This window comes from Cornus florida, unplaced genomic scaffold (genome assembly GCF_030987335.1).
Source record: "Cornus florida cultivar Cherokee Brave unplaced genomic scaffold, ASM3098733v1 CherokeeBrave_3.0.0_Hap2_Chr05, whole genome shotgun sequence".
Taxonomy (NCBI): domain Eukaryota; kingdom Viridiplantae; phylum Streptophyta; class Magnoliopsida; order Cornales; family Cornaceae; genus Cornus; species Cornus florida.
This window is the reverse complement of record NW_026775575.1, coordinates 103,156,795-103,300,973: the sequence shown is the minus strand read 5'-3', so window position 1 is coordinate 103,300,973 and position 144,179 is coordinate 103,156,795. Positions and strand designations below refer to the sequence as shown.

Here is a 144,179-nt window from a genome sequence, read left to right as displayed (position 1 = left end):
GATATATATATATCTATATATTATTAAAAAACAAAAAAAATTTAGGGCAAATCATTTCAGCCTCCCCAATCGTCCAGTCTCATTCTCAACTCTCTCTCTCTCTGCACCTTCAAACTACAAAATCTACAAGAATCAAAAGTTCAAAACCCATATATTTCAGATCTGTGTGCAAGAATCAAAAGTTCAAAACCCATATATTTCAGATCATTTCAGATTGTTCAAAAAATCAAAACCCATATGTTTCAGTTTCCATCGCCGGCTGTTCCAGTTCGGGTTTGCCGTTCGCAAGCTTCAGCCGCTGTCTCTCAACTCTCAAGCTTGCCCCCCCCCCTCTCTCTGCAATTGCTAACTTGTATGCATGGGTTTTGTTTTAATTTTTGGAAGTGACGGCAGCGGTGGTGGATCGGCTGAGGGACGTCGGGAGAGAGAGAGAGAAAGAGAAAGAAGAGAAAAGAGAAAAAAAAAAAAAAAAAAAGAAAAAATTCGGGCAGAGAGAGAAAGAGAAAGAGAAAGAAGAGAGAGGAGAGGGAAAAAAATTCGAGGAGGAGAGAGAAAAGAGAAAGAAGAGAGAGAGGAGAGAGAAAAGAGAAAAAAAAAAAAATTAATTTTGGGTTTTGGGTTGGGTTTGGGTTGAGCCCGAGCCCAACCTGAATTGTTTGAGTTTTGATTAAACTCAACCCGAACATAAACCCGATTTGTGAATTGTGTGTCCAAATTTCAAAATTTCTGGGTTGGGGTTGGGCTGGGCTAGGCTAGCCCGTCCAACTTGTAGCCTTAGGTAAGAAGGTTTAGGTCATCTGCATTAGTCTCTTCAAATTTTGACTCTTTAAAAATACCACTTCAGCTTTTTTAAGAGTCACATCAACAATTTCAAGAATTACGTCAGCAGCTTTCGCTTTCCAAAAACAAAAACAAAAAAATTAATTTTTTTTTGTTTTTTAAACTTTTCTTAAACGACTATATTTCTAACTGTTAAATTCCTAACGGCTATATTTTTAACAACTATATTTTTCATCTTATATAATGAATACTTATTTGCTCATATGAAAATCATCACTACATTCATTTCTCTCCATTGTAACAAAATATCATTATCTATCTTTTTCAAATTTGAAATTCCAATGGCTTCGTCATTACAAGTTTTTCCTTTGACAGACTCTAATTCTTCATCTTCTTCGTCATGCTCTTCGGAAGATGACTCTATTGCCGCATTGATTCAACAGAATCAAGACGAATTTTATGAGATTATGAATTCAGTGAGGACAGAGATAGTTGAGCAAGTATTTCAAGTCCGTAATAAGAAGCGGTACATTCATCATGACCGAGAGAGAAGCCACTATCAGTTAATGAAAGACTACTTTGACAAGAATTGCACATATCCATCAGAGTACTTTCATAGGCGATTCAGGATGCGACGAGAACTTTTTCGTCGTATCCTTAATGATATTAAAGCTTATGATGACTACTTTGTCCAAAAAAAGAATGCGACTGGTCGTCTGGGTTTATCCTCTATACAGAAGATGACAACTGTTATTCGTATACTCGCATATAGTTGTGCAATCGATCACTATGATGAGTATATTAAAATCGGCGAGAACACTGCCATTAAATGCTTGAAGGCATTTTGTAATGCTATTATTGTTGTGTATGCAGAGGAGTATATGCGCCCACCCAATGAAGCCGACATAACACGGCTGCTTGAAGAAAGGGAGCAGAAAATATTCCCGAGTATGCTTGGTTCTATCGACTGTATGCACTGGAGTGAAAGAATTGCTCAATGGAGTGGCACGTCACACATAGGGGACGCTCTAATAAGAATACTCTCATATTGGAAACAGTTGCCTCATAAGATTTGAGGATCTGGCATGCATTCTTTGGAATGCTGGGTTCACATAATGATATAAATGTGTTCGATCATTCCCCGGTATTCAACGGTATCATCAATGGCCAATTACCTCCGATTAATTATGTAGTGAATGGATATCACTATAGAATGGTGTATTACCTGTCTGATGGTATATGCCCTACGTGAGCAACTTTGATGCAGACCATCCCGCACCCAACCACTGGAAAAGAAAAATTGTTTGCTCAGAGACAAGAGGCATGTAGAAAAGATGTGAAACGGGTATTTGGAGTATTGCAAATTAAGTGGGCAATAACACAAGGATCAGTGCGTTACTGGGAGAAAGATGACTTGCACCTCATAATGAAAATGTGCATCATCCTTCACAATATGATCATTGAAGATGAGCGTCATGAATGTTGGAAGATGGACTCCGCCACCAGAGGATGCAATCCCGATTCCCACTTTAAGTCGATGCGCATCGGTTTTAGCGACACACATATTCTCTCGCCAACTTCAGTTTCGCAACAAAGAGACAAATATAAGGCTTGCTGGACTGAATTTCACTACACTAGGGAACCCCACCAAGACAAAAATACCAGCAGTCTTCAACAGCGACATGTATGGATCAAATGGGATATCGCCGGAAGCAGTGTTAATTATGAAGTCAAGAGACTTTGCCAGAGCCTGTGACAAGAAAATGGCCATCACGTTTATAATAACCCAATGATTGAGTCATCATTTTCAATTTCACTTTTGTGATGAATGCAAAATATGAACCAAAGGCAAATGGAACCCTACCGTCATCTGCTGTTCATCAGACGTGAGAACAAATTTGTCTGCTCCAAGCAGCTTGAGGGATTCCTCTTTCTTGGATATACTTGTGCTGAGAACTGTTACATTCAATCCAAAAGCCTTCCCGAACTTCACTGCCAAATGACCAAGACCACCGAGCCCAATCACCCCTAGAGACTTACCAGGTTGGTTCATGTTATGGCGCATCATGGGAGTGTAGACAGTAATTCCGGCACATAGCAAAGGTGCTGCTAAAGCGGGTGGATAATTCTCAGGTATCCTGAAGCAGTATCTGCAGATAAGAGTAATATAGAGTTACTTTACAAAGAAAAGGAAAAGGTGATTACAATTTTAAGCAATAAAAATACTCACCTTTCATGAACAACAATATAACTGGAATATCCTCCCTTAGTGATAGTACCATCCGCATCAATACCGTCAAAAGTATAGACTGCACCCTTTGAGCAATGAACTTCTAACCCATCATTACAATACTCACATTCTCTACATGAGTTAACATAAGTTCCCACGGCAACATGGTCACCAACTTTGAAGCGCTGAACATTGGAGCCAACCTCTCTAACAATTCCAGCAATCTCATGTCTGGTAAGTGAAAAAAAGAACATCATAAATACATCAGTTTAAATGAAATAAGAAAATATCCACATACCAATTATGAAAGAGAAGCCACATACCCAGGCACTAAAGGATACTTTGAGTTTCCAAGTGCATTCCTAGTCCAGCCAACATCAGCATAACAAACTCCACAATGTGTGATATTTAGCGAAATATCGTCACTTCCAACAACCCTGAATAAAATTGCTCAATGAGTTGGTGAATAATTCTAAAGAAGATTATACTTGAAATTAACATATAATCAAGTCAAAAGTTAAAACATAATGCTAAACCTAACCTAAAGTTTTTCCTAATTATAAGGAAATTAAGTTTTTAGAGACATAAAAATTCAAGAAAATTACTGATTAGTGCTACTTTTCAATTGCAAAGATCAATAAGTTCTACGTAATTTTGTTAGGACAATATAGTCCTACTTTTAATATATATTTCAAACTAAGTTCAGGACTTCATTAGCAATGAATCTTTTATCAGTATCGCCTTTCTTACTGAAATACCTTTTTTTTTAAAAAAGAATTTAATAAATATAGTCAACACTGAACATCAAGTTGAGACAATCTAGAGACTGAACATCCAAATCTTTGCGGTTCACATAAAGGAAAGATGAGGGGGAGTACCATTAAAGATATATTTATTTGATTTGAGGCCACTGATATAAAAAGCTAAACTGGTGATAGTCGCCAAATAAATTAGAGTAAATCTTCTAAGTGCGTACTTTTTGGTTGAATTTCATTGCCATTTTAACATAAGGAGTCAGTTGAATTTCCTCTTCCTTTTGGTGTTGACCAATGGGCACCGACTGAGAGCAATCACAAAAAGTAAGGGCAATTTTTTTCTCAAATATAATTCATTTACTGTCTCACACTCACAGTACACAGAAACCTGTCTTACTTTCGTACCAAAAAATAAGAAAAGGGCAATACTATATAATTTGTTACTTCATGAATATAATGTATAGGATTTTCTAAACATGTTACAACAAGTTTAACTACAAATAGTGAAATTTAAATAATTTGTTGAAATATTCTAGAATATTGCTAAGTTGGTATCAATTCTAACTACGTGCTTTGTCATTGTTACCAGTAACAAAATTAAGAGGTAAAGGATGTTAGATTTTAATAAGTAAAAGGACCTTAAAGTTATTTCAATAAGAAAGGGCAATACACTACTGCTAATGGAGTAACAAACAAAGTTGAAATTATTTATTAAAAGTTGGACTTTCTTATTTTAATAAAATTTCACCGGACTTATGGATCCTTGCATTTGAAAGTAGGACTAACCAGTAGGTTTTCCTAAAATATGGTAACACATTCAAGTAAATTCCAGCCTACAGTTTCTTCTAACAGGCTAAAAAAATATGATTTTTTTTTTTTTATTCCAAATATTGGAGAAAATGCTTCTAAATGAGTGCATCCAAAAAATAAAATTATAGCCATATTCCTTTTCAATTTCACATTTATCTTCCAGAATAGTTCTTCACCCCTTGTGCCTCTGGTATCGTTTTGATGGTGAATGAAATTAACATGATACTTTTTTGAGGTGTGAGCATATATGTAACCGAACACGTGCAGGACCGCCTTCACCCTTACAAAAGAAAATGTGTTATCCATACCTTCGGCTGAACTTATAAGGTGATAGAAATCCAGATGGATCTCTCGCGGCCCATCCCAGACAGTCCTCATTTGCACTTTTGGAACTCATCCCGTCCGTCTAGTCTGTTGACCATGAAACAATATGGCATCAATATATATATATATATATATAACAAAATGAAGCACTATTGGGATTTGCACTATTAGGCTGTTGGAGTTGAAGAGGCAAAATTTCATTCGAGCGAGTAAGGAATTGGAAGGTACAATCAACAACATTAGAGACAGGAAATGACCATCTAAAGCTCACAACATATGACAGACACTACTTCAAATACTATAGAAATTCAGCACATAACATAAAAAATACAAAAAGTGAAACGACAATATCTGTCGGAGGATTTAGAGGCTTACCCAGATCGATCAATATCAGAAAAAAGCAGAGAGAGAGCTTGAAGCTGAGTGAGGCTCCGAGAAGGCAGAAAGATACCCGTGAAGGGAAATCTTTAATGGGAAAAGGGTTATTTATAGGAATAATTCCGCCAAGCACTCCTCCCTTGGACCCAATTCATAATTATACAATCCCAAAAGTCAACCTCAAAGTACACCTATGCAGTGACGTAGAAATTCAGTGGACGGTAAAAAAAAAAAATTTAATAAACAAAATAATAATCATAAAAATTTAATATTTATTGAGAATATTTTTGTTTATTATATTTACCATTTATTGTTGTTCATGATTTAAGTAATACAATTATACAAAAACAAAACAAATTCAAATGCGTTGTACCGTATTAAGGTTCGTTTTTGTTTTTTTTAAGGAAGGGGGTATGGTTTTTTCCCCGCAAGTCTAGTGACAATGCAGTAATAAAATTCATATAGTATTTAATAATCTGAAAAACAATTGTGGTAAGAAAAATTTAAAAACATAAAATAGATATATTAAGGGTTTTTTGCAACAAATTTTATTTTGCATTTTTTATTCCACATGGAGAAGAAATGATAACTTTTTTTTGTGATTTATTTCTGAACAAAAACATGTTGTGTAACTAATTTGTTGCATTATACTCAATATATCATTAGAAATGTAAAATTATTTTAAAAAATGGTAATTATTTTGATTTTTTTAATTATAATTGTTCAACTACAATAACAAAAACAAGTGAAGAAAAAAGAAAAACATAGAATAAGAAGAAAAAAAAAAAAGAAAAAAAAAATGAGAACTTTGAAGGGAAAAAAATATGATTTTGATTGAATATAGGGAATGCAATTTTTTTTAAAAGAATAAAAAATATATTTATTGAAGAAAATGAATAATAATGAAAAGAAAGATAAATTTTTAGAAATTTTTAGAAAAAACTAATTTCAGGAGGGCACTATTTATTTTTTTCTAAATTATATATCTAACCATAATATTAAATTAGCGAGGCCAGCATTGCGCCTGTGTATCCCTCATTCCATCTTGCAAGGAATGTTATTAGCAATTTTTCCACAAGTCAAATTAGTTTTTTTTTTTTTTTTTTTTTTTTTTTCAATCACAAGAAAAATTAACTTTTTTTGTAAATTATATATCAAACTATAAAATTAAATTAGTGAGGCCAGCATTGCGCCAGTGTATCCCTCATTCCCTCTTGCAACGAATGTTATTAACAATTTTTCCACAAGTCAAATTAATTCTTTTTTTAGTTTTTTTTTTTTTTCAATCACAAGACAAATTAGTTGAACTCGCCAAATCTAAAAAGGTATCGCTTGCAATAATTAAAAATTATTAATGAATGAAACTTATTTTTACAAATCAAAACCTAATTGATAATTAAATTAAACTAAATAAATAAGAAAAATGCGATGTTTACAATATTGGTCCTTGTATTTTTATAATGGATGTACATTCATAATTTTCATATATTATAAACAATAAAAGAGAAATAAACAATTATACAACTCAAATATAGTCCCATAAGACCATCTCCAACGCAAAATGTCATTTCAAATTGCCAAATTTATATTTTGAGATGAGTTACAGTGTCAAAATGTTATATTTTAACAATTCTGCTCCAATAATACATTTCATCCAAAATATTATATTTTAACAATTCTCAGCCTCCATTGAACCAAGCCCAACCCACTCTAGCTTCCTCAATCCTACTTTAACTCTGACTCTTAAGCACCGTTGATTTCAAAATTACCTTTCCATTTTAACCATTCATTGCATTCTGTCCCACATAATATTTTTAGGGCAAATCATTTCAGCATCCCCAATCGCCTCCATCTTTATTCTCGTTCTCGACTCTGAACTTGCTCTCTCTCTCTCTGCAACTGCAAACTACAAAATTTACAAGAATGAGAAGTTCAAAACCCATATATTTCAATTTATTTATCTATTCGCAAGAATCAAAAGTTCAAAATCCATATCGGCATATCATTTCAGATTGTTCAAAAAATCAAAACCCATATCGACATATCATTTCTGATTGTTCAAAAAATCAAAACCCATATGTTTCAGTTTCAATCGCCCGCTGTTCCAGTTCTGGTTCGCCATTCGAAAGCTTCTGCCGTTGTCTCTCAACTCTCAAGCTTGCCCCCCTTTCTCTCTACAACTACTAACTTGTATGTATGGGGTTTTAAAAATAATTTTGAGGTAATCACTGTAATCTAATTTTGAAAATTGTGAATCATTAAGATACATATACATGTATTGTATATATAACAACACTTACACGACTGATTTCAAATTGAGGATTTCAAGAAATGGGAAATTGGAGGATTAAATTACAACTAGAAACAATAAGGAAAACTCAATTTATTATATCATTATTTTATGCACCAAAATAAGCTTGTAGGCTGTGATGATGGCTTTTCCCAAACTGCTTCTTCATTTCTTCATGCCACCTTTCTGACCACTTCACATATCAACCACTTCTTCACATTTTCTTCCTAACTCTATTTCAACCACTTCTTCACTTTTTCTTTTCTTCTCTTCTTTCTCTATCTCTTTTCTTCTTTCTTCACGTGCACATTATTTCTCTTGTTGCAATTGACTTTTGTTTTTTTTATTTTCTTCTTTTCTTTTATTTTCTTCTTTCTCTCTCCTCATTTCTCTTCTTCACTTATTTTTCATTTTTATTTCTTTTCTTCTCATTCATGCATTAATACCTACAAAACACAAAACAAACATATAAGAATATTTAAATAATATAAAAGTCAAATTAAAAACTTATTTTGGTGCATAAAATAATAAGTTTTGTGTACTTATCAAACTTTTAATTACTTATTAAAATACCAATTATAGGTTTTGTATACTTATCAAACTTATTTGAAAAGCCATCATCAAAGCCTACAAGTGGGTTGCTTCCTTTGCCTATAAATTTTACACTTCAGAAACAAAGTTAGATAGTGTAGAGATAGAGATAGAGATAGATAGAATGATATAATAGATTGAATTTTCCTTATTGTTTCTAGTTGTAATTTTCTTCTCAATGCATTGTTATTTTATTACTCATCAGTTTCTTGCTCTCAATTTATATACTTGAAATTTCTCATTCTAATATTGCTTTACATATTTGTTGTCTAATATTTATTTCTAGTTAGTGACAAACTCCAAAATCAACGTTTTAAAAATCTATTGTCCGAAAACAAAAACTCACTTGAATGCGTGATTCGACCCTACTTGCCATTAGACATTTTTAGTTAAATGGTTGTAAGTATTTTATGTTGATATGGAGTGTATTTGACAACGACAAGTCCATAAGCTTTTAATTAGACTTTTATATTATTTAAATATTCTTATATGTTTGTTTTGTGTTTTGTAGGTATTAATGCATGAATGAGAAGAAAAGAAATAAAAATGAAAAATAAGTGAAGAAGAGAAATGAGGAGAGAGAAAGAAGGAAAAAAAAAGAAGAAAAAAAAAAAATCCTACTACTTTATGGAAGTTAAGAGATGTCATTATTTTAGATTGAGATTGAGCTTGTTACTAAGGTGATATAATGATAAACATTGCACCATGGGAATTTAGAAGTGGAGATATTTTTGCACAAAGTCGCAGCTTGAAAGAAAGAAGTGAATAATCTCCCAAGAATCTAGAAATCTATTACTGGGGACTTAAAACCATGTGAGCTTTCGTACCTTTCATCTTTTTAAAGAGTTTTACGCTAACTCCGAGTCACAAGATGGCTCAAATTTCTTGGATAGCACGATAAAATTTTGTTGTTAGTCTCATAATTCTTCATCTTGGTAGATCATTGAAAATGAAATCACATCAAGTTAAGAGAAAATTAAGTCTTCTAACTTACTATGTACTATCATACCTTCATTACCTTTTATAATCTTGTTATTTTTCTGAGAAATGTTAGGGATGCCTGTATGTAAAAGAAAAAGGGATCAAGAAGTCATTCATATCCTCTTATAAAAATAAAAAATAAAAAAAAAATGAAGAAGAAGAAGAAAAAGAGTAAAGTATCCCTTTCAAGCATTTTGAAGACCCCTCATTCTCAGAAACATTTTTGTACAAATTGAGCCCAGTAATATTTTTAGAAAAGGTATGATAGTGCATAGTAAATAAAAAGGCGTTATGGTGGGTGACTCGACATTCTCTCAAAAGTGATCAACATTCCTGTCATGAGACTCTTCTGTTATATGTATCGGTCTTTCAAATAATTAATATGTGAGCTTGATTTTACTTTGGAAACAGAGTTTCTACTCACATACATTTGAGAGATACAGTTAGCCAAATATTTGAGAGATGTTCTTTTAGAGAGATATTTACTGTGAGATTTGAAGTCAAAACATAGTTTTCTAAAGACTTGGGAATTTCATCACTTGGATTTGAAAATGGATTTCTGCCGACTTTGCACACACACACTCTCTACTTCTAGGTTGTTTATGGGTGAACTTTCTTGAAATATTTGTTTTCATAACACCTTAATAGCTCGTTGAATATAAAGAACTTGATATTTTCATCTCTGAAACTTTTTATTTTGTAGGTATGCAGGAAAATTCTTTGGAAGTTTGTGGGTACCTTCACTGAAAACCCTCATGAGGCTATAACTCGTCCACTAGGGGTAACCTAGTGGTTTAAAGCCTTATTGTATATCGTAAATGTAATCGAAAATAGCCTGCGAAAGTGGCACATCTTTTTGTTAATAAAAGTAATATTTTTTGTGAACTTATTTATTTTTGTCTTTCTTTGCTAGAGGACTAGTAAAAGCTAGTTTGATAAGTATACAAAACCTATTATTTTATGCACCAAAATAAGTTTTTAATTAGACTTTTATATTATTTAAATATTCTTATACGTTTGTTTTGTGTTTTGTAGGTATTAATGCATGAATGAGAAGAAAAGAAATAAAAATGGAAAATAAGTAAAGAAGAAAAATGAAGAGAGAGAAAGAAGAAAATAAAAAAACAAAATTCAATTGCAATAAGAGAAATAATGTACACGTGAAGAAAGAAGAAAAGAGGAGAGAGAAAGAAGAAAAGAAGAAAGAAAAAAAAAAAAAAGGGAAGAAGTGGTTGAAATAGAGTTAGGAAGAAAATGTGAAGAAATGGTTGATATGTGAAGTGGTCAGAAAAGTGGCGTGAATAAATGAAGAAGCAGTTTGGGAAAAGCCATCATCACAACCTACAAGTGGGTTGCTTCCTTTGGCTATAAATTGTACACTTCGGAAGCAAAGTTAGATAGTGTAGAGATAGAGATAGATAGAATGATATAATAAATTGAGTTATTAGACATAAAATAATAACTCCAAAACCTACCACAGATAATGGAACGAAAGGTAGATGAGAGACGGATATTGAGGGAGATAGAGACGACAGATGAATTTTAATGACCTGGTCATTTCCTTCCTTTTCTTTTTCCTTAGAATTTTACAGATGAATTTTTTTCGTTGAAATTTCTTTTGGAGTTTAGTTTTTTATTACTCAGTGTCGTCTCGAGTGCTCGGAAATAGTTTCTAAGACTCTTTCCTTTGGATTGATAACTTCCCTTAACGACCGAGTCATTTTCACATTTTCACTTTATGGGCACTATTCATTTTTCGTCTTTTTTCCGTTTGTTACTTTATTGGCACAACCTCACTTTTCGTGTTCGGATTTGATTCCGATTTTTGCATGCATCCACGATATTTAAATTACATACTACGTGTATTTTTACTTTTTTAGAGAAGCATGCTAAGTGTTTACTTTTCTTGTAAAGGGTATGAATGCATAACTTTTTTATAATATTCTTAACTTGTGGGGTTTTAGTGTAATTACATAAAGTAATTATTTTTCGTCTAAGGGACCCTTTTGTAATTTAATTTATAAGATATTTTGGAAAAAAAACTTTTTTGTAATTTTTGAAAAGTGTGACAAGTGTCACACTCTTATGGAACCACTTGTTGACATTTTGGTGAAACCACTTGTAAGCTTAATCTCTTGACACATGGAGGGTGGAGATTCACCAATTTGTTGGCCTAGGATTGGATCACTTGTTGGCTTGGATGAGTGATAAGTGTATGCTCCAAATTAAGTCTTACAATTATTTTTGGGCCATTTTGAGATTATAGTTTTAAAGAAGGGTTTTTGTGTAATTGACCAAACTTGTGTGTGTTGACCATAGTATAAGATCACATAGTGAGTAGAGGATTTCTATTTCATCCACTCATACTTCATTTCACTGTTTCATTTTCTTTCTCACCACAAACCCTAGCCACCATTAGAGAAGCTTGATACTTAGGCTTTGACTTTGATTTTTGAGAACCTTCCATTGATTTCCAAGCTTAACCTTGGGAATACTTTTTGTTCCCCTCATCCTCCTCTATATAACCCTTAAAAGGTTTGCCATTTTGTATTGATTTGCCTTGGATTCAAGAGGAACATTCCTCTTGTGAGGTAGGGAGTGTTATAATTTATTTTCTAAGTAGTTTTAATTGCTTTTATAGTGAAATACAAGTTGTATACATGTTTTAAATAATTTATTGTAACTTGCATATAATTCACTTTAGACTTGATAGATGGCATGGCCATGACTTGATCTTTGTTGCATATTAATTTGGGATGATTTAAATGAGTTTTCAAATCTAGAGATTTAATGAATTTAAATTGATTTAAATTCTACTAAATTGTACCTTACTTGTATTCCATTTTTGACTTGATATATGATATGGCCATGACTTAGTCCTTGTTATATATTTATTTGGGATCATTTGAACAACTTTTGAAAAATTAGAGATTTAATTCATTTAAATTAATTAAAATCTACATGATGATGTCTTCTTCATTTTGCTCTTTTAATTTGATATATGTAATGAACATGTTATGTTGTTTAACATATATTAATTTGAGATTATTTGGGATTGATTTGAAATTTAGAGACTTTTCATGTTAGGTTGAAAATCCCTTGAAATGTAATGCAATTAATTACCTTGTGAGCATGTTACTAACTAGATGTAGAATTAGTATTTGTGGCCTCTTCAAATGGTAATTGGACATAACATGATATAGGATATCATTGATTTGCAAAGCTTGTTTAAATATATTTTGTGTAGGTATATAACCTGTTTAAAATATTACAACTATTTACCTTGAGAGTTTGTTACTAAATTGAAGCTTATTTAATACTTGTGGTTTATGATGGTAATGTGGCTCAATTGTTGCAAAATATTCTTATTTTGTATATAATTGCATATTGAAAACTTGACATGTCATATGCTATTTAGACTTAGATTCTAAGACATGATTTGTGTGGATTCAACCTTACTTATGCACAGAATGTGGTAACTTGCATTTGATTTTGTATAAGTTTTAAACTTATTGATTTTGAAAAGCTTTGTGAGGACATAATTTATGTGATGGTTAGGATTTGGCTCTAGTACGGAGGCAAGAGTCTTCTAAATCATAAGTGTGCACTAGGTGGTACATTGTGGGTCGTAATTACTAGAAAATACTTGCTTGGTCTAGCGACCGCATGTCCTAGTCTTTCCACTATTTGATTTCGCATTTAATTTCAAGTTATTAATCATGGATTACTTGTAGCTTGAGAATTGATGTTTACTTTGGGTATTCAAATCCTATTTAATATACTTGAACATGTATACTTGCTCCATAAGTTTAGATTGCATTTAGTATACTTGTGCCATGTATACTTGTCTTATGCGTAATCCTATTAGCTTAGCATACTTGTGTTGTGTACTTGATATACGAGATTCCATATTAAATGTATACTTTAGTAGCTATGCTTGGACGTTGCATAACTTGTTTTAATATGGTTTAGTATACTTGAAAATGTATGTTTGAATGTCGTATAACATGTTTTGGCATTGTTTAGCATACTGGAGCATGTATACTTGTATGAGGTAGTTCATTTCAATTGCATGAGTAGTTTAGGATGATCCCTGAGTCTCACTTTGACATAGACGTTAGGTGGCATGATCCTTTTGACTTGTTTCAAGTTAATGTAAAAATCTGTGAAGAAATCGAATCTATGCATGCTCATTCCCTACGACTAAACTTGTTTACTCACCCCGAAGTTACTGAAGGTTTTGTTTAGGTACGAAGACTTGGTTCATGATATTCATCATTACTTGGATAATTGTAAACTTGAAGGTTTTAATTCTTGTAAAGGTTGGCTTGAAATGCCACTTATAGCCTTATTTGTCAAAATGTGTATATTTGATTCCATTTATGTAATGTGTACATAAGTACACTCTATACAATGTATTTGACTTGTATGTAATGAGGCCAAGGGCCAAAGACACGTATGTGATATGTATGCTAAGTTAGGAGATTTCATGCATTGAAGGGTCATATTTTACATACAACATGTCATGAGGCCGTAGGCCATTGTAGTACGTTTACTTTATCATATTACGTATGCTTGCATGTTCACTTTGGCACACAATACCATTCTTGATGAAATAAAAACTCAAAGTGGCATTTTCATGAGTTTTTATCCTTTTTTGATCCAAGGGCATTTCGGGTATTTCACAATGTATTTTTTTTTGTTTTCGTCCGCACTGCCGGGTAGAAAACTCGATTTGGGGGGGGGGGGGGTTTCTTCTTTGTATTTTTCCCAAAAATGTCGTCTGGTCCCGAAAATTACGCGCCTAGTTCATTTTTCTGGTTTATGCCATTTTCTTTAAAACTTAAGATTTTAGTACTTGTTACTATTCATCAACTTTTAAAAAAAAAATGTGTCGACCAATCCGAAACTTTCGGGGTCTTGTGGGTGTATTTTAAGATTGTATTTTCAATTTAGGCAATTTAAAAACCTTCCGAAGCCCCATTTCCTTTCCTTGGGCAGCAGCTCGGAAAGATTTATACCCTCTTGACCTAATTTTCTTGGGGGCATTTTGAGTATTTTAAAATGCATTTTTTTGTTTCTATCCACGCTGCCGGGTAGAAAACTTAATTTTAGGGGGGGTTTCTTCTTTTAGTTTTTCGAAAAAAGTCCGTTTAGATGCCCGTTTTTACTCTCAGTTGCACAAGGGTTGGTCGACAGCACTGTAGCTATCATGACCCTCTTTTTGTTTTCGACCTTTCTCCCTCGTCCGAACTCCAAATCGAGTAAAAAAAATTTTGAACTTGACTAATTTTTCGTCATCTATCCAACGGTATGCTCAGTTACACCTGAATCATTCTGAATAATTACCAGTTTACCCTTTTTGCTTTGTATGTCCGTTTTTCTTTGTTTTGCCATTTTTCTTTCATCCGGATTCTGAATCATACAATTCTTGAGTCCATGTTGATTAGTTTTTCATTGTCTTTCCAGTGGTGTACTTGGTAGTATCCGAATCTATATTTTCAGAAATAACCATTTTGCCCTTGGGGCTATTTTTGTCAGGTTTTCTTGTAATTCGCTTCTGCTACTTTTTTTGAGTTCCGTGACTTCACGGGAAGTCATAGATGTGTCTCAGGAATAATATACATTCTAGGGACGTCATTTCCATGTAAAATGACTATTTTTCCCCTGGGGGCTTATTTGTCATATTTCCGATCTTTTACTTTCGTGTCAGTTCTCATTGAGTTGCACGACCTCATGGAAGGTCATCAAAGTGTCTTATAGGTGTATTGTGCCTTGGGAGACCGTTGTTTTGTTTCTTGCTTCCGCATTCTGGATTCGTTATCGGATCTATGTTCGGTTCATCACAGGACACGCTGGCCTAAAAACCAGGGCCGTCACAAGAATTAAGAGACTTGCCAAAAAAATTGGCAGGTGCTAGATTTTAGAGTGAATTTGAAAATCTCAAATTTTGAGAGCTCAAATGAGAGTCCATTGGAGAGCTCACTTTGTAGCCACCTCTCATATTTTGAATTTGAAAGCTTAATGCTATGTTTGGTTGGAGGGATGGATTGGGGAGGGATGGATGGGAGGAAGGAAGGATGAATGTTTTCATATTTGGTTGGAAGGAAGGAAAGAGAGGGATGAACCACCCAAATTTGGGGGGAATAGTAGAGAAAAAAAAGGTTAACTATCAAAATTTATTATAATTTCCATTTTTATCCTTCTTAAAAATTTGTTAAAACCTTGTAGCCTTAAACAACAATAGTGTTTATTAAATAAATTTAAATTGATTAATTGTTTGGTATGTAATAAAAAAAATAAAAAAAACATTCATTTTTAAAATAAAATAAAAAATTGTTTTGTATGTGAGTATAAAACATTCATTTTAGACAACTTATTAGTAGAGCTCAATATTATTAAATAATTTTAAACTAATTAATTTTATAACTTTATATAGTAAGGGTATATTCATAAAAAATATATAAAAACTATCATTTCCTTCCCTCCAACCAAACAAAAAAAATTAGCACTCCATCAATCCTTTCTGCCGTCCCTTCCATTCAACCAAACAAAAAATGAAGGAGACATTTTCCCTTCCTTAGGATGACTCATCCATCCCTCCCCTTCTCCCTTCCATCAATTTTTCCATCCCTCCAACCAAACAAAGCATAAATGAGAGAGCATTGGAGTTGCGAAAAATAGAGCATTAAGGTTTTTTTTGTATACACAGTAGAGAAAAGAAATGAAAGGATTATGAGAGAAAAGAAAAGAAAAAAAGGAAATGATAGTTATAATTTATATTCATGTTTAGATAGATAGGAGAGAAAAGAAAGGAATTGATAATATTATTGTTTGGATAACACAAAGGAGAGAAAAAAAAGGAAAAGGATAATAATGAAATTACCATCTTACCATTTTTGGTAGGGTTAGTAGGGCAAAATCATTTCAGCCTCCCTATTCTCGTTCACCGTTCTCTCTCTCTAGAATTACCAATCGCCTCTATCTCTCTATTCTCATTCTCACAGATCCTCTCTCTCTCTCTCTCCAACTGCAAACTACAAAATCTATAAGAATCAAAAGATCAAAACCCATATCGGCATATCATTTCAGATTGTTCCAAAAATCAAAATCAACTAATCAAGGTCTGTAATTCTTGTTTTGCAACTCTCTCTCTCTATGCAACTGCAAACTACATATATATATATATATATATATATATATATATATATATATTTCACCCTTCCCAATAGCCTCCATCTCGTTCTCAGCCTCCTCCTCTCTCTCTGTGCAACTGTGAAAATCAAAATCCATATCCACATATCATTTCAGATTGTTAAAAAAAAATCAAAACCCAAATCTATCAATTTCCATCACTTGCTATTCTAGTTCGGTCGCCGTTCGCAAAGCTTCAGCCGGCTGTCTCTCAACTCTCTTGCTCCTTCTGTAATTTGTTCCGTTTCTCTCAAAATCCCTCCAAATCCTTTCTTTTCTCTTTTATTCTTCCCATCCAAACACCCTAATCGCTATCCTTCCATTTCTTTTCTCTCCAAATCCCTCTAAATCTCTCAATCCAAACGAAGCCTAAAGATAAATATATGTAGTGTTCACAGTACTAAAGAGATTATTAAATTGGAGGGTAAAAGTTAGAAGTTGGATCAGTGTTAAAAATCAAAACCTAATTGATAATTAAATTAAACTAAATAAATAAGAAAAATGCGCAATTTATAATATTGATCCTTGCATTTTTATAATGGATGTACATTCATAATTTTCATATATTATAAACAATAAAAGAGAAGTAAACAATTATACAGCTCAAATATAGCCCATAACATAGATAAATAGAGCATTAAAGAGAAATATATGAAGTGTTCAGTATCAAAGAGATTAAATTGGAGGGTAAAAGTTAGAATTCAAAATTTTCTGTCCACAAAATGAAAATTATAACAAATTTGGGGAGTTTTTAAGTATTTTTTTTCATCGTCAGGTAAATAAAATTACAATTTTAAGCTCAGCATATACAATACATATATGCACATATAATTTGATCCCCAACGTGTACTTTACGTAGGCGGTGACTTCACTGGTTTGGCCATTTGATGACTTGGGTTTATTTTCTAATATTAGAAAATATTATTAATGGCAGTTTCTCACAGCCGCCTCCTTTTCGGACTAATACTTTTTTAAGTTTTGGGTAAAAATCATTTTCTGACTAATAATTTTTTAAGTTTTCAGGTAAAATCATATAATTTAATGAGTAAAAATCATTTTCTGACTAAAATCATATGCACTGATTATTTAATGAACGGTCGGAGTCGGAGTCGTTCTCTTGGTTTTGTTTTGTCTGTCCCTGGTCTGCTTTGCCATCAATATGAAAATGAAAAATTGCAACAACAGCAATAATAAATGTTTACATTTATTTAAAGAGCTGGTGTGAACACTGGAGTTGCTTTGACTTTGGTAATAAAAAAATAAGATAATATATAACAGTTCAGATTTTAAAAGTTCAATTAGTAAGTAATTTTTTTATTTTTTTATTTTTCTACAAACACACAAATCTGTACTACGTATCTTACAGTACTGACTGAATTGGCTGTCCTGCTCATGGTTATCCAACCCTACTTTGACAAAATTTTATTTGGGCCTCTTTTGTTCACTTTATTAATTATCCCCTGCTCTTAGTTCTCTATGTAAGCTGTAGACTATTGAGTATTAACATCTCCGAGTAAGATGGTTACTTTCCATTGAAATTTTTACGCAAATAGCATTTCACAAGCTGATTTGTTGTTGATTCCAGTGTTGGAATCAGATGCCTGGAAAAAGAACATAGAATCTAATTAAAACAAAATATATACAGAAATTCAACCCTTTTTATCAAACTGTAAATAAAATAAGATATACCTGGATTTGGAAAAACTCAACTCAAAGCCATTGTAACAAGCCATACCCTGCATTAGATATCCCTAAACACAATAACTAACACAAATGGGATATAATGCTGAATTTGTATCCACAGCAAGAAATGGAGGAAATACTTGTAAAAGAAAAGCACGATAGCACGCCTGGCATTATATCTATCAAATAATAATAAGAAGACCTTAATCAGCAATAAATTGCCCTGGTACGGAACCTAGAGAGGATCAGGATCTGATGCTTCAAATCCTGTTACCTAGTGCACAGCGTGACGACGTAGTATTAAGACACAAAAAACATTGCCAAAGTACTGAGAGTCCAGTTACAATAAAGGTGAAGATCTGATCATGTGTTCAGCCAAAGGGAGTAATCAAGCCAGTATGGATCACAATAGGCATTATTCATGTTGCCATTAACAGGCACAGTTCAAGGCCTGGTGAATACCCTCACTCCACATGCATTATTTTTTTCGTTTTTTCCTCTTCATAGAAGGTTTCTCGGTCTGTAGTTGCAGTTCCAGGGCCGCCTTTGATTGCTCAGTTTGAGGTTCTTCAGGCAGAGTACAATGCAGAAATTTCTTGGTGGAACCAACTCAGTTGCAAAACATCTTGAGCATATTCCTCCCCCTCATCCATTTCAGCATTATCTTCATCTGTGTTTTGCTGTTTAATCCATTAATAGCAGCTTCCTGCAACATTTGGGGAAAAATATAAACTATGTCTTGATAGTGCAGAAGCTGAAGTCTGATCTTTCAACTTTTGGTGTAATTACTACATCATTGCCAGTAACAGCATTACAGCCATAGCAGAAGCTGCAGCAAGCAGAATCAACAGGCAAATTAAAGGCGGTTAAAGCGAATTTGAAGAACCGTTTATTTAAAGAAAATTATCCCAACCCAGTGAGAGAATTGCCCCACCTTCGTCTCATTTAAAGCGAATTTGAAAAATCCTTTATTTAAAGAATGGGGTTGGAAAAAAAAAAACGGCAAGATTTGGGACGGGACGAGACGGGGGAGGGGTAACGCCGCCCTGCAACCGTCCCGATTACATATGGAATTATTCTTGTTAGTCCCTGTAATGTAATTGTACTTACAAATTTAACATATTATATATATATATAATATGTTAAATTTGTAAGTACAATTACATTACAGGGACTAACAAGAATAATTCCATATGTAATCGGGACGGTTGCAGGGCGGCGTTACCCCTCCCCCGTCTCGCCGCCGCCCCAAATCTATGTATACTTCTAAAAAAACTTTATTCATTCCTATCTTCTAAAGCGGGACGGAGGCGGAACAGGCGGGGATAGCGTTCAGGCGGTTATGGGGATTAGGGGTAAAAAAATAATCGGTTACGGAGCGGTTTTGGGGTGCCAAATTTAAACAGGAATGGGGATGGGGAATGAGAAACCCGTCCCATTGCCATTTCTAATTTCCCCCACAAGTAATTCATATGGTATTTAATAATATGAAAAACTATTGTTGTAAGAAAATTTTAAAAATATAAAATAGATATATTAAGGGTTTTTTTGCAACAAATTTTATTTCGCATTTTTGATCCCTTATGGAGAAGAAAAAATAACCTTTTTTTTTGTGTGATTTATTTCGAAACAAAAACATATTACGTAACTAATTTGTTGCCTCATATATCATAAAAAATGTAAAATTGTTTTTTTAAATGGTAATTATATTGATTTAAATTTTTTTTATTACTATAATTGTTCAACTACAATAACAAAAACCAGTGAAGAAAAATATATATATATATATATGAGTTTGATTGAATATAGGGAATGCAATTTTTTTTAAAAAGACTAAAAAATATATTTACTAAAGAAAATGAATAAGAATGAAAAGAAGGATAAATTTTAAGATATTTTTAGAAAAAACTAATTTCAGGAGGGCACTATTTAATTTTTTGTAAATTATATATCTAACTATAATATAAAATTAGTGAGGCCAGCATGCGCCCGTGTATCCCTCATTCCCTCTTGCAACGAATGTTATTAACAATTTTTTCACAAGTCAAATTAATTTTACTTTGTTTTGAATTTTTTTTTTTTTTTTTTCAATCACAAGTCAAATTAGTTGAACTCGCCAAAATCTAAAAAGGTATCGCTTGCAATAATTAAAAATTATTAATGAATGAAACTTATTTTTACAAATCAAAACCTAATTGATAATTAAATTAAACCAAATAAATAAATAAAAATGCATGGTTTACAATATTGGTCCTTGAATTTTTATAATGAATGTACATTCATAATTTTCATATATTATAAGCAATAAAAGAGAAGTAAACAATTATACAGCTCAAATATTGCCCCATAACATAGAAAAATAGAGCATTAAAGATAAATATATGAAGTGTTCATAGTATCAAAGAGATTAAATTGGAGGGTAAAAGTTAGATGTTGGATCAGTGTTATAATTCTAAAATTTTCTGTGCACAAAATGAAAATTATAACAAATTTGGGGAGTTTTAAGGGTTTTTTTTTTTTTTTTTTTTTTTTTTCAGGTAAATAAAATTACAATTTTAAGTTCTGATACATATAATTTGATCCCCAACGCGTACTATACGTAGGCAGTGACTTCACTGGCTTGGGTATTTGATGACTTGGGGTTTATTTTCTAATATTAGAAAATATTTATTAATGGCAGTTTCTCACCGTCGCCTCCTTTTCGGACTAATACTTAAAAAGTTTTGGGTAAAAATCATTTTCTGACTAATACTTTTTTAAGTTTTCGGGTGAAGTCATATAATTTAATGAGAAAAAATCATTTCCTGACTAAAATAATTTGCACTGATTATTTAATGAATGGTTGGAGTTGGAGTCGATCTCTTGGAGTGTAAAATAATTTGCACTGAGGTTGCTTTGATTTCATCTTTGGTAATAAAAAAAATAATATATAATAATTCAGATTTTAAAAGTTCAAATAGTAAGTAATTTTTTTTTTTTTTTTTTTTCTTTCTTATTTTTCTAGAAACATATAAATCTGTACCATATATCTTCCAGTACTGACTTAATTGGCTCTCCTGCTCATGGTTATCCAATTCTACTTTGACAAAATTTTATATGGGCCTTTTTTAACCACTTTATTAATTATCCCTGCTCTGAGTTCTCTATGAAAGCAAAGACTATTGACCTTCTGAATCAATAATTATTTAACATCTCAGAGTAAGATGGTTATTTTCCATTGAAATTTATAAGCAAATAGCATTTTACAAGCTGATTTGTTGTTGATTCCAGTGTTGGAATCAGATGCCTGGAAAAAGAACATAGAATCTAATCAAAACAAAATATATACAGAAATTCAACCCTTTTTATCAAACTGTAAATAAAATAAGATATACCTGGATTTGGAAAAACTCAATTCAAAGCCATTGTAAGAAGCCATGCCCTGCATTTGATATCCCTAAACACAATAATTAACCCGTTGGAATCTAGTGCTGAATTTGTATCCACAGCAAGAAATGGAGGAAATACTTGTAAAAGAAAAGCACAGTAGCACGCCAGGCACTACCCGTATTATAGCTATCAAATAATAATAAGAGTACCTTAATCAGCTATAAATTGCCCTAGTATGGAACCTAGAGAGGATCGGGATCTGATGCTTCAAAGCCTGTTACCTAGTGCACAGCGTGATGACAAAGTATTAAGACACAAAAAACATTGCCAAAGTACTCAAGAGTCCAGTTACAATAAAGGTGAAGATTTAATCATGTGTTCAGCCAAAAGGAGTAATCAAGCCAGTATGGATCACAATAGGCATTATTCATGTTGCCATTAACAGGCACAGTTCAAGGCCTGGTGAATACCCTCAGTGCCCATGCATTATTTTATTCGTTTTTTCCTCTTCATAGAAGGTTTCTCGGTCTGTAGTTGCAGTTCCAGGGCCGCTTTTGATTGCTCAGTTTGAGGTTCTTCAGGCAGAGTACAATGCAGAAATTTCTTGGTGGAACCAACTCGGTTGCAAAACAGCTTGAGCATATTCCTCCCCCTCATCCATTTCAGCATTATCTTCATGTGTGTTTTGCTGTTTAATCCATTAATAGAAGCTTCCTGCAACATTTGGGGAAAAATATAAAGTGTCTCTGATGAGGTTTCAAAAATAGATAAGTAGAATTTGTAATCAGTATCCTATCCTCCTCTTTTTTTTTTTGTTTTCGTTTTCGTTTTCTTCTCTTTGTCAGGAAGAACATTATATTACCAAATGAAGGAACATTACCGTAATACCACAACTTATTGATGTAATAGAAACAACACTTATGAACTGCATATTTTTAGTGCCCCTCTGTTAATATGCAAATTTAAAGCCTACAACAAAATATTTCATAAACTTACAATTAACCTGCAACCAGACTTGATGCCTCAAACATTTGCAATACTCATCATCTAAATGGCCATTGGTCAACTTAACATTGATATTGTGGAGTGGAGGCTGGATGCCTTTTAGTGAAAATACTGGTATTCACCATGTCCGCACTGATTTTCATACCAAGTAGAACTTTCAGAATGAACAGCATGTATTAATCCATGTAAAACAAGATTATTATTGAAGAACGGTTTTGCTCAATTCTAGGGATCCATGAAAGATAATTATTCAACAGTTCTTGAGATCTCCTCCAAATACAATTCCAATCAAACTTTTCAAAAACAATGTGATTAACGCGAGGGGTCCCAAACAAATTAGAGGAACAAAGTACCATGACTAGTCATCTTATCAAAGTCACCATATGTATGTATGGGTTCTTACACTCCATTCCGCAAGGACTCAAACGGATCATGGTTGGAGGAGGAGAGGAAGCAGTGGAAAGATATGGGATAGAGTGTATTCAACCCCTTCTATAGAGGCAGTGAAAAGAGAAGACCCCTTGCTTATAAGTGGAGGGACTATTTATGGACAAGGCATCGATTGCGGTCTTAGCACGTGAAGAATAACCAACGTAATGATAGCACGTGTCAAATAGACAAGCATCACGCAAATTCATTACATTTTCTCATTCATTTATCAAACACACGTATTCATGCAAATAGTGGAATATAATAAAAGATGTAATATATATATATATAGGGGAAGTGCAGAAAACACTCCTGAAGTATACTTTTTGTAACATTTTTACCCCCTAATTAAAAAAGTGTGCAATAAACACCCCTAATCTTTTGAAATTGTGCAAAATTACCCCTCTGTGCAATAAACACCCCTAAATTATTGTTGTAGTATCCATTTTGCCCTTTTAGTCTTCCCAAAATACCCCCCCTTCTCTCTCTACTCTCTACTCTCTGCCGCCAGTTCCTCCCACCACCGTCTTCTTCTGCACCCAATTTTACTTTCACTCTTCTTCTTCATCATCATCACCGAATCAAGATGATTTGGAAGGTTGGTTTGGCGCAACATTGATTCTCATTTTCTCTTTTATTAAAAGTTGTATCAATTTGTTAAAAACATTGATTCTCAATTTTTCTTTCATTAAAAGTTGTTCTTTAAATGTGTATACACAAAACTGCAGGTGATGAAACACGAAAAACATCGACCAAGGACATCAACAGGGAACTCTGCTGCTACTGCCGCGGCGGCAGCCAAAGCAAGGGTATGGCAGTCGTCATTGCATAGCATTTCTAAAGGTGCGAGCTGATTGTGTGTGCGAGAAAGAGTTGAGCTTCTTGAACCAGTGAAAATCGGTCGATACAGTAGTACATCGCGGAGGTGGGTAGTTTGCTTAGTGGTTATTAAAAATTCCTTCAAGAACATGCCCAGATGTGTAGAACTTGTATAACAAAAAGAAAGAAAAGGCACATCCAAGTGTTGTTTGTAATCAACTGCTGCTCTTTAATGGAATCAGACTTTGTTAATATTTCTGTGCTATTTCAGAAGTCACTTGCCAAGAACACATACAAAATTAAGAGGAGTAAAACAAGAAGACTATGAAACAATCATGTCATAAGAACAAAAATGCATCCTGCGCAGCGTCACAGGAGAAGAGGCGTCGAGGACGAGGTTGTAGAGGAGGGTGGAGAGAAAGCACCGCGGCGACGACGACGACGGGTATCGGAGTTCGCCTGTGGGCATCAAAGCTTCCAAAGAAATGCTCAATTGCAATCTCTGATTTTGGGTCTGCTGAGATGGGGTTTTCTTCCACTGTTTTGCCACCGTCGTCAGCGACGAAGCAATTGATGATGAGTTCTCTGCGATACGTCGATCCCATGAACTCAATTCAAACCTTATTTCATAATATCACCTTCCTAGCCGTGCACATCCATCATTGCCATCAATATTAATCATCGCTGCCATCACGCCGCGAGCTGCCGTCTTCATCACGGCTGAGTTCAGTTCAGCCGATTCCACCGCCCCTTGCTCATAACCGTCGTGAGATCTCGTTGGCCGCCCGCCCATCCCCGGATCCATAGTCGCCAGTGGGTTCTTCTCCATCCACCGAACTTCTTCTTCATGGCCAGATTCACAACGCCGGCAAAAATCACAACCTCTTCGGCAGTGACAAAAGCGGACTAGATGGCTGAAAAGGCGACTTGGGACGAAGTGCGGCAGTGAGCTTCAGATCGGTGGACCGGCGGAGTTGGACAGCAGGTGAGATGGGTTCGGTTCGGCGGAGGCTCGGCTGTGATGAAGCTCGGCTGGACTGATGGCTGTGCAACGACGGCGGAGCCCGTCTTCTCCTTGCTTGCCGGTGCCGGCTGTCGCATGAGAGGCAGGGCTGTTTATTGTCCTTTTTGGTCTTTTTACAAAATTTTGTATTTTTATATATTTTATAAAATTATTGACTAAGGGTACTTTTGTCAAATTTGATTTTAAATTTGCAAGAGGGACTTGATTGCACCAAATTAAAACTTGAGGGGTGTTTTTTACACGGGAGGGGTGTGATATGCACTATAAGCATACTTAAGGGGTGTTTTTTGCACTTCACCCTATATATATATATATATATATATATAAAAGAAGTAATATAACCTTACCTCCTAAGTTCAAAAATAATCTTAGAGGTATATTTGAACAACTTTTGCACAAATTAAGAATAGTTATGTCAAATAAAAAATTTGAACCGTCAATCACCAAATTATTCACATTTAAGCCAATTAACAATCACCCAGTTTCATGCTAAAAATAACAAATATCATTCCGTGTAAGTAAAGATGTAACTATGAAATCCAAGCATAGCCATTGAAATAATTGCATATATCACATTTAGTGTAAATGTAATGGTAGGCGTGTTTTGCAGTATATCTGAAGAAAACCCAATTGACCAACAATATAGTGAAAGTGGAAGTGAAACAATTGACCTGGAGCTCCAAGCACTAATTTGCTCGTTCTTCCTTATAATTTTTTTAGCACTTGATCATTGAATGCCCTTACAGATGTTGAGAACTTCCAGAAAACTAGTAATCTATTGTTACAATTTTTACAGGAAGAAACCTAAAGCAAAATGAAACAGGGTCCTGTGTGCTTCATTTTCTTTCCCGGGATTGTTTTAACCAGAATGGCTGAATTAGTTCGTCTATAAGGGGCCAGGATCAACTTAGATTTCAGTGACAGGTTGTACGGTTTTCAGAATAAGGAATTTATGCTACCATAAATGCAAGGCAAATATTAGTTTGGTGATTGAGTTTTAATGGAATGCCGAAGAAAATGGGAAAGGGTATGTGTTGATTTGGGCTTTGAAGGGTAGAGGTTCGTGAGTGAAATAGGGCTATTTGGGACTGTAAATGGCAAGTTCTGCTCATCAAACAGAAAGCTTTCATTGTGGGTTCTGGTTGCTAAGCTCTAATGATTTGTTGAGTAAAATATTAGGCTTATTGAAGTAGTATTTAAGGTTGAACATGATTATCATTAAGATCTGGTTACAGTTAATGAAGTGTAAAAATAAACCTAAATAAAAAGAAGAACTGCATAGGAATTTTACATTGGCTTCCTAGGTTTCATCCCCACGTTAGGTTACAGAGCGAATGAGACAAGAAATTTCTTTTTAAGTAACGAGGAAAAATAAAGCAAGAACCACAACTCAGCAACAAGCGCGAATATAGGTTTGGAAATGTTGGCCTACTTACAGCCGGCCTCTTGTCCACATGGTTCACGATCCTTCCTAGATCTTTCGCTTATCGATCTCTCTCTCTCGGGCTTTCTTTTGAGGGCACTAGTTGATAAGACAGCTGAACATGGGTCGCATAGAGAATTTGCGAGGAACTTTAGGCACACCACCCGATACCATATATATAAAGCTGTTAGTGGTGGGCTATTTCTAATCCTACCACAAGCCATATTATACACAAAGGTTCAAAACCTCTGCCAAATTCTTATATTTTATTGAATCATGAGTTCATAACTTCATATAGGCTGCTAGCATTTTCGTACTTCTACTGAGACTACAATCCCAAAAAGAAAATTTTGACCCTTAAATTACAATAAGGACCACATTTTTTACTCAAGAGATCTCTTTTAATTTAGGACTTCCAGAGTTGCAAGACATGTGACCCTGTATGAAGCTATAACGGTTGCAGTTCCTGTCAAAGAGAATCCCCCAATGTGGATGCATACAATTTACTTCCTCAAAGGCTTTTCTACTCACATCCTTCATTTCCACTTCAATCTTAAATTATATACTTAATGACCCACAAAATTAATTTGTTTAAAATACCATGGTAAAAGATTGAATTCTGTAACAACTTGGATTGTTCATTCCTCGGAGTAGATATATTTATATTATGTGTATGTATAGAGAGAGAGAGAGAGAACCTTGACTTGGTTCCAAGTGTTGGAAACAGAGAGAGGTCCATGCTGCTTGATGATGTTGTAGAGAGATTCAGCAATGGATGAAGCCTCTTGGGGCGTTACCCTAGGGTTGATTTTCCTCACATTCACCGCACGTTCCCTAGAGAAGTGCCTCACGAATGTCGTTGCAACTCCTCCGATTTCTCTTACAGCTCCACCACCAAACCACATCTCCTCCGCTCCTACCCCTCTCTCTCTATATATATCTTACACACACCGCTCAAACACTGTCTCTCTCTTGGCTAATCGCTATCGATCCTTTTGCTATTTCCCCAGCAGAAAGACTGATACGTTGTAAACCCTCGCTACCCCCTTCTCTTAATAGTAGTAGTTTATATACTTCGTACCTCATAAGGTCACCTGCTACACACGTGGAACATCTTCATTCTTTTTCAAACTAAAAATAGATCAAATCAACGAATAACAATTAGAGCTACGTCGCTGTAACGGGTGGGTCTTACCCATTTATTCAAAAGTTCAAGTTAATGAGTGATAAATGGCTCTTTGTAACATTATTTCTCATCCAAATTCGCAGTACCCTCGTTGTGATTGGGCCACACTGCCTATCCAGAATGGTTCACCCGAACGCCTTCCGAGTTGGCGTGACACCGGATCAAGGACTGAATCTGACTCTAATACCAAGTGTAACGAGTGGACACTTGCCTATTTACCCAAAATCTCAAGCTGTTGAGTAGTACTACATATCCACCAATTTATACCCAATCATTTTCTTATCCGGATCCAATTTGAGACAAATGTCCCCTAGTAACAGTAGTCCATCGAAAAATAGAATAAACCAACAAATAACAATCAGAGTTGGTTAGTCTCTCCCACATTGGATTTGGATAGGAAATGACATGAGTATAAATAGGTAGATATGCAGCACTATCTAACAATTTAAGTTTTTGGGTAAATAGGTAAACGTCCATCCATTACAGTTGGTATCAGAGTCATACCCTGTAACGACCCACCTCATCACCTGGTATGATATTGTCCGCTTTGGGCCTGAGCCCGCACGGTTTTGCTCTTGGGTTTCACCCTAAAAGGCCTCATACCAATTGGAGATGACACACTTACATATAAGCACTACACCTTTCCTCTACCCAGGCGATGTGGGACTGTGCACCCGCAGCTCACCAGTGTAGTAGCCTGTCAGTGTCTCTCGCACCCGCCCACGGCACACCCACCTACAGGGTCATCACAATCCACCCCCCTTGGAGGCCCGACGTCCCCGTCGGCACACTTCCGGCTGGGTCAGGCTCTGATACTATTTGTAACGACTCACTCCAACACATCGGTATGATATTGTCCGCTTTGGGCCTGACCCCGCACGGTTTTGCTCTTGAATTTCACCCCAAAAGGTCTCATACCAATTGGAGGTGACACACTTACATATAAGCACTTCACCTTTTCTCTACCCAGGCGATATGGGACTGTGCACTCGTAGCTCGCCAGTGTGGTAGCCTGACAGTGTCTCTCGCACCTACCCACGGCATACCCGCCCACAAGGTCATCACAATCCACCCCCCTTGGAGGCCCGACGTCCCTGTCGGCACACTCCGGCTGGGTCAGGCTCTGATACCAACTGTGATACCCCCGAATTTTCGAATGCAGGTTGGCCAGGCCCACGCCCGAATACCCGAGAATATCAAAACAAATTGATAATAAACGAACACAGAGTACAAAAGAATAAAGAAGAATAAATAAAATGCTGACAAGAAACTAAAATGATAATCTAATAATAAACCTCAGAATATATTTTCATTAATTAATAAACTCTTCTGATACAACTGATCCTCTAAAATACAACTCGGGAATCCATACTATGTGGACCCCTAGAAAATCCAAACTAAACAAATAACTGAATCATAAAGGAAATCAAGAGACTGAATCATAAAGGAACTCCTATGTAGTATCGGAAGAATGAAGTAGACTGATCCCCGCTCAGCACGAACAACCTTTACTCCTGACGAACACCTGAAAAATAATGGTGGGTCAGGCCCATAAACAAGTTCTACTCTACTACAGTCCAAGCAGAGATCCGATACACGTATACATCCTAGTCAATCCAACAGTAACTAATAGTCCGTATATATATATATATATATACACACTAAAGGAACCTCACTAGACTATAGGGTTGTCTCAACCTGAATAGTAGGCAACATGCAAAACGCACATATAGTGGGCATGAGTACCTAGACCTATCAGAGTACACAACTACACTATATCTAGCTACACATCCCTGGCGATATACGCACCCTAACCACTGATCCTGAGACTCAAGCTCATATCATGGCACCATACTTATATATATATAATCTAGTAACCATCCTATTCAGTATATATTAATCCTGCATAAGTCATCCAACTTGTTCAGCTGACCTGACTTGAATATAAGTAGGACTTAACATTTTAATTAATTCATTCCTTTATATAATAAATTAATCCTCCATAAGTCATTCAACTTATTCAGCTGACCTGACTTGAATATAAGTAGGACTTAACATTTTAGTTAATCAATTCCCTTATATAAAATAGTTAGGACTTAACTGATAAGTTAATCCGTCCCTAGAATGCCTCCGTCCCATACCGGTGCATTAAACCACACAATCCAACAATTAATGTAACGATTAAGGAAATACATTAAACAATCCAGAAATAACTATGATAATATGATATCAAATTATCACAAAATAGGAATGACTTATTATTTATTTAAGCTTCCTATATCATATATCCTACATTAACTGATTCTTATACATATGATGATATTTTATTATACCGTCAAATAAGCATTCTCCATATCCAATTCATCCTACACATTTAATCTCAATTGTTAAAACATATTAAAAGATTAAATTCATTTGTTTGTTTAAAACATTGAAATAGCAAGCATCATTATGATTGAGTCTATTTAAATTTATTTAAACCCAAACTTAATTCCTATTTAATGTTCAGGAATCCTAGGCATGTTTCTACATTCCATCATTCCACAGATATGAAAAATACATAATTTAAACATGTAAAAATTCACACCAGAAATCAAATCAAAATCATGCATTTATCAATTCATAACACAAGAACAGATTTGAACAAAATTCATAAAACCTATGTTCTAATCCAATTAAACATGCATAATTATTTAATTTTATGTGTTTAATAAATCCTGAAATTTCCTAGGCATGTACAGAAACACGAATCAAAGGGAAAGAGATAGAAGAAGAACTTGCCTTTAACTTTCGGATCGAAAGTTAAACTTCTTCTTCCTTGATCTTCTCTCTACATGATTTTTCTCCTCCTTTCTTCCTTTTCCTCCTTCCTTCTCTAACTCTCTCTCTAGAATATATCACGTGAATATTTCTAACCCCCTTTTACAACCTATAACTATATATATATAGGCTAAATAAAATAACCCTAACCCTTTTCCCAATCCACGTCAACTTAAAAAAAATAAATATTAAAAAGGTAAGTAAAATATGTTATGTATATAATTTATATATATCTTTATTAAATAAATAAATTATACACATTCCATTATTTATTAATGGATTATCCAATAATACTGAAGTTATCATAATATTATAAAGTAACTAAAAACATAATACGTATCAAATCTATGTATATTTTTATTAGTTAAATATAAAACATATACATCAGATAAAATATTACTACCCAGGTTACCATAAAAGTAATTAATCAATTAATTTCATTTTTATATATATTAAAAAGGTAAGTAAAATATATTACGTATATAATTTATGTATATCTTTATTAAATAAATAAATTATATACATTCCATTATTTATTAATGGATTATCCAATAATACTTAAGTTACCATAATATTATAAAGTAACTTAAAATATAAAACGTATCAAATCTATGTATATTTTTATTATTTAAATATAAAACATATATATCAGATTAAATATTACTACCCAAGTTACCATAAAAGTAATTAATAAATTACTTTCCTTTTTATATATGTATATAATATATATCTATATATATACATACACAACTATTCATGGGTAATAATCCATACACATCCAACCTCCTATCCAAGTAGTCCATGGGACCCAATTGTGTCTCGGTATTTATTTATTTGTGTTAATTATATTGTTAATTATTTAATTGATTATTTGACTAATTACTTATGTGTTTAATTGAATTAGGTATTTCTTGATTATTTGATTATGTGTCTATATATTATTTGTATTTATCTATGTGTTAATTGTTTAATTAGATTATGTGCTTAAATGGTGTTTTGATTAATTGTAAATTAAATGATTTCTTTTCTTTTATTATTTTATTTTATTTTTCTTTTGTGGTTATGGTTAATAGTAATGGGCCAACCAATTGGATCCCATGAACTACTTGGATAGGAGGTTGGATGTGTATGGATTATTACCCATGAATAATTGTGTAAGTATATATATAGATATATATTATATACATATATAAAAAGGAAAGTAATTTATTAATTACTTTTATGGTAACTAGGGTAGTAATATTTAATCTGATGTATATGTTTTATATTTAAATAATAAAAATATACATAGATTTGATACGTTTTATGTTTTAAGTTACTTTATAATATTATGGTAACTTAAGTATTATTGGATAATCCATTAATAAATAATGGAATATGTATAATTTATTTATTTAATAAAGATATGCATAAATTATATACGTAACATATTTTACTTACCTTTTTAATATATAAAAATAAAATTAATTGATTAATTACTTTTATGGTAATCTGGGTAGTAATATTTTATCTGATGTATATGTTTTATATTTAACTAATAAAAATATACATAGATTTGATACGTATTATGTTTTAAGTTACTTTATAATATTATGGTAACTTCAGTATTATTGGATAATCCATTAATAAATAATGGAATGTGTATAATTTATTTATTTAATAAAGATATACATGAATTATATACGTAACATATTTTACTTACCTTTTTAATATTTTAATATTTATTTTTTTTAAGTTGACGTGGATTGGGAAAAGGGTTAGGGTTATTTTATTTATCCTATAAATATATAGTTATAGGTTGTAAAAAGGGATTAGAAATATTCACGTGATATATTCTAGAGAGAGAGAGTTAGAGAAGGAAGGAATGAGGAGAAAAACCCTGTAAAGAGAAGATTAAGGAAGAAGAAGTTTAACTTTCGATCCGAAAGTTTAAGGCAAGTTCTTCTTCTATCTCTTTCCCTTTGATTCATGTTTTTGTACATGCCTAGGAAATTCCAGGATTTATTAAACACATAAAATTAAATAATTATGCATGTTTAATTGGATTAGAACATAGGTTTTATGAATTTTGTTCAAATCTGTTCTTGTGTTATGAATTAATAAATGCATGATTTTGATTTGATTTCCGGTGTGAATTTTTACATGTTTAAATTATGTATTTTTCATATCTGTGGAATGATGGAACGTAGAAACATGCCTAGGATTCCTGAACATTAAATAGGAACTAAGTTTGGGTTTAAATAAATTTAAATAGACTCAATCATAATGATGCTTGTTATTTGAATGTTTTAAACAAACAAATGAATTTAATCTTTTAATATGTTTTAGCAATTGAGATTAAATGTGTAGGATGAATTGGATATGGAGAATACTTATTTGACGGTATAATAAAATATCATCATATGTATAAAAATCAGTTAATGTAGGATATATGATATAGGATGCTTAAATAAATAATAAGTCATTCCTATTTTGTGATAACTTGATATCATATTATCATAGTTATTTCTGGATTGTTTAATGTATTTCCTTAATCGTTACATTAATTGTTGGATTGTGTGGTTTAATGCACCGGTATGGGACGGAGGCATTCTAGGGACGGATTAACTTATCAGTTAAGTCCTACCTATTTTATATAAGGGAATGGATTAACTAAAATATTAAGTCCTACTTATATTCAAGTCAGATCAGCTGAACAAGTTGAATGACTTATGCAGGATTAATTTATACTGAATAGGATGGTTACTAGATTTTATATATATAAGTATGGTGCCATGATATGAGCTTGAGTCTCAGGATCAGTGGTTAGGGTGCGTATATCGCCAGGGATGTGTAGCTAGATATAGTGTAGTTGTGTACCCTGGTAGGGCTAGGTACTCATTCCCACTATATGTGCGTTTTGCATGTTGCTTACTATTCAGGTTGAGACAACCCTATAGTCTAGTGAGGTTCCTTTAGTGTGTATATATATATATACGGACTACTAGTTACTGTTGGATTGACTAGGATGTATACGTGTATCGGATCTCTGCTTGGACTGTAGTAGAGTAGAACTTGTTTGTGGGCCTGACCCACCATTATTTTTTAGGTGTTCGTCAGGAGTAAAGGTTGTTCGTGCTGAGCGGGGATCAGTCTACTTCATTCTTCCGATGCTACATAGGAGTTCCTTTATGATTCAGTCTCCTGATTTCCTTTATGATTCAGTTATTTGTTTAGTTTGGATTTTCTAGGGGTCCACACAGTTTGGATTCCCGAGTTGTATTTTAGAGGATCAGTTGTATCAGAAGAGTTTATTAATTAATGAAAATATATTCTGAGGTTTATTATTAGATTATCATTTTAGTTTCTTGTCAGTATTTTATTTATTTTTCTTTATTCTTTTGTACTCTGTGTTCGTTTATTACCAATTTGTTTTGATATTCTCGGGTATTCGGGTGTGGGCCTGGCCAACCTGTATTCAGGAATTCGGGGGTATCACATACCCTACTCCTTGATTCGGCGTCCAGGTATGCTTCTCGAGTAGGTAGGGTAGCCCGACCATTACGAGAGCATTGTGAGTTCGGATGGGAGAGAAATGTTACAAGGAGAGACTTATGTTTTTTAATTAAAAAAAACAAAAACAAAACAAAACTAAACTGACTCAAATCTAACTTTTGACGAATTGCACAAGCCCGAGAGGTTGAGCAACTCCTTACATAAAATTATGTTTAGTATATTTCTTATGCTATTTCCCTAGTCGATCAAATAATGCATTGCATTCTACAAACCCTCATCACGACACATCCTGTAGTTTATATATTCGGGTCACGTGCTCCACACATAACAACATGAGGAAGTAAACTATTCAAATCGGGATGAGCTACGTAGCTTGATTCGTAGAGACACTCACCCATCCTTCCTCCTCGTTGACATGTAATAATAATAATAATAATAATAACAATAATAAGCGACTCGAATCCTGCCCTTGACGAATAGCACGAGCCCAAGAGATTGAGCAACTGCGTGTATAAAAACATGTTTACTATATTTCTTATGCTATTTCCCGAATTGATCGAGTGATGCATTATATTCTATGGACCCTAGTTATGCCTTATAGGAGTATTTTATATACCCTCATGGGGTTGTGTTCCATGCGCGGAACAACTTTTTATTATTATTATTATTATTTTTCATGCTGAACATCTCATTCTTTCTCAAACTAAAAATAGAAGAAATCAACAAATAACAATTTGATAAAGTAAACTACTCAAATTTGGATGAGCTGGGTAGTCTAATTGGTAGAAGCTCTCACCCATCCTCCCCCCTCCTTCCTGGTATTTAAAAATAAAAAAAAAATAAAAAAAGGGCTCAAATCCTACCCTAGACAAATAACACGAGCCCGAGAGATTGAGCAATTCTGTGTATAAAAACATATTTAATATTTTTCTTATGATTTTGAAAGTTCCACACCTATTGTTATTGACATGCAAAAAGAAAATACTATAGAAATCAAATTAAAAACATACTTAGAAAAAAAAAGAAAAAAAAAAAAATTATTATTATTAACTTTAAATGAGCCAAAACCAAGTTTGACATGGGCTAAATTTTTTTTTTTTTTTTTGATAAGTAAGATTTTATTAAAAACGCTCAGAAAGGGGAGCGAAACCGAAAGAAACAAAAAGAACACAAGGGTCAAAGGGCGCCTTAAACCTTCAGAGAGGTCAAAAAAACAATAATTTCCTCCATAGATCATAATCTCTCCCTGAAACCCAACAAAAAAGAGTAGAAATAACAGAGAACTTAAACATAGAAACATGCTTCTTTTTTCCGTCAAAATATCTCCTATTTCTCTCAAGCCAAATACACCACCAGATACAAAGCGGCGTAGCCCTCCAAGCATCCCTAATGCCAGCCCCAACAGAGACGCCTCTCCAAGCCTCAATTAACCCTCTAAAGGAAAAATGCATGGCCCAATGAACCCCAAATAAACGAAGCATCAAATCCCAACAATCTCTGGCCATGCTGCAATGTAAAAGGAGGTGATCAACAGATTCCTCATTACACAGACACATGTAACAGTGATTAACCACCACCTGATTCCTCCTCCTCAGATTATCCTAGGTTAAAATCTTACCCAGAACAGAGGTCCAAGCAAAAAAGGCGACCTTGCGGGGAGCCTTTAACCGCCAAATAGACTTCCAAGGGAAGGGATCTCCATGACCAACCGAAAGGCATCTGAAAAAGGACCTAACCTCAAAAAGGCCATGCGAGGTAGGAATCCAGAACCACCAATCCGATCCCCCAAAAGAAATCACCTGGCTATACAACAGCTCCAGAAAACAAGAAACATCCTCGATCTCCCAATCCTGAAAATGCCTCCTGAAACGAACATTCCAAAACAGTCTCCCGTTATCAAGATGATAACAGTCAACAACCATGGCCTGTCAATGGAAGCAATCCTATAGAGCTGTGAGAACGCGAGAACATGAAGGAGATCCCCATACCAGAGATCCATCAAAAAACTGATCCTCCTTCCATCTTTAATAGGAAATCAAACATGCTTGCAGAAATCATCCCAACCCCTCCGAATGAAATGCCAAACTCTCACCCCCCTTGGACCACGCATCTCCAGGGAGCACCACCCACCACGACTTTCCCCAAATTTGCTAGCAATAACTTTCCTCCATAACCAATGCCTCTCGATCCCGATCCCGATCCCAAACCTCCAGAGCCATTTACCAAGAAGAGTCTTATTAAAAGGTAACAACCTCCGAAACCCTAAGCCTCCAAATCGAATTAGACGGCACACTTGTTCACATCGAACCAAGTGAAATTTGAACACTTCACCTCCCCCCCCCCCCCCCCCAAAGGAAGTTGCACTGCAATCTTTCAATTCTCTCAGCCACTGAAGAAGAAATCTGAAACAGAGACAAGAAGTATGTAGGAAGGCTAGAAATGGTGCTTTTAATCAGGGTAACCCGACCCCCCTTGGACAGGTACTGCTTTTTCCAACCCGCCAACCTCCTCTCGACTATGTCCACAACCGGATCCCAGCTCCCCACACATCTCGAAGGGGCACCCAAAGGCAATCCTAAATAAGAAATAGGAAAAGAGCCAGTGCAACATCCAAGGATGTGAACAAACAACTCAATCTCCGGAACATCCCCAACAGGCACAAGAATACTCTTTCCAACATTAACCTTAAGGCTAGAAACAACTTGAAACCAAATAAGAACACATCTCAAATACCTCAGCTGGGACGCATCCGTATCACAAAACACAATAGCGTCATCTGTAAACATCAAATGAGAAACCTCCAGTTAACTAGCAACATCCCTGCTGTAATACCCCTAATTTTGTAAAGGATATAATTGGAATTTACATTTTTATTTTTGTGCATTTTAGTTACTTACGTGACTATATGTGTTATGTGGTTTCTGTTTTGTGTTTAATTGGTTAATTGTTTTCTTTACTTGGATTGGTTGTGTAATTGATTATTTTGTTTTTGTCTAATTATTTGCATTAATTGGTTAATTGTTTTTATTTATTTAATTAAATTAGTTGTAAATTTTTTAATGTCTTGTTAGGTTAAATTATTAATGTATTTCATTTTAATGTAAATTAGGGTTTTAGTTTGATGGACCACGTTATTGGGTTGATTAGGGTTTAGTTGGGTGTCCATCCTTAATGTAAATAGACGTAGGGTATATATGCCTATATATACTGTTATAAATCTGCTTAGGGTTAAAAGCACCAACCCTATTCACGAACAGTGAGCATATAGAGGGACGTGAAAACAGAGAGAGAAAACTGTAAGGAAAACAGAGGGATTTGTTGTTAGGGTTTCTACTGCGGATTAAAGGACGGGCCTAGGAGGAGGGAAGGTTGCACAATAGGAGATTGACAATGAATTGGATGTCGTCGGAAAACCTTAGAAGACGGCGACAAGGTTTTTATTCAAAGACCACAGAGGCAAGTTCTATTCTGTCTCTCTCCCTTTGCCCTGTGTTCTGTGCACCTAGATAATCTCTAGGGTTTAATTAATCAGGAACTGGAATTTACATGGTTAATATATGCTATATTGATGGCTGTTCGTTGTTGAAATTAAATCTGTTACAATTCGTGCAAGTCTGTTTAGTTTGTTTTCTTAAAGCATGTAAATTCTATTGGAATTTTAGTTACTGTATTTTCTTTCAACAACTGTAAAAGAATGATTGGGATGCTACTGGGATTAGTTAAGACTCCTAAGTTCAGTAGTGAAGAGGAACAGAGGGGATTGGAATGGAATTGATATTGCAAAATAGTTTCAGTTTTATTCCGAAAGCATGTTTCGTTTCGATAACAGATTTAGTTTTATTTTGATTTCAACTTCTGTAAACGAATCATGGGAGTGTTACTAGGGTGCTATAAGACTCTTAAGATGAGTTTTAGAAATCAACAGAGTGGTAGGAATGGTCCAGAGACAGAGCAAACAGACTGAAACGAAGCACCGGGGACTGAAGGCTCTCAAAGGAGGTGAGAGCCGGCTCCGTAGAAGTGGGAGCCGGCTCCCACAACAAGTAGAGCCGGCTCTAAGGAGTCCTAGAGCCGGCTCTAGGCTGAAAAAGAGCCTGCTCCAAAATTTGGAGCAGGCTCCCTTTTTATTTTACGATTTGTTTTAATTTTTTTTTTAATTTTCTACGTACTGTGCTTACTATTGGGCATGGGTTTTAAATCTGTTGGGTCTGGGGTTCCACAGAAAGCTTAGAAGGCTGAATTTGGGTGTTATTAGGACCTTAAATTGATTAGGGTTTAATTCTAAATTGTCGGGGCAAACAGTGTAAAAAATTAAGACACTCCCTATGTTGTTAACAAATGGAAGATAAATGAATTGTTGAATTAAATTTCAGCAATTTGATGGAATATAATGTGTTTATAAAACTTGTTTTAGAATGCATTCAAGTGCATGATAAGGTCATTTAATTATTAATTTTGATGGAGCAGGCTCCCTTTTTATTTTACGATTTGTTTTAATTTTTTTTTAAATTTTCTACGTACTGTGCTTACTATTGGGCATGGGTTTTAAATCTGTTGGGTCTGGGGTTCCACAGAAAGCTTAGAAGGCTGAATTTGGGTGTTATTAGGACCTTAAATTGATTAGGGTTTAATTCTAAATTGTCGGGGCAAACAGTGTAAAAAATTAAGACACTCCCTATATTGTTAACAAATGGAAGATAAATGAATTGTTGAATTAAATTTCAGCAATTTGATGGAATATAATGTGTTTATAAAACTTGTTTTAGAATGCATTCAAGTGCATGATAAGGTCATTTAATTATTAATTTTGATCTATGCATGCTTAGGAGGCTAGTTGCTGAATTATTAAATCGTTTCCTACAACTATATGGTTAATGCTTGGATTTAAATTACGGAAATATTAAACAATCTTCTAAAATTGTTTTAGCAATTTATTGGATAATAATAGGATTATTTAACCTATTCACATGCATGATGGAGTCCCTGACATATTAAATTTGGTCTATACATGCTCTGGATGTTAGTTGTTGATTTATTAAATCGTCTCCTGCAACTATATGGTTAAATGCTTGGATTTAAGTTGCTGAAGCTTTAAATATTTTTCTGCAATTACTTGGATGGTGGTTTATGGGTCTGTAAATTATTGAACTGTTATATATGTTGTAATTTACATGGATATGGAGGATTGTATGTACCGGTATGGGACGGTGACATACTAGGGACGGTTTAGCTCAAAACGCATAAACCTAACCTAATGGATTAATGGAATGGATTGAAAGATATCGAATCCTAATTGTGACTAAGTCAGATCAGCTGTAACCAAGTTGGATGACTTCCTGGATTAACGGATGGTAGTTAAGTCATATCCATTAAATAAGTTGAGTGACTAACTAGTTGGTTTATTGTATGTCAGTTTAGTAAATATTTGAACTGCATACCCTGGATTTGGACGGACTTTATATATATGTTTATGGTACCACGAGTTGAGCTTGAGTCTCAGACTCGTTGGTTAGGGTGCATATATGCAGTGGATGCGTAGCTGGCTATAATAGGTTGAGGTGTACCCTGTTAGGTCTAGGTACTCATGCCCACCTTTGGGTGCGTTTTTGCATGTTGCCTTCTATTCAGGTTGAAACCCCCTACATAGTCCAGTGAATGTCCCTTAGTGTGGATATTTATATATGTATGGACTAGATAGCTATTGCTGAGATATCTAGGGTGTATCTGCGTATCGGGTCACCGTCTGGATTGCAGTTAGGATAGAACTTGCATGTGGGCCTGACCCACTCTTATTTTTACAGTTGTTCGTCAGTTCCAGGCTAAGAGCTTGATCGTGCTGAGCAGATACAGTTATTCACTCCACCGACGACGTAGGAGTATTTTCTTCTTATTATGATCGTTGGTTGTCTTTGCAGTTGTTCATGTTCAGTATTGGAATATTTTTAGTAGGGGTCCACGAGATGGATTCCCGAGTTGTATTAGAAGTAAAGGAGAAGTTGGTGTATACAAACTAGTTCTTGCATATGAAGTTTATTCGGAGGTTTTTCCATTAAAGGATTTTCATTTTAGTTCTTTTCAGCAAAATTTTATTTATTCCTGTTTCCTATATTGTATTCTGTGTTCGTTAAATTGCTAATTAATTTGATATCCTTGGGTTATCGGGCGTGGGCCTGGCCAACCCGCATCCGAAAATCTGGGGGTATCACACCTGCCCACCCGAAAGCCTCTCAAAAAACCCAGCTCCATAGCCCTCTTTAGCAATCTGCTAAGAGCCTCCATCACAAAAAGGAACAAGAAAGGGGAAAGCGGGTCCCCTTGTCTCAAACCCCTCGAGCTAGAGAAGAAACCCGTCAGCGCTCCATTCACAAGGACAGAGAAACAAGCGCTAGAGGAGCAAAAAAGAATCCATCTCCTCCACCGCCCACCGAATCCCATCCTCTCTAACAAGTAGAGAAGGAAACTCCAGCTCACATGATCGTATGCCTTTTCAATATCTAGCTTACAAAGAACACCCGGAACACCGCTGCTCAAACGGGAATCAACACATTCGCTAGCAATAAGAACAGAATCCAAGATCTGCCGACCTCCCACAAAAGCATTCTAAGACTCATAAATGACACCATCCATCACCTTTTTCAACCTAGAAGTTAAGACTTTTGCAATCAACTTGTAAAACATCCCACCAAACTAACAGGGCGGAAGTCTCTAACATCCATTGCCTCTCCCTTCTTCGGAATAAAAACAATAAAAGTTGCATTCAAACTTTTCTCAAAAGAGCCCTGCGCACGGAAGGCATGAAAAGAGCCCGTCACCTTTTCACGAACCACCTTCCAACATTGCAAAAGGAACCTCATAGTAAAACCATCCAGTCCAAGAGCTTTATCCCCATTACAGCTCTTCAGAGCAGAGAAAACTTCCTCTTCTGAAAAAGGCTCTTCCAAAACAGAGCCCCCCTCTCCTGAAATAGAATCGCAATGAAGCCCATCAAGCAAAGGACGCTAATCGGCTGACTCAGTGAACAAAGTCGAAAAGTACTCAGAAAAGCTCTTACTAATCTCCTCCTCTTTATTAATCAACACCCGATCCACCCTAATCCTCCTAATGTGGTTGCCCCTTCTGTGAGCATTGGCAAGTCTATGAAAGAATTTAATGTTATTGTCACCTTCTTTAAGCCACAAAGCTCTAAATTTCTATCTCCATGAAATCTCCTCCATAACAGCAATCTCAGCAAACTCTGCTTGACACTCCACCCTCCTAAGTTTCAAAGGACCCGTCAAAAGACCCTGATTATCCATCTTATCAATGTCAGCTATCTCAGAGAGAACCCGATTCTTTCTCCAGACTAAGTTACCAAACACCTCTTTATTCCAGACTTTGAGATCATTCTTCAAACAACGCAACTTGCCTGCCAAAAAATGACTCAGAGTGCCAACCACTCCATACCCCCCCCACCAGGATCGAACTCGCTCCAAGAAACCTTCAGCCTGGAGCCACATATTCTCAAATCGAAATGGGGATCTTCTGCTATGCAGCCCGCCACAGTCCAACAGCAACGGAACATGATCAGATAAAGGACGAGCCAAGATGGTCTGAACAACATCAGAAAACTTCTCCTCCCAATCACTCGACACCAAGAATCTATAAAGACGAGAAAGAGAAGGAGGAGATCGACCACTGGACCAAGTGAAAGACCTACCCACCAAAGGCAAATCAAACAAACAGTAAGCATCAATAAACTCTGAAAAAGCCATCATATCAGTTGTCCATCTGCCCCCCCGATACACCAAGGCAACGACCATCGCCTACGAATCTTCCCCAGCTCCTCCAAAAACAAATGGCACTCATAATCCTCCGTAGGCCCATAGACTCCAGAAAAAACCCACCGAAAGCCATCCTCCACCATGGATAGAAAACAGGAAACCAAGAAACACCCAACCTGAGAATCCAACAAAGAGATCCAACGGACATCCCACATAATCAGGATACCACTCGATGAGCCAATCGCATCCAAGACACACCACTGCACGAATCTCCCACCCCACAAACTTCGAACAATCATATCCGTCATAGAAGCAATCTTTGTTTCTTGAAGACATACAAGATGACCACCCGCTTTCCGAATCAACGATTTCACCTCTTTCCTTCTAGCCTGATCGTTAAGACCCCGGACATTCCATGAGAGAATTTGAAGCTTCATAAAATAGAATTGACCGTCTCACCCCTCCTCCCACTGGCCCTCTCTCTAGCCCCCCTCCTCCTCCTTTCATAAGTAACAACAGTCGAGGGACTTGGATCCCCTCTCTCCTCTCTCACCACTGGAGCACTCCCCCTACAATCTATTCTATCAGCAAACTGAGCATTAAGAACATCTAGGAATAGATTAGTCGCCTCCTCCATCTGACCCTCAAATGACACACCCAAAAGAGAACCTATCTCGACACCATTTTCTTTCATCCAATCATTCTCCAAATCAGCCAACCCTGCATCAAATCCCCTTCCTTCCGCATAATTCTCTTCTTGTCTAACAACTGCCAAAGGAGTAAGCAAATCAACATCAGACTCACATCCGTTCCACAAAACCATGCCCGCATCCCCATGATCAGAGGAACACGACCCATCCTCCCTATACTCAACAGATGATAAAGATGGAGAGCAACAAGAAAAAGGGGTTCCAAACACCTCATCGGCCAAATGATCATTCCGTTCAGTAACAGATCCCTTCGACACAAGATGAGCTCTCAACTCGTTCAAGAGCACAGCAGCTGAAACATCATCAATCCTTATCTTCACATCCCGACCCACACACACAGTAAATCCGTCACTGTTAACATCACACAACCGAGTAGAACCCATCTCAAAATCACCATCGTCACCAGGTCTTTTCTCAAGACCAAGCACCGGCTCCCTTTCAAAAACCGGAGACAAGCATTTTGACACAGAAGACACAACTCTCTTTTTCAGCACCAAGCTCTTTCGAGGATGAAAAGTAGAAGAAGAAGGGAGAGACGGAGAGTGATTAGGCGAATCAAAAGACATACCCGATCCAGATGTGAACTGCGAAACCGGAATCCACTTCTGCTTTTCCTTTCGAGACCATTTTTTGCGCACAGGGGGAAATATCACTTTCTTCTTCATGCGGTGTCCCTGCACCTGTCCCTTAGCACGTCGACTTCTTCTAGAGCCTTCAAGAAGATCTTTGTTCGGCTGAACGTCGATGTTATCAACACCATCACATAAAGGCCCAAACCTGTTGCCCAACACTGGCCCAGAAGAAACATTAATAGAACCTGATCCTTTCTTCAATTCACAACCCACAACAATGGGTCCTTGTCCACAACATACAACATCCAATGATTGGGCCGCACCACCTCCATCTGGCCCAGCAGATGACAAATTTTCTTCATAAATCAGGCCAGGCTTGCCAACCACAGGCCCACAGGAGGGAGAAAATGAGTTGGATCCAGAAGCCTTAACCCTCAGCCCATTATTAGACCCAACTACCGACTTAACCCCAAAATCGGCCTTGCTTTTATTCGGAGCCCAAGAATTTGAAATAAAAGTGGATGCAGCTGTCATCCACTTTGAACGGCCCAATCTTCTACGCCAACCACGTGTAAGGCCTTCAAAACCTCTCCCTCCCACGCGCTTAATTGAAAGGACTCTTAAAAGTCTTGAACGTGGCATGACTCAATTTATTTGCATCCCCATTTATTAAATATTTAAACATATTCATTAAGAGTTAAAGGTAATAATAATTCATATATTCAATCACTTCATTTAGCCGGTTCAAAGTAGTTGAAAAATAGATTCTCTCTTCTTGTTGGACAAACGATGTATTTCTTTAAAATTAGAAATAAATCGTCCAATATTCTATCAATATCTCTTCCAATTTAAAGTAACTGATATCCTCAATTCTTCGAAGTGTCCCCTTCCAATTATGAGAGTTGACGACAATGTTCAAACTTCTTTAAAAAAAAATGTTGGAATTCAATCCTAATAATATCCCAACCATGCCTCGTTGAGTCAAAGTTCCTGACATCCTCAATCTCTTCAAAATGTTGGCTCATTGCAAAAAATTGTGAACATCAGTAGTGGCACTTTTTAAACACTCTAATGTGGAACAAACAATCATGTAATATATATTCCACTGATAACTTGGAGTTCCAAAGTGTCGCGGTGGTTAGTACACTTTGTTTTCCTTTTTGAACTACTATATTACAGAGAAGATAACATAAATTCAAAGCAAGCTCTCACAGCCTTCTACATATATTTCATTGCCTATGAAGCCAATTACTCACTACAAATGTACGTCTCCTATTCAAGTGGAAGTTTCCTCGGAGGACAGCTGCAATTCGAAGAATAGATTGCAAGAAGTAGCCCAAAGTTCCTTTGAAAGTTTGGTGTCGTAAGAAAGTGCAGAAGATTTGATAGTCCTACCATTTCCGCCAAAAAAGTAGACTCCCGATGTTCCCTGAAATCAACAGACAACTAATGGGCTCAAAAACAACAGATCAACTCATACTATCCAGGAAGCGTTTTACCACAATAATAGTTGAACATGGAGCAAAAGCTCAGGTCCTTGTTTGGTGAGTAAATCGCCTCAAGAAATCACAGAGAATCACGGAACCCACTATCCTATGGTACATTTTATCCAACAGCCACCTATCTTTGCCTCAAAAGTCAAAATCTTCTTTCATTTCATTAAGATGTCTCATTTCCACAGTTTTTCTCTTCTTTTTTATTTATTTTTATTTATAGAATGCCCCAAGTTAGACAAGGAAAAATAAACTTAAGCAATTATATTTGTTTCTCCATGTAATTTCAATATCAAAAAAATCTTGACTACTTATTGCCTCACCATCCAGATGAGTAGAGGCTTCTATCCATCATAAACATGGTGAATTTTGTTACTTTCTGTAACTTCATTTAAAAAAGAAAATTAACAGAACTCCACTTTGTCCAGGGACAAAGAAGTAAATCCTGCTCCACAAAATTTGAAGATTATATTGGAAATTAATTGACTCAGGGTGTTGACTGCTGATTTATTTAACATTATTTAATACTAACAGGTCACACACAGTGATGTTGGTTACTGCATTGAGCAGCAACTTTGTTTGCTTTATGAAGAACAACACATATTTATGTTGGACAAAGCATGAGGTTGATCAGTAACTCAGAAAATCACGGGCTGATGTAGGAAGTCCAAGAAAACATGTAAATATTAAACTGAAAAAATAACATGAAAAAACATAATAATAAATAGATGAAATTCCCATGAAGCAACTGCCAATAATTACAGTTAGGAAGAACTTACTGCAGGAGCAAGAGCTGCATCAAGAATAGAATGGACCCCATTCTCAGGGGATTGCAGAAGGCCTAGAAGTTTTAACACCAAAAAAGCCACCTGTGAGAGACAAGAAGGAATCTCTCGCATGATGTTTGTCTTCACTATTCCAGGATCAGCAGCACTTCATCATTGGAAAGACACAAAAATTAAGCAATTGGACGAAATGAAAGCAAGGTAAAAAATATTGCCCTTTCGAGAAGAAACATAACAATGTTATTATACAACTAGAAGACAACATAAAAAATGTACATGGATCAAAACTACCTAAAAACAAAATCATGTTGTCTGAAGCATGACACTAATAGATGACAAGGGCTACACATAAATAATTAGGATACCACATAATGCATAAAGATAAGTATTTTAATGGGATAAATTCCGAAAAATGCTTGATGTATTGTTTCAGAAATTTCATAACTTTCTAAAGAAATCAGCAATTTTAATTAAATGATTTTAAGAAATTTCAATTTTTATAATTTTCTCAAGAAATCATGAATCCCTCTGCCTTTTTCTCCTCTCAACCACACCCCTGGTCTCATCTATTTTCCCACCAAACAGACCAACTAGGATGAAACAGGAACTCCTTTGACATAAATGCACAACAATTTTACACGGTTGAGACAATTAGGTAGAACAAACCAACATTTGTTTCTGAAACACGTCAAAGCAATTTTGCATTTCTTTTAAATATTTCCAGCCACACAATAAATAACTAAATAAGCAAAAAATAAAATCTATTACCATACAAGTAAATCCCTATTCATAAATTTACTTTATTTTTAATATTTTTTTAAAAAAGTACTAGCTAAGTAGAAAACAAAGAATATAAAACACATACCTAACGGAAACTTGATGAGATTTTCCCACCAGGACAAATTGACGATGAAGCTCATATGAAAACAGAAGTAGGCATGCTATCAACAGAAGCTTGGCATTTGTTAGTTAGAAACGATTTAATGAAATATCAAGAAAACATTATATGTGACGCATGCAGCTTACCTTTCGAATACTCATAAATATGAGCATAAGGATAACATTCTAGTTTTGAGAAAAGCTTCCCAGAAACAGTTGCCTTGTCAACCTGTATGTCAAATACTGACAGAAAAAAAAAAAAAAAATCAATTTTCATTTTATTAGAGTATGGCCTGTAAGAGTTAATCACCATGTAAATAGGATGCAACAAGAGGAACTATTTTATCATATTTTGTCTGTTGGAGACACCAACACGTATGTCAGACAACTTTTTAGGCACTGACATCCGTACCACAGTTTATTTTCTCCAAGGCACACCATGTAACACGCTTTATGTATCAGAAGCTAACAGTAACATCCATACAGGGTCCTAGATACAAGTGTAAAGGAATAAAAGCAATGATCAACAAGAGTGAAGAAGAAAGGCCTAAACTGAGCTGACAAATGTCAGAATACAAGGTTATCTCGTCTCAGTGAGGTTCATATGCAAGTTATCGTCAAAAACCAAAACAACTGACTATTTAATGAAATTTTCTTCAACATATCATAAAATCTCACCATTCCGATGTGTAAAGGAAGTGACGTTAACAATCCGGGAAGGAGCAGGGCTGTTTTCCAGAAGCGGTAGTAGAACTTTGGTGAGACAAAATGCAGCAATATAATTGGTTCCCATCATCCTGAAAAAGATAGGAATGACTATTAGCATGCAATACAGAGTTCTTCAGGAACATAAGAACCTCTGATGCAGAACAAAACAGCACAGAGAATAAGATGCTTTATTTACTTTAATTGGCATGCCACAGTCCAAAGTCACTTTTTACATGTAAAAAAACCAATGCCAACATTTTAGTGCATGGTAAAAAGATGAACACAATCCAATTAGGGGTTAAAGCTTTTAAGGATTAAGTTGAAAGAGCAAGATCCGGCTACATTTAGTTCTAAAAGCACCAACTTTACCGATAACTCTGCTTAGTTCTACGCAACACTATACAAATCAAAAACGTAACAGAAAGAACTTGGTGTCACGTGGTCTTCATGTCTGGTCAAGATGGAACTACACATGGTAAAGTTGTACTTTTCGTTCATGCGTGTCTGTGTTGCAAGTAAAAACTTCTAATGTTAATTGAGCAGCACAGTGAAGCCAACAAATTTTGAAAAAGGCAGATAAATATATGGAAATAATTACATATCATTGCCCTCAGCGGTGGATCTGCCTGATGCTGCCAGTATCCCAGCATTATTTATCAGAAGTTGAATTGAAGAATGCATATCTGAATCCAAAAGCCACTGCTGAAGGGAGTCTTTAAAGTTCAGGATGGACTGAAAGGATGATAAATCAACTTCAAAAGCTTTGAGATCAGCACCTCTGTTTCGTTTTCTGATATTAGATATAGCCTGCAACAACCAGGAAAGATGATCAAGAAAAGAAGAAAGTGGAAAGACATACAGATAGCAGTAACCTAAGTACACGCACTACACCTTAGACAAGAGATGAGATGATCTTCCTGCTGCAGGCATCAAACGAATTCCAGTTACACATCTGATATTTTGCCAAAATAAGAAGAGTTTGTAGAGATGGAAGAGCAAATGGTTCTTCAGTGATCTAAATAGCAAGGAAACAACCACAATGTAGACATCTATTAATTCTGTCAGATCAACAAATGAAAAGCAGTTGTGCTTTATAGAAGATGACTTCTTCTTCTTTATTTTTATAACTTCATTAAAAAAATAAAAATAAAAAGCATTGCCTAAGCATCCAGAACAACAACAATATTTTAGGTGCTGTTTAATAAAAATGAAAATTTCAAGTACTAAATTTTAAGCACTGAAATTTCAAGTGCTGAATATATTAATTTGAAAACCTGTTTGATAATGTTTTAATTTTAAGCACTAAATTCATTAAGATTGTTTGTTATATACAAAAGCTGAAGTCTAAAAGTTGTACAAATTACATTTTTGCCCTCAATATCAGGTACTTATAACAATTTTATATTTATAATATAAAAATATTAATAAAACAACCACATTCACTCAATGAAATATATCAATTTAACAATGAATATTAATGTCAAATCTAATCATAAAAAAGTATAATTCTTATCTAAAAATAGAATTATATTATATAAATAAATTGATGAAAATTTAAAATATATGGGTTTTGGATTACATAACATTTATGTAGGATATCGAAAAGGGTGTTACAAAGATTAAAGAAAGTAAAATTTAAAATATATGCGTTTTGGATTACATAGTATTTATGTAGGGTATTGAAAAGGGTGTTACAAAGAAAGTGCGTGAAAAAGAATTTTTATCTAGGAATAGAATTCTATTATATAAATAAGTGATGAAAATTTAAAATATATGGGTTTTGGATTACATAATATTTATGTATGGTATTGAAAAGGGTGGTAAAAATATTAAAGAAAGTAGGTGAAAAATATTTCTTATCTAGGAATAAATTCCATTATATAAATAATTGCGTTCTATAGTGAATCAATCTAGTTATGCCAAATGTAACGAACATAAGATAAAATCAAGAATCACGGCAGAAAAGTAAACACATCACACAAAAAACACAAAGATTTATACGTGATTTGGCAACAACCTACATTCACGGTTGAGCTCCGACAAAAGTTTTCACTATGTGTAAAATCGGAGATTACAAGTTTTCAGCCCCTCACTCTATTTCTGTACGAATTTCAGAGTCTCTCTCTTCCACCACTCCAAACCCTAAGCACCCTTATATATCGTGCTACAAGAGACTAATTAGGGTCCACGACTCATGAGTAAAAAGGGTTCAAAAATTTATCGTCGGGTACCAAATTCGGGTCACAACATCACAAATCTGAATAGGTAACCTAAAGAGCCCGTGTTTAAAAGATAATAAGTAGAATTATTATTTTATTTTATTTGGGAATTTGGTAAATTTTTTCTTTCTTTTTTTTTAAAGATTTTGTTCTATTATGTAAAAGTAAAAAAAAATAATAATAACAACCAACCAAATATATATAAAAGAGTTTTTCAACGAGAGAACTCACTTTGTTTCCAGACGCAGAGAGAAATCGCAGAGAGAAGCCTTACAGAAATTGCAGAGAGAAGCCTTACAGAAATCACAGAGAGAAGCCTAGAAGAGAGAATGTGATTATTTGGGGGTAGAGTAGTCATTCAAAAATTAGTTTTAAAACCTAAACACTTATCGTCTTCTGCGATAAGCGATAACTAACCTTTTTATTGCTTAAAAAATTGGCCTCTTTTAAGTGGTACTTACCATGTCAAGTGATATCCTAAAATTTTATCAAAAGCAATTATTCTTAAAATTCACTTACCGTCTTCTGCATTCAGAGTTGAATTAGGAAATCAAACAGGCCCTTATGCTAGTTAGATTGAATGGAAGCACCACCAAGGACCACCACTAAGGCCTTGGGTAATGCAAATCATTTCAAACCCAGCAAGGAGATGCCACTACAATGTGTGGTAAAAAAAGAGCAGATCTTGGGAGGAGATACCAAAGCAGGTTGCATTTCATGAAAATGTGTATAGCATCAGGAAGGATATAATGTTGGAATTTTTTGATGGCAAAAATTGAGGCAAGACAGTGCCTCTACATAAGAGAATAGCAAGTTTCTGCAACACGAACAATGCTCATTGTGTAATGAACAGGCCTTTCTTGTCCATCTATTTCTTAGCCAGCAGAGTTCTAATAGATCTTGGGGTCGAGTAAGAACAGTGGCTACCTATAAGGTTCTACAGCGGCTGCTGGATAATAAAGGGCCCTTTAAACTCCATTAAAAGTCCGTTGGTTACCCTGATCCAATAGCAGGGGGACATAGCCCTTACAAGAGTACCAGTGATGGCAGGTATGAAATGCCAAAGAAAGGAAACTTTTTTTTCTAAAAATTTCTTCAATTGCTTATGCGAGGTCTGAGATCGTTCCAAGTATTGATATGCCTAGAGAGTTATACTCCTTCAAATATGAAGGAGTGTAATTCTCTAGGTTAGGCATGCTTGTGCAGAGGTTAGAGAGCTGCAGCAAACTAGAGAAGAGCCTTGGCCTTGCAAGTGTTGATATGCCTCAAAGAATATTTACTAAGCGGGTGCAATTGTAAAAATAGTGAAATTAGCAACTCATGTAATCATAGTGGGAGATTGATTGATGATGGTGCAAGTGAGGCGGTTATAGGAGTCGGCTCAACTGGTGTGGTGCCAATGACGATGACAGAGAATGTAGCATCCATCTCAAACCAACTGGTCTGGTGCCAATGATGATGACAGAGAATGTAGCATCCATCGCAGACCAACCGCTAGAATATCCACATCTAGCACCCCAAAAGCCCGCTAGAATATCCACATCTAGCACCCCAAAAGCATCGTTTTATGATCTCTCCTAAAATCAGGAGCACATAACCCAATAGATCACCATTATTCATTGCCCTAAATAATTGTTGATTTACCACACTTTTTCAGGGGCAGAACATAGGTTGCGATGGCAGGATAATAATAGACTCATAAGAGGCAAATATAATAGTCAATCAAGTCATTAAGCTGGCCCTGGTTTGCCGACTAGCAATTGCCTGACAGGTCCACCATGAAAGTTGTTTTTCGCAAAATATGAAGGTATTACATGTAACACACAAAATTGAACTAACTAAAATACCACAAACATCTGTATGAAAATATAAAATTGAGGAGGAAGACAAGAAGAGTACCAAGAACAACGAAGAAGCCTTCCCTTGAAAGAGCATCTGCTGCAGCGGCACCCAAACCAGACGTCGCCTGCAATCAGTAACCCCACCAAACAAACAAATATAAGAATTCCAAATTTAGTGAAATCGTCGCCTGGAAATTAGTCGTAAAGAGAAAGGAAGGAGATAGTTGATTTACGCCGGTGATGACGCATACGGGTCTTCCGTGAGCAGGGGCGGCGGAGGAGGAAGTTCCCGGTGGTGGCACCGGACGCGGAGAACAACGAGGGTATGACCCGGAATTTGGGGAGAGAAACGTTTGAGCGAACAAATGTAAATAGGAGAGGATGATAGAGAGAGTCCATAAAACCGCCATCCTCCAGAATTCGACTGTGCAAGCGAAATGCAGAGCCTCCCGCAACTCCTTCATCGCCATCTCGTTGGGTCTGTGGAGAACGCTGTGCTCGTCTCCCTCTACTTGGAAATACACTGAAAACTGTGCGCTAGTGAGAGACAATTGGGCCGGGCTCAAGGCTGTGCATTCCACCAGGCTATTTAAGTGATGCGCTATAGCGCTCCACATGGTCATAACGCCTCCCGGCCCTTCCAACATTGTGTTGATACGGTTAGGCCCATTACCTGTTGGTTAAGCTATACAATTTATACTCCTATGTAAAAAAGAAACTATTTTTTTTTTTTTTTAAATTATTGAAATGTAATTTTAATTTATTGAAAAGACTATCTATTATTGAATTGTAATTTATTGAGGTCTCTATTTATTGTTTTTCTTTCAAAGCTAATAATAAGAGATATCATTAAAAAAAAAAAAAAAAAAAATTGCAAAGTTAGTTTGTGATTGTCTTGTTGAATAATTTTATTTATTTTTTATTAAAATAATAGTTAATATATACAAATTGGTCCGATTGTGACAAATTCGAATTTTAAAAGAAGTAAGTGGAATTAAAGGAAAGAAGTGTAAAAATTAAAAGTGCACATGATTTAAATGGTAAGTAGTAGATTTGGTTTTTAATCAAATTGAAACAAAACCAAACATAACTATATAAATCAAGTCAATCCAAACCATAAAAAGAACATTTTGGATTTTTAAAATTTTTTTTTCTAGTTAACATTTTGGAATGTTTCGATTAAATTAATTGAATTTACATTGTACTAGAGTCCAACAATAGTTATATTAATTAAATTAAGTCTTACTTAAATTAATTTTTATGGCCTAGATATAATCAAATTTATTTACTAGTTGAAATTGCATTTTTAGTTTCTAGAAAATGCTAGTATCACATTAATTAGGTAATAACTAATATTATAAATAATATTTTATTAATATAGGGTTAAGTGTAAAAAATTCCCTTAAATTATTGCCCTTTTGCAAATAACCTCCTTGAACTAAAAACCACCCTTGAATTATTAATTTGTTGAAATTAAGGACAAATCCACCACAAAAGACTATTTTACCCTTATTCATTAAAATTTTCATTTCTTATTAAATTATTTTTATTATATTTTCTCTTATGTAAATATTAATTATATTATTTACCTTAATTTTATTTTTAGTATCAATTTATCATAAAAATGAAAAAATAGATAAATAGATTTGTAACTACCATTTTCTAAATTGATTAACTTATTATTTAAACTTTATTATTTATAATAAAATTTATTATAACCAATCTAAATATTTTTGTCATAAAAAATATCATTTTTTTCATACAATATATTGATGAAAATTTAATAAAATACTTTTGAAAAAAATACCTTCTTTTCATGTAATATATTCATTAAAAATTAAAAAATAAATTAATTTTTTTAAAAAATTGTACTAAAATTTTTTATTTAAATAATTAATTAAAAATTTTAAAGGAAAATTTATGCAAATTTTATGAAAATATCTCATCAAATTAATATGAAATTTTTCATAATTTATTTAGATAAGAAAAATATATTAAATGTAATTCAATAAGATGGGGCATTATGGTCATTTAATGAAATATAGTATAGTAGTTGGGGGTATGTTGCAATAAAAATGAGATCATTTAGAGAGTTTTATACACAAAATATAGTTAAAGGGGTTATTTGCAAATACAAATATAGTTCAACAATTTTTTTTGCATTTTACCCATTAATATATTAATGTGAATGACATTAACCATTCCTTAATATGAAAAATTGATTCGGTTCCTTTTGGTTTTTAGTCTTCTATAAAATTTGAAATGATTTGCATTAGATTGATGGTTTTAACGAATTTACATGCATCCCCACTTAAGGATGTCAATTTTTACCGCCCCACCGGGGCTCCACCCCGTCCCGCCCCATTAATAATGGATATGGGAATACTTTTTATACCGTTGGGGCGGGCATGGATACAAATTTTGTACCCGTTGTGGGTCACGAGGCGGGTAAGGGTTTAGTACACATATCATAAGGGCCTCGCCCCGCCCCATCCCGCTAAGCATATAACTATATTATATATATATATAATATTAATAACTTATTTTAGCAGCTTACTGAGTTGCCCATCTCTTACATCATAATTTTGGATGTAAACTTGGTATTAAATTTGTTTTTGTTTTGGTTATGGTGGAAGTTGAAGTTTAGGACTTTTTGTGATTTGGTTTTTATTTTTGTTGGGATACATAATTTCATTTATGTTGTGCCATTCCCAGGCTTTCCACATTTAAATAGCACGAGCTTAAGTTCCAAAACGTGGGAGAAAAAAATTTGTTAACGGGGCGGGCACGGGGCACAGTATTTCCCAACGGAGCGGGGCTGGACATGAAAATCTAACTCGTCGCGGGTCTCGGGGCAGGCATGGACTTGACAAAAATTAAAAGGGGCGGGGCAGGATTTAGGAAAACCTGCTCCAAACTCGCCCCGTTGCCATCCCTATCCCCACTCAATATATCCAAAAAAAAAAAAAAAAACAAAAAAGAGTTTCCGAAAAGATAAATAATCTTCTTAAAAAAAGGAAAAGAAAAAAAAAAAAAGAGAAAAAGAATTAGAATAAAATAAAATAAAATTCTGTTTCTTAAGCCCAAGCCATTTCCGATCCCAGATTGACACAACACAAAACCAGACCAGTTCAGCTCGCGCATAAACACAAAGTTAGCAGTGGAGTGGAGTACATAAACGGGGTTGTACATTATTCGCAAGTAAACGACATTATGGGTTGCTCAAGTCGAAGAAGTTGATCGATTGTTCTCCTGAATGGCAGCATCGTCCTCCCTGATTAGGTCATGGAGGACGGCGTTTCTGACCCTCAGGGACGAAACCCTAAACTCTCCGCCGCGCAACACCGTCGCCAACCTCCTTCACCATCACATTTTCTCCCAATCCGACAATTTGATCGCCGCCGCCCCCAACTTGCCTCCTCACGAGGTAACAAGCATCCTCAATTTACTTATTATTATTATTATTATTATTATTATTGTTTAAATCATTCAGAATCGACGAAATGGACCTGTACAGCTCAGTCTCTCTTTGTTTTAGGTTACATCCGACGTGATGTTTCTGTTGGAATTGGTTCGACATACTTCTGATTCTGAAGGCAATGACGATTTGATCGATACCTTTACGCTTTCATGCCACCTGGTAATAATATTTACTTTTTCGTTTATAGGCGGCCTTGTTAATTTAGGTCGCATTTGATGGCAATTTCAGTTTTTTATTCCCTTTTAAACCAGTTTGCGAATCAGTTGTTTTCGTTTATTCATTGATTCTCTAAAACTGGAAAAGAATACTTGATGGTCACAATTGTTTTTAATTTCCGAGAAAGGGAATAGAAAAGGCAGAAAAAGATATCTGTTCACTTGCATCTTGCTAGCAACTAGCAAGTACAATATTCACACACACTGACACACACTCTTTCTCTGATAAAACGTTAATTTAAACCAGGACATCACTCTAGCAGTCACCTGATTTTTAGCAATCCTTCACCGTATGCAAGAATAACCATAGCACCAACAAACACTTACGGTGCAATCTTCGGTATTCTTCCATAATTAAAAGAAAGTTTCAATGGTGAGCAAAGGTTAGGGAAAGCATGAACAATTAGATTTGCGACAAAGAGATATACTGGGGAATCGTGGACAGAAAAAGGGTTGAAATGCACTTGTTTGAAAGGCAATAGGTTGCTGGAATTGCTGAAAATTGGTTGTTGGAAATTCTGGACGACTAGTACTCTAGTGTTTTTGGTGTGAAATTAAAGGCTATGGCTATGAACAGTAATCCACAAACAGCAATTGAGATAAAAAGAAGAGAAGAGAACAGAAGTAGAAGAATTTACGAGTCACCTATATTTCTTTAGGGTTCACCCCTAAGGTTAGGTATTATCATAAATTAGTCAATCTCAAATTCTATTGCATAGAAATATTATTTGGATATTTATTGGCTGCTGCAATTCTCATACTTTGACCAGAAATAGGGCCTCAAAAACTACGAAAAATCTATCAAAGACTATGTATGAAGACTTACTAAAATTATTTTACCAAAATAAGATTTATGAATCTAGCTTGTGCCCAACAATATAGAAATTATTAAAGCATCACTGACACCTAAAAAAAATGAAGGGTTAATTCCACCTACACCCCCTGAGGTTTGCCAATATGCCACTTACACCCCCTCTACGTTTCATAATTCAACCTACCTCCCTTGAAGTTTGGGTTTACGTATTAAGTTACCCCCTGCCGTTAAGTAACTGATGGTTTGTGCTGATGTTAGCAGGAAAAATGGATAGAAGGTCAATTTTGCCCTTCCAATCCTTGAAATGATATTTTTAACCTTATTGACTATTGCAGAATTACAAAACTACCATTGACCTATTAACTCTAAAATACAACAATGCCCTTCACTTAGGCACGTACATATATATATGTGTGCATATATTAGTTGTGTTTATTATTTATGGTTGGAAATGGAGGGTTGGTAATGGTTCTGAGATCAATTTATGGACATACACTTTGCTCCCTCAATGAAATACTACCTGACTCAATTCTGAGATAATATTATCATTATATTGTAGGCAATGGAAAGAAGCAAACAGTTGGGTAGTATTTCATTCATTCATTTGATTCAATTTTGCAATGAAAAAAAAATTCATCTAAGGTACACTCATCTAATGGCTGAAGAAACTCAAGTACTAGATGAAATCCTAATGCAAAAGAACAATTAATTCATTTCATTCCATCCAAGACAAAGGCCAGTATAGTATGCCATATAATGGCTACAAAAACATACCAACCTAAACCATAAACACAAGTTACAAAACATATTGTTCTTTCAAGTTGCAAAAACAAACCAACACAAACATAATGCAAAATACTAACAAACATCATTTTTCAACATTACAATTGTCCCATATGACACATACTGCCAAATGAAGTCTTCATTTTATGTACTTCTTGGATTCTGAGATCCTCCAACCCATTTCCTTTGGCTCCCCATTGGGCAAATACAGGTATGTATTTCCCTTTCTGTGGTAAACTAATTTGTGCACCTGTTCCTTTATGTGGTCCTAGTGAGGGTCCTCTTCCTTGTGCATTTGATGGACCTGCAATCCCTTTTCCTTTATCTACATTTGGAGCAGCAAAACCACTTCCTCTCTTTGACTGTTACACATAACTAAAAACATATATTAAGACAAAGAAATGAATTAGTTTTCTATTAAACAAAGCCATTACAAGATACCTGTTGTGTGTTTGGCCCTGATTGGGCTGCTCCTTGACTTCCTATTCCTTTTGTTTGTGCATTTGTTGGATCTGCAGTCCCTTTTCCTCTTTGTACAACACTTGGAGCAATTGAACCACTTCCTCTTGACTTTCACACATAACACAAACAGATATGTTAAGACATATAAATAAATTAGTTTTTTATTAAACAAAGCCATTACAAGATACCTGTTGTGTGTTTGGCCTTGATTGGGCTCTTCCTTGACTTTCTATTCCTCTAGTTTGTGCATTTGTTGGACCTCCAATCCCTTTTCTTCTCTGTACACTTGGAGCAACAGAACCACTTCCTCTATGCGACTGTCAGATATAACAAAAAACATATGTTAAGACATAGAAATGAATTAGTTTTCAATTAAAACAAAACCATTACAAATACCCGTTGTATCCCTTTTCCTTTCTGTTGTGTGCTTAGCCTTGATTGAGCTGCCCTTTGACTTCCTTTTCCTATTGAACTTGGAGTTGCATACTCTCCTCTCTATGATGGGACTGACTTTTTCTGCTCTGTGATGGCACTTAGCTCCCACTCTCTCTTGTAGCTTCTTTTTCCTAACAGTAAGATATATAAGTATATTAATGATTCATGAGATAAAAAAATAAGTAAGGCTCAAGTTTATAAGTATATGAAATTCAAGCAAGGCTCAAGTTTATAACAGTACATTTTATGAACTAGACTGGAAAAGAAAAAAAAAAAAAAAAAAAAAACTACTACTATTTAATAACAACACATTTTATGAACTGAGCTGGGGAAATTTTTTTAAAATAAAACAACAACAACAACTATTACTCTATAATATGCGTGAAAATGCAACTTCCTTCAGAAAAAAGATAAAAAAAAACCAGTTCAGATCCAAAAACAATGTCTCAATGGAGTTATGCAAAAATTCATTAGCATAAGAAATTATTTGTGATGATGGAGATCTATGATAAGCTATCAGAAAGTCTCAATTGCTTCATTGATGTGCCAGAGCAAGAGAAACGACTACAAATACACCAAAATATTGCTCTAGAAAACTCTACAGATTTCATAACACAATAATTAAGTGAAACTAAATGATAAGTTTAAACATCATTCAATGATAGACACAATTTATCTTAATTTATAAACCCCAGCCATTAAAATATAAAAAATTTAAAGAAGTCATTCATATATGGCAATCCGAACATTGACGCAATAATATTGATAAATTAGAAAGCAAACCCACCATACAGAAAATGAGGAAATTGTGCAAGTGTGTTGAAAGAAAAAGAAAAAAGAAAGCACAAAAAATATAACTCGGGAAAAAGAAAAAAGAAGGCACAGAAAACATATAAATTCAAATAATTATAAAAAAAAACCTAAATTTCATAACAATAATTATGAAAGTAATACAAGTCATATATTGATGGTTTATAATAGTAAAGCCTAAAATCTTAACAAGAAACCCTAATTGCAAGTCAACGTCATAGTCAGAAAACCTAGTTTGCGATCAATATAATCAAAACAGAAAAACCAAAATCATAACAACAAACCCTAAAATCTAAACAGGCAAACAACGTTTTATACATACCTCGTGCTCAGAAAGCCCTAATCGCAATCGTTCATAGTCACCAAGCCCTAATAGCGATCATTCTTCAAATCAAACCCTGTTTCGCTCTGATTACGTTCTTCGTTTGGTTTGATTACATGATTTGAAGCAAAGAAATCACACAAAATAGGGTTGTGTCTCTCTCTTTCTCACTGTCTCTTGCCTTCTCTCTTTATCGTATTTGGGTTTTGTGTATGGAACCAAAAAAATGAAGTGTTGGGATCACTTTAGTAACAACTAAAGTTCAGTCCGGTAATTTTACTCTTAGATATACCTTTATATAAATATTAATATATAATTCATGGGCAATATCGTAAAATTGCTCATTTCCGTTAGTAAAGTAGACGGTCGTCACTGGCAAGGGTGGTGGGTGGAATTATGAAATGTTGAGGGGGTGTAAGTAGAATATTGACAAACCTCAGGGGGTGTAGGTGGAATTAACCCAAAAATAAAAAAACACAGGTTACCTCGTCTCTCTCTATCCATTTAGACCTCACTATCTTTCACTTTCCTCAAGTTTGTCAAGTACCCTTTTTATCTCCCTTCTTGAACGTATAAATCCTGTTTCGCACTTATTTTTCATCAATTAGTATAAGGTTGCGCAAAAGGGAAATCCCAATTCATTGGGCCTTTCGATACAATCAAATAGAAATCCCCAAGGGCGCCATATTCTAGGAGCCCAAACAAACTTGCTTGTAGTGCTGGAATGAAGAAGAATCAAAATCTGTTCAGTAGCGTCTTTTATTAAAATGAGCATAAAATAAGATTCGACTTGCCACCATGGGTGCTTCCTTTTGGACTGAAAGGTCTTCTCTATTGACATGGGACCCAAACTCTTAACTTTCCACAATGCCACCTCTAATCTCTTTCTAGCTTTAGTCTTCAATACAATCCTTATCCTTAATTGGCACGGACTTATTGCTTTAGCTTTTCACAACACCATGTTGCGGGAGATTCGGTAGGGAATGACATCGTCAGTGGAGAAGGATTGTTTGGTGTCATTTTGGGCAGGAGAGTGGTGGTTGGTCCTCCCATCCAGTCTTTATTGAGGGAGGCGTCGGCGTGTGAAAATTCATTCAGAAGGGGTGGGATGTCTTTTCCTCACACATCAGATTCAAGGTTCGTGATGGTAGGCGTGTTCATTTTTAGGAGGATTTATGGTGTGGAAATCAGTTGTTGTCTCATTCCTTTCCTAGACTTTATAGTATTGCCGAAAATTGGCACGCCTGCGTAGCTGACTGTTATCGGCTTGATAGTAGTGGGGTTACGTGGGATGTGCGTTTTAGGTGTTCTTTTCAGGATTGGGAGATGGACGAGGTATGTGTTTTTTTGGATTTGTTGTATCAGCAGAGGGATGTTGGCAGAGGTACTGATGACATTTTGTGGGTCCCCCCCACCTATGGTAGATTTGGTGTTCGGTCCATGTTCTTTTGTCTGTCCAATTTCGTTGGTCATGATTTCCCATGAAACACTATATGGCCTTCTAAGGCTCCACTTAGAGTCGCATTCTTTGTTTGGACTGCCGTCTGGGGCAAGATTTTGACGTTGGACAATTTGAGAAAGAGAGGTAACACTGTTGTTAATTGGTGTTGTTTATGTAAAACAGACGGTGAGTCTGTGGATCACATTCTTATGCATTGTCTTGTGGCATGATTGTTTGAACCTGATCTTCGGTAGTTTTGGCCTACATTGGGTAATGCCTCAGTCCTCCATAGGGTGAAAAGTCACGCTCGTGACTATTGGAGGATAGTTCCACACTGTGTTTGGTGGTGTATATGGAGAGAGAGGAATAACATAAATTTTAAAGGAAAGATGCCCTGTTTCTGGTTAATTAACATCAATTAATTAATGCTTGGAGAAGATGCCCTGTTTCTGGTTATGCTCGTGATTTTTGGAGGGTCGCCCCACATTGTGTTTGGTGGTGTATTTGGAGAGAGAGTAATAACATAAACTTTGAAGGGAAGGAATCGTCTTTTGCAAACCTTAAGTCTTTTATCCTACGCTCTCTTTTCTGTTATGTCAGAGGCAGCGCTTGCTCCTCGATCGATGACTTTTTTGTTCTATTGGACTCTGTTGGTTCGTAGGTTTGGCTTTTGCTCTTTCGTTTTTGTGTATTAGGGACGCGTTCCCCTTTTGAATGTTTTTCTAATATATTTTTACTTATAAAAAAAAACATAAATTTTAAAGGAAAGGAATCGTCTTTGGCGACCTTGAAAATTCATATTCTTCGTTCTATTTTCTATTATGTGAGAGGAAGCACTTTCTCCTCGACTGATGACTTAGTTGATCTTTTGGACTCTATTGGTCCTTAGGTTCAACTTTTGTTTTTTGTATTTGGGACACGTTCCCCTTTTGAACGCTCTTTTAATCGACTTTTACTTATTAAAAAAAAAAAAAAAATGCTTTTCACAAAACCATGTATGTTCCCCTTTTGAACGCTTTCTAATATATTCTTACTGATTAAAAAAAAAAAAATGTTAAAGATTTCACTGTTTGAAGGTCCCAAGTAGAATGAGTGCCTTGAATCAATAATCTAGCTGTATTTTGTTTTGTTTTGGTTTTTTTGTTGTTGTTGTTGCATAATCTTGATTAACTAGTGGGTCTTATTACTTAGGGTGCTTCTATGCTTAGTTTAGAATTAGTAATGGTGTAATTCTTGGATCTTTGAGGCGAGGGCTTACCGAATTTCTCAAAGTTGAGGACTATCACAAAAGAAATACAAGATACAAGGAATACAAAAGAAACATGTAAGGGCTTGAATGAGATTTGTAAGCAAAGGGTTATATTCTGACATATCTACACCCACATAGTTATATTAGTTAGAAATATAATTTGTCAAATTCCACTAATTACGCCCACTAATTATTTTAATAATTACGCGGTCAAATCCCACTAATTATGACAATAATTACACGGTCAAATCCCTATAATTACGCCCACAAATCCCATGATTTTAGGCTAACACATCTCAGCTAACACTTCCCTTCAAGTTGGTGCGTGGATATCTGAGACGTCTAACTTAGATAATGCATCTTCAAACATGATCTTCCTAACACCCTTCGTCAGAATTTCTGCAAGCTTCAGAGTGCAAAGCTGATCGGAGATGATTTTTTCTCAGATGAAGTGCCGACCAACTAATCAAAGTGTCTCCTGAGACATAAACAACCAACCATGTCTCCTCAGACCGTAAACAACTAACCATGTCTTCTTTGATCATAAATAACCAATAATGTCTCCTCAGACCATTTCCCTTCATACACATGTTTGAAATTTGTAGATGGAAGAAAAATGTTATATTTTGACAACACCCGCGTATTTTTATTAGTCAGAAATATATTTACAATAATTACATGGTCAAATCCCACTAATTATGACAATAATCACTCCCACTAGTTACGCCCTCAAATCCCACAATTATAGGCTAACATATCTCGGCTAACAATTACGTAGGACTTAGCAGAAATGGATGTTCTTTTATGTGTTCAGGTCACATTACAATTGTTTTCCTAAATGTTGCATTACAATTGAAAATATCAAATATTTGCTATTGGCAGGATTATTTTTGGTAATTCATATTGAATTCAAGTTTATTGTTGGTGGTGCAATGGCTAAAGGTTAGGTTGATAAGCATATGCGAATTTAAATTTGAATGAGAGCAAACACTTTGTGCAAAACAATGCCAAGCATTAGGTATACCTTTAGTTCGTCTGTACAGGGAGTTGCAATGATCCTTTCTAGGATCTGTTATCACACCACACATGGAGATTTGTGACGTAAGCAGAAGCGATAAATTTGTTTATAAGTAACGGGTTACTTTGAATCCATAAAGTAGGGTGTCTTGAATCCATAAAATGAAGGATAAATTCAGAGAAATTTGATATTTGTATTGATAATTGAATGAATAAAATTGATTCTGCACTTTGCAATACATATATTTATAAGAAAAGTAAAAACTTAGTTACCAAGAAGCTTAATCCTACAAGGAAACTAATAGAATAAGAAAATTAAAACATAAGAAAACTACCTAAACTTAAATTCTCTCAAAATTAAAAACAAACAAATAAATAAAAATACTCCTACTAAAACTGTCCTACATCAGTTTGTCCATGGATCGATATGTGGAGGGTTCCCTCCATGAACAAACTCTTGAAATGTTAAGTCATTCCCTGCTACAGAAGAGGTGTATGATGCCTTGCGTAAACGGGGCTAAAACTGGGTAATGCCCTTTTAGACTAATAGGAGAGACTACTATTTATAGCACAAATGATGTGCTATCATGGTGTCATTTCCTGGATAGTGATAAGAATTGCCGTTTTGGGACCTTAATAGGTCACAAGAGAATGTAACCAGACAATAGAGGTAGAATTTTTCAAAATCCAACTGATAGAAAGTGATAGTAATTTGTTTTAATACGCTAAGGAATTTTATGGTGCTTGAGCTTGAGGTACTTGCTTCTATATGTTGTGGCGACCTATGTGGGCGGGTGTGCGAGACACTGGCAGACTATCACACTGGGCGAGTTACAGGTGCACAATCCCACACCGCCTGGGTGTGGAAAAGGCAAGTGCTATATGTAGATTCAATACCCTTCTATGACACAACGTGTTTTAAAGTCGTGAACCCATTAGAACACCGGAATTAAGTGTATTTAACCTGGAGTAGTACCAGGATGGGTGACCCTTGGGAAGTCTCTGGTTCGGGGGAGCCAAAAGCAGACAATATTGTGTCTGGCTAGGGGGAGGGTTGTTACAAATGGTATCAGAGCGTGATCCAGCCAAAAGTGTGGCCAATGGGGACGTTGGGCCCCAAAAGGGGGGTGATTGTGGCGACCTATGTGGGCGAGTGCGAGACATTGGCAGGCTACCACATTGGGCGAGCTCCTCGTGCACAATCCCACATCGTTTGGGCGCGGAAAAGGCAAGTTCTATATGTAGATTCAACATCCTTCTATGACACAATGTGTTTTAAAGCCGTGATGGCCGTGAACTCGTCAGAACTCCGGAGTTAAGCGTGCGCTGGAGTAGTACCAGGATGGGTGACCCCCTGGGAAGTCTCTGGTCTGGGGGAGCCAAAAGCGGACAATATTGTACTTTTCCATAACTGGCACTATGGTTAATTAGAAGTTGAAGAACAATTTCTTTTTGGATCCAATTCCAACTGCGTATGAGAGATGAATTTTTTCACAAATGCTGGAAACTTATTGCTATTATTATTATTATTATTATTATTATTATTATTATAATTTGACATTTAGCAAATAGTCGACCACATTCATTTAAGAGTTTTTTGATATCAAGTTTGGGTCCCTCCATCCTTGATCAATATCTCATCTGTTGTGTCTGTGTGCATGCCTGGTAGATTTAAATGTCCATTAACTGATACGATGGCCTTACAAATTCTTCCTCACGGAATTAGTATTTAGAATGATAATATTTGATCAGTGTAGATCACTTTTAATAATAATTAAGATGCACCCGTTTGTGCTGAAGGAAAATGCAAGTTTTAGCTTTACACTGTTTTTTGTGGGTGACTATTAACATTCTTGCTGTGCATGCTCAAAATCTGTATCTCACTGTTCTTCTTTGTTGCAGATCCATTATCTTAGCCGTCTTGTTTCCCTTGAAATAAATTCATCTTCGTGGACACTCGTGCTTGATTCCTATGGAAGGATGATGGAGATTTTTAGTGGCAAAGCTAGTACAAAGAGAGTGTTTTTAGGGAATGTTAGTGTAATTAGAGCTATAAAGCAATGTTTAGAGACTATAAAGTTAGTTCTCCTATCCTTCTTTTTTTGAATACTCATTTATGCCATGCATCATTGTTTAGGTATGTGGACAATTTCCTCTAGTTGTTTTGTTCCTATGGTATCACTTAAGAAAAGGCCAAAGTATTTGCATCTTAGGGAAGGCCTGTCAGTTGTAAGTTATAACTTGTTCTAAGTTCGGTTCAGCTTCAGATCTAGTGAATCTTTTCCCATTATTTTTGTCACCTCTCTTTAGAGTTGCTCATGCATGCTGCATGTAGCTGCTGCTTCTTTTTTTTTTTTTTTTTTTGAAATATATGCTGAGGCTTATTATGACCTTTTTATTTCAGATGTCTTATTTGTGTGTATCAAAGAAAATGTTCACTATCAGAAAATACACAATTATTGAATTTCCTTCTCAGCACAGTTGCATCCTCCCATGCTGAGTTATTCTGCTCATCTTACTTGAGTGGCAACCGAACTTGTGCTGCTGAATTTGGAAACAGAATGCCTAGATACAACAGTTTATGGGAAGTTCAGACTGTTGCGTTCACTATGATTGGTGAAGTTTTTTCAAGAGTTGGGTCTTCTTTCCCCCTTGAAACCTGGCAGTCAACAATTGAGGTAGGCATACTCGTCTTGGTTGACATTGATAACATCCATTTGTAATGGTTGGCTTACTTTTGTTTGTTGTAAATTAGGTTCTTAAAAAAGTTATGGATGTCTTAGCATCTAGGAACCTGCTTGTGGAAGACAATGTCATGGCCAGGTATCCTCCTTTCTTCCCTTGCCATCAAATGTTGCTTATATTTTCAGTTCCTTTATGAATTTGTCAACCATATGATTTGTTGTGGCACTTCTTCTTTGCAGGTTTTATACTTCACTTCTGCATTGCCTGCACTTGGTTCTTGTAGATCCTAAAGGACCCCTTTCAGACCATGTAAGTAAATGCATTCAGCTTTTTCAAAGAAAAAAAGAAAATGCACTGTGTCATGGGATTTTAGATCAAGTATTTGCCACACACACACACACACACGCACACATATATATATACAGGCTTTGTTTTTCACACTTATGGTTATAAAATATTTTTACAGGTGGCGGGTTTTGTAGCAGCTTTGCGGATGTTTTTTGTCTATGGCCTTACTAAAAGACCCAAACTTATGTGTCCAATAGCTGGTCATAAGAAGGAACTTACTTCAATGAGTCTTAAGTTAGATTCAGTAGAATCTAGTAAGTTAGATCGTGGTCCATATAGGCCTCCTCACTTGCGCAAAAAAGGCCGGGATAATCTGCAGCAGCCGAAAACTTGGGAATCTTCGAGTTTCTCGGATCATGAATCTTCTATAATTGATCATACATCATCAGATTCAGATTACAGTGACAGTGATGGATCAGCAAAAGATGCTGACAGCATTTGCAGCTCTAAGGCTAGAGTGGCTGCCATTGTTTGCATACAGGTAGGCTCACAACAACTTATATTTTACACTATACTCATATCCTGGTGGTTTATAGATTGTTCAAATTGCTGTTTGGATGTCTCTTGGATAACATACTTCTCAATTTTCTGGTACTGCTTGAATAACGTAATTAGTACCTTTATTTTCCCCTTCTCAAGGCAAAGATAATTAACTCACTTGATAGGAAGTTTTTCTGGCTAGATTTCAGTGTGGTGATCAAACATTTGCACAATGCTTGTCCAGATTTGTTACTACAAACTTTAGAGTCAAGTGAGATTCATAGTTGAGAAAATTAAGTTGGTGAGCTAGACCTTTTGCTTAAGGCCACTTGATGTGTCCTATGTTTTGTTCTTATCCATAAAGTTCCCAAGATGTTATTTCTCGTGTTGTGATTTTATTCTTTTGAACACAGATTGGAGAGTGATGATCTTTAATTAATTGCATCTTTCCAAATATCAGGCTTTTCAGTTTTTCCCTCTGGCCACAAAAAAACGTAATTTGAATATCTCTTTCTGTTTTCATAGTAAAAAGTATTTCCTTCAAGTTCAAGAACTGATCATCTTGCAGTTCTGCATTAGAAATCATGTCAGATCATTATACTGAGTATGCAGTCATCAACAAGTTAAGAATGGTTTTTGAAGTTGGAGATTGAGTTTTTATAGGAGAGACCTCTACCCCCAATTAAACTGAATGTATATAGTCTCCAAACCGCTAGAGGTGTATTGGAGAAAAAAGAGTTGAAGGAATTGATGTTGGATTATAATACAAGTATGAAGTGCAGCATTACCCAATGTATGTCCCACTTATACAGGGTGCTGGGAGGGGAAGATTGGAATGCCCAACCTTTGGCATTATTTTGCACAAAGTGGCTGTTTTAAGACTAGAATTTGCAAACTTAGTTTTGTCAGTCCAAGCTGTTACCATCACACTAGGTAATGATCCCCGTTTATTATCGATAGTATGCCCTGAAAGATTTATGTAAAGAAAAATGTTACTAAGGATTGAAAACAATTAATTCGTTAAGTGTTAATACATTTCACCCTTGAATTTGGTGAAGGATCTTTGTCGAGCTGATCCCAAATCTTTTACTGCCCAATGGACAATGCTATTGCCCTCCAGTGATGTGCTACAGCCAAGGTGAGACATTATATTTCCTCCTTTCCTAACTGAACTATAATGCTTATTTATTATTCATTTTAATTGCTTATGTTCTTGGATCCCAGTTTTCTCAATCTTCATTTCTTTACATAACTCTTTCAGGAAGTATGAAGCAACTTTAATGACATGCTTACTATTTGATCCATACTTAAAGGTATAATTTCTGAATTTTCTGTTATATATGGTTGATATCAACAGTTTCATTCTTTTTGAATCATTTTTACACGTGCAAAGTATACCCAGTAACCCAGGTCTCTTTGTTACTTGTTCAATGATCCATCAAATGTATTTGCTCCATCAAGGAGGAGTTATTTTCATGAATTTGTTTGTACTTACTCATGTTTCTCCAAGCGTCCATGTTTCACTTTGAGGTACCTAGTCATGCTTTAACTTACATGTTTCACTTTGTGGTACCTAGGCACGGATTGCATCTGCCTCTACCCTTGCGACAATGTTGGATGGACCTGCATCTGTTTTTCTCCAGGTAGCGGAATACAAGGAAACCACTAAATGTGGATCTTTTACAGCACTTTCGAGCTCCCTTGGTTACATACTAATGCAACTTCATGCAGGTATTTGAGATGCATTTGGCTATATTATGCATTTTATTTTGGTGCAAGCCGAACCTCCTCTTTGGTGCCTTATTTTAGTCCCCGTTTTACTCGTATAGTGTTTCTCTGCATAATAAATTTTCATTGTTTAATTACTCAATTATTATCATTGTTATTTATGGTGTAGGTATTTTGTACTTAATCCAGCATGAAACTCATAGCGGTTTGCTGGCGTCCTTGTTCAAAATTCTCATCCTTCTGATATCATCCACACCGTAAGAATCACTCTCTCACAGGCACAATTTTTTGTTTTTCCTATTTAATAAACCATGTTGGTTTTGTTAGTGCTATTTCTCACATTCTGGCTAAAGTAGGAGATGGAGATCAGGGTACTCAAGTGATTTTTGTTCCACCTTCCCCAACTTCTCAAAACAGGGCTCAATAAATAGATTAAATCCACCTTCCCCAACTTCTGCTTAGGCTTCACTGCCTACCTCTAAGGCGCCATATGCAACAATGGCCACATCTACAAGCTCTCTCTCCCTGTTTTCCTCTGCCTTACTCATTCTATCCATCCATCATCATTGCATTCTTCTGTGTTAATCATCAAACCCTACATGGAAATACTCACTTGCTATAGACATATCGATACCCCCCAACCATGCCATTATCATCTGTGTTTATCGCTGGCTGGAGCTATCCATTAGTGTGTGAGATCCCTCGACTTGGAATCAGAATGGAATGCTACCAGAGATGCCTTTTTCCTATGGGTACAAGGTTCCTATATGCTCTCTGCCACAACGCGTGGGAAGTAGGTCCAGTGGGGTACCAGTGGTTAATACCCTTTGATTGATATTTGATTGCTTTACGGAAGAAAATTATAGGGAAAATGTTGCAAAAACATGAGTTGTAGAATAGTTATTAACATTGTAATATTTTGATTCCTCCTTTGTTCTCATGTTTAAGTGAAGGTCGATGGAATATGTTTCAGATTCAATGTGCTGGAATTGATTTGTTGACGGAGAGAATGGGGCAAAAATTAAGACAATGGTTTTTATGATTTAAAAAAAAATATTGAATGGTCAACTAAAAATATTTTAACTCAACTTCCGCTAACACCATCTAGCGACAAGGTTTGACAAAGGAGGATAGTGTAATTTTTGAGAACATAGGGGAGAACGGTGTATGTTCAATTGACCACAGGGGAGGTCGGCATTATTTACCCAAGAATCAATTCTTGCCTATTCAGTCTCGTCTTGTCATCTTGAAATCACAGATTATGGACCAAACCTTAGCCTCTTCACTAAGTCTTCTTCAAATGGTAATGGAATTGATCAACAGGCGTATAGGGTTAATCTTCATTAAATCTCGCAGGGAACTCTTTTAGTAGTTATATAATAGAATTATAATAATTGAAATGACTGAATTCAGTCATAGAAATAATTTATTCCCATCCAATCAACTGAGTGCCAACCAAGCACTTTGATAAGTCTTAACAATTCCAATTTTATACTTTGAATACTAATATTCATTTGATCCCGTTTAGAAATGTATGCATGTACCTGTTTAACCGTACTTGCAATTGTGATCGTTCTACAGATATTCAAGAATGCCTGGGGAGTTGTTGCAAACTGTAATCTCGTCTCTTCGGGCAAGGATTGAAGAGGGCTTTCCGTTTAGAAGTGATCAGACTGGTCTGAAGGTTAGTATTGTTCAAATATAATATCTGGATCTTTCTAAGATGAGGGATGGCAAATAGTGAGCTATATTGGTTGGCTGTTCTGCCTTATCTTGCGCATATTGGGATGGGGGAGATTAGTGGCAAGTCAGTGTAGAACATGGTTGCTACCTTTTGTCTGGTTCTGGGATACAGTGTGGCTTCAATTTTCTAGCCAATTTAAATGTCTAAAACTTAGTTTACAATATTTTGACTCTTAAGACTATTGAAATAGCAATGCCATCACTTGTATGGAGTCCTTCAATAACGTCATATTTTTTAATAAATATTCAATGCGGACCAGGTCATATCTGCCAATTAACACATCAGTATTGTTTAACAGAGCAGCTTCATTATATCATTTCCTTAGTTGTTTGAAAGGGATGATTCCTGTGTTTGAAATTTTTTCGATATAGTAGCGGCTCCCACTTCAGTCTGATATTGTCCTACCTTAGTGGTGCTTTACTATCCCCAGGGTATAACCAATAAAAGATAAAGTTTGAACTGCACTCATTACACAGTAATACCTGTGCTGCTGGGAAAGGAACAAAATTTGATTAAAATGGAAAGGTTCATGAAACCAGACCAGGAGGAATGTTGAAATATGCGCTGAGCCTATCCTGCCGTGTCCCTCCCTGCTTGTGTGATGCATTTATGTAGACATATGCTTAACTTATAGTTATCCCAGACCTGTTATTTTCCATGTGGCCTGTGCCTATCTTTAATATCTATACTACCATAATCCTACCTCTATTTACAGGCTACTGCTATTAATTGCTTGACGGCAGCTCTATCTGTCTCACCTTCCTCACTGAAAGTCAGAGACATGTTTGTAGAAGAACTATCAAGAGGTTAGTTTTTGGTCTCTAAGTACGTTTTTTATGGAGTGTGTGATATAACAGAAACTTCTATAGCTTTTGTCTTTTGCACCCACCAAACCCCAACACACACACACCAAAGGATGGGAGGGTGGGGATTGTTTATCTCTTAATAATGTATGTGTATTTGATGTTTCACGAACACCATCCTATGTGCAATGTGCAGTTCGTTACAATGAACACACACACATGGAATATGTATTAGTCCGTAATACATATTGTTTGGCCCTTTCCTTGTTAACTAAGCTTCTGGTGGAGTTGGTTGTAAATGGAAGGGTTCTGGCATAAATATCATCCCTAATGCATATTTTTTGTTTCTAGGTAAAATAACTCAATTTTGTTGCTTTTGACAACTTTAAATTGTGGTTGAGAGTTGATACCATCACTTGTCTTGGTCAGCTTCCCTATAAAGCTTATTCAAGTTTTATAGGGCTCATAGTAATATCTGGCTGATTGAAAGTCACATTCTTCTTTTTTGTAAATTGATCACATGTTTGATTGAAAACCATAGGTTTTTTTTGTAAAATGATCATAACATCATATATCATATATTACTGTTGAGTGCTTGACTGATGTTGTTTTACATATCTGTAGATTCTGAGCATATAAATGTAATCTTCATCAAATTTTGATGTATATGCACGTGTGTAAGTGCTTTCCAGGTATTGTTAAGACTCAAGGGATGTCTGGTGTTCTATCTACCATATTTCGACATTCTGAACCTGGAACAAGCCCTGCGATAAGTTTTGAGGCTCTCCAGGTAATGTTAATTTATAGCTAGAATCAATTCATATGTGTGGATAGGCTCTCCAGGTATTATTAATTTAGAGCTAGAATCAATTCATATGTGTGGATTGGATAGGTCTATGTTGAATGTAATGTGTTTTAATTTCACTGATGGTGTGCTTTCTTAGAAAAAAAGAAAGAAAAAAAAAGCATATCACTTTTATTTGCAAAAAAAATTGATAAAAGAGTTTGCTATGTTTATAGATGTGGTAATGATTTTTTCTAATGTTTGGATTGGTTAGAGACCTGCTGAACATGCTAACTTGATAGGTATTATAAAGGATACATTCATTTTAGTTTGTTCAAATAACCTGACTAATAAGATTTGTAAGCTATGTGATATATTAAAATAATGTTGAAGTGTTCGGTGTTGGGTGGCACAGGGAAACCATAGCAAGTACACGACATGTTTGCGCCTGGTTTGGTCCAAGATTATGGACATCTATGGACCTGAATTAAAGTAACCAAAGTGCTTTTTGGTCCGCATGTAGATGTGGGTTTGAGGTAGTTCTCACTTCCCAACTTTAACAAAAAAGGCCAAGATGGAAAGCTAAATACGACTTAAGCCATTTATACAGAAAGCCCACTAATAGGGTCACTTATTCAATCACATGGGTCCTATAATTGCAATAGCTCACAATTGAAAAGTTCGCATAACCAACTGAACATAATTAAATAAAGCATTATCCCAACTGTTTGGGTTCTTGACCTGCCTAACAAAACCTGACTCCTTTATTTGAGCTTGGACTTGTGGTATAAAGATAAGGTGCTAAGCACGACTTAGGCAGAGTTGAAAGTCCACATTCCTATGTATCATTAGATCAAAGCCAGGATGTGACCCAATGTGTAAACAAACACTCACCATGGCTGTGTAATAAATGAACTACCATTTTCGATGAAATTGTCATTTTAGTTTTAGAAGCCTAAAAAATCACCTTAATTCTCTAAATTTTCATGACCCAAGAATTGGACTCAGTGATTAAGGTGTGGGATGGGAAGGGTTGAACACCAAAGGACCCTCTTGCCACATTAAAGATGAGTCTCTACTTCACTCCCAAGTCCCAATGTTCAAATTCTATAATATTTTTCAAATAATTGCATTAACAAATATCATGTAATCAATATAAAAAAAATGCACAAGTCATGGATACAAAATATTACATAGCAATTACAAACTGTCATAGATGTATAGTCAATGATAAAGAGCCTGTACCTTGGGGCCCCCGGCGGGCTAGCAGTGATGGTGAGGCTTGGGCCTGGCACATAAGAGGCCAGTGTTCGAGTCCTCTACCAAGCCTTCTAGTTTCGTCGACTAACCTGGTGCTGTAGCTGTGAGGCCGGTTGCGGTATCTCTAGTTTGGTGCCTTGGGGGTGGGTCCGAAGGGCCCTGCCTCAGGGAGTTCTGGGTTATAAAAAAAAAAAAGAAGAAAAAAAAAAGAGCCTGTTCCTTGGGTCCCAAATCGTGTGAAGATAAAACAGCTTAAAATGAAACTATGGAAATCATGCTTAATTATAGACATACCACATGGAACAACAAAAATAGATTAAGATGAGGGAAGGGAGTGTACCTTTATGCATGCAATCCCTTAAGCCAAGTGCGGGAATAATAAAAGTGAAAATACCAAAGGACCCAGAGCAGATCTAGCCTACATGGGGTGCTGGGAGGGAAAGACCACAAACTTACCCTTTGGCTTTGTTGCACAAAGTGGTTGCTTTGTCAACCTGAGTTTTTCCCTTGGAAATATCAAAATACTACCATAATCTGAACATAAGTAAATCATCATATTCTTATGCCTAACATGCCAAGATTTATGCAAAGGAGAAAGTAATTAGACCCAACCGAAGTCCTAAATTAACCGGTTTTCATATTTCCTAATCCACAGACCTGTGTGACGCTAATCACATGAAACAACATCTGAAACATGATTAAAATGTTTCACAGATGACGAATAATATTATGAAAATTAGGTCAAAATAGAGATTAAAATTCCACCACCGAATCATGCATGGTTTCAACAGAGATTAGTTATTAAGCATAGCAGACCATAACCATAGAAAGATAACTAAACAATCATGAAACTGAAATTCATGACCTTACTCCTAAAATAGGACAAAACTGATTAAAATCGTTGCAAAAGTTATTAATATATGAAATTTAATCAAAGTTTTATCCAAATACCTCTGAGTTGAGACCTCTCAGAATGTCCTCAAACTCCCAATCCTTTAAAGATATAATAAGAATTTAATTTGACATCTTGGACTCAAACTTCTGGTTCTTGCAGTTCAACCTTCTAAGCATTCTACTTTAATTTCGTTCTCTGATGTGGATGACTGGTTTCTGGTAGTTTGGTGGAAATTGTAGGTAAGTTGAATTACTTTCTGGCTGAGGTTTTTAAAGGTTGTGAGGGCCATACAATCTTAAACTGAATAGGACGAGAGAAAAGGTTATTTGGAAGGTTTAGCTGGGGTCTACATTATGGTTTTGGGGTGTAAATCTTCCTTAAATATCCTTCAGTGCCAAACTTGATTGGAGGCAGAATCTAGGAAGTTTTCAGGCCATTCTCAAATCTGAGGAATCGATGCCCAGATCACATAATGTCAGAAAAGGGAAGTCGGAAGTTGATAGATGCGCAACTCTAGTCTTTTCTGTGTTCTTCATGTTCTTTGAATCTAAAATTGTTTTCCTCACGTTCAACTTTGAAAATCATATCTTGGCCATCCAACTCTGATTTTTGCAAAGAAATTATCATCGGAAAGCTTATGAAGTCTGCTTTCTTCTAAAATTAATTTGGTGTAGAAAATTCAAGTATTTTTCAAGAAATGTTCGAATTAATGCAAGGTTTGTAGAAAATTATTTTTGATAAATCACTCATATGAATCACAATACTTATAGATTGAGACCAACCACATACCATTCAAGAGCTGTTAAAATGTACTTCCTAGCCATCCCTCGTGGTCTTTAACAAAAAATTTCAAAATATTTCAGATTCTATGGTCAAAGTATGGCTATCAAGGACATTTTTTTGTCAGTTTACTTCAAGTGGCCGATATTGTCAAGTCTAATGTTTTAAAAGCCATTTCTAGTCTAGATTAGGCTAAATTAACTTAATAAAACTCAGTGTCCTTGACTAAACCAAAATGTACGTCCAAATTGATTGACATAATGGAAGTTCGATCTTTTTTATTTTTTTTATTTTTTATAAGTAATAATAAAATAACAAAGGCGTTCAAGAGGGGAACACGTCCCTTATACAAAAGTGGAACCGGGTCTAAGGCCCCAAAGAAACTAAAAAAATGATTAAATCATCGGAAGAAGAACATGACTTCCTCTTCATGTAATTGAAAAGAGAGCGGATGATGTGAAGTTTCAGCGTCGCCGTGGACGACTCTTTCCCTTCAAACATTCTACTATTCCTCTCTTTCAATATGCACCACCGGACACAATGTGGTACAATTCTCCAGTAATTGCGGACACCACTTCTCACTCGGCACCCTCTCCAAGCATGAATTAAATCCTTAGAATGACGAGGCATGACCCAATGCATACCAAACAAACCAAAAATAAGATTCCAATAATCGCTTGCCGTAGGACAATGCATGAGAATATGATCAACTGACTCACCATCTTGTTTGCATAGGCAGCACCAGTTAACAAAGCAGTTACCACTTTTCCTTAAATTATCAATCATCAGGATCTTACCTCACACAACGGTCCATACAAAGAATGCCACCCTAGTTGGAACATAGTACGCCAAATGGTCTTCCACAGGAAATCAACGATATCAAAATTAGATAGACATAAAAATAAGGACCGAACTTCGAAGCGACCATGGGCAGAGGGAATCCACATCAAATTGTCACTACCTCTGCCAACTGCCTCCTGTCGATACAGCAAATCCAAAAAAACACATACCTCGTCCAACTCTCAATCCTGAAAAGAACGTCGAAAGTGCACATCCCACGTAATCCCACTATTATCAAGCCGATAACAGTCAACTACGTAGACATGTCTATCAATTGAAATACTGTATAATCTGGGAAATGAACGAGATAAAGGCTGGTCTCCACACCAAAGATCCTCCCAAAAACGAACACGTCTACCATCAATCTTTTTATTTTAATCATCAAGAATTCAAAGTAAGAGTTACATCTTACAGGCTATTCAAATATGGGTTGTCTAAAGTGTTATTTTGATTTGTTGAACCTATGCACTTTCTCTCAGATAAAGGCAATTCCCTGTATGAGGCAAATTATGTCACTTAAGTAATAACTATTGTAGGCAAAGAAATCCACAAGCGTGCCGCTTGAACTAACTAATCTTCACTCTCACATATACTTTATGTACTTATTTGTGCACATGGAAAACTTCGTCAATTATGCCTTAGTTTTCAGATCTTGGTCATTGGTGGGGCTAAGGTTGTGAAATAAAATAAAAATTATAAAAAGAGCTTGTGCCTGGCTTTGACAATGGTCTTTCTTCACAGTCACTTGAAGTCTGCCGAAGCCTGACGAGCAAGTCATGACAAGCATTTTATTGAGACCTTAGCCAGGAAAATTACCAGTAAGTTTGATGGAGATGATTAAAATGCTGCCAATTTAACATCTCAAAAACTTGAATTGCTTTGTAGTTTGCAAAGTTTTATTTTTTTATTATTTTTTCTAGGATTTTGTGCCCAAAGCTGTCTTCTCTCAGTGAAATGGACAGTTTGGCAAGATTTTTTTGAAAGCATCCTTTAATGTTATTTTATCGGTTGTTGTACTTAGTGTAATGCGTGTCTGGTTGCATGTATATGTAACATATTTTATTTCTCTCTATCAGTTACTGCCTTCCGTTTGTTTGTTTGATAAGTACCTTCCGTTGTTTTTTGATGTGATTTTCTTTAAAAATTGTAATACTTGTTGCTCATCCTTTGTGTAAGAAAGATTATATTAAGATATTCTTTATACAAACTTGAAAAAATCTGTTCTATGAAAAAATAAAAAAATGATTGCAACATTCAGTATGGAGTACCAATAATATTGTCAGTTTTTAGGGGCTTCTGGATTCAGCATTGCTGGGCTTTTGGTTTGAGAAAGTTCTTTTCAGGTGTGATTGGATATATGACATATGAAATAGAATAGGACGTTAGGAACTTTAACTTGGTTTTAATTTGTCAATGCAATCAATCATATAAGGTCCATTTATAAAATGTTTCTTCGAAATAAAAGCCCCACACACAGACCCAGGTCTGCAGCAAATTATGCCTCTTGATCATCTTCTTTTTCTAATGTGGGGGTTAGACATATACATGATTACTGTTGACTGCAGTTCTTTGTCTCAAGGGAAGTGGTAATTGAGCTAATATTAACTTATGGTGCAAGTAGAAATATAGAAAAAGAAGAGAAAGGAGAGAATTGCGTAAAGGCTTGAATGATATGAATTACTCATTCACAACTCTAGTATTTATAGATAAAATGAGCACATGCTTATATTACAAGAAAGGAAACTAAATCAAATCAAAATCAAATCACAACTTATTCTAAAGCATATTCTATGGCATATTCTGTAGCATAGTCAAATCTCTGCTATTATGGTAAGTCATACCATAAATCGTGGTATCATATATGCTTATACTCCCCCTCAAGTTGGTGCGTGGATATCTGAAATGCCTAACTTGGACAAGGCATTCTCAAACACAATCTTGCTAACGACCTTTGTAAGAATGTTTGCAAGCTGCTGAGAGCTTGTGACAAATGGAGTGCAAATTTGACCAGAGATGATCTTTTCTCGAATGAAGTGACGGTCCACCTTTATATGCTTAGTCCTGTTATGCTAATGGCGGACTTGTTGTCGCAGTAGAGTGAGAATGGAAGCGACACTGGAAGGCACAAGTCTGTCATCAAGGTTTTCAGCCAAAGCAACTCACCTACCCCAAGAGCCATAGCCCTATACTCTGCCTCTGCACTAGATCGAGAGACAACATCCTGATTCTTACTGCGCTAAGTAACCAAGTTACTGCCAATAATGGTACAATAACCTGAAGTAGACCTCCGATCTGAAATTGATCCTGCATAATCAGCATATGTCCAAGCCTCAACACATAAGTGACCATGATTGGCAAACAAAATACCACGGCCTGGACACCCTTTTAAGTAGTGAGGGATCCGAATAGCTGCATCAAGGTGAGGGGCACGAGGAGAGTGCATGAATTGACTCACGACACTCACGGCATAAGCAATGTCAGGTCGAGTCATGGATAAATAGATGAGCTTCCCCACAAGTCGTTGATACTGACCAATATCTGACAACAACTCCCCCTCAGAATTAGGTAATCGATGATTCTGCTCAATCGGAGTATCAGCAGTATGAGCGCCAAGCTGCCCAGAAGCAGAAAGTAAGTCAAGAACATACTTGCGTTGAGAGATGAAAATGCCAGTCTTGGAGCGAGTCATCTCAATGCCCAAGAAGTATCGTAGGGGACTAAGATCTTTAATCTCAAACTGACGGCCAAGATATCTCTTAACCTTATCAATTCCAGTAGTATCATTGCCGGTAAGAACAATATCATCGACATACACAATGAGAGCAACTGTTTTACCGCCTGAATGACGTAAAAACAAGGTATGATCAGCTGCACTTTGATGGAAACCAAACTTGAGCATAATAGTGCCAAAGCAATCAGACCAAGCTCGAGGAGACTACTTGAGGCCATACAGAGAACGACGAAGACGACATACCATACTAGAATGAGCAAGAGAACGAAAGCCCGGAGGAGGAACCATGTACACCTCCTCCTGCAAATCACCGTTGAGAAAGGCATTCTTGACATCTAACTGAAATAGAGGCCAAGATCGAATTGCAGCAACGAAAAATAATACACGGATGGTATTCATCTTGGCAACAGGGGCAAAAGTCTCCTGATAATCTATGCCATAAGTCTGAGCATAACCCTTGGCAACCAATCAGGCCTTGTAACGAGCAACTGACCCATCTGGATTATGCTTAACTGTAAACACCCAAGGACAACCCACAGCCTTTTGTCCAATAGGAAGCGGAACCATGTGCCAAGTCTGATTTTTCTCAAGTGCTTCTAGTTCTTCTGTCATAGCATCATGGCATTGAGGTTGTGCTAGTGCATCTGCAACACTAGAAGGAACGGGAACCGAGGCAACAGAAACAAGAAAATTCCAATAGGAGGGTGAGAGAGCATAATCAGAAACAAAATTAGAAATAGCGTAAGTACAAGAACGTTTACTCTTCCGAAGAGCAATGGGGCGATCATCAAGCAAAACAATAGCTTGAGAAGGCGGAGCTGGTGCCGAAGGAACAGGGCAGTCGATCGTGGGAGTAGAAGCTTGTACCTGTTGTCTCCGACTATAAACTTGTGAAAAAGGAACAATTCCCCCTGTTGGAGGGGTATCACGAGGAGGAATCATAGAAGAAGAAACAGGTAATGGTAGAGGAGTTGAAGACGGAAGAAGGTGATCATCCATTATATTCAATGGGAACCATTCACTCTGAGAACCAACTGAACCACTATAGTATGGTGTATGCTCAAAGAAAGAAACATCCATGGATATAAACCGCTGACGACTGGGAGGATAACACCTATAACCCTTTTCAGAGTGAGAATAGCCCCAAAACACACACTTCAAAGCCTTGGGGTCAAGCTTTGTACGAGTCTGCCCCAACTGCTGAACAAAGCACACACACCCGAAGACTCGCGGAGGAATAAAAAAAATAGATGAATTGGGATGTAAGATTGAGAGTGAGACTGCAAAGTTAAGAATCCTAAAAGGAGTCCTATTAATGATGTAAACAGCGGTAAGAACTGCATCTCCCCAAAATGACTGGGGAACATTCATGCCAATGTCGATTGCTCTGGCTAAGTTAAGGATGTGGCGATTCTTTCTCTTAGAACGACCATTCTGTTGGAGTTTTAACATTAGCCATCTGATGCTCAATCCCAAATTCTGTACATAACCGTTGTACCTCCCCATAAGTATACTTTGTACCCTGGTCAGATCTGAATTTTTTAATGGTACGACCATATTGAGTCTGAACCATTGTCATAAAATTTTTAAAAATGGTGTATACCTCATTTTTGGTTTTCATAAGATAAACCCACGTAACATGACTATGATCATCAATGAACAACACGAAATATCGAAATCCAAGACTAGAAGTAACTGGGCAAGGACCCCACGCATCTGAATGAACAAGATCAAAAGGTGTTAAAGCAGATTTATTACTACTAGCAGGATAATTGGAACGAACATGTTTAGCCATATGACATGTTTCACAGGATAAATCTGACACTGCCACATTACAAAATAAGGAAGGAAATAAATGTTTCAAATAACCAAAAGACATATGTCCTAAACGCATGTGCCAACGCAAAAGCTGGGCTTTATTAGATGAAACAATATTAGAAAATGAAGTTGAATGTGCTTGAGTTGACAAAGGATCATCCAACAAGTATAAACTGTCTACTTCACGCCCACTGCCAATCTTTCGTTTCGACACCAGATCTTGAAAAATACAATGTGAGGGAAAGAACGTTACAACACTACAATTTAATTGTTTGGTAACGCTACTAACAAAAATAAGATTTGTAGTCAACTTTGGAACATGAAGTGTATTTGACAAAGTTAATGAAGGTGTAACTGATATGTGACCCTTCTCAGCAATGGAAGATGGAGAGCCATCCGCAAGGCGGACCTTGTGTTGGCCAGAGCAGATACTATAAGATTGGAAGAGTGAGGACATACCAGTCATATTGTCTGAAGCACCAGAATCAATGATCCATGGTGTTAAAGATGTAGATACGCTATGTGCAGACGCAATAGTACTTGAGTGTGCATAAGTGGAGGTTGGCTGAGATGATGCCTCTTTTTGGTTGAAGAATTGCTTGAACTTGTCCAAATCAGCTTGAATCAAGGTAACTGTGGCAGAAGATGTAGAGACAGGGTTGTCAGGAGTTGACAACGAGACTGGTTGTGTAACAAAATGTGCAAAGGATCGAGGCTGTTGTTTTTGTTGCGGTGGACGTCCATGTAGAGCATAACAACGAGATTTGATGTGACCAATTTTTCCGCAATGGTCACACCGTCCACGTTGTCGTCCAAGAGGAGGACCAGTGTTAGTGCTCTGAACTGACCGGGATGGTGAAGCTCCTGAAAGGTTGGGAACCCGAACTGCCATAGCAGAACGATCAACAGAAGCAACACCTAATGGATGAGTTCGGTGGCTCTCATCTGACAACACATAGGAGTATGCATCCTTAAGAGTAGGGAATGAAGATAAGCCTAATAAATGAACACGAGCATACTCAAACTCGTCGTTCAACTCGACAAGAAACTGAAACACTCGATTCTTCTCCACAATTCCTTCATATAAAACTGCTTCATCTGGATCCTTCCAAGAGTGGAAGGAATCATAATATGACATCTCCTTCCAAATAGCACGAAGCTTGGCGATGTAACCTGAAACTGTCAAGTCACCCTGAGAAATCCTGGTGATATCTCGCCCCAGCTGGAAAATTCGTGCATTATTCTGCTTCTGAGAATAAGTGCGTTGAATTGAATCCCAAATCTGCTTAGCAGTCTTCATAAACATATAGCCAACAGCTATGTTTGGTTGCATCGCATTGACTAGCCAAGACATAACCATAGCATTATCTGCAAACCACTGTGGATATGCCTTCTCTGACTCAGCTGGATCTTTCTCAGAACCAGTAATATAGCTAATCTTGTCTTTGCCACCAATAAACATCTTGGCAGACTGTGCCCAAATCAAATAGTTGGAACCATCCAACTTCACTGTGGTGATTTGAAGTCCTGGATTTTCTGATGAGTTGGTGAGAAAAATGGCATCACCACCCACAAAACTTGAGCCAAGAGAATTAACAGTCGAGGACCCTAATAATTTGTCACACGACAATAAAAAAACTCAAAAAATACCACAAATTCTGTTAATAAATCAAAGGGTCTCCTCAGACCATAAACAATAACAATGTCTCCTCAGATCATTCCCGAAAAATCCAAATACATACCTTTTTTAAGGAGCGCTACCCGCTTACATAAAGCCAGACAACCTCCTCCTTAATATCCGGAACCTCTTTATAGACTATTTTTTTTTTTTTACCCAAGCCCTTCTAGGTGTTGGAAACCAACTATCCCAATTTACCTAACCCTAGAAGAGTGAAAAAGAAATTGTAAAACTTAAATATACCTGCTTTCGATCACAAAATAGCAACATCGAGAAACATGTGTAGGCAACGTCACACGATGTCACAAACAGCCTAAGATAGTTGTCGCACAAGTAGCAAGGCTGCTAAAAGTTGTGGAAAGGTGTTGCCTCTGATACCAAGTAGAAATATATAAAAAGAAGAGAAATGAGAGAATTGCGTAAAGGCTTGAATGATATGAATTACTCATTCACAGCTCTAGTATATATAGATAAAATGAGCACATGCTCATATTACAAGAAAGGAAACTAAATCAAATCAAAATCAAATCACAACTTATTCTAAAGCATATTCTATGGCATATTCTATAGCATAATCAAATCTTTGCTATTATGGTAAGTCATACCATAAATCGTGGTATCATATATGCTAACATATGCATAGTCAAATCTCTGGTATTATGGTAAGTCATACCATAAGTCGTGGTATCATATATGCTAATAGTGCATCTGATTTGATTGATGTTTCTTCCACTGATATGCTCTTTAACTTGTATTCTTTTGCACAAGACTGGCTTTCATGTTAACTTCCTCTATTTCTCAGTGGAACATAATCTACATAATGTATGTTCCACTTAATATTAAACTGTTATGGATTTAAAAGGATTTTATACTAAAAATAGCTTGTTGCAGGCACTTAGAGCTGTGTCGCACAATTACCCAAGTATAATGGATGTGTGTTGGGAACAAGTTTCCAATATTGTTTATGGATTTTTGAGGCTTACTTCTCCTGAAGTCCCTACAAGGCCTTGGAAGGGTAATGTCGGAAACACTGTTGGGTCAATGGGGGAGAAAGTCATTACAGCTGCAGTCAAGGTGAGATGCCCCCTGCCTCGTTTGGTTTCTTTCTTTGTCTTTTCCTTTTATTTTTCCTTTCTGATTGGGGTGTAACCACTTTGTTTGTGAATGGATCTGCATCCAAGATTGAATGTAGCATCTACCATTGAGTGTTTACAGGAATTCAAAATTGTTTATGTATACTTCTTCTCTCTACCAGCTTGAAACAGTGATCTGGGGCTTGGGAGTTATTGTTATGTAATTTATATTATAGTCATTTTCTATATTACTGAAATGGAATTATTCTTATGAAATAATTTCAGATTATGTTATCATAACTGTTAGAATGAACAAATAATCATTTAAAGGACTCATGGGGCCCGTCAGGAATGGAAAGCCTTTCTATATTGTTGGCTATTTCTGGATCAAAATATGGATATATTTCATTCTCCTTCTGGCGACCAACCCATCTTTCTCTCTTATGGAAAGTCTTTCTGTATTGTAGGTTAGGGTCAAAATCTGGATATATCCATTCTCCTTCTGGCAACCGATTCATCTTTCTCTCTGGAGGGGCCCATAAGATAAAATTACACTCCTAAAATTGCACTGTTCTATGTGTCGTAGCCAAAAATCGTGTGGTTCCTTTACAGTTGCATTTATAAACATAAATATATGTACTAAAGTAAAACGTTATTGTGTGGAATGGTGTATGTAGTCACCCTAGTTCAGATTGTGAGGCTTCAAGATAAAATAATGCTCTTGTACTTTAGTGCTGTAAATTGATGTATAAAGTATGAACAATTGACATGTAAGGAAGCTCATGATTCTTGGAAGAACAAATATGTGTTCCTTCAATTGTTTGTTAATGGATTCAGTTGAAGTCATTTGCTACCTGTCGATTGTAAAGTAAAAATATAATAACAAATTGATATAGCCAATGTTGTTCAGAGCCAACGATTAGTTATGCTTCTTCCTTAAGGGAGTAGGAGATATGACCTGATTTGAACAGCTGGTAGTATTTGAATTATCCCATACATATTGATATTTAATTTGAAAAAGACATTTGGGGGTAGAACAACTGTGTCAGTTAATATTTGTTTATTCAAGATGCATGCTTTAGTATGACATATTTGTTATTTCATTGCCCTACATTACTTTGCTTTTACAGGATTAACCGAATGCATTGACCAAACTGTTATACTTCATTATTGTTTCATTATGAATATCTTCTTTCGTCTTAGTCGGATATATAATTAGTTTTGTGTTGAAAAACTTCCAGTCCTGGTATCTGGGATTAAAGGAATATAGTTCATTCACGAAAGGTGATAATCATAAATCTCTCTTAGTTGCATTTAAACAAGTACATTTTTACCAAGTTGACTTTGGGAGGTTCTCCACTTCTACTGTTTTTCTCTTGGTGAAGAATATTTATGTCCAATTTATTTGAGTAGCTTGTTTGATTGGTGACTTTGTGCACTTGGAATCTGTTTCATTGTTGATTTCATGCACTTTCTTTGTATAATGGCTTGATAATACTTCTAGAGATTCAAATGTTAACTTATTATGCAGGTTTTGGATGAATGTCTTCGTGCTATATCTGGATTTAAAGGAACCGAAGATATTTTAGATGATAAATTACTTGATACCCCCTTTACATCTGATGACACTAGGACCAAGAAAATTTCATCAGCTCCATCTTATGGATCAGAGAGCCCAGCAGTCATTAAGGACAAACCACAAACATGTCAATCAGGGAGCGAGCAGTGGTGTGAGGCAATTGAGAAGCATTTGCCTCTGATTCTGTGGCATTCTTCTGCGATGGTTGGTTACAACAATTGACCTTTATTAATACCTTATTTCATGAAAAGAAATAAATTCATTTTGTTGCATTCTCTAAACTTCTAAGGGTAGATAACTTCTCTGCTATCGGTCACTGTTCTACCATATCCCATACTGTTTTCATAAATATACTAAGGTATTTACATAGAGTACACCAATTGACCTTTATTAATGTCTTATTTCATTTTGCATTCTCTAAATTTCTATGGCTAGATAGCTTCACTGCTACTGGTCACTATTTACCATATGTCATCATACTGTTTTCATACACATACTAGGGTATTAACATAGAGTTTTTAAATATACATACATATATATTTATATTCATTGTAATGCTGGCTTATTTTAAGCAATAAGTACAGAGTCTAAGTGAATATATCAATACTTTTCCGTGTCTTCCTATTTTAGTAATTTATTTTAAAAATATGCTCACCAGGTTCTTCTTTATTTTATTGTTATACTTTTAATTTTTCCCCTTACTCAGCCCCACTAAAGCTTCCATTCTTCATGAATGAATTTGAACTTCAGTCTTTAGGTTCATTTAATTAAAAATTAAGATTTTAGTTAAAAGTCGTTTCCCTTTTATATTAGGGTGTTCTACAAGTTGGAGTTTATCTGTTCCTTTTCTTTTACTTAATCCTTTCTGTATTTTTGGCATTCTTATATAGATTATTGAATGCACTGCCATCCTTTCCGAGTATGGTCAAGGTTAGAAAAACCGTGATCATTTTCACAATTTGAGTTTCATATGGTGGGTTATTTTGTTTCTGTCTCCTACTTTTAATCCACCTTCTTGTCTCTGTTAAATAGTTCTTTAGGCTCAAATTGTTTCTCAAAACTTATTAAAAAATTGTGCATTTTACTTGTATAGTTTGGTATAGTGCTTAGCTGGATCACTCATTTACATTTATTGGTTGCGTCTTGCATTGGATGTGAATCTTCTGTTGACAAATAACCTTTGAAATGTTTTGAAACATAAAGATAGTTATGTGCTTTTTACAATGGTGTGGAAGAAATTTGTTTGCTTACCTTTATGTGCTGCTCTAACACCTACCGTCACTTTTTTCTGAAGGTGAGGTCTGCCTCAGTCACGTGTAATCCACGCTCAAATTGTTTCTCAAAACTTATTAAAAAATTGTGCATTTTACTTGTATAGTTTGGTATAGTGCTTAGCTGGATCACTCATTTACATTTATTGGTTGTGTCTTGCATTGGATGTGAATCTTCTGTTGACAAATAACCTTTGAAATGTTTTGAAACATAAAGATAGTTAAGTGCTTTTTACAATGGTGCGGAAGAATTTTGTTTGCTTACCTTTATGTGCTGCTCTAACACCTACCGTCACTTTTTTCTGAAGGTGAGGTCTGCCTCAGTCACTTGTTTCGCAGGAATTACTTCTTCTGTTTTCTCTTCTCTCCCAAATGACAAACAAGAGTTCATTTTTACTTCTTCTGTAAGTCCTGCAGTGGCATATACTTAAATCTATGATTGCTTTCTGTGTGATGGTAAACTATAGAAATATTTCTTTCTTCTTTATTTATGCATTGCGTGTGCAAACTCTTTGTAGATCAGAGCTGCTCTTAATGATGAGGTGCCTTCCGTTAGGTCAGCTGCTTGTCGTGCCATTGGTGTGATCACATTTTTTCCACAAATTTCAGAAAGGTAATTCTGACATGTTGCTGACTCTTAAAGTTTTTATTGACTTTCTTAATCTGTGGACAGAAGATTACATAGAATTTTATTCATGTAGTGCAGAGATCCTTGAAAAGTTTATCCATGCTGCTGAGTTTAACACCCGTGATCCTTTGATCTCGGTAATCTTTCTATTTGGAATTATTTTTCACTTACTGTTGGAAGAAACACAGAGAGAGAATTTTGGAGAAGAGAAGAGTATTCTGTAAATTCATTACATCACTATTTATACAGCTCTAGATATATATAGATACAAAGAAACTATAAAAGGAAAGAATGTGAGTGTGTGACAACTACTAATACACGTGTGACAGCTCATACTATATTGCACAACACTTACATTATGGATTTTTATATTAAGTAGGTAAAACATTTTCTATTAATAATTTCAGGTGCGAATTACGGCCTCCTGGGCTTTAGCAAATGCATGTGATTCTCTCAGGCATTGTATTAATGCTTTTTCCTCTAAAAGGTTTTCTATAGGTGGGCTTAAGCTTTGTTTGATTGATTTTTTATTTATTTATTTTTATCTTTTCATTTTTGTTGTTTAATTTTATTCATTTTTCCTCTCTTTAACATGACAGATTCAAAGGCAAGCTCTCGATTGACTGCAGTATTATTTGAGTGTGGTTTGCGTCTGACTAAGGACAGCGACAAGGTAAACACATTTAGACTGCAGTAATTCAATTATCAGTTTTCCTCATATATATTATACCAGAATGGTTGATGAATTAGTACTTGGTTTTGCCATCTCTCTCATATGCTAATGCAAGAAGTAATTTCCGTTCTTAACTCCCTTTGTGTTAAAGAATGTAGTTTCATGAGTGAATGTCAGACTTGTCAGTATGGCATTCTCACAGGTTTATGGTTTTATAAAATGTTAAATTTATCAATTCAATCAATTTTAGAGGAATGCTAAGACACTTTTTCCTGGTTACCAGGAAATATGCTGATAAAACCGCAGATAACTTTTACTTATTTATTATACTGCATCTTTCTTGTCACCCTGTTAGATACCTGAACAAAGAAACATTACTTAAAAGTCTGTTTCCCACTCCACTTGTTGCAAGTCCTAAATTGTACCCTGTGAAATTGTTGCTTTCTTTTGAGGCTTCCCGTGCGGGGAGGACAAAAACAAAAGTAACACACAGAGCACAAATGAACTGAAGAATGGATTTCATACTCAGTTGCCCTCTTACTTAGTGTGCACTGATCTCCAGGTTCCGTTCCTCGTACTATTTCAAAGAACCATTTTGGAGAAAATTTAACACAGGGATTTTAGTGTTGAATTTCATCCCTAAATTGGTTGGTGGCAAAGAGAAAATTTGCAGCCTGTTTAATGTGCTGCAATGCTCAGTTGGGATTAGGCAGAGTAGTGGAATATGGTGATGTCCTTTGCTGATTTTTTTGTAACAGCTAAGAGTTGTACAACTTAGCACATTCCCTTTGAAGTGGAGTGCTGCTCCAACCCTCAAACTGTAGGTCTGCTTCTAATTCCAAATTTGTAAGGAATTATGAAGTTTGAATAAATGGTAATAAGTCTCACCTGGCACATCCATGAACATTGCACCACATAATAAGACCAACAACGAAATGTTCTCAGATAGAGGGAAACAATATCATGATTTGTCTCTAGATAACAAAAAGTAGGATATTTAAGCATCTTTTGGAGATAAACCATGGAAAAAGATTTCCCAGACTTCTTTCTTTCTCTTATATTTCCCTCACCACTAATTATATCATTGTTTTCCTTTAAATCCTCTTGCTTTAACACTTTATATTTCTTACCATGACTAATCACCTTTTCCTTTTACTTTTTGAATCCTTCGACTTCAAATGTTTCAATTTTATACCATTGGTCCATTACCAACCATTTTTCCTATTTCTTTTAAATTAATATTCTATTCTCCACATTTCCTTTTTTTTTTTTCTTCATATTTCTCTTTATTTATAAATTCCCTTAAAACACATATTAGTTTACTCAGACCCACATGTTGAAATCTGTTGGAAATCATATCTATAAGCTGACTCGATAATTGTGGCTGATTTTTATTCTGATTTGATTTTTATTCTCTTTCCATATTTGTAATTTTTCTCTTGTATATAATGATAGTCAAGCTCTCAAATTGAGTACGCCAATTTTACCAAATTAGTTTTTGGTATCAGAGCCACCTATCATATAATTCAATTTGGTATCAGAGCCACCGCCGGAGATGGCGGCATAAGCCTCATCTCTGGCGGCGGTCCATCATCATCCTCTTCATTTTTCAGATTTCTCTTTCGTCATTTGATTTTGTTGGAGCTCTCTGTTTCGGATTGTTTAAGGTCTCTGTTTTGTTGGAGTTCTTTGTTTTGGCCTAAGAGAATATTGCACGACCTTTTTCCTGGCGTTGTTCCGGTATTTCCAGCTTTGTTTCGGATATTTTCATCTCTCGGATGGATCGCTCCGGTGTAGGGAGGCTCTCCTCCCAGGTTAAGACCCCTTATTTGGGGGTATCTCCTTAGCATTTGACATGTGCTAAGGGTCTCTCGGTGCTATTTGTGCCCTGTTTAGGCTGTCGGTGTGTTCAGTAGCATTGTCCTTTGCCTTGTTGGGCTGCCGGTGTGTTCGGTAGCATCATCCTTTGCCTTATTGGGGCTGTCGGTGTGTTTGGTAGCATTGCAATCTTATTGTGGAAAGGATACGGTTGTTTCACGTCTTGATATAGTCAAGCTGAGCTTGGTTGATATCTTCCCTACAGATTGAAGGGGAGTGTTGGAAATCATATCTATAAGTTGACTCGATAATTGTGACAGATTTATTGGGTCTTCATTATAGGCTAATGTTTAGACTTTTGTTTACGGATTTGATTTTTATTCTCTTTTCATATTTGTAATTTTCCTCTTGTATATAATGATAGTCAAACTCTCAAATTCAGTGGCCAATTTTACCAAATTACTTTTTGGTATCAGAGCCACCTATCAAATAATTCAATTAAATCCACTAATCAATTCTTTTGTTAAAAGAACACTACTAAAATATATAACACAAATCGACATCAATAACAATTTTCTCCACTTGCCCATCTTGATGGCTCCAAATAAAAATTATCACATACAATCTACAAAATTAGTTCAAATAAATTTCTAAAATGCCCAATAAAGCACTTTGACATAGTTGTTAAAGGCACCGGAGCCGCGCGCCTGAGGCGCAAGGCGCCTCCAGGCGCCATGTTGTCGCCTTGATACACTTAAGGCGACTAGCTTAAGTAAGGCGTGTGCCTTTCCGACCAAGGCGCCAGGCTACAGGCGCTGGAAAGGCACGCCTGCTTTAAAAAGTTGTTTTTTACTTCTTTTTGTTTGTTTATTGTTTGTTTGTTTAAAAAGTTCTTTTTGTTTATTATTATTATTATTTCTATTCTGTTATTTTATTAGTTAATATAATACAAAAGCCTACAAGTTACAACATTAAAAAAAAAAAGAAAAAAACAAGAGAAGCAAAAAGCAAAGGAAAGAAGAGTAGAAGACAGAGGCAGCGAAGGCACCAAAAAGCGTCGGATCTCTCGGATCTGCGCCGGATCAGGTAAGTTCTCCTTCTTTCTTCTTCTTCTTCTTCTTCTTCTTTCCTTCTCTTCTTCTTCTCTCCTCCTCTTCTCGGATCAGTCTCAGATTTTTTTTTTTTTCTTCTTTTCTTCTTCTTCTCTCGAGTCTCGGCTCTCTTGAGAGTGGAGTCTGGCATATTGTTTTTTTATTTTTCTTCTTCTTTTTATTTTTTTATTATTATTATTTTCTCAAGTTTTGTTCTTCTTTTTATTTATTTGAGTGGAGTTTGGCAGATTGTTTTTTTATTTTTCTTCTTTTTTTTATTTTTTTATTTTATTTTATTTTTCTCAAGTTTTATTCTTCTTTTTCTTTTTCTTCTTTTTATATTTTTTATTTATTTGTGTGAGGTACTTTATATTTACCTGCTTGGATTAGATTAGTACAATGTATTGCTCTCACTATTTTTTTTATTTTATTTGTGTGATCGGTGATCCTGTTTTATTTATTTGTGTGATCAATGATCCTGTTTTATTTGTGTAAATTGTGTGAACAGCTGTAGCCTGTATTTGTTCCATTCTAACATGTTATTGGTTTGAGGAAATGCATTTTTATCTAATTTTGTTAATAGCTCATTTACTGTTAAAATGAAATAATTTTGTTAAAATGAAATAATTACTCATGTACTGTTATATTATTTTCATATAATTAGGTTCTATTATTGAAAGAATGTTTAGTTGTTAAATCACTTACCCAAAAATGAAAAATAGAATCAATCATGGTGCTTATAGAAAATTAAATTGATTTGATTTGAAAATAGATCACATCCTTGTGGTTTTTGCAAGATAAATTCATAATTTCTATTTAATGCATCCAAACATGTGCCTTGCTTCAGTCGGGCTCGCGCCTCGCCTTGCGCCTCAGGCTCCGAGAGGCATTTGCGTTTTTGTGCGCCTTGAGCCTTTAACAACTATGCACTTTGGCGAAAATTGAAAAATTTCCAGGGGAAGCACCGTTTCTATCATTTATTGCAGCAACAAGTTTTTTTCATTTAGCCATATCTCTATGATTAATGTTAACCCAAGGCACGAGGCTCCCGCCATTGCGGGATCCAATGAGGGTGATGTACGTGGCCTTACCTCTGCATAAAGAGAGGCTGTTTCCTGTTTTGAACCCGTGACCTCTAAGTCAGATTAGAGCAACCTTACTATTGTGCCAACGGCCTTTTCTTATCTCAATGATTAGCTTTCTAGTTTTTTATTTTTTATTTTATTTTATTTTATATGGCATGAGACATGTAGATGGATTGTTAAGGGTTTCACATGGATTTATCACTAACTGCCTGACGTGGTATCTCATCCTTCCTTATGAAAGGTTGAGGGTTCAACTGTTCAAATCCCTGTAGGAGCAACAGTGGCTTTGGGTTCGACTTAGATGTGTATGTTACCTACCAAACAAATGAGGATGTCATCACACGGATGTTTTGTACATTTTTTTTGGAGATCATTGAGGAGCAAGTGAGGATCAAATGCAATTCATGCCCCATGAAACTTTTTGCCTACATTGAATAAGCTTTTACTTTATTTGGCCTTTGAGAAGAAGAGTTCCTGTTAAATTATTATCTCTAGTTCTGTTTTTATTTAAAGCTGGTTTATATTGTCTACAGACGGACAGAGTGTCCCAGGAGCATTCTGCCTCCATTCTGAGTTCTTCTGTTTTTCATTTTTCTAGTGTCATTATATGCACTTGCCCTATTGTCTAAAAATGTCTTTTTAGCAGTATTATGGTGTTAAATAAGTAATTGTTTAGATTCTTGACAAGTACTCAGGTGGGTTAATGGTATTATGTTTTGCCCTAGCCATTTGTCATTTAATTGTTATTTTATTTTATTTTTGATTCTGTTGAAACGCATTTGGTTAAAATTCTTAGTGTTTTCTATGGTAGTTTTTCATGACTATAGCTTATCAGTTTCTTTTTTTTTCCTTTATTTCTAACTTTAGGTCAAAGCAAATGCTGTGAGAGCCCTGGGCAATCTTTCAAGATGTGTCCTATTTACAAATGGGTCAGGAGTTCATGACAAGCCAGTAAATAGTACCAGCTTCTCCCTAATAAGTAATGGTGCTGAAAAGCATAGTGATCTCAGAGATAGTCACCAAGACCAACACACATCAAATTCATTCCAGTTAGCTTCCCTTGAAGATTCAGATTGGCTAGAAAGAATGGTCCAAGCATTTCTTTCTTGTGTTACAACTGGAAACGTGAAGGTATACTAAGTCCTTCCTTGAACTTAAAATGAGCTTTTCAGTAATTATTTCATGGCGATTGCTGCAATTCTAGGTTTATCAAGAGTCTTTTGCGAGAATGGGTGCCAAACTTTCTGTCGAGAGAATCTAGAAACAACAATCAATTAACCAAACAAGATGAAAACATTGAACAATCGAATCACTATAATATTTTGCAGAAACTACTTTAGAAAAAAGCTTTCATAATAGAAACTCAATCAGACTACAATTGATAATGAATTTCAGCACAGATTTCTATGAGCAAGGAAAAGTGCAACAAGTTGTTCCAAGAAGATTTTTATGCTCCAGGCAATCCAACTAGAGAGAAGGTGTTAACTGTTGTAGAAGTTTGTGTGAAGGAGTAAAGCGTACACTGTGTAAGCATTAAGAAACCAAGGCTAGCTGCAAGTGAAGGCAAAAATTATTAGAGGGAGGAAAAGGTGATAAAACATGTAAAATAAAGGAAAGATCTCACCGAATTTCAGCACAGATTTCTATGAGCAAGGAAAAGTGGACAAGAAGATTTTCATGCTCCAGGCGATCCAACTAGAGAGAAGGTGTAGGAGATAAAGGGCAATATGAATAAGAGATAAAAGTAGAGGAGAGGGAGAAGAATAAAATGTACAAAATGGAGAGGGGAGGAAGTAAAATAAATGAAGAAATTTAGGAAATTTAGAGAGGGAGAAAGAGAGGCTGGCCACCAAAAGATTCTTCCAAATAATCAACCACCCTTGATACATAGTAATATATGTATGGATACTCAATGATCTTAAAATCCTGGCTGCTAGTTTCTTACTTATGTGTTATAATCTAATATAACCCCAAGTGTCATGTCACCAAAGTCATTTGATGTCATATGCACCGTATGTGATTACTTCAGTGGAACTTAATGTAACGCCCCTCACCCTAGTTAGACACAATATTGTTCGCTTTTGGTTCCCCCAGACCAAAGACTTTCCAGGGGGTCACCCATCCCAGTACTTCTCCAGGTTAAACACGCTTAATTCCAGAGTTCTGGTAGTTTCACGGCCATCACAGCTTTAAAACGCGTTATTTCATAGAAGGGTGTTGAATCTACATATAGCACTTGCCCTATTCATACCCAGGCGATGTGGGATTGTGTACATGTAGCTCGCCTAGTGTGGTAGCCTACTGGTGCCATTTGCACACGCTCACACACACACCCGCCCAGAAGGTCGCCACAATCCCAACGTCCTCGTTAGCCGTACTTTCGGTTGGGTCAGGCTTTGATAACATTTATAATAACCCTTACCCTATCGGGACACAATATTGTCCGCTTTTGGCTCCCCCGAACCAGAGGCTTCCCAGGGGGTAACCCATCCTGGTACTACTCCAGGTTAAGTATGCTTAACTTTAGAGTTCCGGTGGGTTTACGGCCATTACGGCTTTAAAACGCGTTGTGTCATAGAATGGTGTTGAATCTACATACAGCACTTGCCCTATCCACACGCAGGCGATGTGGGATTGTGCACCTGTAGCTTGCTTAGTGTGGTAGTCTACCGGTACCACCTGCACACGCTCACACACACCCACCCACAGGGTCGCCACAATCACTCCCCTTTTGGCGCCTAACGCCCTCGTCTTCTGGCTGGGTTAGGTTCTGATACCATTTGTAACAATTCTCACCCTATCCAAACACAATACTGTCCGCTTTTGGCTCCCCCGGACCAGAGACTTCCTGGGGGGTCACTCATCCTAGTACTACTCCAGGTTAAACACGTTTAGCTTTGGAGTTCTGGTAGGTTCACGGCCATCACGGCTTTACAACGCGTACAATATTGTGTCTGGATAGGTGAGGATTGTTACACTAAAAGATATATATACCTTTCAATAAAAGAAAAAAAAAAAAAAGAAAAATTCTTAAAGATACATATAAACCAGCATAATTAACTAGAAAGATAACTAAAAAATGTGAAAAATAATCAATCCTATTTAATAAGCTGCACCAGTGATATGCTTTCTTTTGTTCAATAATTCAATTTTACCCTTGCTAAGAGTTGTTCATTGTTGAGCAGGTCCAATGGAATGTTTGTCATGCATTGAGGAACTTATTTCTGAATGAGACTACAAAACTGCAAGATATGGATTGGTGAGGAGCCTATTTGTTTGCATATGTGGAAGTCTCGTTTTCATATTCATTCTTTGATTGGTTATTGTTGGAAATATAGAGCAATGACCTTTGGAAATTTTGGTTGGGGGCAAATTCCTTGAGGTTCTTTGTGTTGTTTTCCTTTTTGGGTTTACGAACTTCTATATATTTTGGTGAGGACCCAGCACATATAAAGGGAATTTTTGGGCATTTACGAGCTTATATATATTTTGATGAGGACCCAACACATATAAATGGATTTTTTGGCATTTATTTGTTGCTATTCTGGGCATTGAAGTACAATATCATTTTTAAGAGGATTGTGTACTTGCATTTTTGCAGGGCTCCATCAGTTTTTAGTATTCTTTTACTCCTGCTTCGTGATTCTTCTAACTTTAAGATCAGGATACAAGCTGCTGCTGCTTTGGCTGTGCCAGCAACCATATTTGGTGCGTTGTATGATTATTTTTTTCCTGTTGTCATGGTTGAAGTATGATTCTTCTTTTTATTGCCTTAATAAGAAACCTGATAATTCCTGAGTTGTAGTCTTACTAAGATTAGGGCATAGTTGTGAAAGGCGCGCCTAGGCTCCAAGAAAGCCCCAGGCTCATGCTCAACTAGAGCGCCTCAACCTAGTACAAGCGAGGCCCTTTCCATCAGGCTTACATAAAGCCGTTAGGATTCCGCTTTTTAGCAGGCTCCGTGTTCAAAAAAGGCGCTCCTTTTATAATTTAATCATTTATTCATATCATTTATTATTATTATTATTTAATGGCTACTTAATTACAATATTCTATGTCATATATCACATTTTTAATCTTATGAAATATTTGACAAAATTCATATATTTATGGTTCACTGCTTTACATTAATTGCAATTAGTGCTTGATTCTGAGTATATATAATAATATATGTTTATAGATGCATAATACACACGCACCTTACTTCGATCAGGCTCACGCCTTATATTGCACCTTGTGCTTAGTCTCCAGAAAGCCTTCGGCACCTTAGTGCACCTTGAACCTTTAACAACTATGGATTAGAGTGACAAGTAAATTTTGTTTTAGCATTGAAATCTGAGAGGGCATGGTTTAGATAGGCAAATAATTGGAATGAACCTAAGAAGAATGAAAACTAAGAGAAAGTAGGGAGTGGACTGCCTTTTTTTAAAAAAATTTAAACCTTAACTGGGTTTTTTGAAGCTTGTATTGATGGCTTTGTTAGGTATTAACTGATGCACAATTTTCTGACAATGGTGATGATGATTTTTTTCTTTTGGATGGTTTTTCTCAATGGTTCACCATGATCCATATTTGTGCTTGCTTCATATCAATTCTTTTCCAGCACTGTTTCATATGTCAGAAAAATATCAAGAAAGAACCTGTTTTGTTGATATCATAAAAATCCACTAACAAAATGGCATTAAGTTAATTCACCTAGGTATAGGATGAATGAGAACACATTTTTGTTGATCTTCTCACTCTTGTGCTACCTTGAAATGATTTAAAATTTCCCAGATTTGTTTCTATCCAATCTTCTATTAGATGACCTAAAGTTGCTTCTCTCCTAATACAAACTTTATGCCTACAATCAACATAAATTGCTGCATTTGGGACCTTAAACTAAATGCCTTTCGCTTTCACACGAGTTGGTGATTAACAAAATATAAAACTGTTAATCAGATGTTTTTTCGAGCTCTGGGATTTATGAACCTTTTTGCTGCAGTTGTCAAATATGCTTATAATCATCATGATTATGCTTTCAATTTGCTGAATTCTCTCTTAAACTCAATGTTGAGTTTGCATGAATGCATGATAGCAATAGATGCAATAGAAATACTAACTAATGTATTGTTATCAAAAGATGACGTGGATTCATGTTACTGGACCATAACCATGGTGAAATCTTGTGCAAGCTGCAAATTCTTAATTTTTCTAGTTGATTAAAAAAAAAAAAAAAAGAGTTTATAGGACTTCTTTGGACACTAAGTAGGCTGTTTGTAGACGATGAATCTCACAGGTCAGAGTCGTTAAACCATTCATCATACAGAATCTCCCAATAGTAATTGGAAGATTGGGAAGCTGATGCTTGGAGTAATAATTTACTACTCACTCCTAGATTGAGAGGATATATTTCTTCCCACTTACTGAACACAACTATCTTTTCATCTAATTTACGCATTTGTACTGAAGTTTCCATCTAATATATCAAGTTATACATCCAAACAAATATCCCTTGAAGCACTTGATGTGTTGTCTTTTTATTGCTATAATAATAGTACGTGTGCTATAGTGGTCTCTGTACCTTTGTTCATGCAGTAAATTGGATCTCGGTTTAGTCATCTTTTTTTCTGATTTTATTTGATGCAGATTATGGGAGATCATTCCCAGATGTTGTCCAAGGTGTTGGGCATATACTCGAGAATTTAAGTTCAGACTCAATCTCAACGCCGTCAAGTTTCAAATATAGGGTTGCACTGGAGAATCAGGTCAAATTCCTAAAACCAATTGCAATTGAGCAATGCCATGAATCAATCTCATATTGATTGTGGAACTGGCATAAAAACTCTTCAAAATGCTAGCTTTATTTTTTCTTCTTGTTTTTGCATGCAAGCGTAGTACTTGGGAGTGAATTTTTTTAATTCTTATTATAATTTTTTTAACTAAAAGTTTCTTATCATTATGTGAATGGCACTACATAGATCATGGACTTGTTTTGTTAATCAATAGCGTTAATCTTTTTGGCATCAGAAGCGTTCTCCCATATATTTGACGTTGATTTTGTTGTCAATTCACTTTGACATCAATTATTTGGTTGTGGAATCACTTCAATCATTTGTGTTTGTGTACCCAATAATTCACGATATTTTGTTAATGTTTTGTACTACAATTTATATGAGTTCATGTATGCTAATCATATTGTCATACTAGTTTTATGATCCTTGCATATTAACTCTCTCTATAATTAGCGCTTGTCATTTATGAGGAAAATGCTTTGCAAACTTAATTTTAATTAAAGAAAAGGGAAGTAGATACAGGCTGGAATATTTCTTTCATATCTTCCTTAATATTGAAGTGGAAGAAATACATGGGGAGAGACCTTTTTTTATATGAAGTTTCATTAAGTTGTTTAGTATTTTCTTGTTTTGATAATGAAAGTACCATGAAAAAGGGGGTTTAAAAAATAACATTGAAAATGGAAGAATGGGATTATGTAATTTCACTTGTACATAATTCAATAGGATTTCAGCTTGAAATTGCGAGTTCTACTCACTTGTAGGATTCCTCTTTGGAAGAATCCGGAAACAAGACTTATTTTACTTTGGTGAAGATTATATATAAATTTGTGGGATTCTAAGAAATGATGTTTCTTGTTTAGTGACTTCTGTTTTTTCTCTTTTCATCTTGTTCTCCTCTCATTATTTATTTATTTATTTTTTTTTTTAAAATTTAATTTTTAACTTGTTTATTTGCTCGTTACAGCTAACTTCTACCATGTTGCATGTGCTTGGTCTTGCTTCAAGAAGTGATCATCTGCCTATAAAAGATTTTCTGGTCAAAGTAAGCATCTGACTGGACATTTACCTAAAAATCTAGATATTTCAATTGAAATGATTCTATTTCATAAACACGAGCTAATGATTTACTATGGACGCAGACTATATTATGTCACTGCTTATGGCTTAGTAGATTCAAAATTGCATGATTTCACTACTCCTATTTCCATTTTTTTCCCTCTGCTTATATGACGAGAAAAGAACACTTTTGTGCATTGCTTTTATCTAAATTGTAATTTTCTATAGCAATTTCTCTTCCCAATTTAAAGCATTTTTTCTCAGGTTTTGTTACTCATTTTTCCTTTTGTTTCATACAGAAAGCTTCATTTCTTGAGGAGTGGTTTAAAGTGCTATGCTCCTCACTTGGGAATACAAGTACTCAGATTGGGGATGAAAATAGTTCCACCAGTCACCAAAAGAAAGAGGTTATATTAAAAGCGATACAGTCGCTAATTGAAGTGTATGAAAGCAGGAATCATCATGCCATTGCACGGAGGTTTGAAAAGATGGCAGCAGAACATGAATCTCTTCATGCGGTTCATTTCTCCTCCTAGTTGTCTGATTGATTGTTGTAGAACATCACCACCAGTGGTTCCTTTGAATCCTTTCTGTCCATTAGTCTTTGGAAGATCATTGATATGAAGATTGGGTATATATTGTCCGTTAAGACAGGTTTAGGAACTCTGGTCATGCATTGTTTAATGGACATCACTGTAGTGTGCAGTTCAGTTGCGATCTTCCTCTTGGACATTGGCAGTGGCCTGACGGGATGCAAAATCATTTTGATTTTGGTATGTTTCAGTTCAACAGGTTTGCATATTGTGTTGAAAGTCCGGTGTTATATGTTGGATACGAGGCCAGAGGTTGCGGAGTGTCTCTATCTGGTGTGGCACGAGGTGGATGAAGTCAAGAGTATGTGCGGGTTAATGTGCTATTTCACTCTCATTAATTGTCGAAAGGTTTTATTTACATGAATATTTATAGATTGCTGCGTGAAATATGTTTACTATAAAGGAAATCAGATAGTGTATCTAATTTAGGAACCTTTGTAGTTTATTAGATTACCTAATATAACAAGGTTTGTAGCTTATAAGATTCCATTCATAACCTCTGTAGCTTATAAAATTCCATTCTTTTCGGACTTGTGCAATGTAGCTAATTGCGTGAAAGGTCTAATGAACATATAAAGATGTGTACATTGTTGCATTAACAACATTTGTGTAGGTTGTGCAATTTACCCAATCTATACATATTCTTGTCTCATTCTCTCATTAATTGTTGCTAGGTTTGATGAACCTGGATGTGAATATTGTTGCGTGAAATATGTGTACCATAAAGAGAATCAGATGGTGTATCAATGTACCTAAATTTAAGGTACCTTTAGAGATTTGTCTCAGAATTGAATTAAATCAGGACATCCCCTCTTAACCAAAGGGGTGGAGGAATGGATTCTCAAGTATCGTTTATAATGTTCCGGAGTACCAATGTCTTGTAAGTATGGGAGCTCTTTTACGTTCAATTATTTAAAGGCTTATAATATAAATTAAAAAGCAAGTAATTGTGATTTTAGGATATGAATATATAGATTAGCGAGCTCTTTACGTGTCTGGATTTTAAAGAACAATGTAAGGAATTATTTGAAATTCATCTCGGCAAATTTTTGAAATACACAAATTGTGTACAAGGGCGGAGATAAGGGGGCCATGGCCCCCGAACTTTTTGGAAATTTTTTTTAACTACCTCTTAAATATTAATTAATTTGTAAATTTTGTCCCTAAAATTTATTAAAAATTTCAATTGGCCACCCAATTTTTTTAACAACATATATATTGACCCAAAATAAAGAGTTTGAACATAAATTTAGATTGTCTCCTTAAATATAAATTTTTTCAACTTGCACTCTTTTAACTACTTTTAAAAGCTCAAATATTGTGAAACAAAAATTTAAGCTCATTATTATTATAGTCATTTTTTTTTGGTAAATAATTATTATAGTCGTTCTGCATTGTTATGTTATTTATACATACACGTACAATATCTATAATATTAATTCAAGATAGAAAAAAAAAAAATAGAATACAATAATTAATGTTCCCTCGTGTTTGGTAAAAATGCATGATTTGTCAAACATTTTTGTAAAATGGTATTTACAAGAAAAAAATCTAAAATTCTATAACAATCTTTATTGGCAAGCCCTAGGAATATTTGAAAATAAGATAAACTAAAGTGTGAGACTTTCAATAACAATAATAATATCATTTATGCTACTACTTTTAGTTATCATTTTCTAAATAACAAATTTTATAACTATTTGTATCTTGTTTAATAACTCAATAATAATCTTGTTGAATTTTTTTTGGAAAAAAAAAAATTTTTGAGTTAAAATTCATTATGTTGTTGAATTGTGGAATCTAAATACTTAATTTTTTTCTTCCAAAAATTAGATTTTTGAAAAATTAAAACAATTGATTAAAGAAATTTTAAATTTTTTTTTTCTAGTTGGTAATCACACACACGTGTTTTGAGACTTGAACCCCTAACCTCCTTTTGTAAAGTAAGAGGCTGCTATTGCTAGGCCACTAACCTGTTGGTAGGAGAAAAAAAAAAATAAAAAAATAAAAAAATCTAACAATGCTTATTTCTTTACGTTCCTTCTCCATAATTTTCTTCTAACATTTTTTTTTTTTTTTTTTTCTGTCCAAATTAGTATTATTTTTGAAATCATATGTTATGTCCCTATTATTTAGACAATCCATAAGGGAGGTAAGTATAATTATTCTATAATTTTTTTGCTTAAACTCAAATTTGTTCATGTTGAATTATTTGTTTATTTATCTTTTTATTTCTCTTTTGATTTGATTTGAGTGTTGAGCAGCATCTTTCTGGATGGACCAAAGGTTTCTCACCTAATGATATGATCTCTCCTCTTTAAAGAGGAGGTTGAGAGATAGTAATGGGATATGTGTTTGCTTTAGGCATTGGATGAGAGATACTAGTAAGCAGTATATGTCCAATAAATAATAAAAGTTTTTTATTTCCAAATTTGCATTCAGTGTCTAAATGACTAATAAATGATATTCGGTGGTTGATCAACTTAACAAAACATATAGAAAGGGTAACAGATTTCAGAGATTAGTAGTAAAATACTAGTGGTTTTGATGGTGTGGCTTATATTGCAGTAAACATCGACTATAAAATAACTGCAATGAAGGGATATGATAGACTATAAACTGGTCTGCTATATATAAATATATATTGTAACACTCAAATATGTAGGTCTTTTAAGAGGAAATTAAGGACGAAAATGATAATACAGATAAAATTGAATGGAGATGATGACTGTGTTTGTGTGTGTGTGTGTGTTGGTGGGTGGGAGATTTTTGAGGCTGGTCAGTCGGAGAAGACTCCTGTCCTGCCTGTGGTTGAATGCATTTCAATCTCACCCACTCACTTCCTCCCTAGATGCCCTATATTTGTGTCCTTTTCTTTTTGTACCCTACCACATCATACTTCCTAGTACCCTCCTGTCACTATCCAAAAATGGAAAGATATATATATATACATGGTGGTATATAATAAAATATGAAAAAAAAAAAACATGTGAACCCAAATTTATTTTAAAAAAGGAATTACTTATGCATTCAGAGTTTCACAAACACAAACGCTCAAATTTTGATATATATATTTTTAATCCAGCCCAATGTGTCTCTTGACCTTCCGTAGTGCAGGGTAGACCTTTCCTTTCCACCCTTAAAGCTCTCTCTCTCCCTCCCTCCCCTCTTCAATGTCTTTGCATAACCGGCAAAGGTTTTGAGTTTCCTTTCTATTTTTTCTGTATTTATATTTTTAAAATACTTGGGAAGGAAAAGTTTTTTCCAGAAACAAGTGGGTGATTGAAACAAAAAAAGTAGTTTTTTTCCTGAAATGGGTACCTAATAAATTTGGTGTTTTTGTTAAAATAAATAAATAAATAGAAAAGCCTTTCAGAGTTTGAGGAGGTTATACCTTTTTTTTTTTTTTGGGATTTTCACTTGATTATCTATTGCTGGAGAAAGAAACAGAGATAGAGAGAGAGGTATGTATAGTATGTCAATCATTCCATTTTTTGATGTCAACCTTTAGCCTTAATTTATAATGAGCTGAATAATTGAATCATTGTAATGATATTGACATTGTTTGTGGGCTATATTACATTATATCAAACAGATATTAACATGCCACTTCATCATGTTTGTTGGGACAAAATTATGCATGAATTCTGCCCTTTTATGCCTAGATTTTGTTGTTTATTGTTGCAATTTACTGGAAATGGGCTTTCTTGAGCCTCCAAGGGTTTATCCCTGTTTTGTTTAGTATTTAATTTTTGGTAATTAAAGTTCATTTAGGGAGGAAAAAAAAAATTATGCATGTTTCTAATAATTCAAGTTAGGCTTTGTATAAAAAAAATATGCCATTTGTGTTTTGGCATATACACATATCTCTTTCTCAAATGCATGTGATATGTTTATCACCATAACCCTTTAGCTAACCTTTACAATTCAAAGTAAAACATCTCACTACATATAACTTCCTATGTACCTAAATATTACTTTCCCTGATGAATACAAATTTTCTTTCTTTTGGGAACATATTTTGTAAAGGGATTAAATGGCCAAGGAGTACAGTGGATCCGCTAAGTTTAATCAGCTGGAATCCAAGAGGTCGCGTTTAACTTGGATCATAGGTATTAGTGGCCTCTGCGTTCTGAGCTACACTCTTGGAGCTTGGCAGAATACAATTCTTGCTCCGTCCAGCCGATCTGAGGTCTTTAACAGAGATGATGGATCCTCTGCAGGCGGCAAAGACCATTCCACTGTCATTGCGTCGCTATCATCATCCTCATCCTCAGCCTCGTCCTCGTCCTCATCCTCATCCTCACTCCACTTGGACTTTGGAAGCCATCATGAGTTGGTGGTTAACATTTCTGAGGATTCCCATGAATTCAAACCATGTGGTTTGAACTACAGTGAATACACACCGTGCCAAGATCCATTTAGGAGTAAGAAATTTGACCTCAAAATGTTGAAATACAGGGAGAGGCATTGCCCTTCCAAGAAGGAGCTCGTCCGCTGCCTCATACCTGCTCCGCCAAAATACAAGACCCCTTTCAGATGGCCTCAGAGTAGGGACTATGCATGGTATGACAATATCCCCCACAAAGAGCTTAGCATTGAGAAGGCCGTGCAGAATTGGATCCAAGTGGAGGGTAACCGATTCAGATTCCCCGGGGGAGGCACCATGTTCCCTGATGGCGCTGGTGTTTATATTGACGACATTGCTAAGCTCATTCCTCTTAATGATGGGAACATCCGGACAGCACTCGATACAGGCTGTGGAGTAAGTAAAAATTTGCTTCCTTTGATGTTTTTATCCTTTACATTCTCGAACAACTATTTATTGGTCTAAATGCTCCATCCTCTCTTACATAGTACTTAGTGCAACTAATGATTCAATTAGTACTATCTTCTTAGTATTATATTGCAATTGCTACAATGTTTATCCTTTTGACCTTTTCTTGTCATGCTGGTGTGAAGGTTGCAAGTTGGGGTGCTTACCTGCTAAATAGGGACATCCTGACGATGTCTTTTGCACCAAGAGACTCTCATGAAGCGCAGGTTCAGTTTGCATTAGAGCGGGGTGTTCCTGCTATGATTGGCATCATGTCTTCACAGAGACTTCCTTACCCTGCAAGGGCTTTTGATATGGCTCATTGTTCCCGTTGCCTCATCCCTTGGCAAGAATATGGTAAGGAATTCATGTTTAAATATCATGCATGTGTAATCACAGGAAGGAGTAATGAACCTTTCTTTAGTTTACATGTTGAAAACTAAAATTAATATTCCCACATTCTCATCAATTGTTGCATTCTGAAAATTTTGAAATTATCTGAAAGTGTTTGTTTTAAATTTCCCAGATGGAATGTATCTAATTGAAGTGGACAGAGTTTTGAGGCCCGGTGGTTATTGGATACTCTCTGGCCCTCCTATTCGCTGGAAGAAATACTGGCAAGGTTGGGAAAGAACCAAAGAAGATTTGAAACAAGAGCAGGATGCTATAGAGAATGTCATCAAGCGTTTGTGCTGGAAGAAAGTGGTTGAAAAGGATGATCTTGCAGTGTGGCAAAAGCCCAGCAACCACTTTGAGTGCGTGAAGAGCAAGGATAGTTATCCTATGTGCAAACCAGACCATGCTGATGCAGCTTGGTACTTCCTCAATATGTCCCGTGATATAATCAGTTAATTTGACCCCCATACTGTAGTATTTTCTCAACTCTTCTTAATTTGTGCTGATCAAATTAGGTACAAAGAGATGGAAACTTGCACCACCCCACTGCCAGAGGTAAGCAGCCCAGATGAAGTTGCAGGCGGTGCATTGGTGAAGTGGCCTGAACGTGCGTTTGCCATTCCTCCCAGAATAAGCTGTGGTTCAGTGCCTGGCATCACCCCAGAGAAATTCAAACAGGATATTGAGACGTGGAAGGAGAGGGAGGCATATTACTCACGTCTTATTGTTCTCTTACCCAAAGGAAGATATCGGAATGTAATGGAAATGAATGCATACCTAGGTGGATTAGCAGCATCCATGTCGAAATATCCACTGTGGGTAATGAATGTTGTCCCTTCTAATTCCGATCATGACACTCTAGGTGTGATCCATGAACGTGGTTTCATCGGGACGTACCATGATTGGTGCGAGGCATTCTCAACTTATCCACGAACATATGATCTCATCCATGCTAGTGGTGTCTTCAGTATGTATAAGAACAGGTAGAGCTTACCTTGATGCTTCCGTATGCTCAATAATCACCTACACTATGTTGCAATTCTTGATCTTGTGGTTGAATATATTTCTGTTTTGTGTTTGAAGGTGCGACATTTCCTACATTCTTTTGGAGATGGACAGAATCCTGCGGCCAGAAGGGGCTGTTATAATCAGAGATGTGGTAGAGGACCTTGTGAAGGTTAAAAGTATAACAGATGGAATGAGATGGAAAGGCCAGATCATGGACCATGAAAATGGACCATTTAATCCTGAGAAAGTTCTTATTGCTGTCAAAAGTTATTGGACTGCTGAAGCTAAAAACGGATAATAGTACCTTTCTTTTAGGGGAGCCTAGATGGTATAAGCTCTGCTTCCCAAAGGGGAGGTTGAGTGTTCCAGCCCCATTAGGGGCAAAGTAATAGTGAGTGTGTGTGCGTCTACTTGAATTTCCGGAAAGAAAAAAAAGAGTGTGGTTTTGTTTTTATAATGTTCATACTTTAGTGGTGATTTATTTCCTCTATATATATCTTATTGTTATTTTCAGTATATTCATTGAGTCTGGGTAGTGGGTAAGGCTGGATGTGATAGTCAATGTTTGTAGAGGTAGGCTCTCAGGTTCCAGCCATTGCTGCTGTTCTTATGGTAGAGATCAATTGAATTATATTACATTTGAAAGGTGAAGGCTCAATCCTCAGCTTACAATCCGAATCTAAGCTAGGACTTATCCTCTCCAGTTGATCTACAATGTGCTTTTCTTGCTCATTTCTGGTCACCATTGCCTTGGTGTAGCAGAAATTTTGTGGCCAGTATGTGTAAATTTACGCTGAATTTCAAATTTCAAATCATCATTTGAAACTTGAATAATCTACATTTCCTCTTGTGGTTACCAAGTTTCTTGTGCTATAGATATACAGAGATTGTTGTCAATGTACTTGGATATAAAAGAATTTTATTTGGAAAAAATTGCTTATGCATATGTAAAATAAGTATGCAGATTTTGTTGTTTTTCCTGTTTGTTTTCCTGAGTTCATAATTATAATCAAGTTTGCAGAGAGCATTCATTCTGTGTAAAACAATTGTAAAATGTTAGTTTTATCTCTACTCTTTCCTTTTTCAACATTAGTAATGCCCTTTTTATACTGTGAAAAGGTTTTTTGATTGGTTGGTCATTCCATGAAATAATGGATGTAGTTTATCTAAAAGAAGATCTAGAATGAAATTTTTTTTGGCAATTACAGATTTACAAATGCACCAAGTAATCCATGGAGTATTTTTTACTGCAAAGACCATACATTTTGATTGTTTGGTAGAGGTCAATCGTTTCAAAACTGCAAAGCATCTTGCAGGTTTACAAATGTTGGTAAATGATTGTGATGTGGTACTTCAAATTGATACAAGACTGTTACCCGTAGATTGTAGACATTTTTCTCATCACTCTTTCCTTTTCACCAACTATCAATATGAACCCGATAATGCTAATTTCGAATGGTCTGTAAAACTCGACATATAAAAGGACACTGGATTAATGTCATCTTCGGTTTCATAAAATTGGTGTTGACGTGATTTGAATGCCATGGTTGTCAATCAAAGACAACATTGTCTATTGTCCTACGTATATCTATGGTACTAATATCAGTTTTTAGTTGTCACTAACTTGAATTGTTAATAAATGGCAGATTGCAGGTCACCCACCATATATGAACCAATTAATCATCTCATTCATGTCTATCTATCACTGTCAAGTAGGTAATAAAAAAAGTATACTACTGTCCAAGTCACGCCAAACTTCTGCATTGCAATGCAATAACATATTGGAGCGGTTTACCAACAATGGAAAAAGAATAAAATTGATAATGTTTACACCGGTGAGTAGTTTTACTTTATTCACTTCTAATATGTTCTAATAATAATATATTATAACTTTAATAATCAAATAACTCACGTTCTTCGGATCATATTATAGCTTTAATAATCAAATAACCCACATGCTTCACATCAACTATTAAATAATTTTTTATTAAAATAATACTTATCTACTCACTCTTCGTGTTTTTCAATAATCACATACCACGTTAGCTTTAATAAAAAAATTGTTTAATGGCTGAACCAAGAAAATACAGGAGAGGAGATCGCGGGTTATTACAACTATATTGGTTAGATATTTTAATTTGAATATTTTTTTATTAGTGTATATATATATATATATATTTTGTGGTTTTAATGAATTCTGAAAAAGTTCTCTCTGAAACATAAATGGTAGTGTGCAGGTCATGTTTCCCAAGAAGAGAACGAAATCACCAGCGTCGTGTTGAGTGACACACAGAGAGGGTCCGCACTCATACAAACACACATTTTAATGACTGACATATATACATACATATTCATTCCCATCTTTGTTTTGCTGTTATAGGCGTTGATTCGTGAACCAGCAAGTCGCATCTCCAATTTTGATTCTTTTGTTGTGCATTCGAGATATCAATGGAAATCAGTAAGTGCGTTCGATTCAAATTGTACTAATATACCTTATAGAGGTGTGTATTGTGGGAAGGTGAAAGAGATGGGGGACGCAGCGACGTCGTTGGAGCAATCGGCGACGAACGTGGAGGAACAAGTGTCTCGAGTGGCGGACATGGCCAAGGAGCTGCAAGAATCGGCGGCGCGTCTCGTTTCCAAGGCCACCGGCGACGAGCAATCCCTCCGGCAGCGTGCTCTCGCTGTCAACTCCTCCATCCTCAGACTCCGTTCCTTGATTGATTCTCTCCTCCATAACCACCTCCTCGATCCCAAGTTGGCGGATAAAGTTTGGTTCTCTCTCTTCCTTTTTCCAAATTATGACCAGGGTTTTTGAATGCTCTATAAAATCTAATTTTCATTTGTCAATTAACATGAACTGTGCATTTTATTTTTTGGGCTTTTGATGCTTTCATCTTTATATGTACTTACTAAACAGAAAGGAGCTGGATTCAATTTATGTGCTTTTTTTTCCTTTTTTTTTTTTTTTTTTTTTGGTGTTTTAAGCTTTTATCATTATTTATAGTTATGTATGATATTATGTATATTATATAAATGCAGCTAGAGGATGAACTAAACAAGGCGAGATGTCTATTGATTGATGGAGAAGCTGCTTCATTCCTTCCCGGCACAGCACAGAGTGCGGATTTGTTCCTATCATGATTTTTTTTTTTTTTTTTTTTTTTTTTTTTTAAATCTGATTAATAACGGCAATAATGATTTCTTTTGTGTTATCAACTTACCATACATTTTCACATACTCAACATTATAGGTGGTTTTCTGAAAATGTTTCTTGGTCCTATCAATGTGCGAGCTACTAGGAAGGATGTCCAGCTCAAAGTTAAAGAGGAGTACAATAGTTACAGGGTATCGGTTTCCTTTTTCTTAATCCAAACCCTCAGGCTCCTTTTCATTTATTTTATTTGTTTTGTTATTCATTCCATAAGATGATTCACTTGCATGCTATATTCTTTAGTTCTACAAATGCAAATCTTCATATGCTTACCCTCTATCATTGCTCACTTCTGTTAGGCAATCTCTCCTTTACAGTGGAATTGCATTTGATGGCTTTGTTTGCATTTTAAAGTCATGGTTTTCTCATGTATTTTTGGGGGTAGATAATGGATGATCATTGCTCATACTATGTGAGAATTATGTTTATGCTCAAATCTATAAACTCCTTGGACTTTTGCGGTGTCTGGTTTTGCTGCAAACAGGAAAATTTTATCCTTTCCTTTTTTCTTCTCTCCTGTTATGCCCCACCCTTGTTTATTTTAAAGTCTATCGTGCATGATGTCACTTCAGCTTCAACTTCGATCACTTTAGTCATCTGTTACTCGGATGAGACTCAGCCGATTTCCTGGGACTTGGTCAAGTCTTATGTGATTCCATTTTCCACCTATATATAAGTATCGAACTCGGTAAAATCTGTTAATGGCCAAAATGCAGAGACTTGGCCGAATCTCCAAACCATGAGCCATAAGCTTGTAATGGCTTTGTGAGATCAGAATTTCATTTGGAGAATATTCTTGTATAGGCTAGCTATAGATGCCATCAGCAGATCTGTTGCGGTTGACGGTGTAACACTTTATAGGCTCTGACACAAGGAACATTTATTCACAGCAGGGGAGCATAGTTCTGTCACGTTTGCTAGTGTATTGCTGTAGCCTTCCTGCTTTCTCATCCTTTTTTTTCAATTAAAAATTAAATTCCTGTGGTTTTAGGATCTTCATGAGGTCCGTGATTTATAATGTATCTTAAAAGTTCCAATTAAGTATGCCAAAACCTTGTAGCTCAAAGGTAAAATTGCTGGCCACTATCCAAAAGGGACGATGGACTTAGGAGTTCGATACTTCGCTCTATCATTTGCGAGAAAAGTCATCATCATGATCTTTTCCTTAATCACATATGAATGGAGTCACCAGAGAAAAGTATTTTGATTAAACAGTCTTCCAAATGTCATATATCTTATTGGGAACTTATTGTGGTCTTTAATTATGATGGACATGGTAAGTGAAGCTCTATAAATAAAAAATAAAAATGAAAAAATAGTTCCCAGAGGGATATTTCATAGCAATTAATTCTTCTTTTTCTTTGATCTTTCATTGTTCAATCAAAATCTGAACTTGTACTCCTTGTACCATGGCAATAGCATATCGAGTTTTTGATAAAGCTTGGACTACATAACGTATCTTACTCTGATCAAATACTCCCAAGCTTTTATCTATATTATTTTTATGTGTTTCTGCATGCTTATAAAGATATTCAATGTTAAATAATTTGAAGCCTTTCTTAGAGTACCTTATCTTTTGAGCAGGACCGAACGGCATTGCTGTTCCTTCTCTTTCCATCAACATTACTTATTCTTAGATCTTGGATATGGGATGGATGCTTACCAGTATTCCCCGTTCAGCTGTACCAGGTATCTCCTAACCAGTTCTTGCATTCTGAGTTTGAATGTTTTGCTGATTTCTCTGTAACTTCAATGTTCGGCAAATGCTTTGTCAGGCCTGGCTGTTGTTCCTCTATACAGGTTTGGCTTTGCGAGAGAACATTTTGAGAGTGAATGGAAGTGATATTCGTCCATGGTAATTGCGTAATACATTTTGGTCCATTGTATCTTTTAAACATTTATACTTCTCTGTTTCATGGTCCTTTTTTTAAAAAAAAAAAATCTTTTTCTTTTCATTTGCTCTGAAACCTTGCTTTCAGCACTGTCATGCCTGCATCTATAGGGAACAATCTTGATGCAATGCATCTGTTGCTTAAAAAATTATGTGCAAACTAAATAATGATTTGGTGGACGGCGGAGGCCAAAGCGAAATTAAACTTTTAAATATTAGAATATCTAAAAAAGCATGGTAATGAGCAGAATTGGTAGAAATTTATTCTGTGAAGCATAACATGGTGGAATAATTCTGTGAATTTCTTTTCTTTCTTTTTTTCGATGAATAATTCTGTGAAATTTTTAACACTAGTAGTCATGATTTATGACTTGCTGAGTAAATTTGGTCTTTGGTAACCCGTTCAGAACTTCAGAGGGAAGAATCACTGATTTGTCTCTCGAGAATTTTCTGTGATCTAAGGATAGAGGTAGAAGTGAGTTTCGTTGGTGATAGTGTATGCGCCAAAGTAACATTGGCTAAATGGAGATATTGCCTGGTCATATTAGTATTTGTATGCAAAGTGGAGCGTGTCTAGTGTAACAAGTAGCATCAGATGTTCCAAAAGACACAGTGTGTCTCTCTGCCAGATCAACCAAAAAGTAAACTGCAGAGAAAACCCACCTCAGCAAGCCCCCATTTTGGTTGTCAAGCCACATACCCCCATTATCAAACTATGGCCTGCTTTGAGTTTAAGGAGTTTCTTGAACCATATTGTTGATCCAAGTTAGTATTCGATGCATCAGGGTGCATGCATGCTGAGACGGCTTTTGATGGGACAAAGTGGGCCAGTGGGGTGGTGTAGGTGCAGTTTTGGGTGAAAGCCCACTACAGACAATGGAGATTTTGCAGTAAGAGATTGTAATTGTTATGGTGAACAAAATCAACAGTGGATGATGGAAATTGCATTGGATAGAAGATCATGTGAGGTAGTGGAGACACAACGTGTGTGGTTTGAGAGACTATCAGTTGCGGTGAAGCAAATCTATGCGATAAATATCAAGAGATCGGAAATTGCACATCATAGGAGATACCTCGAGCTGTTGGTGGGTTTGAAATATAGAGAAACCTTGCACTTTGTACCATTAGTTCAGGTGGAAGCACCTTGTGCTTTGATGGAGGACTGAAGTGAGTTATCAGAGAATACCTATGTTACATGGACACTTCCAAAGTAGGTGAAATACTGTGTTGGAGAGACATTATTTGGACATGGTATGGGATATGGCTCCGATACTTTTAGTTGGATATGCACCTAAAAAACCTATCTAATAATTCCATTTTAGTATATTATTACTTCAAATGAGTGAAATGCGTATATTGGTCACTATGTTACATAAAAACATTATTTTACTTCCAAAATTAAATAAAATGAATATTTAGTAGTGTCCATGTGTCCTTCTGTTTGATGCTTGGATACATACTGGTACTCGACACACGTACTTGAGTCCATGTAACATAGGAGAATACTAACATGTGTCACTATCTTGAAGAACCTTACATCTATAGATATGTATCCTCGTGTTTGTTGGAAAATGGATAGTTATCTGAATGGTCCCTTTTGGTGAGTTAAAGATATGACATGAAGATCATCACGGTGATTTGTTTGGCGAGGTGGAGAGTGCGTGTGGGTCATCATGGTAGTGGCATGGGAAACCTATGTTACATGGACTCGGGTACGGGTGTCGGACACGGGTATGTATCCGTGTGTCGAACGTGTCAAATCTCCAAATAGAAAGACACACGGACATGGCTAAATATTCATTTTATTAATTATTTTATTTTATTTTCTAGAGTAAAGTAATATTTTTATCTAATATGATGTTCAATATAGGCATTTAACTCATTTTAAAGTAATAATATAATGTAATTGAATGATTGGATATGCTTTTTAAATACATGTCCAACCAAAAGTGTCGGACACACATTCCATACCCATATCTGCGGGATATGTGTCCGGCACGGGTATTTCACTACTTTTGAAGAGTCCATGTAACAGAGTGGGAAACTACAAACGTTCCACACAATTGCTGTACGGAAGGCACATGGTGAGTTGGTGCCAGATAGTCATAGATTGCTCACCCGAAGGTGTAAAGTGTAACTTAACTCTATTATGGCCCTCCACTACCAGATCTATGTTTGACAACTTAAACCATTCAAAGATCTTACAAGAGGTTATATGCCAATTGATCCCATTTTCCCCCATTTGGGCCTATCGGCTTTCTTGGACATATTTTAACTTCTCTTGTGTTCATTCTAGGAGTTGGTATGCTTCATCTTGTGTTAATTCGGAGTACACTTCCAACCGTTTTTTATGCACCTGCTCTCTCATTTTTGTTGTAAAGACCATATAAAGATGTTTGGATTCTTGGGAGTCTTTTTATATGTTTAATATGTTATATCAAGGTCTTTCTCTTTTAGCATGGCACAGTTCCTATTTTCTTTTATATCTGAGCTGTTTTTTTCTTGAAAATTTGATGGTGTGGGTAGGTTTTTTGGAATATTGGATTCTTATGTTTTATTTGATTTCTTGTTTTATTGGCTTGTCCAAAAAATAAATGAGAGAGAGTGAGAGATTAATGTCGGTGAAATTATACCTTGCTAGGGTTACTGAGACCCGACGTTCATGTCAGTGCCATCCAAATCATCCCATTGGCTTCGGTCCTGACCAGTAGATGACTGATTAATCTATCTTATTTCCATCCCTACAACTGACAACATAAACTTATGTCAAATGTGCCAATGTAACAGATACTGTTGTAAAAAGTTTCCCCCTCGCTAGCATTTAGCATATCTGAATGATGATTCCGAAAATGCTTTTCAGGTGGATATACCATCACTACTGTGCTATGATTATGGCCCTCGTTAGTCTCACATGGGAGATTAAAGGGCAACCAAACTGCACCCAGAAGCAGGTTACTATCTCACTGTTATATGCTGGTTATAACTTATATATGCTATATGTGATTAATTACCATTTAAAGGGCAACCAAACTGCACCCAGAAGCAGGTTGCTATCTCACTGTTATATGCTGGTTATATATGCTATATGTGATTAATTACCATTTAAATCTTCCACAGAGAGGTGTCCAACTTTTCTTACAATGGGCTATGATGCAAGGAGTTGCAATGCTTTTACAAAACAGATATCAACGCCAGAGGCTCTATACTCGGATTGCATTGGGAAAAGTATCATTTCACATAACCTTCTTTTTTCTTTAAAAAAAAAAAAAAAAGTATTTCTCACCAACCTTTCTGCACAATTGTTATGCATGCTCTCTTTTTTCTTTCTTTCTTTGTTTTTATTTTCCTTTTATTTATCTTTAAATAGAACATGCATGCATGCCTTTTCCTTGCTATGATTTATTTAAATTCTTTCCTCGTGCTGCTCTTTGACATCTGACCACTGGTTTGTCTGGATCTTTTATGGTTGACATGGACCAACCTTAATTTCTAAAGCAATCTTTTTTGTTTTTGAAACATTTTTCCCTTTTTTTTTTTTTTTGTTTTTTTGTTTTTTCCCCCTTTTTGCCTTTAGATTCTTTTATTTATGTGTGCATGGTTTTACATTTCTTTTACTGTTTTCATCAGGCAAAGAGAATGGATGTTGTTTGGGGAGAAACAGCTGGGGTGGATGGCCAGTTATGGCTGTTATGTCCCATACTTTTCACTCTGCAGGTGATTCACGCTACCTGTTGACACGTACATAAATAGTCATGGAAAATGTGTTTAGCTTTATTCATCATTCTCTCAAGTACATTGGTCTGTTTCCACCAACGATTTATCTGCATCAACTAACTTGTTACATATTCATATGATTTATTTCAATGCAAATCAATAATTTAGTGATAGAAGCACCATGTTTAGTTAATAGCAGGCCCTTCAAAATACTGATATGATGCAACCATGACAGTCAAACAGCTGAGTAGTCATTTTAATATTCTAACAAAATATTTATACTGTTTTAAAGTGAATTTCTCCAATTGTTCCATGGAAATGTTGTTTCATTGTACACTTGTGCTTCTTCTTTGTTTTAGGGTTTCGAGGCATATGTCGGACTACTGCTGCTTAAGCCTGCATTGGTTGGGTTTGTTTCTGAATGGCAGGTATTATTATCATTATTATTTTAGTTTTTTTGGCGGCTACTAGTAAACAAGCATGGGCTGCATTCGTAGCAGAAAATGTGTAGTGACAGAAGCTGCTTTTGGCAGGTCATATTTTGTGGGGTCCTTCTGGTTCTGATGGCTGTTGGGAACTTCACAAACACGGTAGAGACACTCATGGCAAAATCCAAATTCAAGGCAAAAATGAAAAGAGTAAGAGCAAGCATGAACTAGATTAGGGAATCCCTGATATTTAGGGCTGATCCTCCATGGGACAGGGAATCCATTTTTGGGATGTTTTTCTGGATCTTCGTTGAAATCATAGAATTGATCTCATCTTACAATTCGAATTTTGATGTCATGTTCTCCTTGTTTGGTTACATCCATTTTTTTTTCTTTCTTTCCACACCCAAACCCCACTCCCCTCCCCCTTTTTCCTTTTTTTGAGGCTGACCATGTATTGCATTTGCTAAACATGTAATGAGTAAAATTAGTTTTGTTGTAGTATTCTTCCATTTGCAGTACTTGTCCAGCGTTATGTTGATCCATACTCTCATGCAGACAGGACTTTTCCTCTGATTTGTATTTATTCGAAGTTCAGAAACAAAATCTCACTAGTTATCTTAATTGAGTCATGATTTATTTGTTATTACGTTTGATTGCTACTGACCTTGTTTTACCGTCGGAATCGGGTAAGGAAATGTCAGTACGATGCTTTGCCTTTAGGAAAGGAACCGAATTCTGGCTCCAAATTCACATGGTTGTATAAGTAGGCAGGGTTGGCACATAAAAGTAGAGATGACTGAAATTCTGTACATGTCTATGTGAGAACATTGTTTATGAACTGGGTTTTAGTTTGTGACAGAGAAGTCCGAATTTGAAATCTGGTTGTTAACTTGTTCTGAGGAATAAAATCTTTTAGGATGTATTGTTATGACAAAAGTGTAGCACTGAGGCTTATATATTTCTTAGATCAAGAAACTAAGTTGCTTTAAGTTTACATGTGAAGCAGATGTGATATGGTTTACCTTCTAATAAAGCACTAGTTTCTCTATAGGAATGTTCCAAAATAAACAAAATTTAGTTTATTGTGTCCAGTCTTAATACAAAATTTTACTGTTTTAAAGAACAAGGGGAATCTACCTGGGGTTATATCTTATGAATTTCATTAAAGAATGCAGTCATGTCATACAAAACTTTTGAATTAACATATAGTTGTCATAGATTTGCATCTGCTACTGTGACAGTGGTTTGTTTATACTGTGATCACACACACATATGTGCATATGTGTGCGTTTTGTATGTTTAATTTATGAAAAGAAGTCAGGTTTACTAAAAGCAGGGTGATAAGAGAGAGGAGATTCCATTGAAAACAGGGTGATAAAAGTGAGGAGATTCCAATGAGGTAATGTCAAGAAACAAGCATTTTGGTGAATAAGTGCTTATACTCAGTCAAATCTTCTTGAAATTTACTAGTTTGTGGTCCTGCTGAAGATCGTCTTTCCCTTGACCTTAAGAATTTCGATTGAGAAGTAAAAGATAAGTTGACTTGATTTTTTTGATTGAAAAGTAAAATGGTTTTAGTTATTTATACTTTATCCTACATGTATTTGGGTAGTAGGATTGATATATTTTTATTGAGTAAACATTAGTAATAACGTGTTATGTCTGACTCAACTGATGCATTTACAATTAAAATTCAAGGGAGGTGGTTTGTGATTCAATTTGGAAACGTTATCTCATGGGCTATGACAATTTGATTAAATTGCACTTAGTTTTATTTTTATTGAGTTATGTATAAGTGGAGTCTAGTTGACATTTAAAATTGATACATTTACGATTTAATTAATCAACTGGTAAGCAACAATTCAGACAATCCAATGAGGGTGAGAAACATTTTATTGACTTTTAGTCTTTTACAGCACAAAAGAGGGTAGGAAAAAGTGGATACAGTGAGGTGACAGCATCAGAATGTCTACTCACATGAGCCTCCATTTAAGACATGGATACAATCAAGTACAACTATACACACACAAATACACACATAATACAAATATACTCACAAATACATATATATATTATACATTAGAGATTACCTATCGTATATCTACATAAGACGAAGAAATTATTAGATGGTCTTAAATTAATTAAAATTTATGTTCATGTTTTGTTTTTTTTTTTTTTAAATATAAATAGAAAGAGTTTAGTGTATGAGGTTTTGTCGGGATCCAGAGTTGATTGAATTTACGTTTCCTTGCCATATCTTATAAAAAAATTTACGAGTAAAATTTGATTGAATTGAATTGCATTGCATAGTTCCTAATTTTATTTTTTTATTTATTTTTATTTTTTATTTTTAACCCCACTTCGCAATTGAAATGCTTGAAACAGATTGAAAACAATAAATTGGGGCCTATCTTTAATTACATGTAGACTGTGCCAACAACACCACTTGCCAAACTAACTCTACTTCCATAGACTATTGAAACGCTTGAAACAGATTGAAAGTACCATCTGGGACCATCCTTAATTACATGTAAAGCTTGCCACCAACACCTCCTAAACTAACTCTTCTTACTCATGTGCTACATCTATTCATGTCTTTATAGATGATAAATTCTTGATAGATGCATCTCAGCACCTATAATATTCCTTCAATGCCCATACTCAATACACCACATATATATATACATACATATATTATATATATGTATGTATAAAATAAAAAATAAAAAGAAGAGAAAAAGCAAGAAACAAGTGGGGAAGTGTAGGAGTGAAGGCCATATAATATGGGCTGTAAAACTATAGGGAAGCACATGGGTTGTTGATGTAAGTGGAATATTTGGAGAGGGATTGCAGTTGAAACCTCCCACATTGCTAGTTGGCATACATGGGTCATGATGTAAGTGGAATCATGGGGGAACCAATTGTTTAGAATAACTCACATTCACACTTGTCAAAATGACAATTCATTACTATGTATTTAGCTATGGACCTTCTACATATTTTATCTTTATATATATATAATATAATATGTATACCACACACTTCTGATTATTTTGTATTTTTCTATCTTTTATTTTTCTTTCACTACAAAGCATAAATTAAATCATTGCACTTACTAACGGGACGTCTTTTGGATCCAATGGTGACGGACCACAACTGTGAGATTCTTAGCTTCATTATTACCTCAATTAAAAAAAGGCTTCATGAGAGAGAGAGAGAGAGTAGTGGCTAGATAAGTTGGTGTTGGTTTAATAGTTATATATATATATATATATTAATTTATATCTGTGAAACGACGCACATGGCTCTTTTTTTGGGTACCCATTTGGAGTTGTTTCCTTGAAAGATACTTAACCAGAGAGCCAGTTAAGTTGACAAGGAAAGATACTTAACTAGGGAGCTAATTAAGTTGATAGTTATAAAACCATGTGAACAACATACAATTATCGCTATTTACGGAATTTTTTTTTGTAATTGCCTTGATGGGCATGTGAAATGAAAGATTGTATGTGATTCATAATGGATTATGAAATTTTTTAGGAGGTCTGATATAATAGCTCACAAAAAAAATACAATTATCTTTAGTTTTGCCCTTCAACAATATATATATCTTTATTCTTTTTTATTATTATTATTGTTTTTGGTTTTGTGGCATTAGTTTCCATGGTTTTGGGTGAATAAATAAATGAATAACTTTATAGTCTCTATTGGAATATATACTTAATAACAACTTTATTGGATATTTTTTAAAGTTTATTTATTAACAATTTATACTGTGTTTGATTAAATAATACGAAGGCTGTCAAAAAAAAAATCATATCCTTCATGTTATAATTTGTTTAGAAAATTCTATAATATTTTGGCATCTTTAAACCAGCTTCACACGCTAGATGAAAACTAACATGCATGTGACGCATGTTATATAATTAAGGAATTAAGTTAGTACTGCACATTGGAAGGCTTGACATACACCAGATGTTGTATCATATGACTATACATAAAGATATGTAGTGACTTGAGCTATACGTTAAGTTGGAACAAGCTGATTGAGGAAACAGGGAATATTACTGTGTGTGTACATATATATATATATATATATCTATATATATGAATTGGTTTTCTTAATTATGTGCAGTCTTAACTTTGATTAGTGGGAGAACATTTTAATCAATTCAAGAAATAGATAGAATCATGTGTACTGATGCCCAGGCTAGCACAATTAGAAGTTAATCTGCTTCAAATTCTTGCATAATATAAATTAGAGCAGAAGACTAATGGGAAAAATGTTAAAGAAATATGATGAATAGGGAAACAGACTGGAGTGTTTCAAAGCTCAGTTACATGGAGAAGGGCATGGATAATTGGTTCAAGGAAGGTCATCTTGATGTTTACATATGACTTTTTTTAGACTTTGTACTAGTAGGAGCCTCGTGTAGTGGACTAGTCCTTTTTAGGTTTCGACGCTTGTGCGGTTCTGCCGACACAACAACAGGTACCAGAGCGTTTGTGGCCACAACAGAAAGGCACCATAGCCAACAACAATAAACATAAGAGCCCACCACAGTCAAGTTCTTGAGACTATGAATGCATCAAGGGTTTCAAAGAGGAAAACCAACTTTAATTCCTTTCCACTAGTGAAGTAAACCATGCACTTTGTTCCTTATTGCACTTCTGATATTCAGTTTCTCTTTCAACATTTATTTGTCTTTATAGTGATCAACTGACATAACTTAACTGAAAATTCAACAATGGTAAATCTTTGAGAAAATAACAACCAAGAAAGAAAAAAAAAAAAAGAAAAAAAAAAGAAGTTAAAATGAAGTCAATAAAAGATTAATAACAATGTGAAGATGAATGAAACCCCCTTTCCGCTTTCATTTCATTCAAACCAAGCAACTAAGAAAGAAACACAAAGCTTTCAAGTAACACTGCAGCTTCTTCTCCTGATTCGAGTGTCACCGATGACGAAACTCTTCGTATGGCAGATCAGTTTCTCTCTCTCTTCTTGGGCTGCATGTCTTTGTTCTTTTCTGTTTCTCTCGTTGCTGCTAAGCGAGCTTATTATGTCCATTTCAATTCAACCCCTCCCGTTTTACCTTGAAACGGTTCTTTATTCACTAACAAATCAATAAATTAGAAAAGATAGAATTGATCCATCTTAACAAAACTACTATACCGAAGAAGAGGATGAAGACGATAGTGATGTTGAAAAAGAAAACTCTGATGTTAGCCAATCTTGTTGCCGAGCTTCTGGCAGATACATACATATGGTACATTTGGTGGAGAGGAAACACAGCTCACTTCCATCACCAAGATTGGCAGGAAGTTACTGAACCATGGCCAAAAAAGAGGGTGCTCCATTCCCTCCCCCATTAGAGGAACCCGCATTCGCATTCTGTCTCTGGAACTGTATCTTATAAGCCATCTTCATTTGTTCTTCCGTCTCTTCATCATCATCATCTTCCTCTTCCTCTTCCTCTTCCTCTTCATCTAGATTATCGCTATTCGGTTCCTCAATCTTATCATAGTCATCCATCATCAACTGTTGTTCTTGTTGGTTTTGCCTATGTTGCTCCTTCATAGTGTCTTCTGGCTTCAATAGAAAAACAAGAATCAGCCCTTATACATAATTAATGGGCATCAAATACGTATTGTTTTTCCAATTTTAATTAATTACTTGGTGAAAGATAAAAATAAAAAATAAAAAATCATCTTGATCCTATTTTGGCCAAATGAATTCATTCCAATGCATAAATGAAAACAAAAATTAAAGAAAAAATTCTTACATTCTTAGCTCCTCCAACGGTTCCACTCGAGGTAGATTCCCCAAAGAGCGATGCTGCCAAACCTCCATTACTATTCTGCAAATTGGCATTGTCTCCGTCTTTCTTTTCTGATTCATTAGTCTTTGCAGTATGTGGTGAGGGCACTACCATAGGGACATCAGTAGTCCTTTCTTGCAACTTTGTAGTTGGGATTGGATTCATCAGCATGCTTTCCTGCTGTGGTTCTTGTCTGTTCTCGATGGCCAAAAGATTACCGCTAGTACCACTACTGCTGCCGGTGTTGCCAATGATCTTCTTCCTGTACAATGCATCTAACTGATGAAAATAAGGGCAGGTTTTGGCGTCTTCCGGCCGTTTCTTGTTGCTTTCCTTCACCTTCTTGAAGTACTTGTTGATATTCTCCCATTTTTCCTTGCATCTCTTAGAACTCCTTTTGTATCCCATCCGGTGCATCCCCGCGGAGATCTCTTCCCAAAGAGGACCCTTTGGCCCTGCCTCTTGGTACCTGGACTCAAGCCCACTTCTCAGATTTATCAGTGCAAGGACTTCGGCCTTTGGCCATCTCGAGGAGGTAGCCTCAAAGCTCCCACCTCCACTCATCTCCTGTGGTGGCACCTGTTGTTCCGGGACTGCCATGACTACTTCAGTAGAGATGGCTGATTGATGATGCCTTACGACTTCAGCACTTTGATGAAGCTGTTGCTGTTGTTGCTGCTGCTGTTGTAGCTGCTGATAATGTTGTTGTTGCGGTTGTTGTTGTTGTTGTTGTTGAGGTCTTTGATATTGTTGCTGTGATGGTGCTGGTGCTGGTGCTGGTGCTGGTGCTGGTGCTGGTGCTTGGGATGGTGGAGGGGGAATGATGATGGGTGGCGGCGGTGGATCTGCCGGGATTGTTACAGGATTTGGTAATTGGATGGTTTGGCCAGTGATTTTCTGCAGGAAAGATATGATGGCAGCGTCCCTCGAGGCGGAGATGGCTCGTTCCTGAGCCATGATCTCATGTTCACGGGCCAGCCTAGCCATCTCTTGCCTCTTCCATGCCTCTTCCCTAATCATCCTGTCTTGCTCTCTCTTCTCAATCGTCTCCAAGAATCTCTTCTGCATGGCCTCCTGTTTGTGCATCACCTGTTTCATTAGTCCCTCGAAGAATTCCATCATCCTCTTACTAGTACTGCTCTGAGATGATCCCCTTTTACGCTTGCGATGCCGGGTATTGCCTGGTTCATCTTCCATCTCCATTTCCTCCGCCTCCAATTCCTCGTCCTCCGCCATGTCCTCGGAGCCTGAAGAAGAGGATTCACTATCCGTTGAGAAGCTAATTCCTAAAGCGGCAGCTGATGGCGGTGGTGCTGTACCTGATCCAGACACTTTAGGTGCTGCGCCGCCACTGAAATCCTGTGGATACATGAGATTCACCCCTATGGTAGGTGGTTGGGGCTGGGGAGGCATGGCTGAGATAGTAGTAGGAGTCCTAATTGATGAGATTGGCATTGGGTTGCTGATCCCCATCCCAATGGACACAGGAACAGGAGCAACAACCAGATTGGCAGCGGCTGTGGAGGCGTTCACGGCGGTGCTGGGTAGCGCCATGGTGGCTGCTGATGCAGCAGGTAAGGCGGGGACGTTGCCGCTGGCGGAGGCACGTTGTAGAGCTTCAAGCTGACTGAAGAATCTATAGCTTTTGCCATCTTGACGACCTGCCCGACCTTCCTTTGTTCGCTTGTAGTATTTGTGAACGTTCTCGAATTTCTCCTTGCATTTCTTGGCACTCCTTTTGTATCCCAGCTCTGCTAGCTTCCTGCCAATAACATATATAAAGAACCAAATTACACAAATTCAAACCCAATATATACATATACATATATATATATATATAGATATATATTTCTGTACAACCACTAAATTGTTCTCATCATCATATTCACAAAATTTAAAAAAAAACAATGAAAACAAAGTGACAACCTCCACCAATCCCTTTCAGTCCTCCCACTGATTTTTTTTTTTTTTTTGTTTTATTTTTTCCTCTCCCTCTCTGGGCTCACTCTCTCATATGCTCATGATGTAAAGAAGAGAGGATTAGATAGAGAAAAGTTAAATAATCTTTTAAAAAAAAGAAAAAGCAAGGAAATAAATATAATACGGTTCTCGGGATTTTCACTTTTCCAAGAAATGAATAAAAAAAATGGGGGTATGTGGCGATTGGCTAGAGTTGAAGCAATGGATCTAAGCAATTCTGAAATACTAAAGATGCCCCATCTCTCGGAAGTCGTGACGGAAACAGATAGAAGCCATGTGCGTTCGTCTCTTGTTGGACAGATAGATAGATAGCTAGAGAGAGAAATAGTTAGAGAGGAGAGAGAAAGAGAGAATAGGGGTCAGGTCCTAAAAGAATGGCATTGCCAATGACGGTCACTACTCACAAGTCCACTGCCGTTAAGTCGAGGAAATTGAAAGCGTTAAAAGAATCCGTGGTACGAAGGTTCAGATCGAAATGGAATGAGAGTGAGAGCCTTCCTCTCTCTATCATCACTCTCTTTCTCTCTCTCTCTCTCCATACTGTTTTTACTCTTTGCTTTCATTAACAATAATTACTACTATTCTTAATGATGATCGGAGCTGAAACCCAAGACACCCCATGTAGCCAGTACTGAAATTCTAGTTGTCTAGGATTCCGTTTAAGCACACACCCACACACTCTCTCTCCATAGATATATATAAATGATTGTGCTCTAGAACATATGTAGATCTATGAGCTTCATAATTAGAAAGAGAGAATTGAAGGAAGAAGAAAACAACCGAAATGAAGGCAATGATTTCTTTGTACCAAATGACAATTATATTTGTAGAGAGAGAGAGATTGGGGGTTGAGTGCGGGTTGAGATGGATGATGAGTGACTAAATGAATAGTAATTTGCAGCTAAAATATGGTATCACTTTCAAATTCTAAGAGTGAAGGAATTGAGAAAAATGGGGAATTCTGAGATTTGGGTAGTGGCGTGGTGGTTGCGGATGAGATGGGTGTTACCTGGAAACATCTTCCCAGAGGGGCCCTTTGAGAGTGGCATCACGGAAGGCCGCATCCATTTCAGACCTGACCTTAAGAAGGGCCAAGGTCTCTTGCCGTGGCCACCTGTTCCCTCCTGAAACTCCTCCTCCACTTCCACCCACTCGATCCGCTTCGTCGCCGCCAAGCGGGTCTTCATCGGGCAATCCACCACCGCCGGAGACAGGCAAAAGATCCTCGAAATTCCCGGCAACGGCAGGGGGCCTGCAGCTGATGGGTGAGGCTGCTTCTGCAACTCCAAGGGACGGATCTCCTAATTTGAGCTGCTGTTCGTGGGCTCGTGGGTCAGTTCCGGTGGCGGCATAGGGTGGCATCTCAGCCGGTGCTCCTCCGTATTGGGACCCTCCACCACCTTGCTGCTGCATGTTTAATTCTTCAACTCAATTCCCCCTGTAGCTACTCCCTCCCTAATAGAGAGAGGGGTATATGCGCTGTAGCTCTCTCTCTCTTTTTTCCACTGTGTAACAAACAGTAGCCTCAGAAGTGGTACAGATTATAACATAAATTTAGTGTCTTCTCCTTATAATTCTGTTAATTTCTCTTTCTCTCTCCTCATATATTCACTTGAGATGATATATATGAGAGAGAGAGTGGGGAGGGAATTGAAAGATGGGATTGAAGGTGGTGGTGGGTAAGAAGGAAAGAAAAGGAGAGGGGGAGAGAGAAGATTTTGTTTGGAATTGAATTGGTGAAAGATGGGATGGAGGGATGTTGTTAAGGGAAGGGGGTGAAAAAAAGATGGGACAGACAACTGGAAAGATAGGAAGCTGCCTACGAGTTAGTGCTGGCAATATAAATTTGATATTTATTCCTCTCCTCTTATATTATACCCCAAAAATTAAAAGAAAGCAGTAAAGAAGAAAGAGAAGATGGGATCGATTAACAGCATAATCATAGTCACCACCATCAAACTGCACTGCAAGAATCAATGAGAGAGAGTACTGAAGAGAGATGGGGTTGGAGAGAGAAAGAGAGAGATATGACGATTATGAGGGTGAGATGATGATTAAGAGAGAGGAAGTGATAAAACAAACGAGATGCTGCGTTGTCAGTGGTTCACTTTGCAGCTAATAATTGTTGAAACCATTACACTCATATATATCTATATCTATATATACACACACTACAATGAAAGCATGAAAATAGTAACCAAAATGATGTCCAAACTATTGCAGAATTACACTCCACTCCACGCACGGCGACACAGTTTATTATCTCCCGTACATTTTCCAAACTTAACAAGCTCTTATGTGAAAATGGTACTAACCATAAAATAAAATAAAAAATATAGAAATAAAAATAATATTATAATAAATATATATATATATATATATATATATGTAAATTTAAAGTTTTATCACAATTCTCTATATGATTAATTATTTCATGATTAGGGTCTACCGCGTCATCGTGCCGTTACGGTGGACCAAATTTATCAAAAATTAAATGCATGTAATGAATATTCGTGAAATTTAAATTTTACAATGAATGCCTGTAAATATCGAATATTCGTGAAATTTGAATTAAAAATATTATTAAAATAATTATTTATGTCCATATATATTAATGATTAATCTGATTTCACGTGAGAACACAATAACCTGATAAACGATGGACCAAATTCATAAAAATGTTAATTATGATGGTAAGAATCATTTAAAGGTCCTCAGGGGTACAACGGCGTTGATAGGAATTCGGAAGGTAAATTCTTGAGATCTCGTTTTCAAACCGCACTCTTGACTTGTTCGAACCACACTTCTAACTTGCTCAAAAAAATAATAATAAATAAATAAAAATGGAAAGGAGGAGGAGAGCATGAATATCTTTCAGTTGCAAGTGAAAATTACTTGTGTACTCTATGTAAATAAGTTTATTTGGGTTTTTCTCAATGAGATATATATATACACACACATATAGCGGAAGGAGATAATTGATGAACTTTAAGGTCTATTTATAACCCTTCCTAATAACTTGCATAAGATAGAACCGTTAAAAAAACTTTTAGAATGTTGACTAAATGAACCTATGTGTCGGTAATGTGAATTAATATATGTGGTTTAGTGAGTTTTGTCTATTTATTAGAACTCTAATTTTGTTAACTCACTCACTTTGGCCATGTACATTTCTGTCACGAAAGTGTATCTCATGCCTAATTTATGTCAAATGTTGTGTTGGATTGGTTCAGACCTTTCGAGAGTCCGAGTGTATCGATTCATTGTTATTAAAATAAGGATAAAGTGGGGAAACAAAGCTGCTATATAAAAATTGTGCAAAAAAATACTTATAGTATGTACATATAAATTTCTATAATTTAAAATTATCGTCAATTTTAATTAATTTTTTATATATAAAAATTCCAAAACACTCTTAAAGTCATTTTATAAAAATCCTATATTTTTTATAATAAAAAAATTCAAAATTTTAAAATTAGTGTTTTTATTTTATTTGGTCTTAAGGGCATTTTAGGTATTTTATTTTTAAAATTGAGAAATTGTCCTTATTTGCTCGTTTTGAAAATTATAGGAGCTTTGTTTTTTTAACACTAAAGAAATATTTGCACATATGTGTAGTGGAGTTTTTTGTACTTTGTCTTTATCCTTTAAAAAAAAAAAAAAAATGGTTTTGTTTTGTTTAATTCAAAATCTTGTCCAATTCTTTTCTAAACATTGTCTAGCAAGGATTAGAATATACAAGGTAAGTTACTTGCAGAGGCTAACAACACCTACATTGCCTTGGTTCCAAAATGCTAAAACCCTACATCACTTCATGACTACAGTCCTATCTCTTGTGTCAATACCTTATACAAGTGCATCTCAAAACTGCTTGCAACAAGACTGTAGTCTACCCTGCCTCACCACATTGACCAATCCCAGTCAGTATTTATCCATGGAATGAGGATTGCAGATCCTATACTTCTACCCCCATGAGCTTCTAAGAAGGTATCACAAGCATGGAAGACTAGCAAAATGTGCAATCAAGGTGGATCTTAAGAAGACATTTGACTCAGTGAAGTGTGATTTCATTATTAGCTGCCTTTCTTTACACAATTATCCTCCAAAATTTATCTCTCTCATCAAAACATGCATTTTTTCTCCCTCATTTACAATAGCTCTAAATGGTGAGTTCCAAGGCTATTTCAAAGGTAAAAGAGGTCTTAAGAAAGGGGATCCCATCTCCCCATTCCCATTTGTGATTGTTATGGATGTTTTCTCCTCAATTGTCAATAATTATGTGGGAAGGGTGTCCTCTTTCAAGTTCCTTTGGAGGTGCAGTGAACACAAAATCACCCACTTGTCCTATACAGATGATTTGTTACTATTTTGCCATGGAGATATTACCTCGGTCTTAATCCTCAAATCAGCACTTGATCTTTTTTGCTCTATGTCAAGCCTAGACATTAACCTATCAAAGAGTGAGGTTTACTTTTATGGGGTTAATGACCACACACAGCACCAAATTTCTACATTGCTTGGTATTCATTCAGGCACACTACCAGTGAAATATTTAGGAGTGCCATTGATTTCTATAAACTTAAAGACTGAGCATTGCAGCCTATTGGTAAGCAAAATTACCCACAGAATCACTAACTAGACTTCTAGATCTCTCTCATATGCAGGTAGACTCCAATTGATAAATTCAGTACTGGTGTCAACACAGAACTACTGGTGCAACATCTTCATCCTGCCAAAGGGAGCCATTGATGAACTCAACAAGATATTTAGGAGATTTCTGTGGTCAGGGCCAAAAATGAAATCTTCTGGGTCAAAGGTTGCATGGAGCAAGGTGTGTAGTCCTAAAACTGCAGGTGGATTGGGGATCCCCAATTTAGAGGTTGCAAACAAGGCTGGAATAATTAGATTCATTTAGAACCTCCTCAAAGATGACACAAACAGACTGTGGGTTAGGTGGTGCCATTCTCATCTACTGAAGTCTAGGAACCTATGGACATTGAACTACCCTCAGCCTTATTCTTGGAGTTGGAGGAAAATCCTCCAACTAAGGCATCCTGCTAGACTACTCATAAAGCACTCTATAGGCAATGGTGTTATCACATCCTTTTGGTGGGACAATTGGGCTCCTGGGGGTCCTTTAAGTTCAAGATTTCTAGTTGATCTACTCACTGCAGCTGGTTTCAATGGTACAACAACTATGGATTTATTCATTGTCAACAACAAATGGTCATTCCCTCCCTCTCTCACTCGTGCAATCCCAGAATTGCTCTCGCTACTTGATCCATGCCCTTCTAAAAGTGACAGTTTGAAGTGGACAGCTTCACCTAATGGCATCTACTCATTCAGATATACTGTGGCACACATGGTAGGTGACCTTCCTATTGTCCCATAGCACAACCTTGTTTGGCAATCCCCAACCATACTAAGAATGAAATTCAATCTTTGGCTGGCTGCTCAATGCAAACTTCCAACACTCGACAGTAAATCTATGGCTAAACACCATACTATTTGCTCCCTCTGTAACATATCAAGTGAGTCGCATGATCATTTATTTTTTAATTGCTCCTTCATTTCCCCTATATGGTGTTTTATCAAATATAAGAGCAACATTCAAACTGCGATTACAAATTGGGAGAATCTTGTACTATGGATAAGTACCAAATGGAAAGCAAATACTCCTACTAACCTACATAGGAAATTATGTTTATCTGCTTTGGTATACCATACCTGGGAAGTGAGAAATGCTAGAATTTTCAAAGGGCTCAAATCCTTACAGAGAGTTGTCTGTTCAAAAGTTTGCTCTACAATAGCAGGTATTTTGAAGTTAGGCTGTTTGAGAGAGTGCACTTCAACGAATTTGATCTTTATGGATTGGAATTTATCTCATTCACGTTGTAAGCCTCCCCCTCGGCAGCCAGATTGAGGCTTCAAGGCTTTGCCCTCCCTTTTTGTCTTCACCGGAATGTATTGACGCTTACCATTAACGGTAGTCAGTGGTAGTTTCTTGCTTTTATGTTGTTTATCCTTGTTTGGACCTGTTTTGCAGCCTTGAGCTTGCTTTTTCTTTTGGGCTAAGCCCTCCTTTTGTACAGTTCTTTCATTAATGGAAATTGCTTAAATTTTCGAAAAAAAAAAAAAAAAAAAAGGGATTGGTGTATACTCCCTCTGTCCCAAAAAAACAAATATCCTTTTTTTGATAATATTATTTTTTAAGAGAATGAGTTTTATGTATTTCTTTTTATTATATTGAAATGTAATGAATTATCAAATCTATTCACAATGGTCTATAGTAACGTGATGATTTACATTTTTCATAAGTTCAACGTATAAATTTTAAATTGATAATGTTACAAAAATAAAAAATACTCCTTAATACTTTGACTTTTCAAATGTAACATTTAGTTTGAAATAATAAAAAAAAAAGGTAAACATTTATTTTGAGACCGAGGAGTTTTATATATGGATTTATCAACATTTCACTTTCCAATGTTAAAATTATTTTAAAATAAAAATAAAGCAAAAGAGCAAAAAGCTCCCCTAAACTATACCATTGTAGCATAATGCTGCCCGAACTATTTTTGGAAGCAAGTTGCCCCCTTGAACTATACTATTGTTGCAAAATGCCCACTTAAAGGCCATCGGAGGCTAATTTCCGGCCAACAGAGATACAATTACTAATATACCCTTACTTGATAATTTATTATAAAAGATATGAAATATCATGGGTACAAAGTACCAATAATGCCCTCATATTTTTTATATATATTTTTTCATCTTCCATGCTGCCATGACTGTTCGGTGTGGCGTACCTATCATCTAAGGTGAGAGGTGTGAATAGAGGAGTTTCATGAGAGGGTGGTGAGAGCTCGTGAAGAGTCCATTGATGGAGCTTCCGAGGGATTCCGGCAACCATCTGGCGACCACACGGTCATCTTCTCACTCAACGACGACCTGGTAACCTCTATTAAAGGCGACCCACCTTTCCTAAACCGTTGGGTAGCTTACAACCCTTACCACATCGGTGACGGAAAAAAATCGACGCCGTCGTTGAAAAGCCATGTGGCAACAAAGTTCGAGGCAACGTTGACCACTTTGATCAACCGATCAATCTCATCTTCGATGTCAAACCAAGGCATCTTGTGAACGTCCTCAATGCTAAGCTTTGATAACCTTAATGTTGACAAACTCTCATCCAAAACTCTCTTTGGCAAGTATTCTACTCGTGTGAGCACTCTTTTCCGAATCCAGCAGCCACCGTTCGCTTCGCGATCTCGTGCAAATCGTTTATCATCCCCGACTTGCTGTTTAAGGCGGCAACAAGCTTATTAGTGGCCATGGGAGTCCAGTTACGAATGGCAGCGAGCAATTCATAGACGGTGTTGGTCAATTGTGACGGCGATAGAGCAACAACTGAAGTTGTATGTATTACTGTATTAGTTTGATTTTGTAATCATATATATTAAATTTCAATTGACTTTGCATTTTAGAGGTTATGGTTGGTTTTGAGTGAAATTTTATGTGTGGTGTTAGTTGGTAATTCTTTTGTTCAACAATACTACCATATACTGCACCAGTTTCAGTAGTGGTGTTGCTTGTAGCCTCGTTTGGGAAGATGAAGAAAAAAATTATAAAAGGGCATTACTGAAATTTTATACCTAGATATTTTATATATTTTTTAATAAATTAATAAGTAAGGGTAAATTAGTAATTATGTCTCTCTGTTTGTCAAAAATTAGCTTTCGATGACCTTTAAGGGGGCATTTTGCAACAATGATATAATTTAAGGGGACAACTTGCTTCCAAAAATAATTCTGGGGCTATTATGCAACAATGGTATAATTTATGGGGTTCTTTGCTCTTTTGCCTAAGACTAAAATAATGACGTGGCATTGAATAGCTGGGACTTGCTTTAACTTTATAAAGGTTGCGAGCAGCAGATTTTTGCCCCTAAAAACCGGAGCAGAAATTTTCTTTTATCAATAACATAATTGAAACTCAACTTGAGGAATCAGAATATCTACCGGGTTTGAAATAAACTTAACCATAGTTAATAATTAACCTAAGCAAAACCGTCAGATCTACTTTGGAGGCAATTGGCATGCACACATAATGACACAACTCATCAGATTCATAAAAAAGAGCAAACTCCCAACCCCACACTCTTTTGAAGCCCATGGATTCACGCTCCAATCAACACCTCCTCTAACACTTTTTGTCAGATGAAATGTTGGGCCTTTTTGTAATTCAACTCAATAAATTTTTATCCCAACTAGTAATTTTTAATCCATTTATTTTTTTTATCTACCATATGTGTTCTTATTTTTATTATTATTGTCACTAGGGTCTATCCTACCTATAAAAAAGAACATTATATGTGAGGTGAGATTGTCAAGCTTTTAAAACTAAAATGGAATTTTCATTGTTTGGAATTATTGGAATTCAAAATAAAATTGGATTTGAAGGGATTTTAAATAAGAACTTATGTCTATCTCTTTTCTTACTTTGTTAAAATATGCAAAATAGTACACTTTAATACTGTAAAAGGGTAAGTTTTGGTGCAAAGATAAATTGCTCAAAGAAACAATTTATAAACTTTAATATGATATTTTTAAACTTATTTATTTATTTATTCTGACAAAAAATATAAATACCTCTATCGCCTGTAAAACACGATTTCTTTTCTCAACTTTCTATTTTAAAAATTAATAAAGTTTCACTTCATTAGAATCCCTCTTGTCACTCTCACTTATTTGGAGGTGGAAAGGAACATATGCCACATTCTTCGCCACACAGAGTAATAAAATTTAATGTCACATTTATACACCTCACTCATGTAGAGGTGGGAAGATACACATGCCACATAGTAGATCATTTATGTGTGTGTATTTGTGGATGGAAAAAGAGTAGGTACAATCAAAAACTATACGAAAGTAGCAGTAAGGAAGGGATAGGGGATGGGGGAAGTAAAAGGCCTGTGTGTAAGCATAGACAAAGCCCAAATTTGTGAAGAAAAAATAAAAAATTAAAAACAACCAAAATTGCATAACTATCATTTTTAAGAGTAATAATATTCATATCGAACACTTATAGTGAAGTGCTTAATCGAATAATTTTTTATTGATTATTTATTTTAAATAAAAGTAAGTGAAATATTCTATTTTCTTATTTGTTGCATAATTGACAATCAAAAGTAATAAGTTTAACAATTTACTGCAACTATACGGTGTAAGAATTATTTACTCATTTTTAAAAGACAACCCACCCACGATGAAAATCAAGGACTTCCCTCACAAGAAAAAAGGTAAAGGAGAGACTAGAGAGAGAAAAAATAAAATAAAATAAAATAAAATACAAGTAGATGGTAATGGTAATCTATCATAAACATTGAAATCTATTATTCTTCAGTTATACCTCTTCTATCTAGACCTGGATCAGATTTTGATTTAAATTCAATCCAATAATTAGGAAATGAATTGAAAGATTCAATGAGATAACTTGTTAGTAATTCGAATTCGATAATATGTTAACTAAACAAATCAAATATAAATTTAATCGATCTGGTCCAATAATAATCCGATCTGAAATAATATAATATATTATTTAAAATGTTATTTTTTGTTATTTTTTTCCCTTTTACCATTTCTTTATTTTGTCTCTCTTTATTGTTATTTTTTTCTTTTATAAGTCAAATACCTAGTTTTCTAGCTCCTTTTTTTTTTTTTTATATTTTGTTTTTCTTTTCCTTGGCTTGTATCTTTTCTTCATGATCCTTGTTTGCTAATCTCTTTTGATATTGAAATTTTTTAACAAAAATAATATATATATATATATATATATATATATATATATATATATATATATATCAGATTTGGTTATTGAATCGAATACCTGATTAAAAACAAATCAGGTATGGTTTCAATTTTAAATAATATAGATTCAGACACTCTTATCGGATTCGAATCGGGTCATGTTGAATTTTTTAAAACAAAATAATATATATATTAGGCCGGGTTACCAGATCGAGTATTCAATTAATAACAAATTGAATATGAATTCAATTCTAAATAAATTTTCAGGTTATTGAATGAAATCAGACATACTGTTATTTGATCATATCCGTTTACCGGCCTACTTTTACCTTTAAAGTAAAAATTTGTGGGTTGGGTCAAGTTAGATTGATGGTTAAGTTTCAAAAGAATCAAAGTGAGTGGTCCGATTATTTGCCAGGATAAGAATAAATAAATTAATACTAATAACAATGATTAATTACAAATATATATATATACACACACACATAACCACTTTGTACTTTTTTTACATATTCCCACTTTATACTATCAAATAATTTACAAAATGCCCCCTCCATGGACTCGGATTAAAGTAATAAATTGTGAATAAGTCGCATGATTTTAATTTTTCTTAAATTTCAAAACACCCTTCTTTCTGTCACCCGATTTACCAAACAAGCAATATATCTCTCTCAAAACCTACTCCGGGCTAGAGTTATGGAGACCAAAGAGTGATAAAAATAAATCCAGCAACAATAGTAGTCATAGCTCGAAGTAAGCCCCCCTCAATTAAAGCATGGGAGCGATATCTTGAATCTTCACTTGGACCCGAATCCTTTCCTATGTCATTTTCATCTATCAATTAAGTTATATTGTTGTTCTAGAATCTCCTACACAAGAGGAGAGCCAAATTTCTTCTACTTCATGTGAAACCTTCTATAAGAGAAAAGATGAGTAAAAGAGATATGAAGGGAGAGTAGAGAATTACAGGTCAAATATACAAATGACAATAAGTCCACTACAGTCAAGTATTAGCCTTCTTTGCAACTTATTTAATATTTGAGGGAAATAAATTTTATTCTACATGCTTTGTTTGGTAAAAAAGAAGGAAGATGTATGAAGGAAACATAAGAAGGAATGAACAAATTTTCTTGGTCAAGATGAGAGAGACAATGAGAGAGGGGATAATAGGAAGAATGAGTCAGTAAAAAGTGGAGAAAACACGTTGAGATTATCATAGAAGTTTTAAATTACTACCATGCTAAATTATACAAACACAGTAAAATATTACTATCTTAAATTAAAATTCTCTTTGTCCTTCTCTTTTAACAAAGATAATAAATTGTGTGTTTATTTACTTCTTTTCCATCTAACCGAACAAAAAGAGATAAATGACACAATCTCTTCCCTTACATCCAATCGAACAAAAAAAGAAAAAAACACAATCTCTTCTCTAAGGATGTTTCATACATGTCTTCTTCTTTTCTTTCCCTTCTATTTAATTTTTTTTCTTTCCTACCCTCCTAGAAAAAGTTATAATTCAAATGATTTTTTTGCAATTAACTGAAAATGATAATAAGAATCTTTAAAAAAAAAAAAAAAAAAAGTTTAGAAGAAGGGTGAAAAGAGGAAATTGAGAGATTTAAGAGGGCAGACAAGAACACATTGGTACAGCTGTACTGTGGGGTCCATTAATGAGGGAGTAGAACGTGCGTGGCGTTTATTCCGGATTTGTAATAACCCCAACTGCCAGGCATCTGCCCAAATCGGTGCACATGCCCTCACTTATCATCATCCACATACATACTATATATATGTTGTATATCTATATCTATACGCAATACGCATATTATGTCTGTGAGAAAAATATTAGTAGCGTGTATTGTATGTATTGTATATTATACATGCACATGATTGAAAAGACAATTAAAGTGTATAATTACAATTTATATCATTTTAATTATTTGTTAAAGATCTCTTTCATACTGACCCTCTCCCACCCCTAGCCATGTCAGTTATGATTTTGTAACTCCCTACTTTGCAAGTTAACTTTTTTATATTATCATATATATTTTTTATCTTCACAAAAATTCACATTCATTAAATAGCTGCGTATTAAAAGTTTCAAAATATACATGTAAATTAAGTTATATAAATCACGCATTTGTAAATTAATGCTCTGTAATAAGAGTTAGAGTAATTTTTTTTAAAAAAAAAAAAAAAAAAACAGAGAATGTAAGAAGGAATTAACATGGTCTATAATTTTAATTATAAAATATGAATTTAGTTCTGTCAAAAGCTGCATAAATGTTTACCATCTAAATTGCATAAAGATAATACTTCGTACTAATGATGTCCTCAAAGGCTAAGGAGGTTCCCACAATTAAACTCCATTCATTGCATCTTTTATGTATTCATTGTATCCTTTTTTTTTCTTTTTCTTTTTTAAATAAAGTTAAAAATTTTATTTTATTTTTACTTATCCACCAAATAATTAAATCTATATATATATTGAAAGTGGCCATCCTCAAAATATTTGCGTTGTCAAATAATTATTATATAAGAGTCGAATGATTGAATTCATCATTAATTTGTGTCTGTTATCACTATTTGGGGGAGGGTCCCTATAAATGGAAGGACAAGAATGACTTTTAGCTCACATGATATGCCTAAACTTAGGAGTATTACGTTAGTACACGTATCATGTGCCCCATTTGTTTCACGCAGTGTCCCAATGCAAGAGTCCTTATCGATGTTCATACTGATCTTAGTGATAGATAAAGAGAGTTCAAATATTATTATCCGAACAAATTATGGTAAGAAACAGGGACACACACACAGTCCCATTTAGAGGGTAAAACATAATCAAACTAATTTTGACTGTTCCTAAAGAATCAAAAGCGAACCAAACTGACTTATCAAAAAAAAAAAGCGAACCAAACTGATTGAAAAACCAAAATGGGACCTATTCATACTGTAAAAAATAATTTGAATTGGTGTGTTTTACAAATTGGGTGTACCAACAGATGTAGTCCATTAATAATTAGGCATAATTCAAATCAAGTTTTATTCAACCCCACTTTTATTATTTAGATGTAGTTTCTCCCATGTTGCTTCATGAAGACTAGAACATTATAGTTTATAAAATTAGTGATAAGAAAGTAAAATACAATTTGCCAACCAGAGATTGGATATTATGCTTTTTAAAAATGTTTTTGACACATGAAAGAATGTTAGGGAAATGTATTTTATTGTGAAAGAAAATAATGTAATTAGTTAATTTTGGTTTCAGAACATGTTCGATTGAGTGGTAATTTTTTTTTTTTTTTTTCACCTTGAATCTCGACGACGGAAGCGGAATAACAAGTGCAATTAATGTGCAATTATACTTCAATTCAATGAGAACATCATTTAGAGAAGTTTAAGTTTGGTAAGGAAGGATTTAGGGAAATTTTGTTTTTATTGAAAAAATCAAAACCTGTAAAAGTTCGACCGGTGCAACTATTTCCTACTGGTCACACTTCATCAGAGTGCTGTACTAAAGCTTTTTCATTAAATCTATCAAAGTCCGACCAGTCCAACTTAGTCCAGCCATCGCATTTGTCGAAATCCCCATTTTATTACAATCAAGAAAAGTTCAATCAATTGCATTTTCCTGAATATGTGCAGGATTTCAGTTTTGGTACCTTTAAAGTTTCTTTTTTGCACCAAACTCTTTGGGAAGTCCTTGTATGACTTTGTCTTGTTTTCTTAGTTATCTAAGGATTGTCTAATCTCTATAAATACTCTTATTTTCTCATAAAAAAGTAAAAGCATAAAGATTTATATTTTTACAAGTAAGAGACCTTTTTAAGAGTATTTTTGCTAAAAACCGTGTTAATTCTTCTATATATTTTTCTATTTTGAGAGCGAACATTATTTCACACGGGTGATATTAGGTTGTTATTCTCGTTCTGATTGGAGTTCGTGTCAATTGAAAATTCAATTGATTTCATTCAAAAAAATAGGGTTTCATTTTACCTTTTCAAATTCATATTTGAATAAAAGAGGGTTCAATGGTACTACGAAGGGACAAAGTATTTACGAAGAGTTCGTGTTTGTGTTTGTATTTATTTTATTTTTTTTGAAATATTAAGCAATTGTTAGAAATATATAAATAATTACGGAAGAGGCCTTTGGCCAAACAAGCCTGCAAGCCTGCCAAACACAGGCAACCCAGTCCAAGAAGGCAATTACAAGCAAAATGTAACCCAATACAATGGCCGAGTTCAACAAAACAAATAACCAAAATTAACGGCTAATTACCCGTTAATGGAGGTTATCTGCAATTAATTCCGGTGAACAACCCTAATGATAGGGAAAGGATAAGGAAAAGGATTAGCAGTTCAGTCCGGTGGTCTTCAAGGGGGACGCCGATGGCAGCAGGAAGGTGAGACATTTCATTCACTTTGGTGTGCAGAAATATAATAGAATAGAATGCTTATTCCAACCATTCTTTTGTTTGGTATGCAATTTAAAATGGGAATGGTCATTCCATTGGAATGAAATTCCATTCCTAAATCCATTCCATGACTAAATCTATGGAATGGCCATTCCAATCCCAAGTAAATTTTTTTTAAAATTCAACTTCCCAAAAAATCCTCATATTCCAAGTTAAAAAACTACCACTACCTTCCACCACAACCACCTCCGCCTTTCACCACCACCACTACCACCGCCTTCTACTACTTACATCACCATCAACTTTCACCACCGCCCACCGATTTCCACCACCGCCATCACCACCACAGCTATCACCTTTCACCACCGCCACCACCTTCAATCACTGTCATCGCCTTTCTCCACGACCACCACCCACGACCTTTACCACCGCTACCTTCTGCCACCCACACCACTTTTTACCATCGTCACTCTTCATCACCTCATTCCACCTCTACCACCTTCTATCACCACCACCACCACCGTTTTTCATCAATGCCACCATTTTCCACCGCCACTACCTTCTACTGTCACCGTCACAACCTTCCACCAGTACCACCACCGCCACCACATTCCACCACCGTTACCGCCACCCCTTCCACCACAACCACCGTTAGCACCCCCACCACCACCACCGTCACCTCCTCCCACCACCACCACCACCGCCACCTCCACTGTATTCCACCACAGCCACCATCACCTCAATTGGCTTCCTCCACTGTCACCTCAATTGGCTTCCTCCACTGTCACCTCAATTGGCTTCCATCACCGTCACCTACATCACTATCTCCTTCTACCACCAACACACTATAACCACCGTTTTTCTCTAACACCACTGCCGCCTTCCACAGCCGCTGCCTCCTTCCACCACCGCCACCTTCCAACAACACCACTACCGCTTTCCACTTCCACCACCACCACCACTGTAACCATTTATTTTTAAAAAAAAAAAAAAAAATTTATAGAACAATGTCATTTTGTTAATTTAATTTATTTATTACTAAGAGGGATATTTTGTAGAACTCAATTTAAAATTTATACTAGAATGGCTATTATCATTCCATTCCTACACATTTCACATTTACAACCAAATAATAGAATGAGAATGGTCATTCTGTTCCATTCCTATTCTCATTTCATTCCCATTTGCATTTCCTGCATACCAAACGCAACATTAGTGTTTATGTTCTTCTAGAAACATGTACATAAGGATTGATGAGTAAGCTAGAAGATTGTAGGAGTTGGATAAGAAGTCGCAAGTCTAAACCTGAGGGGTTTTGTAATTGTTTCTTGGTATAGTGGAGTAGGTGTGAGCCCTAAGATAGAGTTTGTTGTACTTTACTTCGAGATAGTGAATTGTTTTGCTCGAGACTGCGAAAGTCTTCACGGTTTTCATCCCGGTTGGTCGAATTTCTTCTAACAATGGTTTTCACACTAAAAACCTTGTTGTCAATCTTTAACTCTCTCTTTACTTTATTTGCACTTTATTTTTTGCATTAAAAGTTGGTGTTAGTTTTATTTCAATAAAATTAAAATAAGCAAAAAAATGTACAAAAGAGTAAGTTAAACCTATTCACTCTTCTAGGTTTTTTAAAATCAATCTTCCACATCCATTATGCATTGCTCAACATCACATTGGGTATCATAGCAGGTTCTTTAAATAGTGAATTGTTCCTGGTGAAAGTTTTTCAAAAATTACAATATTTTTGTTTTCAAAAATTCATCATGGAAAATTGTACGAGGATGGGTGAATTAAGAAGCTTACACGAAGTAGTCTGTGAAGCTAAAGTTGGTAGAAAGCTAAAGAGATACCTTGAAGAAGGAGAACGAGTAGAAATAAAAGTTAATTGAAGATGACAAAACTAATATTCAGAATCTTCAAGGTAATGTAAAATATCTTGAGAATAAGGTAAACAAAGCTAATTCTGCTAGAGAATTTCTTATTGCTAAACTTAACTTTACAGATCTTAAATTGAAAAAATCACAAGAAAAAGTAATTGTTTTTATATCTCAGCAGATTAAGGCTAATAAGATTATTAGAGGTTCTAAGCTTGCATGCGATAGATCTGGATTAGATTTTGATGAGGCTTTATCTAGTAAAAAATGTCAAACTTTATTTGTTAAACACATGAACTTGAATCTGTTATTTTTATACCTAAATCTTTTGTTGAGTCTTTGCCTACTAAGAATGTGTCTAAACTTCTATATTGTATTTAGTGTGGTAGAACTGGACATAGTTAGTACTATTGCTACAAAAAGAGAAGGGATGATTTTTTATTTTTATTTTTTATTTTTAATTTCATGTTACAATTCTTTTGCACAAAATAGGTTTCATGATAGAAAGAAGAATATTTGGAATAAACTTACAAATTTTTATGCTAGGAGAAATCCAAGTTAAAGAATAACAACAATCATCTTCAAAAATTTCTTCAAAATAATTTGTATGTTAAAATTATTTGGATGAAGAAAGACGATTTGTAGAAATTTGTGCCTATTGATATTATCGTTTTAATTCCTAATAGGTATATGACTGCAAACCCTACTTTTTGAGATTACTTGGATCTTTATGATTATAATTTGTGTCTATTGATATTATGGGTTTCATTGTAATGTTTCAGATTTTTCCTATTTTCGATTTTTCGGGAGTTTTCTTTTTCATACCTTGTTTTGCGTGCCAGACACCGTGGGGTGTGCCGGTTGATTGGAACGTTTCTTTGAGTTCAGGACTCTTAGAAATGCATTATTGGTCATTTCGGCATTTTTTAGTTTTTTGAACCGGGAGATACCAGGCGGGGCCTTCAACTGGTATTATTGTGCGCAAGAATTATTTTTCGGGGCCGTTACTCTTCATATAATATTATTTAATGCGTATTTAGGTGACTATGTGTTTAGACATGTCTTGGGGTGTGTTTAATGTACATACATGTGTATATGTTTTTATATAAAAAGGATATAAAGAGATATTTTCTTTTGGGTAGGCCCCACATGATATAACTTATTTCATATATATCACATGAATTATCTTTTAGCCATAATCTCATTTTCTCTTTCGCAACTCTCCCTTCCTCTCCTGTTTTCTTTCATTTTTCTTTTCTTTTGAAGTTTTAAATTTCACTTTTATTTTTTGGCCGATCGGATGGGTTTTCGGCCTCGATTCCTTGATGGAAAGTGTTCTTCTCATCATCATCTATCACATAATTCAAGGATTTAATTTTTAGAGGAGCGATAATTATTTTACGAATTTTTGAAGATTTTAGATCTAAAGTTTCGGAGGGGGTTTTGGGCCACTTCGGAGTCAGATTCTGGAGCCGCACCTTTAGAGCAGTTTACTCTCTTCGTCGTCAGCCATGTTTCCACTGAACAGTTTTTCGTTTGACCGATGTTGACCGACGTTAACTTTCCGGCCGGGGATGCCTTTTAACCGCATTTTGAGGTAGGGATGTCTAAGCCATTACGTTTTGACTTTTGTTGAGTACTATAGCTTAATTCCTTTCCAAACATGTTTAGAATGATAAAATTTTAAATGTTGGCTATGTGTTTATGTGACGAAACATGTTCAAGACGACGTATAGTGTGTGTGTGTGCTTGGTTGCAAAGTTGTGATAACCTTATAGGGCGGGTGTGTCGTGGGTGGGTGCGAAAGACATTGACAGGCTACCACACTGGCGAGCTACGGGTGCACAGTCCCACATCGCTTAGGAAATGGAAAGGTGAAGTGCTTATATGTATGTATGTCACTCCAATTGGTATGAGACATTTTGGGGCAAAGCTCAAGAACAAAACTGTGCGGGCTCAGGCCCAAAGCGAACAATATCATACCATGTGATGGAGTGAGTCGTTTACAAATGGTATCAGAACCTGACCCAGCCGGAAGTGTACCGACGGGGACGTCGGGCCTCCAAGGGGGTGGATTGTGATGACCTTGTGGGCTGGTGTGCCGTGGGTAGGTGCGAGAGATACTAACAGGCTACCATACTGGCGAGCTACGGGTGCACAAGTTCCACATCGCCTGGGAGAGGGAAAGGTGAAGTGTTTATATGTAAGTGTGTTATCTCCAATTGGTATGAGACCTTTTGGGGTAAAGCCCAAGAGCAAAACCGTGCGGGCTCAGGCCCAAAGCGAACAATATCATACCATGTGGTGGAGTGAGTCGTTACAAATGGTATCAAAGTCTGACCCAGCCGGAAGTGTGCCAACAAGGGCGTCGGGCCTCCAAAGGGGGTGGATTGTGACTAACCTATGGGCAATTGTGTCATAGGCGGATGCGAGAGACACTGACAGGCTACCACACTAGCGAGCTACGGGTGCACAGTCCCACATCACCTGGGTAAAATAAAGGTGAGGTGCTTATATGTAAGTGTGTCATCTCCAATTGGTATGAGGCTTAAGAGCAAAACCGTGCGGGCTCAGGCCCAAAGCGCACAATATCATACTATGTGGTGGAGTGGGTCGTTACAAATGGTATCAGAGCCTGACCTAACCAGAAGTGTGCCGATGAGGACGTCGAGCCTCTAAGGGGGTGGATTGTGATGACCCTGTGGGCGGGTGCGAGAGACACTAACAAGCTACCATATTGGCGAGTTACAGGTGCATAATCCCACATTGTGTAATACCCCGATATTTTAAAGGATTTATTAATTAGAATTAATTACTTTTATTTTATTTTTAAATGATATATTTGATTTAATTTGAATTAATTGCGTTTATTTTAATTTTTAATTGATTTGTTTCATTGAGTGCTTAAAATTGTTTTATTTTATTTATATTTCGTGAATTATTGATATAATGATTGTTGCGTGTGTGCTTAATTATTGATTGAATTGTTGGCGTGTTAATTTTATTGGTATAGTGTAACTTGGTTGTAATTTATTGTTTTGTTTATGTGCTTAGTGTAATTAGTTTTTAGTTTTTATTATTTAAGTGTCTATTTAATTATTTGATTTATTTAAATTAATTGGATTTGGGATTAAGGGAAGTTGGACCAAAAGATGTGGTATTGGGCTTGTATGAAGCCTTATTGGGTTAATTAATAAAGGCTCATGATTTTTTAATTATTTAAATGATCATTTTTGTATTAATTATAAATATATATAATTATATATAAATATAATTAATTAATAATTGTTATGGAAAGATATATATAAAGATATATATTTATGGATATATATAGGTCTATATGATTTAATTAACCCACGAATTAATTATGGAAGGTATATATATATATATTTGTAATATAATATGTGTTTATAGAAATACTTTATTTAAGAATTATTATTTTATTTGAAAGTCCTAGTAAGAATAGGATTTGGATTCTAATGTGTATAAATATACACATAAGGATTAGGGTTAAAAAGTTTACACGTTAGAAAAATTAAGAGAGACAGAGAGGGAAGAAGAAGAGAGAACGGACAAGGAGTAGGCCGGATCTGAGAAAGAGGATGTCGGAATTGAAAGAAACAATCAAAGGTTAAAACTTCGATTTCGTTTCGAAATCTTCAGGCAAGTTCTTTTCTAACTCTCCTCTTAGGACCCATAAGTTTATCACCTTGAGTATCAATATTTATATTTAAACTTGTTTGATTAAATAATAGTTAGATCGGATAAATAAAACCCTGAATTATTATATATATATTTTTTTTAAATAACTTTAGATTTTAAATGGATAGTTGAATGTGATATGTTTATTTTAGAATCAACTAATATGCTTGATTTATGACCCATAATGGTTCATTAGGGTTTATAGAATTTTTTGATAATTTTCTATAATTTTTCAGAATTTTTTTTGGGATTTTTCTATAATTTTTATGATGTTGTAGAATTATATACATAATTATATTTGTGTATAAATATAATATATATATATATATACTGTTCTACGGTTGGGGTCGGCGGCGCATCAAATAGGGTGGCTAATCCAGTGTAGCGCGGCGTATAGTTTTATGGTGCATACGTTGATCTGGGCCGTGGGTAAAATTAATGGATGATAGATTGTTTTAGTGTTTTGCGGTGCATGATATGTTGATGCACATGCAAAATCCAATGGTTGGATTTAAATGAGGGAAGGGAGATGTTTCGGTGCATCATAGCGCATAGGAGTATGGTCCGCACGCACATCTGGGTTGTTGGATTGGTCTGGTCAACAAAATAATAATCCAATGCATCGCGACTCACAGGAACACGGAGGACAGCCAACGAAAAGCTGCCAACACGCGCCGAGAGTACATCAGGTGCGTGAGGGCACGTGCAGGCGCGTGGACGCGCCTGCCAACGAATAATGGCACGTGAAAGCACGTGCAGAGAGTGTGGGAGCGTGTGGCGGCGCGTGAAAGAGCATGGGGATGCGTGCGGGGCCTCGGAAAGTTCCTGTGGGGTCCAGTAATGTTCCAGAGTTGATTTTAAGCTAATTGGTGTTGAAATCAACCCTCAAAGGATGTGTTATTGGTGTTCGGAGAGTTATAGAGTATCACCACGGTATTTGCTAGGTGTATATATAATTAATTAATAACTTGTGATGGAATGAGGTATATATATATATCTATATATATATATATATATATATATATGATTTATTTAATTGATGAGTTGTGTGGATAGTTGTATATATATGATTTAAGTAATCAATAATTATTAATGATGGTGTTTTATATGTATGCATGTATATATATCATTTAAGAGTATTAATGTTATTATTCTTATTTGGTATAAAGAAGTGTTTGATTAAATCATAATAGGCTGATTATTAAATTATTGATATGCAAATAATATGCATGAGGTGTCTATGTATGATTTAGGTTGTTGTGAAGTTTGAATTGGGTATATGGTTGAATGTAGGCATGGATAAGTTGCCATAGGCGTAAATATATTGCCTAAATATTGGTATGAATAAAATACATATATAGGAAGTATGGATGAGTTACTAGTTTAAAAATATAAATATATATGCTTGTAGAGGTATGGTTGAATTGTCAATGTATAAAAATACATACATGGAGGTATGGTTGAATTGCCAATGTGTAAATAAATATACTTGTGGAGGCATGGTTGATTTGCCAATGTATAAATGAATATACCTAAAGGAGGCATGGTTGAATTGCCAATTTGTATAACTAAATATATTTATAATGGCATGGTTGATTTGCCAAAATGTACTTATATTGATATGTGTTAGATGATTAAAATATCATCTATGGTTACGGTATGTATAGATTAGATTAGGATTAGATATTCTTAAGTTAGAATAGCCTAGTACTTACAGGTTAGTGTATTACTTTATATATATTAATAAAGTAATACTGGTGGAGACATTGATGATTCGTCAAAGCTTGAATATTGAATATGTGATTTAAATAATTACAGTTATTATTAGGGATGAGATTAAATATATTTTTCCATTAATTATGTTTTATTATTTAAATGATTAAATAATCATTCAGGATGGGATTAAGGTTTAAGGAACTTTTCTTTAAAAGAAATAGTGGATTGGTGTAGGTATGATTAATATTTAATTATTGTTTATAGGTTTTGAAAATTTAATGAACCTAGTAGTAGATGTGGTTAGGGTATTATATATAATTATTTATATATAAGTGTATTATTGTTTATTAAAGTAAAAATTTTATTAGGTTTGGTTTTGATCAGAGATGATCTATTTATTGGTTTTCAGAGGCCTGGTAGAGTGAACTTGCTCGTAGGGTTTAACCCACGATTTATTTTTTAGGTTATTAGAAGTTCAAGTCTCAAGGTTGAGGATCCGCAACTGGAGGACTTATCTATTCTTTCTATTTTATTTCAAAATAGGATATTATCACTTCCGTAAGTATTAATGGATTAATAGATAGTGGATTTTGGTTTAGGGGTCCTTGAGTTACAGGATTCCCGAGTTGTAAATTTTGGAAAATTATTAATGAAACTTTTATTTAATAGATTCCCTTCAGCGAGTTATTTATTCTTTTTTATTTTTGTAATCTGTGCTTGTTTAAATACTTTAATTGTTTTGATATTCCCTGATTTTGTGCGCGGACTTGATCAACCCGTATTCCGAAATTATGGGGTATCACACATTGCCTAGGTAAAGGAAAGATGAAATGTTTATATGTAAGTGTGTCATATCCCATTAGTATGAGGCCTTTTGGAGTAAAGCCCAAAAACAAAACAGTGCAGGCTCAGGCCCAAAGCGGACAATATTATACCATGTGGTGGAGTGGGTCGTTACAAAAGTCGTTTGATGAGCATGCCTTATGTTGAATTGTTTTACATATATATATACATGATGATGATGATGAGTATGTATGACTAAATTGATAAAGTTGCAAACATGTATATGTTGATTCCATTCATACATGATTCCATTCATGGCATGGGCATGGTTTGGGAAAAGTGAGATTGAAATGATTATTTTTAAAGAAATATGTTTGGAAAGGATTGTGAGAAAATGTTTTGTAAATGGAACTGGATTTCACGAGCCCACGGCTAATTCGACCTAGAGTGAGCGCGACCCGTTGTAGGGCATGAAAAAGTTAATACTAGGCCCCAAACGGCTGCGGGATTTGAAATCAGGGATAACTATCAATCTAGCCTCGGTAAAGTCAGTTAACAGTTTTTGGTGTATGTTGTGTTGAGTCGGGACTGTGGTCGAAAAGCCATTACATTTAATGGCATATTGGCACTTATGATTATGACTGATTATGTGATGATAACCTTTTGAATTGAATGATGTGGATTATGATTTTGATAATTCCTCATGTATGATCCCAACTTCTTTTTTCCATTCTTTGGTTGTTGGCTCAAGGGAGTCCAAAACTAGTGTTTTAGGCATTACTTACTGAGCTATTGAGCTCACTCCTTATCTTAATATTTTCAGGAAACAGGAGAAGTATGGACGTCTGATTTATATTCACGAACTTAGATGACGCTAGAATTCTCCATAGTGTTATAATGTTGTATTTACGGCCGTAGCGGCCTCATTTATGTACTTAGGTTTTTAGAAATCATGTAAAGACAATTTGTATATTTTGTGGCCTTGTATCTTAAATTATGTTTCTTGAACACATATAAATGTAATTTGAAAGATACGTACTATGGATGGATGAGATGGAATGAGTTATTTCAAATGATTTCATTGACATTATGATTTGGGACGTTATATCTTATTTGCCGTGAGTTGGGATAGGTCTTATAGCAGGTTTTGGCTCACAAATGAGCCTGGTTGATTATAGGACCGTGAAAGCCTTGACCTGCAGAATTTGCAGCTCTCAGGGCCTGTCAGCTAGCTGGCTAGGCTTATCAGCCGACTGACAGTGCACTTACTGGCCAGGCAGAAAGTTGAGTTGTTGAAACCATTGTTTCGGCCGGCTGACTAACTCAGTCACCCGATCGACCCTGCTATTTCAGCCGGCCGATACTGCTTCATCAACCTACACTTGTGATTCTTCTAAGATGTTTATGAGATGGTGTACTATGAACCTTGGGATGACACATGTGTTATGTGTTGACGTTGGAAATGACCTCTATAACCTTAGATCAGTTTGGGTTTAGGTAAGAACCCGGTTAGCGATTCAAACCCCCCGGTTCAGGTTGTTACGATAGGTATGTGACTGCAAACCCTATTTTTTGAGATCACTTGGATCTTTATGGTCATGCACTGTGCTTTGATGTCTATCTTATTTCCATTGGACCAATTCTTGTAGTTTAGGATTAAGTTTGATCATTTTAAGTATTATGAGAATGTCAAAAACTTTTTTTTTTTTTTTTTCATTGATAGTATATTAGTGATATTATTTCTCTTATATTAATTAAGTTTTACGAATAAAAATTGAGATACATAGTTTATCAATGGATGAA

General features: G+C 35.6%; 8 protein-coding genes and 1 long non-coding RNA gene across 13 annotated transcripts; 3 read left to right on the top strand and 6 right to left on the bottom strand.

The window, feature by feature from the left end:
* Nucleotides 1-2,359: 2,359 nt before the first annotated feature.
* Nucleotides 2,360-5,391, bottom strand: LOC132309883 (probable cinnamyl alcohol dehydrogenase 1). The gene is made up of 6 exons (XM_059808143.1): nucleotides 5,275-5,391; nucleotides 4,884-4,986; nucleotides 3,334-3,447; nucleotides 3,011-3,241; nucleotides 2,645-2,930; nucleotides 2,360-2,530 (listed from the first exon to the last, which is right to left on the bottom strand). The coding sequence occupies exons 2-6, from the start codon at nucleotides 4,970-4,972 to the stop codon at nucleotides 2,360-2,362; spliced, it is 891 nt and encodes a 296-aa protein (XP_059664126.1). The 5' UTR covers nucleotides 4,973-4,986; nucleotides 5,275-5,391.
* Nucleotides 5,392-17,552: 12,161 nt separating this feature from the next.
* LOC132310431 (uncharacterized) lies at nucleotides 17,553-18,738 on the bottom strand. Its single transcript, XR_009482606.1, has 3 exons — nucleotides 18,219-18,738; nucleotides 18,023-18,069; nucleotides 17,553-17,934 (listed from the first exon to the last, which is right to left on the bottom strand). It is a non-coding gene; the product is annotated as an uncharacterized LOC132310431 (long non-coding RNA).
* A 2,785-nt stretch (nucleotides 18,739-21,523) lies between these two features.
* Nucleotides 21,524-27,137, bottom strand: LOC132308112 (uncharacterized). The gene is made up of 2 exons (XM_059806101.1): nucleotides 26,784-27,137; nucleotides 21,524-22,099 (listed from the first exon to the last, which is right to left on the bottom strand). The coding sequence occupies exons 1-2, from the start codon at nucleotides 26,988-26,990 to the stop codon at nucleotides 21,872-21,874; spliced, it is 435 nt and encodes a 144-aa protein (XP_059662084.1). The 5' UTR covers nucleotides 26,991-27,137; the 3' UTR covers nucleotides 21,524-21,871.
* An 8,897-nt stretch (nucleotides 27,138-36,034) lies between these two features.
* On the bottom strand, nucleotides 36,035-41,783 carry LOC132309882 (uncharacterized). The gene is made up of 7 exons (XM_059808142.1): nucleotides 41,371-41,783; nucleotides 40,820-41,278; nucleotides 40,638-40,720; nucleotides 40,279-40,544; nucleotides 39,795-40,186; nucleotides 36,215-36,277; nucleotides 36,035-36,161 (listed from the first exon to the last, which is right to left on the bottom strand). The coding sequence occupies exons 1-7, from the start codon at nucleotides 41,781-41,783 to the stop codon at nucleotides 36,035-36,037; spliced, it is 1,803 nt and encodes a 600-aa protein (XP_059664125.1).
* Nucleotides 41,784-43,702: 1,919 nt separating this feature from the next.
* Nucleotides 43,703-51,095, bottom strand: LOC132308110 (short-chain dehydrogenase TIC 32, chloroplastic-like). 3 transcript variants are annotated; one of them, XM_059806100.1, is made up of 10 exons: nucleotides 50,787-51,095; nucleotides 50,612-50,678; nucleotides 48,944-49,029; nucleotides 47,385-47,445; nucleotides 47,092-47,300; nucleotides 46,464-46,582; nucleotides 45,933-46,028; nucleotides 45,772-45,847; nucleotides 44,901-45,054; nucleotides 43,703-44,057 (listed from the first exon to the last, which is right to left on the bottom strand). In XM_059806100.1, exons 2-10 carry the CDS (start codon nucleotides 50,645-50,647, stop codon nucleotides 43,905-43,907), a joined length of 990 nt encoding a protein of 329 aa, XP_059662083.1. In that variant the 5' UTR covers nucleotides 50,648-50,678; nucleotides 50,787-51,095; the 3' UTR covers nucleotides 43,703-43,904. The 3 variants fall into 3 exon arrangements, with proteins under 3 accessions (XP_059662083.1, XP_059662082.1, XP_059662081.1); XM_059806099.1 differs by lacking the exon at nucleotides 48,944-49,029 and having other exon boundaries at nucleotides 47,385-47,410; XM_059806098.1 differs by lacking the exon at nucleotides 48,944-49,029 and having other exon boundaries at nucleotides 47,385-47,413; nucleotides 50,787-51,094.
* A 2,541-nt stretch (nucleotides 51,096-53,636) lies between these two features.
* On the top strand, nucleotides 53,637-97,326 carry LOC132308109 (uncharacterized). 2 transcript variants are annotated; one of them, XM_059806096.1, is made up of 27 exons: nucleotides 53,637-53,980; nucleotides 54,092-54,193; nucleotides 63,485-63,660; nucleotides 63,987-64,260; nucleotides 64,338-64,405; nucleotides 64,507-64,576; nucleotides 64,734-65,096; nucleotides 66,154-66,233; nucleotides 66,357-66,408; nucleotides 66,673-66,826; nucleotides 66,993-67,080; nucleotides 68,405-68,507; nucleotides 69,283-69,373; nucleotides 70,063-70,160; nucleotides 81,048-81,230; nucleotides 82,761-83,012; nucleotides 84,388-84,483; nucleotides 84,598-84,692; nucleotides 84,781-84,844; nucleotides 85,115-85,205; nucleotides 85,307-85,380; nucleotides 90,242-90,505; nucleotides 92,560-92,633; nucleotides 92,976-93,082; nucleotides 95,003-95,121; nucleotides 96,116-96,193; nucleotides 96,507-97,326. In XM_059806096.1, the coding sequence occupies exons 1-27, from the start codon at nucleotides 53,810-53,812 to the stop codon at nucleotides 96,741-96,743; spliced, it is 3,624 nt and encodes a 1,207-aa protein (XP_059662079.1). In that variant the 5' UTR covers nucleotides 53,637-53,809; the 3' UTR covers nucleotides 96,744-97,326. The 2 variants fall into 2 exon arrangements, with proteins under 2 accessions (XP_059662079.1, XP_059662080.1); XM_059806097.1 differs by lacking the exons at nucleotides 53,637-53,980; nucleotides 54,092-54,193; nucleotides 63,485-63,660 and adding an exon at nucleotides 63,794-63,811.
* Nucleotides 97,327-100,836: 3,510 nt separating this feature from the next.
* Nucleotides 100,837-103,866, top strand: LOC132308107 (probable methyltransferase PMT18). Its single transcript, XM_059806094.1, has 5 exons — nucleotides 100,837-101,565; nucleotides 101,763-101,973; nucleotides 102,143-102,431; nucleotides 102,528-102,995; nucleotides 103,096-103,866. The coding sequence occupies exons 1-5, from the start codon at nucleotides 100,837-100,839 to the stop codon at nucleotides 103,316-103,318; spliced, it is 1,920 nt and encodes a 639-aa protein (XP_059662077.1). The 3' UTR covers nucleotides 103,319-103,866.
* Nucleotides 103,867-105,217: 1,351 nt separating this feature from the next.
* LOC132308108 (uncharacterized) lies at nucleotides 105,218-112,771 on the top strand. Its single transcript, XM_059806095.1, has 11 exons — nucleotides 105,218-105,318; nucleotides 105,401-105,790; nucleotides 106,063-106,141; nucleotides 106,274-106,368; nucleotides 107,819-107,923; nucleotides 108,010-108,089; nucleotides 110,986-111,076; nucleotides 111,243-111,350; nucleotides 111,753-111,839; nucleotides 112,199-112,267; nucleotides 112,373-112,771. The coding sequence occupies exons 2-11, from the start codon at nucleotides 105,548-105,550 to the stop codon at nucleotides 112,496-112,498; spliced, it is 1,083 nt and encodes a 360-aa protein (XP_059662078.1). The 5' UTR covers nucleotides 105,218-105,318; nucleotides 105,401-105,547; the 3' UTR covers nucleotides 112,499-112,771.
* Nucleotides 112,772-116,991: 4,220 nt separating this feature from the next.
* LOC132308106 (trihelix transcription factor GTL1) lies at nucleotides 116,992-122,206 on the bottom strand. Of its 2 annotated transcripts, none has more exons than XM_059806092.1 (3): nucleotides 121,082-122,203; nucleotides 118,057-119,854; nucleotides 116,992-117,863 (listed from the first exon to the last, which is right to left on the bottom strand). In XM_059806092.1, exons 1-3 carry the CDS (start codon nucleotides 121,483-121,485, stop codon nucleotides 117,597-117,599), a joined length of 2,469 nt encoding a protein of 822 aa, XP_059662075.1. In that variant the 5' UTR covers nucleotides 121,486-122,203; the 3' UTR covers nucleotides 116,992-117,596. The 2 variants fall into 2 exon arrangements, with proteins under 2 accessions (XP_059662075.1, XP_059662076.1); XM_059806093.1 differs by having other exon boundaries at nucleotides 117,756-117,859; nucleotides 121,082-122,206.
* Between the last annotated feature and the right edge of the window lie 21,973 nt (nucleotides 122,207-144,179).

What these genes read in the sequence shown, in the direction of transcription:
- LOC132308108 (XM_059806095.1), top strand. Translation starts at nt 105,548, where the DNA reads ATGGGGGACGCAGCGACGTCGTTGGAGCAATCGGCGACGAACGTGGAG. An exon ending in CCTTCCCGGCACAGCACAGA is followed by an intron (nt 106,142 to 106,273) that starts GTGCGGATTTGT and finishes TCAACATTATAG; the next exon opens with GTGGTTTTCTGAAAATGTTT. An exon ending in AGGAGTACAATAGTTACAGG is followed by an intron (nt 106,369 to 107,818) that starts GTATCGGTTTCC and finishes TCTTTTGAGCAG; the next exon opens with GACCGAACGGCATTGCTGTT.
- LOC132309882 (XM_059808142.1), bottom strand. Translation starts at nt 41,783, where the DNA reads ATGAAGCTTCAAATTCTCTCATGGAATGTCCGGGGTCTTAACGATCAG. An exon ending in AGGCGATGGTCGTTGCCTTG is followed by an intron (nt 41,279 to 41,370) that starts GTGTATCGGGGG and finishes TTTGGTGGGTAG; the next exon opens with GTCTTTCACTTGGTCCAGTG. An exon ending in AGAGGCTTTCGGGTGGGCAG is followed by an intron (nt 36,278 to 39,794) that starts GTGTGATACCCC and finishes AGTTGTTTCTAG; the next exon opens with CCTTAAGGTTAATGTTGGAA.
- LOC132308107 (XM_059806094.1), top strand. Translation starts at nt 100,837, where the DNA reads ATGGCCAAGGAGTACAGTGGATCCGCTAAGTTTAATCAGCTGGAATCC. An exon ending in CACTCGATACAGGCTGTGGA is followed by an intron (nt 101,566 to 101,762) that starts GTAAGTAAAAAT and finishes GCTGGTGTGAAG; the next exon opens with GTTGCAAGTTGGGGTGCTTA. An exon ending in CATCCCTTGGCAAGAATATG is followed by an intron (nt 101,974 to 102,142) that starts GTAAGGAATTCA and finishes TAAATTTCCCAG; the next exon opens with ATGGAATGTATCTAATTGAA.
- LOC132308109 (XM_059806096.1), top strand. Translation starts at nt 53,810, where the DNA reads ATGGCAGCATCGTCCTCCCTGATTAGGTCATGGAGGACGGCGTTTCTG. An exon ending in GAAGACAATGTCATGGCCAG is followed by an intron (nt 64,406 to 64,506) that starts GTATCCTCCTTT and finishes TCTTCTTTGCAG; the next exon opens with GTTTTATACTTCACTTCTGC. An exon ending in TTTCCACAAATTTCAGAAAG is followed by an intron (nt 84,693 to 84,780) that starts GTAATTCTGACA and finishes TTATTCATGTAG; the next exon opens with TGCAGAGATCCTTGAAAAGT.
- LOC132308112 (XM_059806101.1), bottom strand. Translation starts at nt 26,990, where the DNA reads ATGTGGTTTGGTGGTGGAGCTGTAAGAGAAATCGGAGGAGTTGCAACG. An exon ending in ACACTTGGAACCAAGTCAAG is followed by an intron (nt 22,100 to 26,783) that starts GTTCTCTCTCTC and finishes CAAATGTTGCAG; the next exon opens with GAAGCTTCTATTAATGGATT.
- LOC132308106 (XM_059806092.1), bottom strand. Translation starts at nt 121,485, where the DNA reads ATGCAGCAGCAAGGTGGTGGAGGGTCCCAATACGGAGGAGCACCGGCT. An exon ending in CTCTGGGAAGATGTTTCCAG is followed by an intron (nt 119,855 to 121,081) that starts GTAACACCCATC and finishes TGTTATTGGCAG; the next exon opens with GAAGCTAGCAGAGCTGGGAT. An exon ending in CCGTTGGAGGAGCTAAGAAT is followed by an intron (nt 117,864 to 118,056) that starts GTAAGAATTTTT and finishes TTTCTATTGAAG; the next exon opens with CCAGAAGACACTATGAAGGA.
- LOC132308110 (XM_059806098.1), bottom strand. Translation starts at nt 51,023, where the DNA reads ATGGCGATGAAGGAGTTGCGGGAGGCTCTGCATTTCGCTTGCACAGTC. An exon ending in ACCGCTGAGGGCAATGATAT is followed by an intron (nt 46,583 to 47,091) that starts GTAATTATTTCC and finishes TATCTTTTTCAG; the next exon opens with GATGATGGGAACCAATTATA. An exon ending in TTCCTTTACACATCGGAATG is followed by an intron (nt 46,029 to 46,463) that starts GTGAGATTTTAT and finishes TTTTTCTGTCAG; the next exon opens with TATTTGACATACAGGTTGAC.
- LOC132309883 (XM_059808143.1), bottom strand. Translation starts at nt 4,972, where the DNA reads ATGAGTTCCAAAAGTGCAAATGAGGACTGTCTGGGATGGGCCGCGAGA. An exon ending in AAGTATCCTTTAGTGCCTGG is followed by an intron (nt 3,242 to 3,333) that starts GTATGTGGCTTC and finishes TTCACTTACCAG; the next exon opens with ACATGAGATTGCTGGAATTG. An exon ending in CTGATGAACAGCAGATGACG is followed by an intron (nt 2,531 to 2,644) that starts GTAGGGTTCCAT and finishes TTCTTGTCACAG; the next exon opens with GCTCTGGCAAAGTCTCTTGA.